This window comes from Ostrinia furnacalis, unplaced genomic scaffold (genome assembly GCF_004193835.3).
Source record: "Ostrinia furnacalis isolate ACB-3 unplaced genomic scaffold, ASM419383v2 OfSCF1534, whole genome shotgun sequence".
NCBI lineage: Eukaryota > Metazoa > Arthropoda > Insecta > Lepidoptera > Crambidae > Ostrinia > Ostrinia furnacalis.
In genome coordinates, this window is record NW_021131773.1 from 504,859 (window position 1) to 622,888 (window position 118,030).

The window sequence follows — 118,030 nt, forward strand, 5'->3', positions numbered from 1 at the left end:
AGAAGCATAGATTTCCATTAAGTCTACTCCCGCTACCATATGGAACTCCGCTAAAACTCGTGAGGGCGCCAACACTTGCTTTTGTATCGAAAATTAGTATGAGCAGCTGCGCACGCGGTTGCCCGTTGCAGGCTCTATGCAACCACACTATTTTAAACCGTGGTCCCTAAGCATGAGATGGGAAACTGCACTCTCTTGAATTCTCTTGAATTTGATGGTGTTAGGGGAATCCTAGGAATGAATACAGACTTTCCAATGGAATCTCCTCATCAATATTGCGAAATTGCGAGTTGCAATGCAATGTTACGTTTTCACTTGTTATTTTATTGTAATCTGACCTTGATTTTTCAAACACGTGTCAAAATAAAAAAAATAATTTAAATCAAAAGTACTAAGGAATATTTCATTGATATCAACTTAGAAACAAGCACAGATCACAGAAACTAAAGGGAAATGTGACAAGGGACAAATTGGAACATATTGCTTGTGAAAGCAATGATGACAGTAGCGACGTCATTATGTAAACAGTTTATATTGCTTGCATAGTACTAAAGATTATTCGAACGTTGAATACTGATACCGCAATGGATAATGAGCACATAATTTGATTTCTTTGTGTGTGTGAATTTCTAATACGACACTGAGTTTCGAACTCAGCGCATTACTTAGCATCTCTCTATATTTCTATGGAACCAAGTTATCTCCAAAATAACATTCCACACCTTTTTAACCTAGTCAGGTAATAATTTTAATAAAATACGAAGCACGTCATCTATCAATAGGATATATGTATATTTTAGAAGTTAATAAATTATGCATAAAATATAAACACTTTAGAAGTTTAGTTAAATCGTAGAATTTCTGAAAAACAAGTACTAAAATCGTACTGAAAAAAAAAGTATTAATATGTTATCTAATTTATTTATTAAACGTCGAATTTTATCAAAGATTTTGGACTAAAGTTTTTGAAAATATTTTATAGCCAACATAGAAAAAAATTAGGATTCTAAATCGTGAAAGAAATTTTTTTCGGAGCCTATTGCCTCCAAACAAACAAACAAACAATTAAATCTTTCCTCTTTTATTAGTATAGATTTAACAACAGAACAAAACGCTTCTTTTTCTTCTTCACGAAACAAAACTCAAAGCGGATAAATAAATAAACAAATCTTTGGACAATTTCACAGCGCCATCTAGTCCAAAAGTAGGCAACCAATATGCTTGTGTTAAGGGTGCTATCATAATGGATATACTTTTTTATAATTTATTTATTAAATTAAATACATGGTACCTACATATTATACATAGTTACACCCAGATCCGTCAAAGAAATTAAAATTCATCATTTCAATTTCTGCTCGGCCGGCCGACTCGAAACAGCCTCTCGGCATAGTATCAAATGTATTTGGTCGCCGTACAAATCACCGCTTCACGACACGAACGCACGTAAACGTCACGGCGGGAAAAATGACACACGTCCTGCCTTGACGGGCGCTCGCGCCATACTAATCGATGTCGGCTTGCGCATTGTAATTTATACTGATATTCACATCAATATTTTGACAAAGTGGTTACTAATATTTAAACAATAACTGTAGAAATCAATTCTACAATGAATATTCTTTATTTTGGGATACTTTTATTGCAGTTATTGCTGTGTTTTTAAACCAAAAACCACGATCAAAATGTGACGTTAATCTTCAAATTTGCCAAATTATTTTTAGATTTTACTCAATAATGGTAATGAAATTCAAGAATCTATTTCATTAATGAACTACAAGAATATATGTCCGATGATTACTTTATATTTTTAAGCTTATTATATGAGCATAAATAATAGATACAGGACTTTGAAAATGAGTCTGCGGCAATTTTTTCGTAAAATGGTTGTGGGAGATGGGGCACTGTGAATTAAGCAAAACAGTTTTAGTAAATCCGTTTCATTAATGGTCAACAACAAGGATTGACCTATCTTTCGCAGTTATTAAATAATCTCTGGGGGTTGCTTAAGATAGTAATTCATGCTTCCAAAAACTTAGAAATTCGCACGAAAATGTAAAATGGCTCTTAACAAAAATGTGCCTTCTGGCTATATGGAAATCAAACAAACATAATTAATATTATTGACTGAAAAATCGCAATTATATTAACATTTTACTATATTTAGCTATGGTGATATGGATCAATATTAATTAAAACCAAAATATATTAAGTATTTATAAATAAAATAGTATTAAAAAATCAAATGTTATAAAATGTTTTTTTATAATAGTTAAGTTAATATTTTTTGTTTGGATTAAGGTTTTAAAATAATACAATAAATAATGTCCTATTTTATTAATTTTTACAGGTAACTAGGTAGGATAATCCCAACTAATATTATAAATGCGAAAGTAACTCTGTCTGTCTGTCTGTCTGTCTGTCTGTCTGTCTGTCTGTCTGTCTGTTACGCTTTCCCGCTTAAATCTCGCAACCAATTTTGATGAAATTTGGCATAGAGATAGTTTGAGTCCCGGGAAAGAACATAGGATAGTTTTTATCCCGGTTTTTGAAACAGGGACGCGCGCGATAAAGTTTTTCTGTGACAGACAAAATTCCACGCGGGCGAAGCCGCGGGCGGAAAGCTAGTAATACAATAAAAATAATGTCCTATTTTATTAATATTTACAGGTAACTAGGTAGGATAATTCTTTATAAATAGTTTCTGTTAATTTTGGTTTGAACAACGGCTCATGAATTGCTCATGAAGCCAAACATTGTGGTATCTTAAGTACTTGTAAAAAGGTCTATTTTGCGACAAAATGGGCTTATTCCACTAATCCCCGTTGACAATCCGCGTCAACNTACTTGTAAAAAGGTCTATTTTGCGACAAAATGGGCTTATTCCACTAATCCCCGTTGACAATCCGCGTCAACGGGGATTAGTGAACTTTTTGTTCACTATTCCCCGTTATATTAGGATTTTACTTTTAACATTATAAGCTCCAATTGGCGTTAACGGGGAGTAGTGAACAAAAAGTTCACTAATCCCCGTTGACGGGGATTGTCAATGGGGAATAGTGGAATAAGCCCAAAAATTTATAGTAGGTATGATGCGCTGCCGACTGCATTTATGTTTAAATCTGTGGTGGTTGTTTGTAAATATAAAGGTTAAAGGTTTATAATTTTGTTTTTTATTTTTACCCCAAATCAATCAACTCATTTTCTTATAATTTGGCATTAATACGAATGCTTTTCTTTGATTTATTTATTTTTTCTTGGCTTTCACCACATATCTGTGACTGTGGCTTTCACACTCAAAATTAACAAAGTGAGTGTATTTCGGACCGCGCCGTGAAATGACATTACACTCGAGTTTACGAATCCAGTCAATAATAATGCAAAGGATTATGTTCATTTCCGTACCGCGCGGGAATAACTTGACATGTCATTTTTGCGTACTTTTCAGGGGAGCGATTTTAAAGTTTAGAGTTCTCTGGTAAATCGGAATTAATGATAATTGATATTTTTATGATTGAAATAAGCTAATTTGATGCGTATGTTTCGATTGGCGTAAGAATTTGATGAAATTATCTTCTTAATCTATTAAAAAAAAAGACTTGTCAAGTTGTGTACCGACGACTTGTCAAGTTATTCACCAAAGAAAAACAAACTTTTAAGGTGTAAAAATTAGATTTAAGTTAATTATTTTGAATGAAGTTTAAGTAAAAAAACAAAACATAAAAATAGAACATATTTTTATCACTTTAGCAATGAAATAGTAACAAATTTATTAGAAAAATCAAATATAATCGCAGATTATGATTGCTTTTGATCAGATAATTGTACGTTTACGTAAAATTAAAAAAAAAGACAAATAAAAGAACAAAAGCCATGCTTCATAACAAGCACTATTAATTTTAATTATTTTAGGCTTACCATTAAGCTTAAAATAATTAAAATAAACTGGATATATTTTTGCGTAAGGTCGACACGCCCTTTCGCGTCCACCGTCCAGTTCACGTCCAAATGATGGATCACTCTAGAACGTAAGCTATTGCTATGATTCCCTGAATGTATGACAGGTAAACCCACATTAAAAAAAATCTTATAACATGCTACCGTTTTTGCCAAAAATAAATCCCACGTGAGCAGGTGCGCGTTTCAAGGTAAGTTTTTAATATATTTAGGTCTAGTTTGGGATTTACCACAGTCTCTAAGCCTTAACCATGAACCATACAATACGGATAATGTTATCGGTGATTGTACTTTATTAAATGACACTTAAAATAAGATGGATGCGAATTTACTACAATGAAATTTCCACTTTGCGTCAGAAGTGATCGCGGTCTGGTCTAACTGGGTCTAAGATATCAAAATATACAAAACAATGCATGTTTTATATTATTAAAAACGTTATTTACATGACTTATCGAACACAAAGTTTTTTTTCAGTACTTAGGCCTTTTCCTGGACGCTAATACACGCTCCAAATGTAGCTTACCCTTTGTGATAGCCAATTTGCGTCCACATTATCACGTCATTTTTTTAAATACAGACGTTGTAAATAATATTAAAAAGCAAACTGTGCCTAGAGAGGAGACCATATTGCAAATTGAGCCATACTATTGAAATTTTAAAAAATGAAATAAACTAAAATATAAATGTATGTTTATAATTATTAAGTGTGATACCTAAATATTTTGAATACCGATTAGTAAGATTTTATCTTTTTTTTTATTTCCATGCTGTTATTAATTATTAGTGATTTTGAATGCATTTTTTCTATATTATATTAATATTACAAAGATATTAAAACTTCTAATGGTTTAGAGCAAGTTTAATACTATACTTATAAAGACTAAAGGGAGCATAATGACAACAATTTTTCGTTCAAAGTGATTACGAAAAATTGTATATTATTTTTATTCCTCAAATCTATCAACTCACTAAATGGACGAGATCTGGCGTATCGACCCTACTTACCTCATCATTATTCCTAATTAATGTCATTGATGTCAATAGACTATAAAAATATCCGGAAATTAAAGTTGACCTAAAAGTTTATTATTAGATTTTTTACTTATATTCGGTTGTCAAACGAAATCTTAGTCTGTTATGAAAAAACATTAGTAGATAGTACCTACCTATTGACTAAACTTATCCTTCTACTTTCAACTTGCTATTTAAACGTTAATTTAGTTTTAAACTATTGAAAATAGTAATAAAAGTAATATTTAACGCTTAAATATATTAAAAATACATTTTTAGGGGTTGCTAAGTAAAAAATATTTAAAGACACTCGAAATCCTGACAATGTTATATTTTAAAAACTGCTAATGACACATATAAAAATATGATTATACGAATTTAATAGCTGGATAACTCCAAGTATCCAAACTCTTGACAGTGTGCATAACTAGACAACTGCACATATCATGGATATGTTTAGTAGGTACTCAGAGGGGATCATAACTTGATAACTGTTTTTGTCAAATTAAAAACGAAAATCCATAAATGTATATGTCGAGATATTAACAAATACATGTTCCGACATACATTGATAAATCGAAATATAAATGTTTGTACGAATAATATTAATTGGATATATCGTTATGTCAAATATTTATTGCCCAAATTAGAGTTATTTACTTATGAACAAGAGCTGTATTTCAAGTATTTTTGGGTATTTCGAGTTGAGTTTTTTATACCAGAAGGGTATAAGGTAGAGGAAACGTTTAAGCTAATAAAAAAAAAAGTGCATGTCGAGATGTCAAGTTATTCCCGCGCGGTACGGATTTATGTTTAAAAACTTTCTACCCGGCGGCTTTGCTAAGCTCGCGTGGACTACAATCTCTTGATTTTCTAAAACTTTTAAAATGTTAGTGCTAATAATTTATTTTATTTACAACTAACTTGCTTGAACGACTCATCCGCTAAGTAAAATTTTACCGGCTTCGTAAACGTGACATGAAAGCTAATGTCAAAAATTTCAAAACAGTGCAGTGCTAAAATTTATCTAAAAACTAGAAATTGTAATAAACTGATATATTATTATGACATCATCAATTACTTATTAATCTCAAGGTATTGTCTCAATAATTAGAAATTGAGTAAATCGCTTTTTCCGTAAATAAACATGAGTCAGCTTACGTTACTCAACTTTCGCCGATTTTAATGCGTTTTACGTTTTTATTCAACCTTTAGTTTCATTTTATGTATTTTAAGAACAATTTCAGGATGTAAGTTATAAGTAAATTGCGATTAATTCGATATAAAATATGTAAAAGTTTAACTTGTTACTAAGTTAGGTTAGATTCTCAAAATGAGAGTGAAAATAAATTAAAACTGTTATTACTACCATAAGGTACTTCAAACAGTCAATAACATCTATTTAGTACCATAATAAATGTCTACATCATAAATATTAGTCGGCTTGTGTGAGATGAGATGTGATTTCTAGTTCATCTGAAAGATTTTTAGGCACTAAAGCTAAGTCTATATTATCAAATTTTACAGAATTCCTACTAGAAGTGTGCTATTATTTTACCTTCAAACTATTAACCCGACCATTGTAAGCAGTCTAGTAAACTATTTTCGGTTTTCAGGTTCTAATTATGTTACACTTATAATATTTCAATGTTTTCAGATGGCACTTTACACTAAGCAAGATTTCTCCCCTCCAATCCTGTCAAGGAGATGGATTGCTATGAAGTTTAGGCCCAATATGGTAATCATTTGTAATTAAAAACGTAATTTTTCTCTTTTAAATACAGACAATTATTACCAGTTTTTTCCGCTAGGGGTAGCTTCACTTTTACTTTCTCTGCCTAACTGCACTGAAGTGAACACAATAGGTTTACCTACACCACAACCATAACATCACACAGTCATGGTTAATTGTTATTCATATACTGATGATATTCTATCTAATACCTTAACTTTTTAGTTTATTTCACTATTGTAATTTTCTTGAGTTATCAAAGTAACATTTTACAGATTTATTAACCCGGCGCCAATGACGTGAAAATAATTGCAAAGACGATGACCCCGGGTCATATTGACCCATATTTCATCGATCATTTTTCAGGAAATTGTACAAGTAATCTTAATTTTAATTACTGTCTATGTATATAGGGTTCTTTACTGAGCTAATAAAACAAAAATAAAACGAATACATGAAATAAATATTTTTTTATGAATTTTTAAACAAAACATGAAAAAATCACGTATAGAAATACATTTAAGTCTATATTTGTTGTTTTTGGTAAAGATTTTTAGTATAAATGGGAATCAACAATGTTATATAGTGAAAAAGAGATAAAATCAACTTTTTATATGCAGATACAATGAGATCAGTTTTCTACTTCATCATTCAGAGCCATGGAACTGCTGCAACTGGTGCAGTATGTAATCAAATGGTCTGGGCATGTAAATGTGGTATGACGCACTTGCCGGCGTCGTACTAATGCAAGTTCGAGATTAGCCGAAGACTGAGTCCCCATTACTTGCGTCTTTTTCACATTCGTTGCCATTTTTAAGTTCTGGCTATTACAGCCTGAAATTCTTCAATTTCGGAATCCGACTCTTCCAGCAACGCTACATTCTTGCTGGGTCATTTAACAAAGACAGTTTGACTAAAACTTAAAAAAGAACAACATAACTAGCACTAAACACAAAATAAGCGAATAAAAGTAAGTCACAAAATCACCGCGCCACCGATGACGCCGGGTCATAATGACCCGTTTTAATTTGAAGCCTGTGTATCTCGCTACGCAAGCGGAGTCACAATACGTTAACTAACGGAATGGATTTAGGGAGGTTCTATCTCCAGCTATACGAACGCTCGAACCACAAAATGGACGCAAAAAAAAATTATGAACGTTTGAAAATGCCTCGGGTCAATATGACCCAGCGTCATTGACGCCGGGTTTTACAAATGTTTGCAAACACCCACTGTGATGTAATTGAGTTCTGAATTTGCATCTGCCTAAACAACAGTTGACTGATAGAGAAGGTCTGTTGGCATTAACTCGTGGTTTAAATGAAATCAAATCAAATCAAAATCATTTATTGCATAATGGAGGTACATATCTAGGTCACATAAAAATTTATATTGTTCAGCTACATCATACCATATCAGCATGCAACAGAATCAATTTTTCGTGATTCAAGAAATTAAGAAATTATACAAAAAAAATCTTTATTAAGATCTTTATTTCTAACAAAAATTGTAAAAATTCACTTGATGTGGGAAGATAACAATATTTTAGTAAAAAAAAATAGCAATATTTATGTGCATAAATGTGTAAGTAAATATTAATGAAATGACATCATCTCTTCCAGCTAATAAACAACCGGCAGCACATCATTTCGATCCTCGAGAGCGGCCTTCTCTTCCGAGAGGACAGCGTAGAAGTGGAGCAGGAGACTCCCTGCCCTACTGCGGTGTGGAGCGCCGCGGGGGGGCGCCGAGGCGGTTGGCTCACGGGAGGAGAGGGGGCCGTGTCTTTGACTGCCGTCGCTGTGTGCGTGGCTGCCTTCCCGCCGAGACAGTGAGTGTTTTTGTCCATTTTTCTACTATTTAAATAGCCTACCACAAATTTTGCTGCCACATTAAAGAAACCACAAAACAGTAAGTATAGCCTGACCAGGAACATAAAAACCCTCGCCATGTTGCGGAAAACTAATGGTACTAATTTCTTTTAATGGCAACAGTAACTGAAAACTTCATTGACATGTCACCTTGCGTGTCAGTCTATTGCTGTCAAAGTGTAAACAAACTTTATTTTATATGTGCGCAATTGATTTTGTGAATAAAATTGCTAAAATCTTTTTATAGTCTTTAAAGAAAAGTGGTTCACAATATGTTAAAGTATTTGTCGAAGAGAAATATTAAGGGTTCGGACAATATTTTCATTGAATAATGTTTCCGACAAAGATCGTCAAATTGACTGACATGTTTATCGTATAGTACAGTCCACTATGAAAATTAGCTGTGGTTTGTTTCAACTACCTATTTTTAAAAAATTTGTCACTTTCTAAGTGTTGAATTTTATGGAATTGGGAAAGAAGTACCGAGTTTGCAGCGTTCATGAGCAGACATTGCAGTTGAATATTCAAGTTCTGAATTTGATTATTGATGAATAATAAAATAAATCCTACTAGCTCGATTGATAATTTCATTTTATTTATTTAAACCAGGTTACCTATAATAATATTTTTTCGTTAATTTATAAAAATATCAAATTAGCCCGTAATCCTGAATCCTGATACATAAAGTTAGCTTATTAATTTAACACAGGTATGACTGTACTCAGTGTTGCAATATCAAATGCAATTGCCGCGCCTCTATGCCAGGGTTTTTATGTTCCTGGTCAGGCTATATGTACTATGATAAGAATATGTAATTTTTCCAACCATAACACTATTGTCCTATGTGCGACAAGCGCGTGATACGATACGACGCGACGCGAAGAAAAGTAGTCATTGTAAGTAGTGTCTTAGACGAGAAGTACCTAGACGGGGGTAATTGTTGCGTTGGAGTATTTTTGGATCTCCAGAAAGCCTTCGACACTGTATCTATCTCGCTATTATTCGCTCAGCTAGAGAGTTCAGGTGTTAGATTAGAGACATAGTACATACACTCTTGGTTCTAAGACTTGACACGTCGACGTCATATTGTGAGCGTAGATAAGTATCACAGCAAGTCTGCTCCATGTAACTACGGTGTCCCGCAAGGCAGTATCCTCGGTCCAACACTATTCTTAATTTATATTAATAAATTATAAGTGCGTGGCTGCCTTCCCTCCTAGACAGTGAGTGTTTTAAGTCTTTTCTTGAGTTTTTAAAATAGATGGCAGTCTGTGTTTCCAACTTTCCACACATTAGAGAATCCACAAAACAGTAAGTTATAGGATAAGCATTTATTGCAAAATCACCCCAATCGCAATTGCATAAGGTGCCACGGTTTTTACCTTAATGTGTCTGTAAAGTTACAGTTGTAGCGCATACATTTAATACTGTATCTCATGTTGATAGCCAAATAAATAAATAACTAAGTCAAGTGCCTGAGGTATGAGAGATGCACGGGAGGGTGTTTTTGTGACGTCAAACGTCGGCGAGACTTAAGATGTACTCAAAATGTTCTAGTATATAATATTACTAGCGACCCGCCCCGGTTTCTCACGGGTGCTAAGGGGCCATCCATAAAGTACGTCACACGAATTTCATGATTTTTTGACCCCTCCCCCGTGCTTGTCACAGGTGGTCACATTTCTGAGACCCCCCCCCCCCCTCCATAGTGTGACGTCACAAGTTTTGCAATTTCACATCGAAAAATTATTAAATTAACAAATAAATAGCAACAAATAGAAACAATAAAATCACGCGCGAGGTACGGTGCGTTTAGCGGCATTATAGGCCAGTAGAATTAGATTTTAAATCTGAAATAATTCCTACAAAAGATTTTATTGATTTAATGGCTTCATTGGTTGCCCATTAAGACTCTCCTAGGTTTTCGACTTCGACGGAGTTGTGCTTAAGTGATGGGGGTATTTTTTAGTTTAATTTATATTTCAAATTACGCGATTAGTACCTCTAGATATATTAGATTTTGAAATGTGATGTCACGAAACTTAGGACCCCTCCCACCCCTTGTCACACCATGTCACACTTTGTCGACCCCCTCCCCCCCTCTTTACGTGTGACGTACTTTATGGATGACCCCTAAACATACCATATAAACCTTCCTCTTGAATCACTCTATTTAAAAAAAACCGCATCAAAATCCATTGCGTAGTTTTAACGATCTAAGCATACATAGAGACAGACAGCGGAAAGCAACTTTGTTTTATACTATGTGGTGATTTGTATTTGTTCCAGCCTCAACCGCTCCGTACTGCTCAACATAGCGGCCTACGTCAGCATACCAGTGGCAATCCGAGCTGTGCACCGGGCGCTCATTCGCGGTTCGCTCGCGAGCCTGCTCGCGATCATGCGCGATTACCTTGCGCTCGCTCGCCGAGCCGCCGCGTGCTTGAAGGAATACGCTGCGCTGCATGCTCAACTGTGAGTATAAGTTATTCCGTTTGCCTCTTGGTATAATAGGGCTCCTCCAAACATAGCTCATAAAAGTTATTTTGTGCCAAATTGCTCGCGAATACGAGGCACTGCACGCTTAGATGTGTACGTGTACGAATGTTCGCGCGCTCGGGTGTTCTCGTGTACTATCTAGTGTTGGCGAAGCCAAACTCGATGCGATTCCGCCGTTTCGTTTAGGAGTTCCTATGGCCACCTTCAGACTCCATCATCACACCAGCTCAATGGTACCATAACATTGCATTGTCATCGTACTTACATAAGTAATACCAAATTTCAGCTCAATCGGTTGAGGAAAACTGGTCTTATATTCAGTTGCACGATTGTCCTACACATACTAACAAGTGAAGTCAAATAAAAGCTTGTGAAAAGGCTACTTGTTCTGCATAATGTTTTTTTTTTACTGCTATAATGTGTCCTGAGTCTTTAGGGCCCTTTTACGCCTCTATTTTTGCCCTAGTGGCTCAATATCGTCCGCCATCGAGAACACCCGCGCGCTCCTGTGCCGTCAGCAGCGATCATTGGATCTGCTTCTCTCACGAGCATCGGCGGCGCTGCTCGGCAACGCGCCGTGACTGTTATAGTATAGGAGACTGCTATGAATGTGCCTGAGTCTTTATAGCATCCTGTCATGGCTATACTCTCTTTTAGCGTGTCAATATCTTCCGTCATTGATAAAACTAGCGCTGTGTTATTCCGGTAGCCCTCGTCGCTAGCGCTGCTTATCTTTTTACCCATTATTTGCACTGGGCTGCTCATTTAAAACAGGATTAGTAGTGTTGAGTAATTTTGATCCAACAGAAGTCTTAAGAGTCCACTCAAAACTATATACTCTCTCCTAGTGGCTCAATTTCGTCCGCCATCGAGAACAACACTTTTTGTGTCTAGTTGCTTCTACATGTGTCTCAGTATTATTAGTAGCGTCTTCTCTCATGGCTTTATTGTCTTCTATCCAGTGGACTGTTATAGTATAGGAGACTCTATGAATGTGTCTGAGTCTTTATAGCGTCCTGTCATGGCTATACTCTCTTTTAGCGTGTCAATATCGTCCGTCATTGATAAAACTAGCGCTGTGTTATTCCGGTAGCCCTCGTCGCTAGAGCTGCTTATCTTTTTACCCATTATTTGCACTGGGCTGCTCATTTAAAACAGGATTAGCATAGTATTGAGCAATTTTGATCCAACAGAAGTCTTAAGAGTCCACTCAAAACTATATACTCTCTCCTAGTGGCTCAATTTCGTCCGCCATCGAGAACAACACTTTTTGTGTCTAGTTGCTTCTACATGTGTCTCAGTATTATTAGTAGCGTCTTCTCTCATGGCTTTATTGTCTTCTATCCAGTGGACTGTTATAGTATAGGAGACTCTATGAATGTGTCTGAGTCTTTATAGCGTCCTGTTATGGCTATACTCTCTTTTAGCGTGTCAATATCGTCCGTCATTGATAAAACTAGCGCTGTGTTATTCCGGTAGCCCTCGTCGCTAGCGCTGCTTGTCTTTTTACCCATTATTTGCACTGGGCTGCTCATTTAAAACAGGATTAGCATAGTATTGAGCAATTTTGATCCAACAGAAGTCGTAAGAGTCCACTCAAAACTATATACTCTCTCCTAGTGGATCAATATCGTCCGCCATCGAGAACACCCGCGCGCTCCTATGCCGTCAGCAGCGATCATTGGCTCTGCTTCTATCGCGAGCATCGGCGGCGCTGCTCGGCAACGCGCCGTGGCTCCGAGCGGACGTCGCTTGGGCGGCGGTGGCTGACGACGCCGGCAACGATTTGATGGTTAGTTGCTTTTACAAGCTTTTATAAGGCTCTGGCAAATACAGGGTGTCTCGTAAATCAAGGACAATTTTAAAACTGTGACAGCCTTTTATATAATAAATCAGTGATAAAACTAGCTAGAGCCTATTCGGGGTTATGTAAACGTTTAACGAATGTAGTGCCAATCATGAACACTAATATTAGCACGTTCTAAAACGTTCTCAGGTCTTTTATAGTACCAGATTTTGCTACTTGGGAACCTAACTACCACATACTCTATACATTATGGTGAAAAACGTTTTGTTCTATGACTTTTGCTGTATAAAAATAACTCGTCTTCCCATACAAAATCACAGAACCGATTGAATTTGTAAAACATGGAAATCATTGGGGGAGAGGGCTGAAATAAAAAATAAATATGCATGTTTAAAAGTCATAGAACAAATGTTGGTCACCTCGAATCCACGATGTATAGAATATGTGACAGGAAGGTTGTCCCCTATTTACGGGACACCCTATATATTGCCACCATAAATTGAACCTTATTCACCCATCAGAAGATCGAAAACCAATCAATTTTATTCGAACCGCATATTTATAGTATTAAGCGACTATGAAAGCTTATTTTTGAAAAATCATTCACATTTATTTATTTTGTGAATATTCAAATAACACTAACGAAATACTTTTGTCCACAGAAAATCCACCACGCGTTCTTAGTAGTCCAATCTACATTGCTAAAACACATCGCTATGGCTCATTTCATACCGCCAGTCCACGCTCAGAAGATATACAAAAACTTCAACGAACGAATCTACTGGATACACACAGTCCTATTGAGCCATTTGTACGAAGAATTCAAGCAAAACTACGAGGCTCTTGAACGCATGTACAGGTTGCTAAGAAACTTTGGAAATAACGATAGAAATGTAGTCAAAAAACCAGGGGCGGCCATGTTGGATAGTTGGGCGTACAGTGACATACACAACGGGGTTGCCAGAACGAATTTAGAATTGAAATTTGTGGGGAATAAGTGTGAAGCGTTAGATGTTTTTTTGGATTCGTGTGCATTGAATAAGCAAGAGTTAGATTTGACTGTATTGAATAAAGATATAGATGAAATCATTGATGATATCACTAAATGTTTGAATACAATGCAGAATTCGCAAATTAGGCTCAAAAAATTAAGAAATAAAGTCGATGGTTCAGAAAAAGAGGTTCGGATTGAAGAAAAGAGTCCTACTGACGATGAAAATGTTATTAAAATTGATGATAAAATACCAGAAGTTAAAGACGAAGTGTTCTACTTCGTCAAAACGGAGGACGATGACGTGGCAACACCGGCTGATGACGTCACAACCGGTCCAGGAAAGAAAGAGAAGGAAACAACGAAGATTGTCCTGAAAGAGCTGAAAAGAAAGCTGGGGAAAAGAGAGGACGTGATGAGGGAGAGAGAAAGGCAAGCGTTAGCCAAAACGATGCCAGAATTGAAAGATATAGTGCCAGAATTCCCTAGACAAATAAACTACGATGATTATATCGTAAAAAAAGGTTACATAACCAAAATTAAAAAGGATCCACCGAAAAAGAACTTATTTCGAAATTATAGGATAAGCAAAGGTGATAAAAAGAAAAAGTACGCGTTAAAAACCAAAAAGTATCAACGCGAAGATGAAATATCCAAACCTTTTTACGAAGCGAACTCCAAACTGAATTTAAAGAGCAAACTCATTTCTCTAACCAAAGAAGAATGTGACTATTGTGTAACGAAATGGTGTAAATATGTACCAGCGTTAGAAATACATAAAGATAAAGAACTTGATCCAATTTGTATGTCAGAAACAAGCGACATCGAGGCCGGTCCGGCCATAGACAACAACCAAGTCAACACAAACCATAGATTCCAAGTGAGCACATACAAATTCTCCAAAAGAGACTTAGAACTGTCACCTTCATCATCAGAGAGTGACTATGAGTTATACAAAGAAAAACAGCTGGCGTTACTAAAAGACATCAGAAGGCATAGAGCGACGAGAAAGAAGAATCATCCAACCAGAAGATCCATAGACAAGTCCACAGACAAAGAAGATGAGAGCCTGAAGCCCATAGAGTACAGTTTTGGGACAGGAATGGCGATGGCGTCAGTTTTGCAGATAAATAGTAAAGCGAAAATACCAAATCTGTCGCAAGAAGAAGTATTCATAGGAAATGGTGAGGTATCGACTGACAGCGGCAACGATGAGGATGCATAGACAAAATGTAATTTTGTGACGCTTCATAATGGTCTATTCCACTTTGATCACCTGGCTTTGATGACCCAGGTGATCAAAGTCCACTTCCAGCGACAATTTAGTGTCCTTTGATCACCCACGGATATGATGCCCTGGGTGATCAAAGTGGACTCCAGTTAAATTATTATTTTAGTGTCCTTTGATCACCTACATACAAATCACACCTTCGGCTACTTATTTATATTTCGTCGTCTTTAATGCGACGTCTTTTCAAAGATACTCATTTATTTTAATTTTACTACTGGTTTTTGTACGGTCAACAGCACGTCAACGTAAACACTGTGGTATCTTACGTAGTTGCGATAGGGGCGACTTTGCAACGAAAATGTGTAGCTTGATGTGCTGTCGACTGTACATTAATACTGTATATTTGAAGTCAAACAATTATAATATTAATAATATATCGTATTTTTATGAAAGCGAAAAAAATGTGTATTAACTTATCCAATAAATAAATACAAATCTCGTAAAGTCCACAGTATTGTGAATTATAATTATTATATTATGTACTTATATCTAAAATTATGTACATTTGCTTGCTATTTCTGATGAAGATGATTTATGTCAGACTAAAGTTATTCTGAATGCTAATGGAATGAGGGCTATTGTTTATACTTAACAGTTTGCACTACTGGCGATTGACATGACCCTGCTCTACAGTGGCGCCATCCTGGTGAGTGCAAATGCGAGGTCTATTCCACTTTGATCACCTGGCTTTGATCACCCAGGTGTTCAAAGTGGACTTCCAGCGACAATGTAGTGTCCTTTGATCACCCACGGATAAAATGACCTGAGTGATCAAAGTGGACTTCAGTTTAATTAATATTTTAGTTTCCTTTGATCACCTATAAATAAATTACATCTCTGAATAGTCACATACATGTCCAATTTGTTTGTTGCAGGTTTTAGAAAATATCAAAAATGTTATAAAACATAATTTGTAGTACAACTATTGGACATTGTTTGTGACTATTCAGAGGTGTGATTTGTTTGTTGATCAAAGGACACTAAAATAATAATTTAACTGGAGTCCACTTTGATCACCCAGGGCATCGTATCCGTGGGTGATCAAATGACACTAAATTGTCGCTGGAAGTCCACTTTGATCACGTGGGTGATCAAAGCCAGGTGATCAAAGTGGAATAGACCAAATGCGATAGTCCTCCTACCGCTTCATCGTTCACTAGTTGGCGCCACTAGCAAGTGACAGTGACCTTACTGTACAGGTCGATTCATCCACGAAGACGCGCCCCAGCAATTTTTGGTCTCGGTCGCGCGGGGTGCGGGGAGTTTGATCCGAGCAATCCGTAAGGCATTATTGTAGTGTGCGTGTGCACTCATGGATCATTTAGCGTGTACCGATAACACTCGAACATTAGCGGAAGAATGGTGGGGCGCGTCTTCGTGGATGAAGCGAACTATACAGTAGCGCCAACTGGTGAACAAAACGGGAGCACTAATTTTGTGAATTTAATGCTTGCAAAATTCCTTTTTTTGTATTTTTGTGTTATTATTTAATGCTGTATGTGTGTGATTGTAATATTTAAATCTAGTCTGTATTTTGTTTATCGCAATAATTAATGATGTGATAATTGTAAATAATAATTGAAACAATAATAAATTATGTTGATAAAGTTTTATGTTTATTTTCAACCCAGACAATAACCTGACCTTATCAGTAAGTTAATCTGCCAGATAACTTGTGATATATTTAACCGTCAGATAGTGAATAAGAATAAATTTATGATTGTACTAGCGGCCGCCCGCGACTTCGTACGCGTGGATCTCGTTTTACCCCCCCCCCCCCCTCCCTTCATCTATCTTAGGCGGTTCAGATTTTTTCATACAATTTTTTTTCCCGCTAACTCCCGTTCCCGTGGGAATTTTGCAATATCCTGTTGTAACTAAGCTTTAAGTTTACTAAGGTACCTGCATGCCAAATTTCAAGCGTCTATCTTACGCGGTTTAGATTTTTTCATACAAATGTTTTTTCCCGCTAACTCCCGTTCCCGTGGGAATTTTGCAATATCCTGTTGTAACTAAGCTTTAAGTTTACTAAGATACCTGCATGCCAAATTTCAAGGGTCTATCTTACGCGGTTTAGATTTTTTCATACAAATGTTTTTTCCCACTAACTTCCGTTTCCGTGGGAATTTTGCAATATCCTGTTGTAACTAAGCTTTAAGTTTACTAAGGTACCTGCATGCCAAATTTCAAGCGTCTAACTTAAGCGGTTTAGATTTTTCATACAAATGTTTTTTCCCGCTAACTCCCGTTCCCGTGGGAATTTTGCAATATCCTGTTGTAACTAAGCTTTAAGTTTACTAAGGTACCTGCATGCCAAATTTCAAGCGTGTAACTTAAGCGGTTTAGATTTTTCATACAAAAGGATTTTCCTGCTAATTCCCGTACCCGTGGGAATTCCTAAGTATCCTATAACCTGCCCAGGAGTATGAAGAATAATTGTACCAAGTTTCGTTACAATCCGTTGAGTAGTTTTTGTTTCTATAAGGAACATACAGACAGACAGACAGACAAAAATTTTACTGATTGCATTTTTGGCATCAGTATCGATCACTAATCACCCCCTGATAGTTATTTTGAAAATATATTTCATGTACAGAATTGACCTCTCTACAGTTTATTATAAGTATAGATAAAAACTTAGCCTAAACACGTACAAGTTTGAATACTACGTTGGGGCAGAAAAGTTCATGAATGGCGACCACGGGCCGGAAGACGTAGTGAAGGCAGCAATAAGTGGACCGACGATCGGGTGAAGGTCGCGGGAAGAACTTAGATGCGGGCAGCGCAGGACCGGTCATTATGGAAATCCTTGAGGGAGGCCTTTGTCCAGCAGTGGACGTCATTTGGCTGAAACGAACGAACAAAGTGAATTCTTAGGTGGAGCTTCTTCGCAGCATTTAATTTTGCCGTTTTGTTTAAAGTATTGCACAAATTACTAATTGTCCCATTAACCCCTCTTGGTAAGCTAAATATGCTTGTGTTAGGTACGAGTGGGTTCATACACAATAGTCGAGCGGCGGGGATCGAACCCGCGTTCCTCGGATCTCGAGTCGCCCCACTCATTTTATTGTACAGGGTGTCCCAGAATGGGTGAATCAAACTGCTAGGGGAGGTAGCACTACTAATGTACTATCCCTAAAAAATATAAAACCCATTCTGGGACACCCTGTATATAGGCACCTAGGTTTAGACAGTTTAGGTACATATACAGGATAAAATACTTGTATAAATAATGTAACTACAGGCAAAAACATGCAAAAGTAACAGGAAAAATCCCAACTAATATTATAAATGCGAAAGTAACTCTGTCTGTCTGTCTGTCTGTCTGTTACGCTTTCCCGCTTAAACCTCGCAACCGATTTTGATGAAATTTGGCATAGAGATAGTTTGAGTCCCGGGAAAGAACATAGGATAGTTTTTATCCCGGTTTTTGAAACAGGGACGCGCGCGATAAAGTTTTTCTGTGACAGACAAAATTCCACGCGGGCGGAAAGCTAGTTATTTATAAAAGTCAATCGATTCTGTCAATGCATTGACCTTTTGAAGATACAAACTAATACACATATTTTGATGACCTCAAGCAAAACGTAGGTCACCGATTGAGATCCATATTAAAATCGCCAAAACATAATGCCATCGGTCAATACCTACGTCGGAGTTATACAAGGGTATTGTTTTATTCAAATCTTAGAATTTTTCCTTAAATCCGCTCGATGATCTGGTTTTCTAATGACATAAATAATTACTTATTTGTTTGTGACAACGTTAGTGTTGTGATTTCTACCGTGCAGGATGGACGCGTCTCGATTATTGTAAGTTTATTTATTGTTTATTTACATAAAATATATCCCATACAAATGCTTGTTACACGAGGCGACATCAGTCCAACGGTGGACGGAGATTGAACTAAAGGCTCGTTCCCACGGCCCCAATCCAATTTTTGCAGGTTCCAGTAAATTAATGCAGGGTCCCGCAAAACTGGACTGTTGTGTGACTACACATAGGCTGAGTCACAGATTAGAGAGTGGCTGAGTTGCACCATCTTACTTTAACTTTGACAGACGTCAAAAATCTGTCAAACTCCATACAAAAAACACCGGTTATCGTATAGTTACGGTCAAAGTTAGGTGGTGCAACTCAGCCTTAATAAGTGTGTTTGTAATTCGAATGTATCGGATTTTCGCGGGACACTACAAGATTTTCGTGTGAAACTGTGAACGTTTATTGATCCTGCAATAAACGGGGTGTCTCTGCAGGAACAAGCCCTACTTATTTCTTTACAAACTGTAGACTGACAGATAAGTATTGTGCGGTCGACTGTACTTTAGATACACTTTTGAACTTGAACTCGTAAACTGAAGTTAGATAAACAACTCTAAGGTCTAGTGTGTGTGTACATTTGATTCTCAGATGGGCATCCTTTACTTACGGCTTCCATTATCTTTACTTAGTTAGGTACTTCATTAAAGATTCGGTCTAGTAAGAAGTCTAATAAGAAAAGTAAATTATAAATAACTCGAAAAAACGAACTGCCTAAGGCGGGAATCGAACCCACGACCTTTCCCTTGCCAGGCGACTACTCTTCGATCTGAGCTACTTAAGTAAGACAGAGGGTCATAATCGTAATTTTTAACCGACTTCAAATAATAATAATTAATTAGGTAGGTAGTGAATTCTTTACAATAAATTATTTGTGTGCGTATGGATTGAGTGAGCACCCCCTGGAAAGCATTAAATTTATACTTTTCTAGTTGTAAAAGGCCTAAAACGTATTGTAAAAACAATCTTTCCATTTGTAAAAAGATTAAACCAAAGATAAATAGATAAAAGTCGGCTCACTCAGTCCTGACAGAGGATCAGCCGGATCACCGTATTATAATAAGTTTATAAATATCATTAATGCTCGTTATATTGTAAAAACTCTGCAAAGTTAGTGTCTTTAATTTTAGATGTGTGGAAACATTTGTAACTCGTAAAAGACGACTCAGTTAGGTCAAGGTACTATCTACTTATTATACCAATCTTAAGTATTGATTTATGCAAAACATCCATTGTAAGCAAATATTGGAAATAATTTGCCGTACTTATTTGATTTTTCGCAGTATCACAAGTTTGATTTTTCACTATTTTTATAAAGTTTTAACAAAAGACTGGCAATTTTGTACGCAGTGTTACAAATAAAATAAATAAATATCCTTGGACATTTTACACTGCGCTTCTAGTCCCAAACTAAGCAAAGCTTATACTATGGGTACTAGACAACGGATATAAACATACTCGTACTTACATACTTTTTTTTTGTAAATACATACCTACTTATTATACATAGAAAACACCCAGTCCAATACAAACAAATATGTTCATGCACACAAATGTTTGTACTGTGTGTGCGGGAATCGAACCCGCTACCTCCGGAATAGTAGTCCGTTTCGAACCACTACACCAAACGGCCGACAATGAGGTACCTACGGGTTCAATTCTTAGGTGGGCCGTGGGACACGGAAATTGAGATTTTAGCACTTTTGAAGATAGTTCCTACATAAGTAGAATCTAGGCTAGGACATGCTAAGAGAAGGCAACTTTTCAGGGTTCCGTAGTCCTAGTCCTGACAAGGAACCCTTATTTTGTGGATTTTAACCTTACGTACCTAGTACCTAGGTAAGACTTAAGTATGCACAAACATTTTGGATTAACGCGTTAAGTAGTTATTTTAATAATACCTTACAAGATCATTTTACTTAAGTATTGTCCGCTTTAATTAAACCAATTACTTATTTTCCTGTTGTGTGTGACTTAGTTCTTTTTGCTTTGACGAGAGGCTAAGTACACTTACTGTCAATAATATTGTAGCCCGCAAGTAGTGCGAGTGCATAACTTAGTTAAAATTACCTACCTTATACCTACTCATGTAAATACGAGTATAAATTATGTAAATATTGCAAATTGTGTTGCAAATATACTTAATCAAACACATAACGACAAAGATACAATCCGCTCGCAAGCAAATTATGTTTCCGAAGAATTTGCATACAAATCGCGTGCAAACTGTCTTTAAGTGCATTCCTACATAAGTATTTATTAATGTAATGACTTAATACAATATCAATTAGACGAGACAAGATTAGATACATACTAGATGAAACTATGCACATAATATAATTACCTACTTACTTACCGACTATTAAATGGTTTCTGTGACCGTGTGTGAGTTGCAACTTGCTTACTTTTTATTTGCCAACAGTTTGGTGGGCTTTTAATGTTTACGATTAAGTTATAAAGTTTTGTTTATTGACTGATTAACTGATTAAGCTATCAGCTTAAAAGTTGCAGTATAAAAACACCACAAGGAAAAGTCGTATCAAGGAAAAAGCTGCGTGGTTTTCCAGATTAAGTACCTATTTGGTTAGCAGCAGTTAATTATGCTTAAGTAGGTACTTATTCTTATCTTAGGTATGGTATTCCTTAGGTAATTTAGGAACCTACTTAGTTATCATTTTATTATTTTGTTCCCTCATACTTAGTGTTAGTGTTCTTTTTTAGGACCGACTACAAACAGCTTCATGATTTCTTTTTCTAGAAGTTTGGCAGTTTTGTTGTTGGCGCTAGTGTCGCGGTCAGTCGCCGTCACTACAGAAGCTGAACTACCCTCAACTGTGACCTCTGCTGAAGAAATTGAAAGTAAGTTTTCTTTTGATCTCGAAGGTATATTTTCATCCACAAAGAGGAGGTTGTGAAACCCCTAGAACCAAGTTAAAATAAATGCTTGTTATGAGTGGGTTAAACACAAGTACTTGTACAGTGATGGGGTAAGAACTACCAAGATGGGAATCGTGTCATCTTCCCCCGATTGTGACCTTGTGATTATGGGAATACCTCCCGCAAGTGCCACTTGTCTAGGGGGCAGAGCGTCGACGTGACGTCACGGCTGCCAGATGCGCAGTTAACTCGACCAGTTTGTACTTATCTATCTAATCTTTCCTTCCAGCCACAACCATGTCACCACCGCCGCCCCCACGCAACTGCTCGACTGCGAAGCGCGTCGAAGGCGTCTGCGTTCTGAGACAGGACTGCGACCACAGCGTGGGACCTATAGACCTGAGCTTGTATAAGCCTAAATGGTATACCAGGTCAGTTCATTCGTTCGTTTCAGCCGAAAGACGTCCACTGCTGGACAAAGGCCTCCCCCAAGGATTTCCACGAAGACAGGTCATGCGCCGCTCGCATCCAGGCACCTCCCGCGACCTTCACCAGATCGTCGGTACACGTAGTGGGAGGCCTGCCCGCGCTACGTCTTCCGGCTCGTGGTCGCCACTCAAGAACTTTCCTGCCCCAGCGGCCATCAGCTCTACGAGCTATGTGCCACTTGATTTTACCAGGTCAGTATCACGGGAGTATTCCCACCTCTCGTTCCCATCACCAGCATCGCTACAGGCCTGTAGCAGCCTAGATAAGCTGCTTGCTTTCTGGGCGGATCTGAGGTGGTTGGAGTAGGAAGATAAACCACAATAGTTGTGCAGTTTCGATTGCCCTGCAAAACTAACTAACCTTTCGTTCCACCGCTGCAACTCCTGTGCAGCCAGGATCTACAGCTTGACCGCTAATAACCCAACCAGTGAAGGTAAAACATCATCATTTCAGCCACAGGACGTCCACTGCTGAATATAGGCCTCCCCCAATGGTTTCCACATCGCGGCATCGCCCGGTTGGTAGCAAGTCATAGGGTAGGTTGGTCAAGTTTGTCCCTGCGGAAAGTTAAACTGTCTGGACTCTCACACTTCCTCGCGTTCGTCCCAGAGCGTTGATGTGACGTCACGGGCACCAGGTGCAAAATTTTGCAAACTCGAGCGGGTTGTTTATTACATCATAGTACGCGTCTGTGGCGTCGCCGACCTAGGCGTAGTTTGTGGCGTAGTGATTTCAGAATATGTATGCAGAATTTGATCTCAAAAGGAAAAAGTCGCGATAAGGAAAAAGATTGGCGATTGTGGATTTTGCAAATAAAAAATTTTAATTAAAATCACTATATTATTTATTCACTTTGAAAGGTCATGATCACACACATGCCGCCATTTTGACGCCGTCAACTGCTCCATAGAAAACACAACGTGACAACCTGAACACTCATAATCTTTCTCACCCCGATGGAACTCGAAGTGCGCCTGGATCATAGAAAACATATAAGCCCCAGCGAAAATGCACTCACATAACGTACACTCAAGTTTTAAAAAGGACCCATCTTGAGTTATTTCAAGCTCAGGGTCGCTGAACCTTATGAAATGGTATTGAAGCTGAGGTATTCCCGACTCTTCAAGCACCAAATCGTAATTATTAGAAGAAAATGAATCTGAGTTCACTTCGGCACACAACAATCTCTTATACGGATACTTGCTCAAATTCTGACGGTAGCTAGACGGACTGTAAATGTATTTCGGCGCTTCTTCTAGGTCAGATTTGATCAATGCACTCAGCATCCAAATTTTATCCATAAGGTCTTGGTTGCGGTATTTCCCGTTGCCAATCCTGTGAATTATATCGTAGAACGTTTTTACGTCTACATGATTGGTCATTCGGGCTGTCCGGACTTGGTAATTTGTCTTCGCCTCCTGTAGTGGTGGAGGAGGGTAGTTTAGTTTTTTATTGATCAATAAATGCTTTAACGGCATCTTGATTTCTCGCTTGTACATTAATCCAGGAATCGAAATGCTTATTCGTATTCCAGGCCAATTCAAAATAGATTGGACAGCCACAGGCTGCAACCTGATTTTCTCCGAAGGAAGCTCAATGTTGAAAATGGTGTTATTTTGTTCCGGATGCGGCCGCCTGAAAAACAATTCATTCAGCTGTTGCCTTGTGCATTTAACTTCGATTGCCACCTCGTCGTTTGACGTCGTCGTCGGTTCTCTGACAGTGCTTTTATTTACTTCTTTTATAACTTTCTTGAGCATCGGATCGACTGCCGTTAACATGGACTGCAGGTACTTTTTGAGGCTTCCGTAATTACTTTGCAGCATATCTTTCATTTTGGCGATATTTTTTTGGTCTTTCAATATGTTTATGTCGAAGTCAAACTCGTCCCATTGAGGCCAATCTTTTAAGAAACGCTTGAGTAGGTTCAGGTAAATCTCTACTTCCAATTCATGTGTGTACACGATGTCCATTTCAAACTCTTTTTGTAGTATGTCTATTATTTGGGCGTTAGTTAAAACGGTATTTTGCTTCGTATCGTTTCCTATGAGACGTAGAAACAGCATTATGAGAGGTTTTTCTGTAAAGAAGAGAAATAATGTTTATTAACTATGTATATTTTAAAGACTGTAAACCCTTGAAAAGGTGGCTGACAATAGTGACTGAGTTCCTTGCGCTGCTTCTTCTCAGCACTGGCCCATTTATTGTCCTGAAGCAGTGGTAGGGTTAATACTGGGAGGTGTAAAAGAGCCTACTTGCAAAAATAAAATGAGTTTTTTGTATTTCCTATGAAGTAATTGAACTTTAAAGATAAGCTTATGAGTTTACTATGAGAGGTGATTCTAATTTGAACTCCTCTTATTTCTTCTGATTAAATTCGTTGCAGATTCCAAGACAGTTAGATAACCCCTGGGACTACTCAACCTTTACTGGTTGGGGCTCATTGGAGGCCATGCTAGTTTCAGCGGTAGCCGGTCGATCTCACGATTTTAGTCCAGTCAATTGTGGCAAGGCAAAAAATACTACATGATTGTGTACTAAACTATGCTATTTCATTTAAGTTTCAAAGTGATAGATGGCCCAGGGTTTTTTCGTTAGTAAACAGTAGATCTTGTCTAATCAAGTTGGACACCCCTGCTGTATACACCACTAAATTTTAATCACCGAAAAAAAAATTCTGGGTAATGAGTTATTGATACTGATCCCATTTGTGCAAAAAAAAGAGTAAAATAAAGTGACTTAAAATATCCTCCTAAAATTGGTAATTTATTGACACACGCGTCGCTAGCACTATTTACGTACGATAATGTAACACTTATTAGAATTCCAAAAGGGTCTAAGTTAGCTAAGTATGTAATAATAACACTGGAAGCGTGATCGAGGCGTGAGCGAGACAGACAGATCGATGCAACGTGCGAGCGCGTACGACTACTCTAGCGAGCAGCGGAGTGACCCAGCTGTGACGCGTAAAATACGGACTAAAGAAAATTTAATAAAAAAATTAACTTTATGAAAAACATTTATTTTTCTTTTGCTTTAAATTTTTCACACGTTTCTACATAACATGTTAAAATTTTTTCGGTGATAAAAATTTAGTGGTGTATTATACAGGCATAGGAGTTACAGTGATGGGAAAATGTGGTGGGAATTTGGATAAGTCCCATTACATTTGAGTCCTTAAGTATAAACCTACTAACTACCACTTATGCCTGTATTCACAAACATTACTATGAGGTATGGACGCACAGGGTGACACACGAACAAATCACAGAGCCCTATTCGTTCAATTTGCTGCTTCACTTAAGCAAGCATCGTTTGTGAATACGGGGATAAGTTTCCCAACATATTCTAAAGCAATTATAGCATGTTTTATCTCAAAATACAGCCTAAATCTATGCAATATACCACTCACTGATTAATCACGAAATCTCAGAAACTATAACACCTACAAACTTGAAATTTGGCAGGTAGGTTCCTTATAGGGTTTAGACATCCGCTAAGAAAGGATTTTACGAAACTCCACCCCTAAAGAGGTAAAACAGGGTCCACGCGTACGAAGTTAAATTATGAAATACCATACAGAAAAATAATAACACGTCATGGTATATCCACGCAATTTAAAGAGCAGCTTTTGTAAAAGATCTGACCGAGACTTGGAGACAATAAGCCGATAATTTATGAGATTTTTAAGAAGAATAACTTACCAGCTAAATCGCCTAGACTTGTAAGTAAAGCCGTATCATTATTGTCCACAATCATCACGTCCTCGTTGTCCGTAGTAGCTGTGGACATTGTTATTGTGGTTTTAGACTTATTAATTCAAAATTAGTTTTGAAATCTGCTTTAAAAATCGACACGAAACTTGGAGAAATTGAAAAAACAACACACAAATAAGTGACATTGACTGAAAGTGACACTGACAGACAGTTGACAACTAAACCACAGATTAAACAGACAGGTTACGTCAATATGGCCCTCAGTCCATGAAGCTAAAGATAAAAATGGAGGGCAAAGTTGGAACAAAAACTTGAGTCAAATACCTACTTATATCTATCTCGCTCTCTGCGGCCCTACCTCTCTTTTTAGTGTGAACTGTAGTATTGCTATCTTCTGATTTAAATCTCCTTGTAAATTCTTCGAAATAGCCAATTCACTAACCAAATCAGAAGTTAAACAAATAAATAATTAATATTTGAAACTAAGATTACCTAGTTAAATAAAAAATCACGAAATTGTCGGCCATTTAGGCTTAATGTGTTGGCGAATCAGGGAATTACAATCCCAATTCCTGGGTAATCGGTACCATGTGGCAACATCGGCCCAATCCGGCCCATCATGGCGGTTGTTTACTATTTTGTTTATTAAGCAGTTAATTTCGTTTGAGATTGTTTACAGGAAATAATCATTGTTTTATCACAAGAATTGGTGCAAAATTTTGTAGTGCGTGGTTGCGGTAGTACGTGGTGTCCTGGAAGTGACATAAGATTCCACGCGTAAGTGTTTATTTCGTGATTTCCGACATTGGATCATTGTAAACATTTTTCACATTTTTTACAGTAATTTCTTCCTAAAACGTTTTACCAGTAATTACACTTATCATTTTTAATGATACCTATGTCAAGAAATAAAGATTTTACATTGGTTTCATTGAATTTGAGCAATTTTATATTTTTTGTTTATTTAGAAAGAGCGAGTCTGCCCACAGAGAGCGAGATAGTGATACTTAGTTTGTGCTTCAAGTAGGTATTCGGAGTGTGGCCTCCATTTTTATCTGTAGCTTCATGCCTCAGTCCGATTTATGTTATTTTTTTTTTTTTTTAATGGACGCGCGCTGGTAGCTTGAGGAGCTTTTCCAGCTTCACCGGGCAGAGTGGCGAGTACAGAAGGTACTCTAGCCGTTGGCGATCGTCGGTGCGCGTGCCGACGAGGCCGAGTGTGGGCAGGCTCGTCCGCGTCGGTCGCAGACCGACGTTCGCGATCGGGCCGTATCGAGCGCATAAGGCGCCCGATCAGTGGCGATACCAACTAGAGGGTTGCCCACCGCGGTGTTGGACCAAAGTCCAGCCTACGGCGGGCTCACTCTAGTGGGCCCGATCGATCGAGGGGACTACGGACGCGGCCTGATGAGGGCGCCACGGTAGGCTCGGACCTCGGCTCAGGCCGTGTCCGGGGGACGGTTTTTTTTTATAATGTTGTGTTAGTTTATATTTCACTCTATATCCGCGGGAAGCTGGAGCCCGAGCGAGACGAGTCGCAAGTTAATAAAGTTCTTATTTTGTTACAGCCCCTGCTTGGACGACGAAGTGTGCTGTCCTTTCACGGCTCTCGTCGTACAAGCACAACCTACCGGCGAAACCGAAGACAACTCCGTCAATGATTCGTCTTTTGATTAGTTAATAAATTAGTTTACCAAATCTTATCAATTAATTTAATAATAAAAAAAAAGACTTCAGTTTGTCATAATTTAATGTTACCAATATAAATACCACAATAAAAACAATAATTATTACAAAATATTCGATTTGGCAAGCTTCATGAAACAAAAATCATTTTGATCTTGATTTTTTTGTCTGCTATCACAAATTCAAAATTGTTGCAAATAGTTTTCAAAGAGGCCATCTATCGGTGGGAGTAAGTTTCAAGTAGCGCCATCTATTAGTGAAAACTGGCATTCATAGCGCCATCTATTAGTGCGAACTGGCATTCAAGTAGCGCCATCTGTTAGTAAAAACAGGCACTCACAGCGCCATCTAGTAGTGAAAATGGGCATTTTTAGTAGCGCCAGCGGTTCCAAAAGCGCCATCTGTTGTCCAGTTGAGGTATCATGTTTTTGGGTTATTGCTCGAAGTTGCAAAGACTGCAGTCGGGGCAGCGCCTCTTCCTGCGGCGACTGTGTTTGTCGTCCAGCTTGTAGTCGTAGTGACCTGACCTGGTTCTGGAGCGGGATGCAGACCTGAATAGGAATTAGAGACCATATTCATGAGGAATCATTTCAAATTAAATAACAATTTCACGCGAAGGAGTTAACGTTATTTAAGGACTGACTTTAATCCTAAATCTCAAATCTTTGTGCCGTGCAGCGCAGACGCAGATTTAAAAAAATAAAACAAAACTGTCAAACATGACGCTTCCATTTCCCGCCAAAAAGCTTACCACAGATAACTAAGGCTGAGTTGCACCACCTTTATTTTGACAGTGACTATAACCAGAACCGACGTTTTTTGCAAGGAGTTGACAGACTTAACGTTTGTTAAATTTAAAGTAAGATGGTGCAACCCAGCCTTAATATTCTAGCGCATAGGTTAGGTTAGGTTAGGTTTTTCTTGAATGTTGGCATTACCTGGATCGCGAGCGGGAGAGCCGGGGTGAGTGCCGGCACTCGTCCATGTCGTCGTCAAGCTGCCCCTTGAACAGTACGCCCCAGTACTGGTAAGCCAGGTAGATGAGCGTCAGAACGCCTGCTACCTGGAACATAAACCGCGCGTTACCTATGTCTTCACCCTTAAAACTCAGTAAATAAGGGTCAATTTTCAGTACTAGTACACCAGGATTAGCGTCAGTCCGCCTGCTAACTGAAACATACATCTGCGCTTGTGCCATAGCTTGTGCAGGCAAAGCCGCGGGTAGAAGCTAGTTTTATCAAAAGGTACAACTAAACATAGGTTAATTCCAATTTGGGTAAGCTGGGAAGGAAAATAAATAAGTCAAATTGCTTCTGAAGCAATAAGCAAGCTCCTGTAAGCAAACAACACAATAAACCAATTAGTCGATTAAGATCCATTAAGATAAGACGTATTATTTACCACAATAGCAATTACACCATTTGACTGAATTTAGAAGACATAATAATAGGTGGTTAATCTAAATATCTTAATGGATTAAGTAGTATGACTTTCTGATATGCTTTATTACGCATGATCAGTGCGTGCTCTAGGTTCCTACGTATTTTCCAGGAAAATTCGTGTAAAAACACGCATTTAAAAGGAAAAATTGTAGAAACTACTTCTAAGTGACTTGAAAAAGCTTAATACTGGCTCAGAATACGGAACAAACCAGAAACCGTCAACGGGCGTAAATGTGTATTCATATAAAGTACTCCAAATCGCACTACTTTGACTTTAGAGCAATCAGTCAATGGCCGGCGCGCGCATTGTTTACATATCCGTCAGATTGACACTTTATAATTAAATTATGCCGTCTTGTGCCGTTCCAACATGTAAGAATGCTACTGGAATTACGAAGAAAGTGCATGGGATCATGTTTTATCCGTAAGTAGCACATTTCCAATTCATTTTAATTAAATAATAATTTTCAAAAAAAATCACGGTTGTATTTTGTAAGTGTTGCCACAGGTCAACGGAATATTTTACCCTACTTTTTTATATTGAATTACATTTGTCTACTTATAAAAAATTCACGCGTTAATTTTGTTAGCGTTACCACAGAATAATGGAATATTTTCCCCATCCTTTTTGTTTTAATTAGTTTTTAGTGTAATTTCATCCATGACATGACAACCTGATTAATTAAATTATAAGTGCCACTTGTGGTCTAAACTGAATAAATATTTTTGATTTTGATTTGATTTCAATATATTGAATTAATTTATAATATTACTCCCTAATAATGAGGAGATAATAAATTACTATCGTGAATTTCATACTTTCCCATTTATTCAAAAGTAAGGCATTGGTATCAACAGATCAGCAGCAGCAATATTTGTATATTTAATAATAATTTTAAGTAATTAATTATTGCTTACATACTTACTCTGATTTTTTTTCAGGATACACAGCCAGAGTTGCCTCGCAATCAAATTTAAGTATTGGTGATGTTTTTGATTTGGATTCTGTTTTTGACTCCAAGAAAAGTTAAACTAAAAGCACTACTGCGCCGTAAACAAATGTTTTGTTGTCGATATGTTTACATAATAAAGAACCTTAAGTTTCTTTTTTGTTTTACTTGGCATTCTAAAATTTATATTCGACTTTTGTAATTGACTTTTAAATAACATATTATACCTACATAAAATATAGTACATATATTACACTATTTAATAGAAATAAATAATCATCTTACACTTAGTTACTTCGGAGTAAAAATTAAATTCATAGGTAGGTAGGTACTATCTATGCCTATGGCCAGTCATGTCGTCTCGTTCTATCGCAAAGAATCACCATTTGATAAGAGCGAGAGCAAAAACGGAAATGGATAGTTAACACTGGCCGTGTGTACTTATTTCACTTACTTATTTTTTACTTGTTTAACATCTCTTTAAAAAATTACATAATTTTACCCCAAAAATGGGGGTGTCACACGGCGCTAGTAACACTAAAGGGGGTAGAGGGGCGCGGGAGGGGAAGTATTTTGGACACAAGTTGCCGCGTAGAAATGTTATCGAACACTCCTTCTGGTTTGTTCTGTATTCTGAGAATACTGGTTATTTACTTGATTGGAAGCAGACACCATAATTTTATTACATCATAAAGTAGTTACCAGGAGTCCAGGATGTCGGAAAGAAAAAAAGACCACAGAAAAAGAAAACCAACCGCAATATTCAGCTGTCTCGCTCGCACGAAGTCTATCATGGAGTCTACCAAGGACTCCATAGCTCCTGTATACGAACTTTACGCGGGCTTCTGCCGAGAAACCACTTTGCATGGATTAAAACATACTGTAAAAGACCAAGTGCACTGGTGCGAAAGGTAAACACAAAATACTGGGCAATTTTCTATATTATATTTCTTTGGGAAACGAGAATTTACATTGTGCTGTCAAATGACGGGACTGACAGTTGGCAGTTCGATTTGCAAATCTTGGTTTTTTTCTTGGTGGCCAGCTTGATCCCAATCTGCCAAGAAGGTTTTAATAAGTCCTCACCATGTTCGGTGTCCTCCCTTTATTGGTTACTAGCTGACCCGGCGAACTTTGTTCCGCCTTAATGGCAATAAATAAGCAGACTTTTTTTTAATTTCGAACGGGATAAAAAGTATCCTATGTCCTTTTCCTGGCTATAAACTACCTCCCTGACAATTTTCAGCTAAATCGGTTCAGCCGTTCTTGAGTTATAAGCGAAGTAACTAACACGACTTTCTTTTATATATATAGATTTTCGATGAGGGAGATCCATAACCCAAAGATTTCCACAGCGACTGGTCCTGCTGCCAGCATCCGTACCTCTTTCCTATTATTTTTGAAGCTGGAGTGTATTATTTTACACATTCTTAAAGTTTGTTCGAGCAGGTTCCTCTGGTTCGTGCTGACCCTCAGTGCCTTCTTCGGTGCGGTCTACTGCGCACTGAGCCAGCTATCCAGGTGGGCACTATTTTACTTTCTCAAACCGTCTGAATTCGAAAGTTATTTTGTATTCCCAGTTGAGTTGTCAGCAGGGTACTCCTTAAGATTATGTCATTGTACACTTTAAGGATACGCCCATGCACACCCACATTGTATCATTATTCATCATCATTTCCCGACACTACCTACCAAAGTGGAGTGAAACAGAGGTGTGTGGCAGATTTTCAAATTTTTACACCCCCAGCCCTTTCTACTCCGCTGTAGTACCCACCCAACGAAGGATGGGGCCTACCCAGTAAAACTCGGCGGAGCTTCCAGTTGCTGTCTGTCAGACATTACAAATACAAATATTTTATTCAGTACTTTAAGTCCTTTCCAGGGCGCTTACTTATACATACACGTCCCAAATAGTTTTCCCTACCACCACTTCGAGACAACATGGGCACGTGCTGAGAAGTTTCGTCCGCAGCTCCGTCCTAAGCTAGTATACCAGTAGTCCTAAGATGCACGCCGTGATAACTTTTATCGACGTCAAAATGTATGGGCAAAATCGATAAAACGGCGTGATAATAACCACTTATCGCGGCGCGCATCCTAAACTGATTGATCTCATTGGGATGTTCCTGCAGGTACAACGTGGAGCCGGTGGTGGTGTCGATGCAGCGCGACTACCGGCGCTGGTGGAGCACCTTCCCCGCCGTCACCGCCTGCTTCACCGACCGCGTGGAGCCCGACAAGGCCAAGCTGGCCATCGAGATGTTAGCTACTACCCCTAGCCTAGCCGCAGACTTATGCTTCAGCCACATCAACCGCGGACTGTCATGGGTCGCGCGACCTGTCATTGACCTATGATCGCGCCGGCGATGGCGCGGCGATCTGCACGCGTTAGTGCCTTTTCACACGTCCCGGTTGCCGGCTAACCGGCGCCGGGTATCCGGTGGTGAAGTGTATGGGCATGGTACGTAGCTTTCACATGTTCCGGCGTAATTAATCCGGCATGCCCATACACTTCACCACCGGGTACCCGGCGCCGCCGGTTAGCCGGCAACCGGAACATGTGAAAAGGGTCTTAGTGTGGTTGAAGCTTTACAAACTTTTTGTCGGCCGATAGTCAGGTATAGGTTGCTCAACAAGAGTTGAGGCAAACAACTATCGTCACGCGACCAATACGGATTGATGCTGGAGGGAGTTGTCTGTCAGTGTAAGGTAATATGGACAGGCACAGTTCGTGCTACCCATTTCCAGTCATGTTGTCTCGTTCTATCGCAAAGAATCGCTATTTGATGACAGCGAGAGAAAAAACGGTAAGGGGTAGCTGGATCTGTGGCTCACTGTACATAAGTTGTATGTGTGTATGTGTTTTGGTGATCAGTTTATAAGACATGCTGGTTACAGACCAAAAGCTAAGCTAAAAGTTATTGGTCTCCCGCCTAACTCAGTCAGTGCCTAAGGTATGGGAGCAGCACGGGAGGGGTGACATTGACATAATGACATGACAGAGCATATTATTATAAATCTGAAGAAGATCTGAAGTCTCGTTCAGGACGCGTGCTGCGCCGTCGTGGCCTCTTTAGAGCCCTTTTTTCCGTCGGGAAATGCTTTGCGCATAACCACTGGCAAGCCACTGGCCGATGGGGGTGGTCAGTGGATTATGTGGGACTCCCAGCCAGAAGGGCGGGGCCTATCCACTAAAACCCGACGGTGTTCTACGGGGTCATTGACATGGAGCCGAGGCCTCTTTGAGCCCTAGTTTAGCTAATTTTAGCTCACATACTCGTAGCTGATGCAGTTTTCCATACTGTTTGGTTAAGTTATTCATCACTTCTAGGAACTGGAACGTGACAGAAGAGTCTGACCCGACCCGCTACGCGTACTACGCCGGCTTCATCGACCTGGTGACCGACGTGTCCTTCAGGAGCAACCTGCAGAACTTCTGGAAGTACCAGAACGATGAGTCCGTCAGGGGCATTGATCTGCTGCAGCTGGCTCTGAGCGTGCACCCGACTATACTGCTGAAGGTCATGGTATCGGACTCTATTAAAGAGGTACGCATTAAAAAGGGGATTAATTATGGGCCATTTAATTTATAAACTGCATGTAGTTACCTATTTTATTTGTGACCTAAGTGTACCTATGATATGTTTATTTTATTTTTAAGCTTGTAAGCGCTTTGGACCTGCTCTGTAAGCTTACAAGTGTTTTGCATTAATAAATAAATAAATAAATTAAGCTTATTATCACGTTAAGTTTTGTATTGATTTATTAGAAGTAGGATCTTGAGTAGACCATGCAGCTTTCTGTCGCTATTATAACTTCTGAAAAGAAGGTGTAGAAGTAGAAGATATTGAGAAAGTTCTGGCTGTTTTAAGTGATGAGCTAAAAATGTAGTTTTCTTCTAGTTTCTACTGTTGATTAAGAGGCTGACAGAAGTGACTGAGTTTCTTGAGCTGCTCCTTCTCAGCACTGGCCCCACAGATATTGTGACTGGCCCTCATTATTGCCCTGAAGTATTGATCAATGGTGGAGTTAAAATTGTACTGAGACGTGTGACGATAAGGCCGGGTTCCCACTATGCCGGACCGGCATTTCTGCCGGAAACCGGACACCGGATCCGAAATCCGAGCCGAATGAAGTGCGGGGAGCACGAGCGGGGCAGGGCGGGAAGCACGGGCGCGGCGGGGTGGGCCGCAACTCGTTCACATTACTCCGGTCCGGTGATTTTGCCGGCATTTTGTAGCGACAAAACGCTCGGTAAAAATGCCGGGCTCGGCGAAAAAGCCGGATCCGGGATAATGTGAACAGCTTCATACAATTTGTACCGCCGCTAGGCCTTCCGGCGATTTTACCGGACCGGGAGATCTGCCGGTCCGGCATAGTGGGAACCCGGCCTTACAGACCTTCAATATCACCAAAACCTTTCGGTTTTCCAAATGGTCCCAAACGAAAAGTACTCGTCCCGATTTGGAGGACTTAAAAACTGATCTATAGTAGATATAGGTTTTTAGACGCGTTATTTTTCCAGGTGTTCTGGATGCCAGTCATGACAGAGGTGGGCATGTGTCTGACCTTCAACTCGATGTATGCGAGGTTCCAGTTCATGCTGCCAGACCTGGAATGGCACCAGACTGAACTGCATAAATGCCACTACCATAGCGGGCAGTGCTATGTCAGGATCGACTCCGTGAACAATGGTGTTAGGGTAAGTATTTAGGGAAATAAACCTGATAGAGCTAACTGCGCAACTCGCTGGAATGCAATTTTCCCTCGCACTCATCCGCACACCTCCCCGAGCTCGCCCCATCAGTACCACAACGTCGATGTGACGTCACAGCTGTCAGGTGCGCAGTTAACTCAATGGGGTTGTAGAAGGTGGTTTAAAATAATGTGCTTTTGAATCTGGTAGTTCTGGCTTTTAATATCTACCCTATTTTTGCTTGCAAATAGTTTTAAATTAGGTTATGCTGAATTGCTGATGCATTTGACTTTTTGCAATCAGCAGTCACCCGACTGCAAGCGCTTGATCATATCTTCAAATCTCACCACAGTCAGTTGATATTCAGTGAAAAATTGTGTTGGAGATCTAATTTAGAATTAATTAACTACGAGTACCTACTTATAGGTTGATGAAATCCCCTGTTTAAACTTGATCTTCATTTGTTTCCGACAGTATTTCGTCCATTCTCCGTTCGAGATATCCACCGCAATCTCCAATCCGACTGGAGAGGTAATGCCGGGGGAGGAGCTGATTATCGACTTTAAGGTCAGGAACAAAATAAATCGTCAATTAATGCTTGATTGATATTAACTGGTTCATACACTAAGGCAGGGCATTCACCAGTCTGTCACCGAACCTTATCCAGTGCTGCCAGCCAACTGGGGAGCGAAAATGTATTACAAAAGTGACACGCTCACTCACACGCTGCATAAAATTCTATAATGNTATTATAACACCAACAATCGTATAAAAGTATAACTCTACACTAGTCTACACTCCTATAAGTCCCTTAGACAGGTATAGGTGTAATTAATTGCAATAATACAGCTTATACATCACGAGTGAACTGTACTAATGCTTTAAGTACACATTGGAACTAAATGTGAACTCTTAAATGGAGTAAAATGTTACTTGGGAATGGTTCTTTTAACCTCAACTGGAAAGCTCTTACAAACTTGAATCAAACTAGCAAAAATAAAAAAGAAGCAAAGAACCAAACTGTGACGATCAAGCCGAAGGTGGAAGAAAGCTTCACTCGGAATCCCAAAGATTAGACGACTGATGATGATGATAATGATAACACGGTGTTCACATGTTAATTAATGCACCCAGGCTGTCGAGATCCAGGCTTCACCAAGCGTGAAGAAGCTCCGACCTGACCAGCGCCGGTGCCATTACCCTGATGAGTGGATCAGCGACTCTGTCAGGGTAAGCAAACGATGTCTCATGAAAAGCCGGTAGCAGAAGCTGGACACCATAAGTCGAAGATAGCCCTCCTGTTTCTTATTTTTACTTTAGTTCTTTAATTCTTCCGACAAAGATTTTCACAACGACAAGTCCTAAACTGCCCGCATTTAGCTTCCCGCCTTCACCAGACCTGACTCTACTGATTAGGAGATTAAACTTCGGGTCCGTCATTCGAGAATTTTTCTGCCCTAACGGCATTTTGCTCTACAAGCTGTGTGCCCTACTGCCCATTGCCTGTTCTTAATTTCTCTGCTGTTTTTTTCTAGGCTTACAGCTTCGGACTTTGCCAGATGCACTGCAGGAACCGAATGGCGCTGATGTTTTGCGGATGCCGGCCTTTCTTTTATGTCAAAGGAGGTATAATAAATACACGTATCCTCATCATCCCTCATCCTAAGTCATCCTCCCATAATGCTCCCATATATCCACCTCACATTTAAAAAGTTCATTCAAATGTCAAATAAAAACTTTTTGAACACACTGGCACATACAACGACGTTGTCTTTCAACCAAACCTGTCAAGCTAACGTCATTACAAAAAAAAATCGGAACCATTTGCGTTTTCCAGTAAACATTTTGTGATAAAACTTGATAAAATAAATTCAGTTCAGTGTCGTCGCTGTATTTGAGGTCATCGCCCGCGTTCCCGCCAAAAGCAATTTTGTTTTCAAGATGGCGCTCCCTGCGACGCGATTGGGATGGCGTGCATCGGCCGCAACGTCGAAATACTTATCAACCTGCCAAAGAACCTCGCCAAATGCTCCTGCCTTCCTCAGTGTTCCGAGCTCAACTTCTATTCTCATACAAAAAAGGTCGTTAATAGGTGAGCTTCTTGAAAATGACAGCATTATTGATTGACCTGAGGATGATGGGTTACTCCGAAAAACGTTATGCCAAGTTTCGAATAGTGCTATTCCTCTCACGCAAAGCGAGAAGCCAGAATGAGGGACGGTGACAGAAAGACCCGAAACTGTGTAAACAGCGTTTCGGAGTAGCCCTGCTGAAGTCATCGACCTAGTTTTTCCAATTTCTGGGTTATCTATCCAACTTCTTGGCGGGAAAGTGAAGCGTCATCGTTAGCAGTTTACTTTTTCTTTTTGTACTAGGGAGCCAGGTAGGTCCGTCAATTTTCATTAAGTAATTAAATAATTATTTCTATGTTCAGTGATTTGAAATACTATAGCCATAGCTTTAAAGCCCGTTTTCCACTGCCAAAGAGGAATTACTATAGTCTTTTTCACGTAAGATGATCCGTATGACACTTCAAGGTTATCCATATTACGCATACTACAAATGCAGAATGTTTTTGAAAAAATATTTGTATTTTATTAGCAATATAATAAAAAAAAATTCATGACTTGTCTTGAAATATATAGTAAAATCTGAGTCTATTGATTATATTTTAATTAAATACGATGTAAAAACAGTTTTTATTTCATGTACGCAATGTGTGAAACGGAATAGATTTAGTGCTGGGGTATTTCTTGTACAATAAAATCGATTATTTCCGCGGTTCATTAATCGATTGCAGTGAATACTTAGTTATTAAAAACATCACAAAAATCAACTATATTTTTCGATTATTGACTTTAATAAACGCATTGAAAATAAATTAATAGTTTTTAATTTAAAGAAACAGAACCAGTACTTTTTAGGAATCGTTTTTTTGAACACGAACCATGAAATTTGAATTTTATCAATAAAAAATTGTTACAATAATATTTTTAATTAAAAAAAAAAACATGTTTTTTGTTAAATAACACCTATATAAAATAATTCTCTAAAAGTAGGTTTTACTAAATCTTCGAAAAATTTTTTTTTTTTTTTAATTTCTCAAGAAACAACTTTATTAAACAATAACAAACTAAAAGACAATGCCGGAAATTGGCGTCTTTTTTTCTTCGCGCGGCCATCGATCAAACCTTGTTTTTTGATTACAAAATAGTGTAATAAACCAAACTTACTATGACATGTATACCTCTAAACTCAGTCTGAACTGAGTTACGAGCATAAGAAGTTTGATGATTTTCATACTAGATTTGCTCTTTGCGCGCAAGTTTTGTAAGAAGTTGCAACAAAATAGTGACATTGTGTGTGTAAACAAACAATACCATCCATTAAAGGCTCCAGACATCAATAAGCAGCAGAATCAGCGCAATAAAAAAATAGCGCAATATTTTGTTGCAATTTCTTACAAAACTTGCGCGCAAAAAGCAAATCTAGTATGAAAATCATCAAACTTCTAATGCTCGTAACTCAGTTCAGACTGAGTTTAGAGGTATACATGCCATAGTAAGTTTGGTTTATTACACTATTTTGTAATCAAAAAACCAAGTATGGTCGATGGCCGCGCGAAAAAAAAAAGACGCCACCTTCCATACAAAATCTGGCATTGCCATTTGTACAGGTAATTTACAAACTTAAAAACTATACTATATACAAAAAAAAATCGATAGATAAATCGCTATGGTTTAGTTATGTGACATCTCTAAATCGTTCAAACTCGAAACGTCATACGGATCATCTTAGGTGAAAAAGACTATAGGGATGTCTAGAGGAGCGATCTTGCTTTTCTACTGAGAAAGAGTTCGGGAGCTCATTACTCTTTTTGCCCTCTGTCATTTTCACTCGACTCTAAAAGCATTTTTGTATTGCGTGGTAAACGGGTCGCTCCGTTCGCAGTGGAAAACCCGCTTAATAAAAAAAAAAAACTTAACGAAAAAGTTTCATTACTAAAATATATAAAATAGGTAGGTAATCGTCATGTTTTAAATATCCTAATAATAATATGTAATAAATAAATATCCTTAAACATTTTACAATCCTTGGACAGTCCCAAACTAAGCAAAGCTTGTACTATGTATGGGTACTAGACAAAGGATATAAACATAATAATAACTTACTTTTTTTTGTAAAATACATTAAAATTCATAATTTCAATTTCTGCCCGGCCGGGAATCGAACCCGGGACCTCTCGGCATAGTAGTCCGTTTCCGAACTACTACACTACCTACACCAAACGGCCGAGCATTTTTATGCTACGGGACTATTCCTACCTCATTCCTACCGCTGCAACTCCTGTGTAGTCAGGTCAAGTTTGTCCCGGGGGAAAGATAAACTGTCATTGGACCCGCAACGAAATTAATCAGAAGAATTTTTCTTAACTGCCCACATTCTACTATTATCTGGACAATTTGTATTACATGAATGTGACGGAGATGGTCGACGACGAGGACCGCGTGTCGGCCGTCAGGATCAACATGATGCCGCCCAAGTTCAGGCTCAATCGTGACGTCATATTCACGCTCGAGGACCTTTTCGGTTTGGAAACTAGAATGCATGCATGAAGCTGTTGGTCGATTTACGCATGGTGTGGTTTGCTTTTTGACCAGCTTTTAAAATAAAAAATACCAAACTGATTTTTTTGGAAAAGATACAAAAACAATTTTTGATTCGGTTGTGGTCCACTATTAACTTTTGATGCACGAGAAAAACAGTTTTCTAGCTGCATGGTGTGTCTTCTATCAGAGATGTTCTTGAAAATCTGGAGGTAAGATGCACTTTCTTTGTTATTAACTTAGGTATAGTTAAGACAGTAGCGAGCCACTACCATACACATACACATATGTAAAGCTCACTCGCCTTCGTGAATTGCAACAAATAATACCAGAATTTCTCTGTGTCTTCTTAGGGTACAAGATGGCAGTGGTGTGATTCTTCAGCTACACCCAGCACCCAGCACTGCAAGACTAAAGCTAGACATTCATGCTCAAGTAAACTTATCAGTTCAACTGACCATGAATGTCCAGCTTTTACCGAATTTTGGCACCATTTTCTCAGCAGATGTACCTATCACTACGCGAGCCCTCCAGTACCCTACATAATCAACTAAAAACATTGTTTCAATACACATTTTTGTTTGCAATTTTGTTGAATGTTGACATGTTTTTGTTGATTGTGTAGGGCAGACCGGACTGGAGGGAGACCCGGCTTTAAATTTGACAATTCTATGTCAAATCAAGAATGTTTTCCACTGCTTCCAGCGTCTCTCGGCGGCACCACAGCCTTGTTCGTCGGCGCCAGTGTGCTCACCGTGGTGGAGACGATGCTTTTCATGCTGCGACACATCATCAGGTTCATAATATTGCGCAGGCCCATTGGAAGACGGATTATTGAGTTTAAACCTTAGGTTTTTGTTGGTAAAGATGTATGTGTGTGAATTTAGCGGCAAATAGTTGTTAGCCTAAGCGTAGAAGTCAAAAATAGCTTAGGTTATTCTTAATCGAATCTGTTTGTTGTAATAGAGAGATATAATTAATTAAATGTTATGAAAAAGAATTGTGTTTCAATTCACTTGGCAAATTAGAAATAGGAATGTAACCCAGAACCGCTGAGTTGAGAGACCATTACTTTTTATCTAGCCACGTAACTTAGCCTACCCGCTAAAATGCAGCTGTTAGATACTTAAGTAACAGTATACATACCTACATTAATAACATTCAAAGCAGGACAGCTTAGCCGGGTCTCTAGCGCGTATTTTTCCATACACAATCAGCAAAACATTCAACAAAAATGTTGATTGTTGACATGTTTTTTGTTGTTGTTGTGTATAAAGGCAAAACACGGCCTAAAGGACACCCAACCCAACCAGAGCCCCGATTACGGTAACTTTTAACGTCTACAATCCAGACACGCTTCATCGATTCTGCGATACGATTGGTCAAAACAGCTGACGTACGCTGTTGAACGACCAATCGTATCGCAGAATCGAGAAGCGTGTCTGGATTGGAAACGTTAAAAGTTACCGTAATCGGGACTCAGTGAAGGAACCCGGGAAAAACTAATCTGAAATATCTATCAAAGCAGAAACGAAACGTAAGCGCAGCCTTCTCGACTAACCAAAACAAAACCAAACGCACCTGTCAAAGAAACATCACTCAGTTGTCAAAATTAGCCCCTCCCTCTCTCTCCAATTTATTTATTTTCGATTTTTCTAACCTAAATTTAGAATAACACATATCGAACGACCAACGAAAATGTTCATAACGATCATAACATTCGCTCTAAATAGTTTTTATTACGTTTTCAATTTAGTTTATGTTATAATTTCGATGTTGCACACAGTTCTGCCTTTCGGGATCGATGTTGGATTATTGGGTGTTGCTGCGTATTATTTGACGAGATTGAAGAAGCCACAATACAATAATGTGGTCAGTATCTTCGGGCCTGAGGCTGGAAGCAAGGAGAGCGAACTACATCCCGAAAAAGTGGTGCGATGTATCGCGCACAGAGGCGCGGGCTTGGATGCGCCAGAGAATACTTTGGAGGCCTTCAAATACGTAAGTTTGTGGTTTATTTAACATTATAGTTATCGTAGAAGTGTTAATTATGAGATAGATAGTGTAATAAGATCATAATAGTCCAGTATAACTATACTATCATTATATTTATACATAACTATCATAAATCATAATACTTGTGTAAACATAGATAATGTGTCAATTTGTACTGTGTACCCAACAGCAATAATATAAACTAATCCATTTCTGTGAATATAAACCTCTCAGTTTTCTAAAAGCAAAGTATTTTTTGTCGGTTCAATGAGTAAACGGATTCCAGTTGTAATTAAATCCTAATTTAGTTGGTTCTTTAGTAGTATTTTTTATAAATCATTTTAGTGAAATTTAACACTCTATTGAATGCAACACATTCTTATTTATTATGTTACACTATTCTATACCCAGACTCTTTTATTGATAAAAAGTTACGCCCTAGTTGAACACTGTTTTAAAGTGACATTTCCATACTAAAACTTTTTATTAATAAGAGGGAGACAGTGCAAGACATATCCTCCTGAAATCTTGTATTACAAGTCCTCCTTTTGCCATACTCCTACAGTGTAGACTAAAAGACGTCAAGATAATTCAATATGTCTTCCATTGCAGTGTGTAGACCACGACTGCTACTTTGTGGAGCTGGACGTGAGATCCTCCCGGGACGGTCAGTTAGTCCTTCTCCATGACCAGGGCCTGGAGAGGCTGGCCGGGACCAGCGTGTCTGACGTCAGGGTCATGGACTGGGAGTCTATCAAAAACATCGATATAGGGGCTACACATCCTAATAGGTGAGTAGAAATTGATGTCAGTTGTCTGAAATGATAGAGGAAATAGACTAAAAATTGCTAAGTGGACTATTCTCACCGCTGCAACTCCTGTGTAGCCAGGATCTTGCTAAGGGAAGCTAATAATAATAAGGTTGTGTTGACTTTGAGGTACTTCCCGCTTGAGCCAACTTGTATGGCTATAAAACTGTTAAGTTGGGATTAATCGCTATCAATCTGTTAAAGAGGACAATTGAGATCATTATTTGGTTTTATAACCATAAAAATTGGTAATTGATCCCAGAGGTGAGCCCAAAGTGAGGTCTTTTTTCAAGTCACATTTATGGTATATGTTAATCATTTATTAAGAAATGAAATGTGTTTTTCTTTAAGGATATTTATTTGGCTTTCAAATAACACCAATATTGTTGGGGCACCATGATTGTGTCAGAAGAAAATCTTTAAAGTTCGCGTCGCGGGAGGGTCGATTTATTTGATGTCGAGTGTATTTGACGCTGACTGTACATGTCTTTTGTCCACAGGCACCATTTCAAGGAGGTGCACCTGTGTCTTCTAGACGATGCGTTGGACTACTTGCTGGAACACAAAGTGCGCATGATCATCGATGTCAAGGGGGAAGACAAACAGGTGATTTTTTCAATAATAATTAGTAATTCTACCAATGAAATTGCTATATTGTATACCACAGGGTAGTATTAAATAGCGCCATCTACGAAACTAATGATCAATATCAATGCCATGTTTAGTAATTGGCATATCTAAAGTCCAGTCGGCGAGCATATAAAATTTCGTCCAATGACCCCAAGCTACCCATTCTTATCGCTCGCGCGTAATTATTATAATTATTGCCTTTGCGTTCGCACACTCATTGCGGCCGCCCGTCGCACAGTCGCGAAAGCAATATAATTAGGTACGCGCGAAAGATAAGGATGAGTAGCTTGGGGTCATTGGACGAAATTCTATCTGTTCGGCGACTGGACTATATGGGGGTATATTTTCGGTAGTCTAAAATCGGCGTCTTCTCACTGGGTCAAATAACCCAAAAGGAATAAGCCATAGAAAAAAAGCTTTTTATCAGATAATAAGTTGAATAGCACTGTTTGTTTTCCTAATAAAATAAAATAAATAAGTAAGAAATAATAGAGTAATTAATATCATATTGCAGGTCATCAACGGCATCCTAAATACATTCTCTAACAGACCTTCACTGTACCAGTACGCGGCTGTGACGTGCTTCAACCCTTTCGTGCTGTACCAGGTAAGGGACTTAGCAAGGGACACTATGTATTACCACAGAATGCATAGTAATAACCGGTTGTTGGGGAAGCTACATTTGGGATGAATTAGCCCTTTAGTCTCAGAATGTCCAATTTGCAAAATGTCAAGTGGTATCAAAATGTCCAAGTCTCAAAAGTTCAAAGTTTCTTAAGAAATTATGAAATGAAAGCTCTTTATTAGAATCTTTGAACTTATAAGACTTGGACATTTCGCAACTTGGACATTTTGAGACTTGGACAGTTTGCGACTTGGACGTTTTGCGACTTGAACATTTTGCGATTTGGACATTCTGAGACTAAACCGTTCAATTTTGTAAGATGGTAAAGAGCCCTAAGCGTGCGAATCTCGAACAAGAAATATTTGTTATTCTTTAATTATTTTATCTTCAGATCCGCAAGAAAGACCCGCAGATCGTAGGCGCGGTGAGCTACCGTCCGTATTGCTTCAGCGCCCAGGATTACGACGCGGAGAACGGACCCAACCGACCCAGGTAATTAATAAATTATAATAATTGTGCCGCACGGACGCGGGGCACGCAGGGCTAGCGGTCATTACTCGACCGACCGCCGAGCGGAGCGGTCATTACTCCATCGACCGCCGAGCGGAGCGGTCATTACTCCATCGACCGCCAAGCGGAGCGGTCATTACTCGACCGACCGCCGAGCGGAGCAGTCACTACTCAACCGACCGCCGAGCGGGGTGGAAACTATCCAGTGTTTTATTTATCACCAGGCCTATAGCCTTATTCACGTAACAAAAGTTCAACGACAACAAATCGCTGAATGCGATCCTATCGAGTAATCGTACTATCGAAATGACCCTTGTGAATACGGATTTAGACCTGTTTTTCTTTTTTTTTTTTGTGGCAACCAAACCTCTCTGGGAGGTTTATTTCTGCCAATGTCGAGTGAAAAATATTGACATAGTTATCAATAGAACGTGGGTGTTTCAGTTCTATTGATTTTTTATGGATTCCGTGGAGTTAAGTATGCCCGTAAGCAGGTTTCGAGACGCCACCGGGTCCAAAGCGGGTTGTTCATACGACAACCCACTCGACACTCGATGCGCGCTCAAATTCGAAGTATTTCAATGTTTTTATAATTTATCACTTCACTGCACTTTAGAACACAAAATAACACCAAATTTGTACACTAAAGTCCATTAAATAATAAATTGAAACCATTAAAACAGATCGACCATGCTTCCCGTTCAACTACCCTCCACGGAATCCGAACTGTTTTTCAATGGAACGACTTCTGTACCTCTAGTAGGAAAACTTTCGAGTTCGTTTCGTTGCGTATTCAAAGTGTCATCGAAAAATTTTGTATGAAAAATTAAACAGCGCCCCCTAGGGCGGCTATAATATAGGGGGCGCTGTTTAATTTTTCATACAAAATTTTTCGATGACACTTTGAATACGCAACGAAACGAACTCGAAAGTTTTTCGTACTAGAGGTACTGAACGTCAGCGAGATCTTGACTGTCAAAATACGTGAACTAGGCCACAGGCCTGTTCATCTACCCGAGTAGGAACCGAAAGCGGGTTTAATCCATAAAAGATTCACGAGCGAGTAGTGAGTGACGTAAGCGCGCGTATTTTTCACCCATCGTAAAAAAATATTAAATAGGAAAATAAGAAAAAATACGCGTGTGATATGCTAGATGGCGACATAGCAGCTTCTTGTAGTCGTCATTCATCCCTATCGCATCGGCACAGCATCGATAGTTTAGTCGGGCAGTTGATCAGTATGGGCATGTATGGAAGTGCGCACATTACACCGATTTGATTTGGCCGATTCTTCATACAAATTAAAATCGGGCACAACTAACGGCCACCTAAAAATCGGTGGGCTGCGCCAAGTCTTACACTGATGACTGACAAATTAATTATTTTCACAGATACGGCGAGAATCTCCCGCTCCACGCGGTCCTACGCTTAGCAGACGCTCTCCATTCGCTCGCCTGGCGCTGGGCGGCGCGCTGGTGCGGCGTGAGTGCTGTCCTGCTGCACAAGGACGTGGTCAGCCCGTGAGTTACTACTACTAACCTACTATTACTACTCTACTACTACTCTACTAATACGACTACTCTACTGCTACTACTCTACTACTACTAGTCTACTACTACTACTACTCTCAATTCGCTCGCCTGGCGCTGGGCGGCGCGCTGGTGCGGCGTGAGCGCTGTCCTGCTGCACAAGGACGTGGTCAGCCCGTGAGTGACGTCACACTACTTTACTACTACTACTACTCTCCATTCGCTCGCCTGGCGCTGGGCGGCGCGCTGGTGCGGCGTGAGCGCTGTCCTGCTGCACAAGGACGTGGTCAGCCCGTGAGTGACGTCACACTACTCTACTACTACTACTCTACTACTACTACTACTCTGCTACTACTACTACTATACTACTACTACTCTCCATTCGCTCGCCTGGCGCTGGGCGGCGCGCTGGTAAGGACGTGGTCAGCCCGTGAGTGACGTCACACTATTCTACTGCTACTACTCTACTACTACTACATTCCATTCACTCGCCTGGCGCTGGGCAGCGCGCTGGTGCGGCGTGAGCGCTGTCCTGCTGCACAAGGACGTTGTTAGCCCGTGAGTGACGTTACACTACTCTACTACTACTACTCTCCATTCGCTCGCCTGGCGCTGGGCGGCGCGCTGGTGCGGCGTGAGCGCAGTCCTGCTGCATAAGGACGTGGTCAGCCCGTGAGTGACTACTACTACTCTACTATTACTACTCTACTACTACTACTCTACTATTACTACTCTACTACTACTACTCTACTATACTACTACTACTCTCCATTCGCTCGCCTGGCGCTGGGCGGCGCGCTGGTGCGGCGTGAGCGCGGTCCTGCTGCACAAGGACGTAGTCAGCCCGTGAGTGACGTCACACTACTCTACTACTACTACTCTTCTACTACTACTACTACTACCCTCTACTACTACTACTACCCTCTACTACTACTACTACTACCCTCTACTACTACTCTACTACTACTACCCTCTACTACTACTCTACTACTACTACTACTCTCCATTCGCTCGCCTGGTGGTGGGCGGCACGTTGGTGCGGTGTGAGCGCGGTCCTGCTGCACAAGGACGTGGTCAGCCCGTGAGTGACTACTACTACCCTCCATTACTACTCTACTACTACTACTCTCCATTCGCTCGCCTGGCGCTGGGCGGCGCGCTGGTGCAGCGTGAGCGCTGTCCTGCTGCACAAGGACGTGGTCAGCCCGTGAGTGACATCACACAGACCCCGCCCCCACGCAGTCCTACGCAGACTTCTCTACTACTACTACTACTCTCAGCTACTACTCTACTACTACTACCCTCCACTACTACTCTACTACTACTCCACTAATACTCTACTACTACCCTCCACTACGACTCTACTACTACTTCGCTACTACTCTACTACTACACTACTACCCTCCACTACTCGAACTCTCCGTCAGAAGGGGTCGAACTCTCCGCCAGAAGGTTGGGGCATGGCCTGTCTTGACAGATATTGTATTACATATTTACAGTGCCGAGGTGCAGTACTGGCGGTCGCTAGGCATTCGCTGCGCCGGTTGGTGTGTGAACAGGCCTTTGGAGAAACTGTACTGGCGCGGAGTCCTCAAGGCGCCCTATTTGGCCAACACGCTTCTCGGGGAACCAGATGTGAGTATATCTAGACCAGTGTTTTTCAACCTTTTTCATGACGCGACCCCCCTAGTATGAAAAAATTTTTTGCGACCCCCCGACCGTTCGCTTTTTTTTCATGCCTTTTACAAAGATGTTGTAGAGGCCTAATTCTTCAATCTATACAACATTTATGCATTTGCATAATTAGATTTCGAATATAGGTAAATGTAGCTTTAAAACTTCTCTGATTATTTACTGAGGTAGTTTTTACGAGCTCTCGCGACCCCTCTATAGAGGCTTGAAAAACACTGATCTAGACCATAAAATTAATAGCTATAGTCCGGTCGCCGAGCAGATAGAATTTCGTCCAATGACCCCAAGCTAGCCATCCTTATCGCTCGCGCGTAATTATATTGCTGACGGGCGACCGCAGTGAGTGTGCGAGCGCGACAGCAATAGCTCGGGATCATTGGACGGAATTCGATCTGCTCGGCGACCGGACTTTAATAAAAAAATGGCGTCCTTTTAGCGGTAAGTGCTGTCACTGTCAAAAAAATGTATGGGAAAACGTCACTTTTAAAGTTTAGAAAACGTGTCCTCGCCGAAAACATGCTAATTTCGGTGTTTGTCATGTTGTAGTCGAAGTTAATCGGATTAAGATATTTAGGCTTGGTTGCACCACCTAACTTTAACGGTAACTATAACGATAACCGGAGATTTTTGAATGGAGTGTGACAGATTTTTGACGTTTGTTAAATTCAAAATAAGATGGTGCAACCCAGCCTTAGTGTTACTTCAAGCAACCTCGCCTCCCCGCGGTTGACTTCCGATTATTGTCAAAGGTTTTGAATTATTTCTACAATAGGTACACGGCTAACTTAGATTGGGCGCTGGATGCAAATCTTTACCAAGCGGCAAGCGTTCAATCTGGAAATCATTGGGGGAGGCCTACGTTCAGCAGTGGACGTCCTGTGGCTGAAATGCTGATGACGAGTACAGGACTATTCCCACCTCTCGTTCCCACCGCTGCAACTCCTGTGTAGCCAGGATCTACAGCTTGACTGCCAATAAAAACTGATGATGAGTATCAAAAAACATGTGGTTGCAAAAATTTCAGATCGAGAAGAGAGCCGAAGCGAAAGAACGTGATACCGACGAGAACGAACGCGCCGGTCCGCTCGTTGACAAACTCTTGGAGCCGGAACGGCGAATGTCCTCCGGGCAGAACTAGGCGTTTAAAAAACAAAATGTCACTTTGACAGCGCGGATTCTTGTTCTGTTTAAAAGACAAAATGTCACTTTGGCAACGAGGTTTTGTTTTTTAGGTTCTGCCCACGGCGTAAAGGATAGGCAGCCAAAACGCTTGATGTGGTCTTTTGAACAAATAAATAAAATTATTTTATTTATTTGTTCAAATTCTATTCGTGGTAAAAGAAAAGGTTGATTAAAATGGGGTTGTATTAAATTGAAATTGGAATAACATTTTTGATTTAGAAATTAACTAGAAAGTCTATGGTATGATTCTCCTTTCTGGAGTAAATTTTGACGGGTGTGATTTCTAATCTGTTCTTTTTTGGCGGGAATAGAAGCACAGATAAAAAATAACTATGTGGTTTAGGGACGAAGAAGCAAATTATTTGCTGATATAATTATTTGTTTTGCCGGGAAAGTTATATTTTTATTGTTTTCTATTGTAATGCGGCAATAATTTTGGCAACTACGTATCTATGACGTGCCTTAAAATGTATTTATTTTTACAAATGCAATTCGTTAGATAACAAAAGATGGCGACAAGTTGTAGTCTTCTTGTACTTTTATTTATTAATTGTCAAAAGATTTATTTATTTTTTGTAAGTTTGCGATAGGTAAATTAGTTTTAGTGAATTGAGCCAAATTGTCTTTAGAATAAGGTTGGGATTACAAAGACGCTTACTCTATGGTTGCAAAGCACTCACCATTATTATGGGCGATAATAATAGTGATGTGCTATCGACTGCTATAAAGGGAGTATCGATACTATTGTCATAAAAATGTTATCGCAACTATCGATAGTCCTATTTTTTTAAGAATTCTAATTGTCCCGTTAACCCCTCGTAAGCTGAATATGCTTGTGTTTCGAGTGGGCTCACCATAATAGTCGAGCAGCGGGGATCGAACCCGCGTTCCTCGGATCACGAGTCGGCCAGTCCGACACCTTCACCGTTCGGCTATCGTTGCTTCGAATTGATAAAATCGATGGTTCAAAATTACAAATACCCCACATATTAATATAAATGTCAGTGGAAAAGATGTTTCTTGTATCTTTGTAGATGGACGAGGATCAACGCGAACCACCGAAAAGGAAAGAGAGAGAGTTCGACTAAAGACCATAGACTAAAGAGTTCGACTAAAGTTATAGACTAAAGAGTTCGGCTAAACGGAATAGACTAGTGTAGAGGTTAGTCAATTTTTCACACCATGATGGTAGTATACTGTATTATTTTATCTTTGACGATTATAACATGGTTTTGTTAGCTTAAAATTTATTTTAGTGCAGCTAGCAAAATAAAACATGTATTTTCATAATATTGTTTTTAAACCCGTTAAAGTATCCCAAATAGATTCTTATCGATATATCTTTTTAATGTATTTATTAAATTATTTCACTTGCTATTGAAGTAAATTTTCTTCACTAAAAATTTATGGCAATAAATAATTTTAATTCAATATATTCCAAAATACTTTATTTATATTACTAGAAGAAGAAATTGTTAAGAAAAAATAAGAAAAAAAGATTTAAATATGAAAAGAGGCTGCTTTTGACTTTACACAAAATGTATTACCAAAAATGCAATATTTTAGCAATAATTATTAATTTTAAGTTTTGTATGACGGCGGCATATCAAGCTGGACATGGTAGCGTCTTATGTAAGTTGTAATAAGAGTTATATTGCAATAAAAATGTATATTTTGATGTGTCGTCGACTGATATCGGAGTAAGCGTCTTCGCGTCAGAGATTTATTTTTATTGTTTTATTTTAATTTTAAGCATTTGCTACACTGAATGCGGTCTGCGGTCAAATGAACTCACAGTTCACATCAATACAAAATGTTTTAAGACCGACAATGTTTTTTTTTTTAAAGATTATTAGTAATTTGTTATTGCACAAATTACTAATACTCCCGTTAGCCCCTCGTATTAAGCTAAATATGCTTGTATCACGAGTGAGCTCACCACAATAGTCGAGCGGCGGCGGGGACCGAACCCGTGTTCCCCGGATCACGATGTTTAAACACGATGCAGGCTGCGTTCACTTTGAACTGTCCGCAGATCGCATTCAGTGTAGCAAATCCTTTATTAGTTTTACGGCACCAGTGTATCTGTGGCTTTACTTTTATTTTTTCACACGTAATAGTGATGTGCTGTGTAATGTGTCGATAGATTTTATTTATTTCGTTATTTTTTGGTGCTTTTTTTATTGTGAAACAAAATTAATACAGTTGATTTGTTATTTTTTGACGGTTTTGTGTGAAATAATATTGAAAAGTTTATTGTCACAGAACTCTTTTAACCCTTAAGCAGATTTTAATTATTTTTAGGACATTATAAAGGGAATAAAATTAAATACAAAATATGCCTGCTAATGGGTTATCATTAACACGTTTTGAGAGGGAGGGGAATTAATTTTGTCTATTTTTTTCTCAATTCAACGATGTGATTTGTCTTGCCGACTACTATTTATTATTATTAATGCAGCTTACAAATATTAACTATACAAAATTTTGAGATCTTTTTAATGCATATTTGCTATTTTAAACTAATTAAATTGCGATAAAATTGTAACGTTTACATATTTTTAAAAGCAATAAAATGTTTTTGTACAAAATCTATTATAAATATAGTAGATTTTCGTAGCAAAAAGTGTCAATTTTAATGTGCAATTGACAACACATAAATTACCACAAATTGATATTTTTTTCAATTGATTTTAAGGCATATTATAAGGAGTTGAAGGTCAAAATCAATTGGAGAAATGTGTCATTTACGGTATTTGAATGTCATGCCGATTGTACTGTCTGCGAATACTATTTTAAGATGTAGAATACAATTTAAGTGCTTGTATTTTAATGTATTTATAATTTGAAATGGTACAGTTACCAGCGAATCAACGAGAAAAATGTTATAAGTTGATTTAGAACTTTAAATTCAAGATAGTACATTGTACAAGGAACTGAATTAATTAGAAAAATCAATTTTTCCGAGTTTTTATTGAAAGATAATGTTGTGTTAAAAACTCGAAAACGATTTTTTTTGAGTTAACACAGTTTATTAAGAAATGTGCTGTTGGCAAAAACATTTTTTAGAAGGTTGATTTGTTGGTAGATGTTATTATTTGCCACGTATGAAGACACTATTTCGAAAATAGCTATTCCACGACTATTTTTGTAAACGTAAAGTATTATTCTTACCAAATGGTATATTTTTTATTTAAGTGATGATTATTTTATTAATATATTTGCACAAATTCTCGTGTTTTAAACTAAAATGTACAAATTACTTTAGCTTGTGATTGGTAGTGAGTTGGCGGACATTTAAAGGTTTTATTTTAACCCTAAATCCGATGAAAAAAAAAATTATATTTTTTTTGAAACTACAAGGCAACAAAGTTAAAAATAATGTGGTTACTTTATCATTGTGTTTGAGGGTTAACGTGTACCTATGTGTAAGCGACCTATAACGTTACCGAAATACCGATCGATAGTGGATTTATTGATAAACCAATAACTTAAAGGCACAACTTTTCTAAAAGGCACATTATTTTTCTGTCCGCAAAAAATGGTTTTGACTTTCGATATGAATAGTATCGAATCTACTGTCTGCACTATTTTAGTGACTTGTCAAACTGTCTTTGAAAATGTCCGCAAACCAATGCCTGTGTGTTTGACTGTGCGTGCTGTAACTAGTTTTATCTGTTTTTACCATGTTTATCTCAATAAAGATTACGTATATTATTAAAAAGATGAGGTTTCATTCCTTTTTAGTTAGTTCCATTGAATTAGGTGATTTTTTTACTCATATAAAATCAGCGTGATAAAGGTGCTCACTCTATAGCATTCGCCTGTAACGTAAAGTTACGACGTTAGTAAGTCGATAAAGGAGAGAAGTCAGGAGAACCGAGCATTACCCTTGGTGCGCAACACTGGGCAAATTAATCTAAAATGTTCCCCTAAAGGTCGCGCGCGCACGGGTGACTGATTTGCACCACCAGTGGTGCAGGCCGGTGGTAGCCGCAAGGGTACAACAAAAAGACTGCCTTGTCCATAGATAAGAATAAGTATAAAATAATGATATTATACTTGTTACGGTGACAAAAGACCACAGTGCGCGTGCGCCTAAAATTTTACTATTTTTACATTTGAAGCGATAAATTAATAACCATAAGTCGGTGGCGCCGGCCGCGCCCCTGGACTATTATTGAACCCACATGTCCATGTAACACAACAATCATTAGCTTTACAAGAGGGATTATTATTATTTAAATTATACAGGCGAATGCTACCGGCGAGAGGCCCTCTAGTTTGTAAAATTATTGCGAAATTCGAATGTTATAGTAGGGAATTTAGTGCAAGAACCCCTCCACTTTGGTATAGAAGGCTCATTTTTGCACCAGTTGTTCTTTGGGTGCTCCTGAGTAGATTTCCGTCGGTAGACATCGGGAGCCCCCCCTGTGGTAGCAGGGGGAGGGGGGGCAAGTTTCCTTCTGCCGCGCTTCACTTTAAGGCCCATATCTTCAAAACTATGGGTATTAGGGCAAGTGTGGTGTCATTTTCGGATAATTAAAGGATGGCGAATTCATTTCTAGAACAAANCACCCAAAGAACAACTGGTGCAAAAATGAGCCTTCTATACCAAAGTGGAGGGGTCTCCATACAAATCATTGCACTAAATTCCCTACTATTAGGGCCTTAGAATAATCTAAGATTAAGGCGAAGGCAAGTTTTAATTTCCATTCCTTCCACCAGGTGTCGCTAGCTAGTATTATTGGTCGATGTTTTTAAGATCCAGTGAGCTTTTTATATTTAGATAAAAATAAAAGTTTATTAACATCCTAACCAATAGGTACTAACATTATTAAAATGAGATCAACTCGTTAGTTAGCAAAAACAAAAAAAAGTTCCATTCCACGTGATGTGTTTACCAAAACGTTTCGTTCCTTAGCTACATAAATATGTTTGTAGATTTTGACCTAGATAAAGTTCCTTTTAAAATTTTAGATTACACAATGTTTTTCAATAAAACATTTTAATTTTGATAAGAACTTTATTTATTTTGTATTTTAAACTTAATTACAAAATTACGCGTTCGCGAACAATGTTTTTTGATGCACGAACCAAACGCCGCATCAAATTTGACAGCTGCTGGTGCCACCAACTTGAAAAAGCCAAAGAAAAAGGCGAATCGAAATAAATGTAGGTCTTTGGGCCACACCACCTGTAATTAGAGAAAAGCAGCGTCAAAAACAAAGTGAAGTATTAGCCCTTTAATTTACGGCACTGTGTAATACAGCTATGCATTGGTAACGCTTTGAAACGAGATCAAATTAACATTCGTGGTTAAAAGCTGTCATGAGACCCAGACTTATGTAACCTTTTTGTCCGTGAAAATATCTGTTTTGTTCACTGATAGCGGTTGTTTACCTACTCCAGGAGGTAAGGGGTTTTTATCTTTGTGCTAACTTTGTTTTCGTTCTGTGTAAAAGTGTAATCCACTAACCTTGAATTCGGCTGCTTATTAGGCGTGCACCGGCTGGTTATAAGTGCACCTTTTTATCACTAACCTTTCCTTTAACACCTTTCACTAACGACGACCTAAATTATATCGGTAAAAAGTGATTTTATTTGAAGATTTCATCATGATCACTTCTGTCAATATGCTAGAGCTGTCACTGGTCAGTGTTCCATGAATGATTTTCGTTTTCTAAAATATGGCCAGTCCATCTCAATTCCTCTATTGAGGTCGACTACAAAAAAATCGAATACCAAAATGTTTGCAGCCACAATTTTTATTATTATTCCTTGTTAATTTATGTTAATTCTGGCCATTTTGTATGATAAATCTCTACTTCATGAATGAATATAATACTTGATTAATATTTAAATTTGTGCAAAAGAGTGATATAATAGATTTGCAATACAAGATTTAGTAGGTAAATGTACAGTTTTCATACTTTCATAAATACTTATTGAGACTTGGAAGTTACTAGAGAAAACTAGAACTAGGATCTTGACAAATTTTCAAGAATTCAAGCTTCATCTTCATCATTCATCTTTGATTTACCCTCACACAGTGAACTCTGTTGAGTAGATAAGGCCTTATTAATTTGCACTTACAAAAATCTATTGGTTTTGATTAATACTGCCGACAGAGAAATAATCTAAATCTTTTTATTTTCTAAGCACGCTGAAACTAATCTCTATAGAAGTATTAGTTGTGGTTAATAATTATTTATTATAAGCCATTGAAAGAACAATACTTTTCTTTTTGAACTTCAAGATAAAGTAATGTTTCAAAATATATTGCCTAATAAAATAATAAAATATGTCAATTTTTTAACTGAATGAATTTTAATGATAATAATAACTAAACTAGCGATACTAAAATATATTTATTAGTTGGACAGGGACTTTACTGCTGATGTTATATCTTTCTTTTGTTAATTCGCCTTAGTTCATTTGTTTTGAGTTATTGTTCAGGTAGCACTATTGTTTAGTGTTCATTTAGTACTTAATAATTTGAGCTATATGTATTTAAAAAAAAGAGAGGTTTAAAAAATATTAAATGTTACCAGTTATACATTTATTACAGTTTCGGGCTGGATTGCATTATCTTTACTTTCACTCTAGCAAAAATCTGTCAAAAACTAACATTTTCTGTTTACACAATATTATTATATGCATGCGGTGTTTGCATCTAGGAGGTTTTACATTATTAATGCCAACTAAGTTAAGTTTATTTTATGTATGTAACTTTGTAAAACCAGTTTAAAAAAAAAACCTCCGTACAAAAAACACTGGTGGTTTAGGTTATGTACTTACTATTAAAGTGAGATGGTGCAACTCAGCCTACATTTTTGACACATAGATTAACCAATTCCTTTTCTATCAATTGCAGGGTAACCCGAAATCTCCACTAAATACTCAAGATGCTTCGGCGCTGCTCAAAGCACCTCCAGGCCCTGTACCGGCGGCAGGGGCAAAGCCTCCGGCTGGGGTCCACGCAGGCGCCCAAAGTCCTGCTTCCCCAGGCCAAGATCACCAGCAAAACGGCCAGGGTTCTCGTCTCCCACAACCAGATCGCCTCAATCCACTTCACCAGCCCAGTCTTTGCGGAACAGGACGTCATGACCCCGAGTTTCCCTGACTCCGTCTCGGAAGGAGACGTGAAGTTGGACAAGAAGGTCGGAGACAGCGTAGCGGCTGACGAGGTAGTCCTAGAAATCGAAACCGACAAGACCGCCATACCTGTAATGGCGCCCGGACACGGTGTGATCAAGGAGTTGTATGTTAAAGATGGGGACACAGTTAAAGCCGGTCAGAAGTTGTTCAGAATGGATATTACAGGTGAAGCGCCGGCAAAGGCCGCGGCTGCGCCAGCGCCTGAAGCCCCTAAGGCCGCTCCACCGCCGCCTCCACCTGCAGCGGCTGCCCCTCCGCCGCCCCAAGCCGCTGCCCCTCCCCCACCCCCTCAAGCCGCGGCTCCACCCCCTCCCCCACCCCCCAGAGCCGCCACACCCCCCGCGGCGGCTCCCATATCTTCCATCCCCGTCGCAGCCATCCGCCACGCTCAGGCCATCGAAACCGCCACCGTCAAAGTCCCCCCAACGGATTACAGCAAAGAAATCGCCGGCACAAGAACCGAGCAGCGCGTGAAAATGAACCGCATGCGGCAACGCATCGCTCAACGCCTCAAAGACGCGCAAAACACCAACGCCATGCTGACGACGTTCAACGAAATCGACATGTCGCATATCATGGCCTTCCGTAAGAAGAACTTGGATGCTTTCACCAAGAAGCATGGTATCAAATTAGGGCTTATGTCGCCGTTTGTGAAGGCAGCAGCCTCCGCCTTGATGGACCAGCCCGTAGTGAACGCTGTGATTGAAGAAAACGAGATCAATTACAGAGATTACGTCGACATTTCGGTCGCTGTGGCAACGCCTAAGGGCTTAGTTGTGCCAGTTATCAGGAATGTGCAGAATATGACGTATGCTGACATTGAGCTGACCATTGCTGGTTTAGCAGAGAAGGCTAGGACGGGGAAACTGACTATTGAAGAGATGGACGGGGGTACATTCACGATCAGCAACGGTGGTGTTTTCGGATCGCTGATGGGCACGCCTATCATTAATCCACCCCAGTCTGCTATCTTGGGTATGCACGGAATCTTCGAGCGTCCCATCGCTTTGAACGGACAAGTGGTCATTCGGCCAATGATGTACATCGCTTTGACGTACGACCACAGGTTAATCGACGGCCGCGAAGCTGTCATGTTCCTTAGGAAAATCAAGCAAGGGGTCGAGGAACCGGCATCCATCGTCGCCGGCTTGTAGATTAGTGATGACGACACTTCCGGCTAGTTACCAGTACGAGAGATTCAAATTCAGAGGCCGGAAGCGTTCCATTTATGAAAATAATCATGTAAATTTAAACTACCCACGATTTTCGTTCAGTAGCAAGTTAGATGCTGCGAGAGATGCACGACTCGATTGTATTTATTGACCGCTGTGCGTGTGTATTGTATTATTTTTATCGTGTTAAGTAATAATAATAGAAGCAAGTACACTCCCTTAATGTGACTACCTGAACTGTTGTTTTATTTTTCAGTTTTTTTAAGTTTCGTATAGATTTTATTTTATTGAGAGTAAGTTATTTTTCACTTTGAGTCACAAGTTCAAGCACTTAACTACTTATATTTACTTAACATATTTAAAATAAAATTATTGCTGATAAAACTCATGTATTCTTGTTATTTTCCAAATTATACCGCAAAATAATGGAGTAGAAAGACCGCGATGCTTTTTTGTTTTTCAAAACTAAATGTAAAAACTGCTATTTCTAGTCTGGTAATAGTATTGGAAAAATCTCGTCGGATTTGAAAAAAAAATGTGCTGAAAGCCCATTTATCTGATACAACCAATAGGAGCAGAGCATCGATGAAAATTTTTGTAAAAATGGGAAAAAATATTCACACGATTTTCACGCGTAGTATGCTACTATTATCTAATTTGTGGTAGTATGAACGAAGTCGCAGGTACGGAATAAAGTTCTTCTTAAAGGTAATAATCGTTTTTTGTGACGAACTGAAATTCAGTGGGCGAAGCCGCGGTCAAAGGCTAATATTGAAGTACCTAATCCACCCTACTTTTTACGGGTCACTCACAGGGCTTAGTGTAAGTAAGTTTATATCAAACGTCCTCACTAGTGAGCGCGTAAAAAAAATTATGAAAATATTAACTCTTGAAAGTTTCCGCTAGGGGCGCTGTACAATCCGTCATACATTTAATGTCATTTTTTACGCGCTCACTAGTAATGTAAACTCACACTAAGCCCTCTGAGCAGTCTTGGAGGCAAAGTAACCGTGAATCTGACGTATTTGCCGATCTATTTTTAGCTATCACCTCATTTCAGGGTTACGTAGAGAGTTTTAAATTGGATTGTCCTTCGTTTCGTCGCTACCGTTACATTACATAGGCGTATTTGATTATCCAATTTTTAAAAAAGGAAGTTTAATACAGCATTTTTTTTGTAATGTTGATAGTTTATTGACTCACAATGAGATACGCCTTCTAAAATGACGTCGATACATGATAACGTTTTTTTATCTTTTTGTCAGTTCATTCAATGACGCGTTTCTCTCATAGAGAGCTCGTCTTCCTAGTCTGGAAGTCTTGGATTGGATTAGGTACGTTGTTATTTTTTGGACTTTTAATGCGTTGTCGTTACTACATTTATTAACGCTTTTTCTACAGTTTATAAATTATGGACGGAACCACGTTTGTTTTTGACAACACTTGCTTTGTTTTTGAAAGGTTTGAAATAAAAAACTTATAAATTAGCAAATAAAATGAAAGCCAGCCTGCTTTTCATTTAAAAAAATCATTGAAATTTTAATATGACTGAATTCACAAGAGTTATTGTGAATAGTAGGTTGGTTAACATGGTTTCATGTTAGAAAATTAGGACAACTTTTTTACCACCAAAAGAGCGGTATTCGTTCAATCTACCCTGTTCGTAGTGCCAACATAACAAACTTAAAAATTACCATTTTACCAACACAAAACGAAAACCATGGAAATGACGTAAACACTGGAAATGACAAAACGGTAACCATAGCAACGGGTTAGTATACAATAGTTTGTCACGCGAAAGCAAAGAAAGAACGCACGTAATAGGTATTTAAAAAATAGTTTTATTACCAAATTATTACTGTTTTTCTATGAAACATAGTAAAAATAAGTGCAAATTTAGTTTTAGCAATTTGTGATACATTTTCTACTGATTAAAAATAAGTGATGAAGTGACCCACTGAAAAGTGTGTCAAGGTGTGGGAAAATTATGAATAACTAATAATTTTTCGTTGTGCAAAGGGGAACGTCTGAAAGTATGTGTTAAGAATTTCATAACAAAGTTTGTATCGAGGTAAGTCTTACGTTCTTATCTTTTTCGCTTTTATCTTAAAAATTGCATTTAACAATAATTAACTTTATTGTTTACGTAGGTAAATAACTTTTTTTGCCTACCTACACCGATTAGGCTGGTTTTAGTGTCACGCGGGCTGTCAGTGCGGATCGCTCCGCACAGCCGATCTGTATGAACTGCTAGGGAGCGAGAGCGGTTCCTCCGGACCGCATTACTCTAAAACGCTCCCTAGAAGTTTATACAGATTGGCCGTGCGGAGCGGGTCCGCACCGGACGTTCCGCGTGACACTAAAACCAGCCTTAACTGCGCGTATACCTATAGCGGGGGCCGGGTGGGCCGTACCCACCCTAGAATGGTCCAGTATGGTCCATTGTCCCCCAGAAAATGATAGACATAGTAAATCTTCATACTTTATACCCTATGACCCTAATCCCCCCGCTGCCAGGGCGAGGGTCCCAGCTACCCCCAGAAAAATAACCATTACGCCAATGCTACCTATTCCAGAGGTACCTACGCGTGAGGTTTCAGTAGGTATACTTAAAGTGCCATAATCTTTGCTGAAACTCAAGCAAAAGAGTCATCAATATCTAAGACTAAGAGCTGGTGAACACCAGACCTACGTCATTTTATAAAAGCTGAAAGTTTGTCAGCGTATGCTCCCAATATCGGATAGAATGTTGGTGAAACATGAAGTTTGGGTCATCGTGGCTTTGGCAGCTATCCTAAAAAAAGCTCAGTAATAATGATAATATCATCAATTTGAATCCTATACTGAACATTTGTTGTATGGCGTATGCTTTCGCCTTGTCCATCTGATGCACTGATTTAATCTTTTTTACCCCCACTGGGAGTCTGGGACTCGGAACTCGGGACCTCTGGGTCTTTTCAAATTCTACCTACTTTCGTACTTAACGTAAAAGTCTCGAACCACAACCAATAGAGACTAGCTAGAGAGAGTCCACGGGGATGGATCGTAAACATAATTCTGTCTAGTGGTTCCCATCCCAGTGACTCTTACGCCGCAAATAAAAAATACTTATTTTGTTGTAGTTTACTTTTTAACAGACTTCAAAAAAGGAGGTTATATGTTCGGCTGTATGTATGTTTTTTACTTACTACGACCACACCTAACTACCGTACTTTTTACATAACTACACTCGACAGCAAATAAATCGCACCACCCGCGACAAGCACTATCAAACGTATGCATCCCCACTTCACACCAATATTGGTACCATTCAAAAGCCTAGTTCTAAACTTCATTTCATTATAGGAAAGGTTTTTACCCCAAAAATGTTTCTTTAGAAGGATCCAGAGTCACTTCTTCAAAAAATAGATAGTTACGCTTGAGCCAACTTTTATGGCTATAAAACTGTTAAGTTGGGATTAATCGCTATCCATCTGTTAAAGAGGACACGTGTGATCATTACATATTTGGTTTTATAACCATAAAATTTGGTGTAGATAATTGATCTCAGAGGTGAGCCCAAAGTGAGGTCTTTTTTCAAGTCACATTTATGGCCTATATGTTAATCATTTATTAAGAAATTAAATGTGTTTTTCTTTAAGGATATTTATTGGGCTTTCAAATAACACCAATATTGTTGGGGCACCATTATTGTGTCAAAAGAAAATCTTTAAAGTTCGCGTCGTGGGTGGTGTGATTTATTTGCTGTCGAGTGTAGTAACTAGGGGAAAGTAGTACGAGATGATCCCCTTAAGCGGGAATCGCTGTAAAATACATATTTTTCGAGGTAAACCAAAAATAAATACGATTAATACTAGTATATTTATCTATCTAACTTTCCTTATACTCAAAACCAGANTGTAGTTATTTAATTTTTAGCGTTAAGAGTTGCATCTCAAACTAATTTGAAAATTATAAATAACTTGAAAAAATGTAACTGCCTAAGGCATCGTGGGTTCAATTCCCGCCTTAGGCAGTTAGATTTTTTCAAGTTATTTATAATTTTTAAAAATATGACATATTATGTTAAAAGACCTAACTAAATCTCGAGCACAGTATATGGGCGTATTTGCGTTAAAACGTAATAACGATACATTAAACAACTTTTTCTAACTGATTTATTATTGATATAGCACATGATAACAATTAAAATAATTACATGCATAAATAAAGAGAGTAATCGCTTAAAATATTATATTTACGTTGTCATTTAAGTCTCTTTACGTTGAACAATATCTATACATGAAATTATAGAAATGTGACGACGTAAAAGGGCAATGCGTAAAATCTCAAAATATAGTTATAAGAAAAATATAAAAATTTATAATAGCAGTAGCAAAAGCATTACATGTTAAGGCTAAATGTGAAATTTCATTAAATTCGTTTTAGTAGGTCAGAAGATATGACCCAAAAATATGGTTCTGGCCACTAAAATGGCTCTCCTGTAAAATTTACTTTTTTCACTTACGCCAGTATACGTAGGAGCCATCGATACGCGAACCCCTTGATATACTGCCAGTAGCCAATGCTGATACAAGGGTATTTCTCATCGCTATGGTTCTCATCGTCACCTTCGTGGCAAATTTTATTTCTAACTTATTTCAACTTTTTGTAAACAAAAATTGTAGCGCTTGATGTAAAGATTGTATTCTCAGTAAATCAGTCAAATAGTGAGTCTCTTTTGGAAGCTTTAACGTTTTGAATTTTTTGATGCCACGAAAGTGATTCTGTACGTCACAGCAATAATTTTTTCAAACTTTACTACTGTAAATGACTCTTAAGTGTTTATAAAACATATATTTAGTCTTATTTTCATAGATAAATAGCAATAACATACTATAAATAGGTACCTACTTAAAAACAAGATTTTATTTTTATTTTATTTTATTTATTTATATTAGGGAAACAAACAATTTTGATATACAGACAAATAATCACACAAAAAAATAGGACAGAAATCAGCAAAGTTTCCACAGTTAAAATTAATACAGAGTGCAGATAAAATTTTACCGATAACGTCACCTACAAAGTTACAAGATTCTACGCAATTGGTTTTAAGGGTGACACTGGTGGCATTCTGAAATGCTGAAGAAGCAAAAAAAGGATTATCAGTCCCTCAACAAAAATATATATTTTTATTGAGGCCAGAGGGCCTCGTATTTTTAATGTACAACTTTTAACTCAAACTTCAGATTAAATTGATCTTACAAACAGATACCTACACAGTCACATATACAGACATACATACAGTCATACAGAGAGACAGACAACAAAAATACGAGGCCGCCCTTATTTTTTTTATTGATGTACTGTGTACGTGAACTCTACTTACCACGTATAATTTATTAATTGTTAAAATATTGTAAAAACATAAACACCAGTCACTATATTTTAAAATAAACCAAAGCAAGAAATCACTTTCGTGGCCTAAAATCACCTTCGTGTATAAAACACCACGAAGGTGATGCCACGAAGGTGACGAAAATTTTTGTTTTTTATGAATTATCCTTAAATTTGAATTTAACGGTTCAAGTCGAATACTACACAAATAAGTCTAACATGTTAAGTTTTCAATGGCCTAAGTTTCAATTAAATTGGTTAAATTTTAGAGGTAGAAAATATTGTTCAAGCAAGCGACGGCATGTCTATGGATAATCACAAAAAGTTACGTATTTTTTTCGCGGAGCGACGATCGACCTATCTCACCTCCCCAATGGCCGGAGCACGACTGACGTTAACCGAATAGAACGCTGTGATTGGTTGCTGGTGTTCGGTTTAACGGCAATCTTGTATTATTCGGCATGTGACGATGCACAGCATCTGGTGAGAGAGATGCGNGTTTTTATGGCCAAAATATTAAAATAAAACATAATAGAAAGCCTAAAGACAACAGTAATTACATTTAACATTGTTTGAATAAAAGTAACATAAGCTCAAAGTCATGCCTATTTTAGATGAAAAGTACACAATTTATCTTTTTTCTTGTCAAATTCGATGTATCGCTCACGCCACCATTAAGTACGATTTGACTGAGGCGGGGAGGTGTCCAGAGCTATGTTTTACCAGTGAAAGAAACTAAATAACGTTAGTGGTTTCAGCACAATCGCAAAGGATCATCTTACCCCAGGGGATCAACTCGTACTACTTTCCCCTACTTAGTATTTCAGTGTTTTTAGAACCTAGATAATTATGACTCAGGTGACTACTAAGTCCACTAATGACTTATTGATCGTTCTTAAATACTTAAATGTTGTGTTGTTGTTATGACTCTACTTCGTTTTTACTATCTGTGAGTGGCTGTTACGTTTTATACAGGGTCAAGCGTTCATATAACACGGTACCTTCAGTTCCTTCTTAAGGGTTTACGGGATTATTCCCACCTCTCGTTCCTACCGCTGCAACTCCTGTGTAGCCAGGATCTACAGCTTGACCGCCAATAAACCAACCAGTGAAGGTTCAGTTTGTCCCGGGGGAAAGTCAAACTGTTATTGGACGATCACGAAGCCCGATATTACGACGAGTAATTTATATCCTGCTAACTAACGCCCGTACCTATTCACAAACTATGCTTGGTTAAGTGAAGCAGCAAATCGAACGCACAGCAGCGTTGAATAGAGCTTTGTGATTGGTTCATGTGTCACCATGTGCGTCCACGCGCTCTGTGAGACCTCATAGTAATGTTTGTGAATACGGGCGTAAGTAAGCTACATGTCGCTGAGCGTTTATTCAAAAAATATCAACGTATTTAAAATGTTTACATGACCAAGTGTTATGAAGCATTAGGTAAATTAATTTGTTAACGATTTGATCGAATGAAAGCACGAATGTTCAATCAATAACAAGACGAATATGTAGGTACTCCTACGTTCTTGTATTACATGCATGTAAAACTCGTTAGAGCAATGGTTCTTAAACTTCTATACTTAATTACAAGCATAATGTTTAATCAATGTGTTTGTCTAAACTGAAATAAGAGTTCTGCTTCAAAGGGCAAGCTAGATAAGTCGTCGGTCCAACTAATCTAAGGTCATTTACATTACCTACGTATTTTATTTTTCAGCTTTCTCTTAAAATGCAGACTACGCTGCGCAAAACAGACAGCAAACCGAAGCCCAAAGATAAAACCTCCAAAGACGATATTACTCCATTATCAAAGAAACCTCAAGAAGAAAAACTGAAGAAAAGCGTCTATAGCGTTTCTACGCCTCGGAATTACATACAAAAATCTTCAACGGCCGACATTTACGCTCAAAAGAAGAAAAACAGCGCGCAATTAGTCAAAGCGCCTAAAAAAGCAGGTTCTACTACTACAAGCAATGTGTCTCCAATGAGAGACCAGTTAAAATCTTCTTCTTCTTCTATAAGTCAGATTAGCGCGAAAAGAAGTAGTACTTCTCTAGTAAAAACTGACCAAAAAGTATCCAGTGCATCAAGGCATGCAACGCCGAGAACTGCTAGAGATTTACCATTTGTTAACGTGACTGTAAACTCGCCGATTGCTAAGAAAAAACTAAATAACGATGATAGGATAGCAACAGAAACAAAAGACAGAAGAAATGTAGAAAAAACAAAAGAAAAAAGACACCTTGAAGAAAAAAAAGAAAGAAAAAAGGTAGAGGATGCAGAAAAAATAAAAAATGAAGACACCAAAGAGGTTGCACGGCAAAGAACTAAGACACGGACGTTGAATGATAGTGAAGTAAAGGTGCTGACTCCTGAATCGGTGGACAATAATGCAGAAATGATGAACCTTTCGAAGAAGCTCGCTGCAAAGCCGAAGGCGTTCTTTGTGGACTTGGAAGGGGATAAACCTAAGGTAACTTAAAAAACCTACATAATTTTCTATATTGCGATTGTGGTCAAATACCCACCTTGTTATGCATAATAATTAACTTTAAAAAAAAATAAAACCGACTTCAAATGCGTGAATGCAAAAAAAAACTAAAAATTGAAAATATTGGGTATAAAAAAGTTCATCCCCAATTTTCCACCCTTGGGGGTGAAATATTTTCTTCAAATTCGCATGAAACCACCCTTTTGATAATACCTATTCAACAAAAAATAATCGTTCAAATCTATATCTATACTTCTATATCTATACTTCTATACTAATATTATAAAGCTGAAGTAGTGGAACATGACGCTCAACCACCATAAGGAGTTAAAGCATTTAATTTACACAATCTTGGTTTGTCTATATATACTGGGCAGGGTAAAAAACTTCGTCACCGCGATGCAGGATTGTATGCGCGGTGGAGTTTGCCATAGTAAGATCGTAACAGCGCCATCTGTTGGTACGGTTTGTAGTGGCGCAATTTATTAATCACAGTTTGTTTATTTGGTTGAACGCGCTAATCTCAGGAACTACTGGACCAATTTGAAAAATTCTTTTTGTGTTGGATAGTCCGTTAATCCCTGAAGGCTTTAGGCTATATATCATCACGCTAAGACCACTAGGAGCGGAGCACCAATGAAGAATGTTTCAAATCAGTGATTTTTTTCCTTTTGAGAGCTGACGCTGCGTAAACGGTTAAAGTTTCGCATAAATTATGTATGATAGGATTTTCCCCTTTAAAAGTTCTACAAAAAAGTCCGCTACAGCATATGTCTATCTTTTATGGTTGGCTCACTGTAACCTTTTTGTCTGGATGTCTGGATGTTTGTTCCTCTTTCACGCAAAAACTAATAAACGGATTTTGTTGAAACTTTACAGTATTATTATTTATAACCCAGGCTAATATATAGGCTACAATTTATGACGATATGTGACAAACTAAATTTCAATAAATAGTTAAGAGGTGAGAAATATCCTTAAAAACGCCATCTATCGACGTGCTTTTGCGGTCGTAAACATTCATGAGAGCGAAGCCGTGAAACGTATCATTAGTCCTAATTAGGAACTAAATATTACATTTATAGAACTGTTCATAATATTTAAAATTTAGTCATTATAGATATTTTATGTAATTGAATAATTCACTGTGTTAAAACGAGCAAATCAAAGTCTAAATTAGTGACCGCCATCTATCGACGTGCTTTTGACGGTCGTTAACATTCATGAGAGCGAAGCCGTGAAAAGTATCATTAAAATTTTATGTAATTGAATCATTCACTGTGTTTAAACGATCAAATAGTATTCAAACATTTAGATAATAACGTTAAAAACCATTTAAAAATCCTATGAGAACTTTTTCGACTTCTACACGGACGAAGTCGCGGGCAAAAGTTATTTGTAAAATCATCATCATCATCATCATCATTTCAGCCATAGGACGTCCACTGCTGAACATAGGCCTTTGTAAAATAATTAGACTAAATTATTAAAAGTGCCTACCCAAAGTCATTAGTCCACGCGGACGAAGTCGCGGGCACTGCTAGGTGATTTATAATCGGCGGAGATATTGCGTATAAAAAAGTTCATCCCCAATTTTCCACCCCTGGGGGTTGTTTTTTCTATTATTAAATTTAAATGGGACCACCCTTGAGGTATTACCTATATGCAGAAAAAAGATTTGTTCAAATCGGTTCATAATTGGCGGAGTTATCGCGTAACAAACATAGAAAAAAAAAAACATACGGGTCGAATTGAGAACCTCCTCCTTTTTTGAAGTCGGTTGAAAAATACTTAGTGAAACGTCTATCTTCTTCTATACAGGGTGTTAGGTAAATGGGTATATGAGCCGACACTAGCCCATGTTAACATGGGCATATAAATGGTATGGTGAAGTCAGAAAATTGATATCTTCATTTTAATTATTTTTATTTTCATACAAATCGGATTTTATAAAATTTATTTTGTGACGTCCAAACGCATTTTGTGACGTCCAAACGTCAGCGAGACATCAGATCAGGTATGTGTCACTTCATAATACTAATTTATCCCTTTTTTAAAGGCATATCAAATCGAGAAACCCAAAGAACCCAAAGAGAGCGAAGACGAAGTAGATTACGAAGACGACTTCGAAAGTTATGAATCTGACTTCGAATCGGACCACGAATCGCCTTCGGACAACACAGAGCATGATACCGAAGATCTTAGTACGGGGGAGGTGGAAAATGAACCGAATGCTGATAGGAATAAGGCTGTATTGGTGGAAGGTGATGATGGAGAATATGAAATGAAGAATCGTGGGGAACAGAGCGAAGAAGACACGGGGATTAAAGAAGGAAGGGACGAGGAAAAAATGCTAGATTCAGGTTAGTTAGTAACTCGAAAAATATTTGTTAGTCTGGTTTAGTCTGGTCTGTGATCACGTAGAATTTAGTCCAATGACCCCAAGCTACCCGTCCTTATCGCTCGCGCGCAATTATATTCTTGTCGCGCTCGCACACTCACTGCGGGCTCCCGTCGCACAGTCGCAACAGCAATATTAAGCGCGAGCGATAAGGATGGGTAGCTTGGGGTCATTGGACAAAATTCTACGTGCTCACAGACCGGGCTTTAGCATAAATAATAAAGTCGCGTATATATCTATTTGTAACTAATTTGGGTCAGTGGACTTTTTTGATAGAGGTTTTGTAACTATAATACGAACCTCGTAAAGCTCTTCATCATCAAAAATCACAGTCCATTGGTGCCAAGTGGTGAGTACAAAATAACATAACCAATGGCGACTGAGTTTCTTGTGCTGCTTCTTCTCAGCACTGACCCATTTACTGTCCCGAAGCAGTGATAACGTTAAAGCAATACTGCGACGTGTAAAAGCACTTTTTGAAAGCCTATTTGCATTTTTCCAGGTAACTTCGACCTCCGCGACGCCCGATCGGCCAACAAAGGCAAACCCACGGTCATGCAGGACATCCTCGAAGATTCGGAGCTGGACGTCCGAAGCTCCCTCACTGATGAGGGCTTCCAGGAGATGAGTTCGGGGTCCAGCATCAAGACTGTTCACACTGAAGTGTTTGAGAGGTATGCAGATGATATTTTGCAAAATGTGCAAAATGCATGCGCCCGTTTTTGTTTTTCAATCCCGCCGAGAACACACGTTAAGCCTTATTTAACTAATGCTAAAATATTAAAAATGAACTCACGCAGGGCGTTGCACTTCGCGACACTGCTTTTTGGTATGATGAAAAACAACACTACGACTTATCTACAAGATAAATTAGTTTGGACAAGGGAATTCCACTCGCACAAGACCCGTCGCTCCAGCAGCACTCTCGTTCTTCCGCCGCACCGAACCGTTGCCTTCCGGGGTAGCTTCAGGTTTGCCGCCTCCAAGTGCTGGAATGACTTGCCACCGCCATTACGTCGTCTGCAAACATTGTACACTTTTAAAAAGAAATACCGGGAACACATTTTTAACGAACAAACACTGGAGTAGGTTACTTGTATCCTTACCTAAAGGTTTCAGACGATCAAGCACGGAAGTGGGCAAGACGATCGAGACTGCTGTAGCCTGACATCACTACTTGAAAATTGTCATGCCGTTAGTGCAATAAACAATAAATTAACAGTTTTACTTTTCGCTTACTTTCAGGCCACTTTTCATAGACTTCACAAAAGCAAAAGAGAACAAACGAAAAAGGAAAATATTTGAAAGACTGAAACAGCGCGCTAAAGATATTCTCAGCATGGTAACACTGCACGAAATGTCATACTCCCTCTTCGAAATGAAACCGATCCCCTACGATTTGTACATGGCAACATTTGGACGGTCTAACTACGTGCAGACAGCAGTTCAAACGTTCGAAGATGGTATCACTGAAGAGGTGCAAACTGAAGAGATTTTAATAGAAGAAAAATGGACGCAACATCCTGTCGAATTTTCAAAACACGATATTTATTTGAAAACAAGTAATAAAACTAGAAAATACAGTCATAGTACTGAAGATTATTTATCTAAGTTTACAATTTTGTTAAATAATCCAATGGATGTTGATATTAACAATGCGATTAATTTGGATGAAAATTATAAAGCGAATCCGCTAAGAATGTATTTCGAACAAAAAGATGGCGCCGGTTCCGCGGAAATGTTTCCATACGAAAGTTACAAAAACAAACTGAAAAACAAAGAATTTAACAGTGGAAAATTGAGTAAATTTCTCAAGAAAGTGGAAAGTAGGATAAGTAATATTTTAAGCCAAAATACTGGTAATTCAAACAGCACTGAGTTAGTTAAGACTACAAAATATCCGTTCAGCGAAGGTTACATTTCTTTGTCTACAAAAAACATTACCGAAGAGAAAAATTCCTTTTTGAAGATGATGAAGATTACGGACGTAATATTTTCGGACTCTAAAAGCAATTTATTACTGACTGTACATAGCAAATGTCCCAATATACTTGAGCAGAAATGTGTTGTGTGTCTATGGGATATAAGCATACTGAAGAGCGATCCAGTGAAAGTTCTCGTAGCTATAGACAATATAAGTGTAGGCAGATTTAAAGGGAACACGGATGGTATATTTGTCGCTGCTTTGGAAGATGGGTACGTTTCTTGCAAATATGTTTCTTTGGTTTCCGAAGAAAGCAATATAAAGAAGTTCAGACTCAATCCAAGGATATTTAACTATAGACAGTGGCGGCGTAGCATAGGTGGTTGGCACCCGGGGCGGCACCCCAGTCATAATATAAATTATAGCCTAAAGCATCCCAGAATGGCACTCCCCCGTCATGAAATCACGAACGTCCTTGCCATGCAGATGCGTCAGTGAGTACTAATGAGGGCTATCGTTTTAGCGCTCACCAGTTGGCGCCACTGTAGAGTAAGGTCCTGTCACTTGCTAGTAGCGAAGACAGTGGCGCCAACTGGTGAGCGCGAAAGTGGTAGGAGGACTATCGCATTTGCACTCATCAAGATGGCGCCACTGTAGAGTAAGGTCCTGTCAATCGCCAGGGGTGCCAACTGTTAAGTATAAAAACGATAGCCCTCATTGCGCGACTTTTGTCACCCCCTGATGCTTGGCACCCGGAGCGGACCGCCCCCACCGCCCCCCCCTTACACCGCTACTGTCTATAGGTCTGGGGCTTAACTTACTCTGTCACAGAGGAATGGGAGCGGCAAGGCATTTTGAGACGTTAGCGAGACTTCAGATTTGTATGCCCTGTCACGTCATAATATTATGTCAATATCACCGACCGCTGAGAAAATGCATTCCAGACTGTTCGATACGACCAATATCAATAATCTTGACTGGAGGAGGGGGAGCGCGTCTCAAATAAGTTTGGGAACCAATGCCTTAGACACTCACTGAGTTGACCTGAAGAAAGATTTTGTTAAGAATTCGAAAATGTACTGGTTTCAATATATTTTAATTTTTAGCTCAATACACCTTTGGGATCTATCAGAGAGACCGATGTGGTGTCCCGATGTTGCCAACGCCAAAAAATCTACCAATTTGGTAGAAATTGAGAGGAAAGAAATGACACAGATCGAGTTGGACAGGGAGTGGAATCTCCAAAACAGTCATGTCGGTTATGATTCAGTAAGTATTTTCATTAGTTTAAAACTTTTGTTTCAGCCAAATGACGTCCACTGCTGGACAAAGGCCTCCCCCAAGGATTTCTACAACGACCGGTCCTGCGCCGCCCGCATCCAGGTACTTCCCGCGACCTTTACCAGATCGTCGGTCCACATAATGGGAGGCCTGCCCACACTACACACCCGTCTTCCGGCCTGTGGTTGCCACTCGAGAACTTTTCTGCATTAGCGGCCATCAGCTCTACGATTAAGGGTGGATTTGACCAAACAAGAGTAAATATTAATCTCAGAATAAATCGTCAGTTTTGACATAATATTTTCCATACTGAAACTGTCAATGTGCCAGTTATACATTCAACGCTCGCACACTCACTGCGGGCGCCCCTCGCACAGCCGCGACAGCAATATAATTACGCGCGAGCGATAAGGATGGGTAGCTTGGGGTCACTGGACAAAATTCTACGTGCTCACGGACCAGGCTTTACCAGGAGTTAATCTCGGATAAAAGTTTGGTCGAATCGGGCCTAACGCGTAAAACATATTCGCAATGGATTATAGACCAAAACACCTTTAACATTGAGGTTAATTTTAAATTCACAGGTGATTCCCCAATGCGCTCTGCAAGCTTGTGCGTTTACTAGTAGCGCGGATCACATACAAAAAGGCGACTCGGCTGACAGCGTGGTAGGGCTGGAGATTGACGGCAAGGGCGTCAGCCACGATGGAAGGAGGAAGGTCTTGGGACAGGTGAGATTTGAATAAATGTACAGTGGACCACAGTTCCAGCCACCCATTTACGTTTTTTCTCTCGTTCTCATCAAATGGCGATTCTTTGTGATAGAACGAGACGACATGACCTGAAATAGGTAGCTGGAAGTGCGACCCATAGTACACTATGTAAGTAATAATGCGATTAACGAGGAAAATGTCAGGGGAGTGTAAGCCAAATTCTCCCTTATAAGACGTCCACTGCTGAACATAGGCCTTCCCCAATGCTTTCCATGTTGCCCGGTTGGTAGCTTTTTTAGGTCATTCTCCTGTTTGCCTCTGGTAAATGGTCCAAAGATGTTTATTTATTATTCATCTACCAATAGACTAACTACCAATAGTCTCCTACTAGGTGGACCGACGATCTCGTAAAGGTCGCGGGAAGAGCCTGGATGCGGGCAGCGCAGGACCGTGCATTGTGGAAAACTTTGGAGGAGGCCTTTGTCCAGCAGTGGACGTCATTTGGCTGAAACGAACGAACGAACGAACGAACGAACCAATAGAATGATGTAGAAATCTTTGAGGGAGGCCTATGTTCAGCAGTGGACGTCATGTCGCTGAAATGGATGACGTGATGAAATGGAAGATTGTGGAAAGTGCCCACGCTGGCCAGATGATTTGGAGAGGCTGTTTTGTTTAAAAGTAATAATTCGTTTTTACATCTTCTATATCTTCTATTATTTTATAAATAAAAATGAATTGATTTTCGTTAGTCTGATTAAAACTCGAGAACGGCTGAGCCGATTGAGCTGATTTTGGTTTTAAAATGTTTGTCGTAGTCCAGGGTAGGTCTAAACGGTGAGCAAATACGCGTGCGATATTGTTTTTCTGTGACAGACAAAATTCCACGCGGGCGAAGCCGCGGGCGTAAAGCTAGTTAGGTAATAATATTATTAAATTTTTGCGCAGGTCTGCTCACTTCAACGCATAGGCATCCTTACAATTTGGTTCATAATCCAAGAGAAAATTAGAACCTCCACAGACATGGGCAAAGCGTTCTGGTCGAAAATCAGACTAGAAATGAACCAAAACGTCTTACTGATGGACCACATTGACATGCCACGGCCAAATTCTCCTGAAAATACATTCGTGCCATCTTTTAACCTAAACGCGGCGAAACGGCGAACGTCAGTCAGGAGGAAAGAAAAAAAGCAGATTTCCCGCCAAAAGTCAGCTGTCAAAAGTGACAGGCCGGCCAGTGCTGCCAGTGTAAATAATTTTCTACCACAAAGCAACTGGGAGACGGGGATCGTGTGTAGCGACTTGAAAATAATGAGAGTGCAGGAGAGAGATTATTATTTGGTGGCCAAAAATAGAGGGGAGGTTTTGTGCTGCACGAAAACGGCTGGAGTCTTCAAGGTCAACAGGTTCAGTGTTGCTAGTAAGTATTGTGGTATTTTCAAGTTACGTTGACTTTTCTATAATTTTTACGTCACACGGTTGTGTCAAATAGTTCGTGTTCCCCATGGAGGTCAGAAAGTTAGTTACTAACACGTCTTTGTTACAATAATTGTTATTGGAATAAAGTTGTGTTGTCAACTTTTTGGCCACTTCGAACTATTTGACGCGGACAAACTTGGCCTTTATTGGTTGGGTTTTTATTGGCGGTCGAGCTGTAGATCCTGGCTACACAGGAGTTGCAGCGGTGGGACCAAGAGGCGGGAATAGACCAGTTTCCTTTAGTGTTGCCAGTCTAAAAAAATGTGTTTTTGCTTCACACAGCTGACACGTCATCAGTGACCTGCCTGGATGTCTCGGCTCACTCTCTGCCGTACTTCCTAGCGGCCACTGACTCTGGAACTGTCAACCTGTGCTCCATACTGGAGTCCAGGGTTCTACTTACGCTGGACTGTCGGTAAGTGTAATTAAATATTCTGATATGTTCTCAGCACCAGCTGATATGTTGTCCTGAACCTGTACCACCACGCTAGGTGCCCTGAAATAGGACAATTTCCACTCTTCCCAAGAGACAAATATGCGATCATTAGGCCTACCCACACCGCTTGGCTAGCGTGGGGAGTATAGGCACAGAATAATAATAAGTACTACGTAGGTACAGAAGTTTTACTTCGCGAAGGTATTCAAAAAATTGTATGCTCAATGTCATTAACAATATGGTGTAATTTAGCTTGTCTCAAGAGTCAAGCACCATTTTGTTCCACTTTGTTACTCAGCGGCACGGAATTTGGCCCAAGCCGTAACACCCAGATATGAGGCCAAATAGGTGTAGTATACCTAAGTTTCGTGTGACATGTTAACAGAACATTTGTTTTTGTTAATTTAAGAGGCTATATTCATAAAAAAATGCGTCTGTTTAACTTTTTTGACTCTAGAAACGCATTTCGTTGTTGGAGCGTAAAGAGTACGGGGAAGTTTAAATTCGATATTAAATGTTGTAAGCGTTTGGCGTTTTGTTTTTTATTTTTAAATGAATCTTAGGGTTATTCTCGTTTCCATAATTTGAGTATAATGCCCATTACTCCAGCTCAACTTGCTCAAATAGTGTTGCTTAGAAGTCAAGGGAGTACGCAGCGGGAGATGGCTGAAACTTTTAATTTATGACGTACAAACTTAAGATACACGTTAAAAAGGCATGACCAGACCACCCTTTACACAAGAAGACCAAGAAGTGGGGAATTAAAGGTATATGTCAGCGCGCGATGACCCGATTATCGTGCTTACAATATCAAGAAATCGGGTTCTCACTAAGTTAGAGATACGCCAGCGTTTACAAACAGCATGCCAAGTGAATGTCAGTGAGCACACAATAAGAAGAAAAATGGAGGAATATAACCTACATACTCGAAGACCAGTTCGAGGACTAGAACTTCTCCGATACCTTCGCCAAGTGCAACTTAGGTTTCGTAGAGAACAAGCAAATTGGACGCAAGGCTAATGGAGTAAACTCTTTATGAAAACTGTCTGTTTACATAGTAACTCTTCTCCGCACCTTCTCTATACACTACCACGGCCGTCTGGAGCTCTTAAGGTGACTCTGCAATCATCGATCCATAGAACTTTACTCCATTAGTCTAACGTCTAATTTGTATGTTCTCTAGAAAACGTAAGTCGCACTCCTAAGATTCATTTAAAAACAAAAAACAAAACGCCAAACCCTTACAACATTTAATATCGAATTTAAACTTACCCGTACTCTTTACGCTCCAACAACGAAATGCGTTTCTAGAGTCAAAAAAGTTAAACAGACGCCTCTTAAATTAACAAAAACAAATGTTCTGTTAACATGTCACACGAAACTTAGGTATACTACACCTATTTGGGCTCATATCTGGGTGTTTAGGCTTGGGCCAAATTCCGTGCCGCTGAGTGTATTTAGGCAGTTAAATACTGCACAGTATTTAGTACACCATTTTCTTTATTTTTTTCCATCATACACAAGAATACGCGTGCGTGAGTTAATGCTCGCTCGTATGTGAGGCCTTGTCCAATAGTAATCCTGTAGGTGGCCATCGTGCGTCTTTTGTTTTCGATGTAAACTCGCGGAGATGAACAGGCCTGGTATAGGACAAATCATCCATTTGTCTCTGTAAATTCGGAAAGATCAATTAGCTTCTATAGTGGAGTCTGATGATGATGAATAAATTATCAGTATTAAGAGACCAATATCGAAATCTCAAAGAAAAACTGAAGAAAATTGTCTTTTTATAAAGAATCTCCTTTCCCTTTTCCCTGCGTTAACTCGAAGAAATCGATCCTCAGCGATAAAATTGCTTAAATAAAGAGTATCTCTATCTATTCAATACTTCTATCCTTTCCCACAGGAATGGTCCCCCATCAGCCGAAAGCGAGAAGTACCACACAGACCACAAGGGCCGGTTCCTGGGCAGCGCCTCCGTGAGGCCGGAGAACCCTTCGATGAGCCTCAGGCCTTCAGCTGGAGTGAGTGACTGTTTATAATAATACTAGCTTTCCGCCCGCGGCTTCGCCCGCATGGAATTTTGTCTTTCAAGAAAAACTTTATCACGCGCGTTCCTGATTCAAAAACCGGGATGAAAACTATCCTATGTCCTTTCCCGGGACTCAAACTATCTCTATGCCACATCAAAATCAGTTCAGTGGTTTAGGCGTGAAAGCAAGACAGAGTTACTTTCGCCTTTATAATATTAGTATAGATATAGAAGTATAGGTTTGTTGTAGTGTACAAATTAATATTCCCGTGAAAACAATCCAATTGAGGGAAAAGTGAGGCAAAAGTCTTGTCATTATTGTCAAATCTTATGTAATTACTGTCAAAACGTTGTTAAAATTTTAAATAAACAACTTGAAAAAATTGAACTGCCTAAGGCGGGAAATCGAACCCCTACCTTCCGCTTGCCGCTTGGAAATTAAAAGGTTTTTATTTTTATTATGCATTTATCTTAATGAAATTATTATTTGTTATTTATAAGACATTTAATTAAAGCAAAAAAGTTTCAATTTTGAAGTGGACCAGAATGGTCAACTAAAAGAAGCTTCACTTTTCGTGCGCTTGCTATCTATCTAGGCTTTATTAATCTATATTGAAGAAATTGAAATGATGAATTTTAATTTCTGTGACGGGTCTGGGTGTGACTATGTATAATATTTATGTATTTAAAAAAAAAAGTATATAAGTAGTATATCCGTTAAGCTAGCACCCATAACACAAGCATTAAGTTGCTTACTTTGGGACTAGCTGGCGCTGTGTGAAATTGTCCAAAGATTTATTATTATATTATATTTCCACGCAGATTGCCGTGAAGTCCGTGAGCTGGTCCCGTGTGAATCCGTGCTGCATGTTCGCTGCGCTGCGCTGCGGCGCGCTGCTGGCGTGGGAGCTCACGCGCAGCGACATCCGAGCTGAAGTCGCGGTCGATGGCGCTGCTGGTGCCATGGCGGGAGGACACGGGGCTCTGGTGAGTCAAATACGTAAGTGTGTCGTTTCAGCCAAAGGACGCCCTCTGCTGTACACAGGCCCCCACCAAGAATATTCCTAAGTATGGCATATCGCCGAGCACGTAGAATTTCGTCCAATGACCCCAAGCTACCCATCCTTATCGCTCGCGTCGCTGTCGCGACTGTGCGACGGGCGACAGCAGTGAGTGTGCGAACGCGACAGGTAGCTTGGGGTCATTGGACGAAATTCTACGTGCTCGGCGACCAGACTTTAGCTACTTCCTTAAACCTTCACTATCTAGAATGTATTTTTTTTTGCAAATAGGCTTTTATTACCACTGTTTCGGGACAAAAACTAGGGTAAGAAGGAAGAGAAGCAGCGTAAGAAACACAGGCAGTGTTTTTTGTGTGTTTCGAGCAAATATCTATCAATGTTGTTTCACCACCGGGACAAAATATGTCTGCTAGTTTAGACTCTTTGGGATTATCCGGCCCGGTTCAATGGCAACTCTTTCCCAGGGTATTATGACCCGGTTAGATAGCGACTCTATCCCAGGACTCCAAGGGTCTTCTGGCCTAGTACAGCGACTGGTCCCGTGTGAACCCGTGCTGCATGTTCGCTGCGCTGCGCTGCGGCGCGCTGCTGGCGTGGGAGCTCACGCGCAGCGACATCCGAGCTGAAGTCGCGGTTGATGGCGCTGCTAGTGTCATGGCGGGAGGACACGGGGCTCTGGTAAGATAAAAGTCATTTATTTGTAGATTTTCAGGTACTACCAGCCAGGTAAACTGTTTTAATCACGCACGGAGCGAAATTTCAGCCAAAGGACATCCACAGCTGTATAGAGGCCTCCTTTTATAACACTGCTTCGGGACTATAAGTGGACCAACCAGTGCTGGGAAGAAGCGCATGAAACTCAGGGTTGCATGTGAGATTTTTTCCAGTATCTACCAAAGTCGCTTTCCTCAACCTCCACTAGAAAGTCGTAACCCTGCCACTGCTTAGAGTCAGTGCTGAGAAGTAGCGCAAAAAACACAAGCAAGGTTTTTTGTTTTTCGAAAGAGTAACTAGGTATCTTCCGAAGATGTATTTGCTATAACTTCAGCATCAGGACAAAATGTATCTGCTAGTTTAGAGACACCTCGGAGTCTTCTAGAAACGTTGTTCTTATTCTAACTTCATCATAGGGACTAGATGTATTTTGTAGTGTAGCCCGTATTCACAAACATTACTATGAGGTCTCACAGTGTGCGTGGACGCACAGGGTCACACACGAACCAATCACAGAGCTCTATTCATCGCTGTGCGTTCGATTTGCTGCTTCACTTAAGCAAGCATTGTTTGTGAATACGTTAGAGACAGCTACGATATGTACTCTGGTCCCGTGTGAACTCGTGCTGCATGTCCGCTGCGCTGCGCTGCGGCGCGCTGCTGGCGTGGGAGCTCACGCGCAGCGACATCCGAGCTGAAGTCGCGGTCGATGGCGCTGCTAGTGCCATGGCGGGAGGACACGGGGCTCTGGTAAGATGAAAGTCACCTGATTTCAATGAAAAAGACGTCCACTGCTGGACCAAACCAATCACCAAGTATCTCCACGACGGATGCTGGCGGTAGATGACGCTGCTGGTATCCTTCCGTTTGGCCAAATTACTTTTCGCCAAATTTCACTTCGCAAACAACTTATCGCCAAAGTTTCATTTCCCAAATAAACTTTTAGCAACTGTACTTTTCGCAACTAATTCATTTGGTCAAATTAACATTTGGCCAAATTTTACTTGGCAAATGTTTATATAGCAAATGTTTTATTTTGCCAAATATTATATCCCAAATAATTTGCTTGGTCAAATTGACACTTCACATACTTACGAGTACCCACCGTTACCCACTAATCAAAGCATAAGGCACATGGTCATGGTTTTCACAATAATTCGCTGTCGCGACTGTGCGACGGGCGACAGCAGTGAGTGTGCGAACGCGACAGGTAGCTTGGGGTCATTGGACGAAATTCTACGTGCTCGGCGACCAGACTTTAGCTACTTCCTTCAACCTTCACTATCTAGAATGTAATTTTTTTGCAAATAGGGTTTTACTACCACTGTTTCGGGACAAAAACTAGGGTAAAAAGGTAGAGAAGCAGCGTAAGAAACCCAGGCAGTGTTTTTTGTGTGTTTCGAGCAAATAACTATCAATGTTTTTTCACCACCGGGACAAAATATGTCCGTTAGTTTAGTCTCTTTGGGATTATCCGGCCCGGTTCAATGGCAACTCTTTCCCGGGGTATTATGACCCGGTTAGATGGCGACTCTATCCCAGGACTCCAAGAATCTTCTGGCCTAGTACAGCGGCTCTGGTCCCGTGTGAACCCGTGCTGCATGTCCGCTGCGCTGCGCTGCGGCGCGCTGCTGGCGTGGGAGCTCACGCGCAGCGACATCCGAGCTGAAGGCGCGGTCGATGGCGCTGCTAGTGCTATGGCGGGAGGATACGGGGCTCTGGTGAGTCAAATACGTAAGTGTGTCGTTTCAGCCAAAGGAAGCCCGCTGCTGGACACAGGCCCCCACCAAGAATATTCCTAAGTATGGCATATCGCCGAGCACGTAGAATTTCGTCCAATGACCCCAAGCTACCCATCCTTATCGTTTGGTCCGCTGTCGCGACTGTGCGACGGGCGACAGCAGTGAATATGCGAACGCGACAGGTAGCTTGGGGTCATTGGACGAAATTCTACGTGCTCGGCGACCAGACTTTAGCTACTTCCTTCAACCTTCACTATCTAGAATGTATTTTTTTTTCAAATAGGCTTTTATTACCACTGTTTCGGGACAAAAACAAGGGTAAGAAGGAAGTGAAGCAGCGTAAGAAACCCAGGCTGTGATTTTTGTGAGTGTTTCGAGAAATATATTCTATCAATGTTGTTTCACCACCGGGACAAAATATGTCTGCTAGTTTAGACTCTTTGGGATTATCCGGCCCGGTTCAATGGCAACTCTTTCCCTGGGTATTATGACCCGGTTAGATAGCGACTCTATCCCAGGACTCCAAGGGTCTTCTGACCTAGTACAGCGACTCTGGTCCCTTGTGAACCCGGCTGCATGTCCGCTGCGCTGCGCTGCGGCGCGCTGCTGGCGTGGGAGCTCACGCGCAGCGACATCCGAGCTGAAGTCGCGGTCGATGGCGCTGCTAGTGCTATGGCGGGAGGACATGGGGCTCTGGTAAGACTAAAGAAACATGGTGGATTCAAAGAATAGACGTCCACTGCTGGACCAAACCAATCACCAAGTATCTCCACGACGGATGCTGGCGGTAGATGACGCTGCTAGTGCCATGGCGGGAGGACACGGGGCTTTGGTGAGTCATATACCTACATAATAAGTGTGTCGTTTCAGCCAAAGGACATCCATAGCTGGATAAAGGCCTCCTTTTATAACACTGCTTCGGGACTATAAGTGGACCAAACCAGTGCTGGGAAGAAGCGCAAGAAACTCAGGGTTGCATGTGAGATTTTTTCCAGTAAGTATCTACCAAAGACGCTTCCCTCAACCTCCACTAGAAAGTCGTAACCCTGCCACTGCTTAGAGTCAGTGCTGAGAAGAAGCGGCACAATATTCTTAGAAAAAGTTTTTTGTGGGAATTTTTCAAACGAGTCTCTATGAAAGCTCTTTCTATTGTAACTCCAGCATCAGGGCGCAACATTTAGACAGTTAGCGATCTTCTGGCCCACTTTAGTCACACTGGACTACCCAATATTCATGTCGTAGTGTGTTCTCCCCACTCTGTCCCGGGGTATTCTAACCCGGTTAGATAGCGACTCTATCCCAGGACTCCAAGAATCTTCTGGCCTAGTACAGCGGCTCTGGTCCCGTGTGAACCCGTGCTGCATGTGGGCTGCGCTGCGCTGCGGCGCGCTGCTGGCGTGGGAGCTCACGCGCAGCGACATCCGGGCTGAAGTCGCGGTCGATGGCGCTGCTGGTGCCATGGCGGGAGGACACGGTGCTCTGGTGAGTCAAATACGTAAGTGTGNGGTATCCTTCCGTTTGGCCAAATTACTTTTCGCCAAATTTCACTTCGCAAACAACTTATCGCCAAAGTTTCATTTCCCAAATAAACTTTTAGCAACTGTACTTTTCGCAACTAATTCATTTGGTCAAATTAACATTTGGCCAAATTTTACTTGGCAAATGTTTATATAGCAAATGTTTTATTTTGCCAAATATTATATCCCAAATAATTTGCTTGGTCAAATTGACACTTCACATACTTACGAGTACCCACCGTTACCCACTAATCAAAGCATAAGGCACATGGTCATGGTTTTCACAATAATTTTATGTAAAACAGAGAGATTGCTAAAAATAGTATGGTTGCAAAAAGTAGGTATTGTAGAAAATAGTAGGTTAGGTTAGAACAGTGACCCTTAATGCGCGAAGGCGAGCGAAGCGTGCCGCGGTAGCGGCCGCCGAGCGCTAGAATCATCTCTATTGTTAATGAATCATTTAGAAATTTCGATAAAAAGAATGAAATATGAAAATTTTTTTAGAAAAAAAATTATATTAACTACCCATTAACCTTTAAAGTCCCAGACGGCATACATTAATGCCATAACAATTGATTCTATTGTGTCTAGATTCGCGGGCCTTGAAGGATTAAACAAAATAATAACCACAAGCTAATTTGTATTCCATTCTATGCACCAATCAAATTGTTTTGTAAATAGTTTATCGTGAAATATTTTTGCCAAATGAAACATTTGGCAAAACATACTTTGCCAAAAGATAATTTGCTAAACAATAATATGCCAAAAACGACATTTGCGAATTAAAAGTTTGCAATAAGTTGTTTTGCCAAATGAGAATTTGCCAAATGAAAATTTGCGAAACGTTGTTTGCGATGTGATAATTTGGGAAACGTTTTTTGGCCAAACATTAGTAATCCCCCTTAATCGCCTCGATATCTACGCGAAGAGTGATGGTGCTGCGAGGAACTTCTCTAGATAGTATAAAAGTCGCTCCGTCTTACGTAGTAAAGTACGCTTGGATCATTTAAATTACACAACAGATTTTTTAACTGCGGTTTTAATCAAGATTAATAAGGAAGGTTTAGATATTACACCCATTCTTAGAAACTCTATTAGTACTGGTGAATCCGTGCTGCATGTTCGCTGCGCTGCGCTGCGGCGCGCTGCTGGCGTGGGAGCTCACGCGCAGCGACATCCGAGCTGAAGGCGCGGTCGATGGCGCTGCTAGTGCCATGGCGGGAGGACACGGGGCTCTGGTAGAAGAAAGTCACTTGATTACAAAGAAAAGACGTCCACTGCTGGACCAAACCAATCACCAAGTATCTCCACGACGGATGCTGGCGGTAGATGACGCTGCTAGTGCCATGGCGGGAGGACACGGGGCTCTGGTGAGTCAAATACATAAGTGTGTCGTTTCAGCCAAAGGAAGCCCGCTGCTGGACACAGGCCCCCACCAAGAATATTCCTAAGTATGGCATATCGCCGAGCACGTAGAATTTCGTCCAATGACCCCAAGCTACCCATCCTTATCGCTCGCGTCGCTGTCGCGACTGTGCGACGGGCGACAGCAGTGAGTGTGCGAACGCGACAGGTAGCTTGGGGTCATTGGACGAAATTCTACGTGCTCGGCGACCAGACTTTAGCTACTTCCTTCAACCTTCACTATCTAGAATGTAATTTTTTTGCAAATAGGGTTTTACTACCACTGTTTCGGGACAAAAACTAGGGTAAGAAGGAAGAGAAGCAGCGTAAGAAACACAGGCAGTGTTTTTTGTGTGTTTCGAGCAAATATCTATCAATGTTGTTTCACCACCGGGACAAAATATGTCTGCTAGTTTAGACTCTTTGGGATTATCCGGCCCGGTTCAATGGCAACTCTTTCCCAGGGTATTATGACCCGGTTAGATAGCGACTCTATCCCAGGACTCCAAGGGTCTTCTGGCCTAGTACAGCGACTCTGGTCCCGTGTGAACCCGTGCTGCATGTCCGCTGCGCTGCGCTGCGGCGCGCTGCTGGCGTGGGAGCTCACGCGCAGCGACATCCGAGCTGAAGTCGCGGTCGATGGCGCTGCTGGTGCCATGGCGGGAGGACATGGAGCCCTGGTGAGTCAAATACATAAGTGTGTCGTTTCAGCCAAAGGACGCCCTCTGCAGGACAAAGGCCTCCCCCAAGGATCTTCCTAAGTATAGATCCTGCGTTGCCCGCATCTTCAGTCCGGTCGCCGAGCACGTAGAATTTCGTCCAATGACCCCAAGCTACCTGTCGCGTTCGCACACAGCTGAGGCCGGGTGACATGGGGCTCTGGTAAATAAAAAGTAATTATTTTCAGAGTTTTAGGAAGCGCTTTTTGGAGTTTTTCGGGAGAGTAGGTATCTTTGCTGCTCCTACTAGTCAATAACCATAGCGTGTCGTTTTAAACTAAAGGACGTCCACTGCTAGACAAAGGCCTCCTGTAAGGATCTCCATAACAACTGGTCCTGCGCTGTCCACATCAAGATGCTTTCTTGAACCTTCACTACCTAGAATGTCATATATTTTCTGCAAAATGTGGACCCATCAGTTTGTGCATCAGTGCTGAGACGACGAAGCTTATGATAGGGATTTTTGTGGGAGTTTTTCGGGAGGTGCCTACCAAAGACACTTCCCTCAACCTCAATCAGCGCAAGAAACTCGGGGTTTTTTTTTTAGTTTTTCGGGAAAGTCATCATGATGGGCCTATTTAATGTAAAGGTATGCTGACTAAGAAAAAATGCCAAGTTTTATTTGTTTATTGCACAAAAATCCAAACGTTTTATTAGTTAAAATTAAAACTTTATAATTATAATATTAGTGTTAGGTACAGCCTACTTAAATTATTAAATAAAAGAGATCGACTCAGCTTGTACCAGTGACCAAGATGAGATAATAATGAATAATGTTCGTATATTTGTTTGAGTATTCAATGTTGTCCATTTACTCGTATCATGTTGACCGTGCGAGTTCTCAAGGTAACTTGATAATGGCCAGTCATCGTGGCCAAGCAAATAATTGTGCGTTGTCATGTCGAGTCGTCGAAAATTATTTTATTATACCTAGGTAGGTAATTTATCATCTAAGTGATTATTAATCTACAACCTGGTCGAGAACTGCGCACCTGACAGCAATGGCGTCACATTTCATCGACGCTCTGAGGGCTGAGTGTGAGGTTAAATCAAATGTCGTCACGCGTAAAAAATTACATTAAATGTATGACGGATTGTACAGCGCCCCTAGCGGAAACTTTCGAGAACTAAAATGTTTGTAAATTTTTTTAACGCGCTTACTAGAGGACGTTTTATGTAAACTCACACTTCAGCCCTCTGGACAGGGCGAACGAGGGGAGGTGTGCGGTAAATGGGAGGGAGAGTTAATTGTATTCCAGCGAGTTTTTTTATCATCTGTACCCACACGGTACACCCACAAGGTGGACCGACGACCTCATAAACGTAGCAGGAAGGCGCTGGATGCAGGCCGCTACCAACCGGGCGATGTGGCAATCATTGGGGGAGGCCTATGTTCAGCAGTGGAGGTCTTGTGGCTGAAATGATGATGTCATCAATAAATAAATAACTGTCATCGTGAATAGGTATTAAGGTAAAATATTGTACTTATTAATGGTGACATTGCAAGTTTTTTACGATAGTCAGAATGATGGAATACAAAGAAACGATAGCGATCGCCTAAACTTTTGAATAGTAAGACTAGGTACGTATCTAATGTCTGTTACTATACAAATGCTTACTCTGGGTTGCATCATCTTACTTTAGCTAACTATGACAAACGTCAAGTCTGTCAAACTCCATACAAAAACACCATAATATAATAATTATAGTTACGTAAAGTTAACATGATGCAACTCACAAACCCTTGAAAAAGAGGCTGACAATAATGACTGAGTTTCTTGCGCTGCTTCTTCTCAGCACTGGCCCATTTATTGTCCCGAAGCAGTGGTAGGATTAATACTGGGACATGTAAAAGTGCTTTTTAAAAGCCTGCTTGCAAAAATAAAATGAATTTATGAATTTTTGCAGCCTTAAAGTTAAAATTAGTCTTACGTCCGTATTCACAAACGATGCTTGTTAAGCAGAAAATCGAACGCACAGCGTTGAATTAGCTCTGTGATTGGTTTGTGTGTCACCCTGTGCGTCCACGCGCACTGTGAGACCTCATAGTAATGTTTGTGTATTTCGGGCGTTTGTTTAGGTCTAGGTTTTGCAGAAGTATAAATTATTATTATTTTTGTAAATAGATAATATTAATTTCTTTTTTACAGGCACTAGTGACACCAAGCGGCGAAGTGCAGGTACTGAAGCTGCGCGGCGAGCAACATTCGCGCGAACATTCGCAGCTGTTCGGCTCGTACGCGGCGCTTTTGTAGGAACAATAAAGTTTACTGATATTACATGGCTTTTTATTTTTTTATTACCTTCATAATGAGTATAGATGACCCACGCTGAACTGTCCCGCCAAACTCAATGACAGGGGGGCGCTACCATCGTTCAACGACGTAAAACGATAGCCCTCATTGAAGAAAACGTTCCTGAGTGACGCTGATCGCTCGGCGCCGACGCTTCATACATTTCGGCTGTCAGCGCTGACGGTCATCGTGCGTCAGCGTGACTCTAAAACCAGCCATAATGTCACCTAATCTAAAAATGTGTGGTATAGTTCCAAAATACTGGACTGTCCTGTCGATGACATTGACAGTGGGGCGCCACCGTCAATACCGGATCGCTGGTTCCGATTTTTGCCATGTTGGAAACCATATAGTTGAACGATGGTAGCGCCCCCCTGTCATTGAGTTTGGTGGGACAGTTCAGCGTGGGTCATCTAAGTATATGCGGAAAATTGATCGAGACATACGCCCGTATTCACAAACGATGCTTGCTTAAGTGAAGCAGCAAATCCAACGCACAGCGTTGAATACAGCTCTGTGATTGGTTCGTGTGTCACCTTCTGCGTCCACGCGTACTGTGAGACCTCATAGTATTGTTTGTGACTGGCGATAGTGTAAACACGCACTTTAGTTAGTTTCGCTGTGCGTCGCCCATACTTCGAAGTGCGTGTTCGCGTGTTTCGGTCAATTTCCTCGCATAGTGTAACTGAGCCATTAGAGCACAACAAGACAATGTAATACGACATGATACTTTTAATTAAATTAACTAGGAATCTATTTATCAGTCAGTTAAACATTTATTATCATGACATTTACAAGGCTTGATAAGAGTACTACTGATACTACATAAATCACAATTTATTAAATCGATATCCCAATAAAAGCAAGTGAGTGTCTGTTTGTTTATTGTAATTTCGTGTCGATAATACTGCACAAAGTTTGATGATTTTGAGGTAGATTTGAAATTAAATACATCCTACTAATATTATAAATGCGTTTTAACATTGCAAACATTAAAAAAATTAAATAGCGGGATGAAACCGAACGCTGAAGGTACCTTTATGGTAAAAAAATGTAGGTACCTACAACCGAATTGAGAACCTCATTTTATGAAGTCGCTGGAAAACTTAAGATTCATTTCACATGTAGGAGTTGTTTTTGGCAAAAAAAAGTTTACTATCCGTTCGCTTTTTAAGCTTGCCGCTGGCGATATATGCCGTCACTCGAAGGGAAGCGTCTATAACTATAACAAACTATATTTAAAATATTTTTTATTTATCATTATTGATAAAAAATTGAGTATTTGCGTAAAATAAGACACATTAATTGCGTTTAATCACTAAATAATTGCGTTTAATCGCGGTTGGGAGAGGGGACGCTCATTCCACGGACCGGCAAACTTAGCGCGAACGGGTTAGTATATTCGCGAGTTGCGTCACAAAAGATTTTTTATTTCTTTTTCTTTCACAGAAAATTCATGCGAGAAGAGTCGCGGGAAAAGCTAGTTCAACTTAAACCTCAGTATCGATCATCGATCATTGTAAATATAAAAGTACCACTTCTATCGATGTGTTCATACTTGTTTAGAATTCTAATGTGTCAATACAATATTACAAAACATAATTTATGTCTGTTTCTATTATAATAAGTAGATATAGGACAGTGACATTGTAAATTGAACTTTAACGAGTAACAATTATATTGTGAAAAAGGCGGCAAAATGCGGTAAGTACCTACTTGAAGTTGTTCCCACAACAGCCTCTGTGGTCTAAACGGGACTATTCCCACCTCTCGTTCCCACCGCTGCATCTCCTGTGTAGCCAGGATCTACAGCTTGACCGCCAATAAAACCCAACCAGTGAAGGCCAAGTTTGCCCCGGGGGAAAGCTAAACTGTCATTGGACCCGCAACGAATTAATCAGAAGAACATAGGAGGAGTTCGAAGTTAGACTTCCCTCCAGTGCAAAGCGGATGACAGATGACACACAAATGTTTAGTAACCTCTTTACGAAAGGCCTCTGGTCTAGTGGTGAGACCACCTGCTTCAGATCCAGAGGTCCTGGGTTCGATTTCTAATGGGCACGGACATCGCCTCCCCAACCGAATCCTCCATTTGCTTCTGGTAAATCAGAAAGGGCGTTGCTCCTACAGTGGAGACCAATGATGAGGATCATGATGATGATTCAACTACTAAAAAGTTAGCGTTATTCATTTTTTCTTTGCTTAATTGTTGGAAATGGGCGAATAGTGTTCCGTACCCAAAGAGCACCATGGAACACGGAACACTATTTGAATCAAATTAAATTTCGAACTCCTATGTTCTTCTGATTAATTTCGTTGCGGGTCCAATGACTCGTATCTAAGTTCAAATTGTTACTAACCAAACTATGGACTGCTTTTGTCTGAAAACAAATGATTTTTATTTATTTTATTTCTATTAATGACAGTTTAACTTTCCCTCGGGACAAACTTGACCTTCATTGGTTGGATTTTTATGGCGGCCAAGCGGTAGATCCTGGCTACACAGGAGTTGCAGTGGTGGGAACGAGAGGTGGGAATAGTCCCGTTTATTTTAATCAAATCTACTTGAACTTGGTTTGACACGCTACCGCAACTGACCAAAAATAAAAGAATTTACAGTTAAATAACAGTAATTCGTTTACGATGTCATAACAAAACATCGTCTCTATAATTTCCAGACAAGGTTAAAAAGACGAAATAAATGTAAACACGGCCACACTGTTAACTATTCATTTCCGTTTTTGCTCTCGCTCTCATCAAATGGTGATTCTTTGCGATAGAACGAGACGACATGACAGGCAATGGATAGTTAACACTGTTGCCGATGGCGATGGTACATGACGACTAATAGGATAGGTAAAAAACAATGTCGCATCTTATGCAAGTGGGTGCCCGTGCAGACCATCGATTTTTCGTCGGCCGATAGTTTAGTCGGGTAGTTGATCAGTATGGCCATGTACCTATCATATGGAAGTGCGCACATTACACCGATTTGATTTGGCCGATATCTGTAATAATAACTATCGGCCAACTAAAAATCGGTGGTGTGCGCCTAGTCTTAGGTGTTATTTTACAACAAAGATAAGAAGTGTGATGTTTATTTACTACACAAACGTAATAAGTGGACAGGTTTAGTACAAAGATTAAACAAGGACAACAGAGTAGATAGTTACTCAGATTATGCCTACTTTCAAAATATGTTCTTAACTTCCTACATATCGGGTTTTCAGCGAAGACAATCAAATACAACAGCTAGCACTAGGCGAATACTAGACGAATAGCACCTGGCGTATTCCAAAATATCGATAGGTGCTCTAAGTGGAAAATCTCATGGATCATTACTACTACCCGTGGATCATTAAATCATGGGTACATGTAGAAAATGTCCACTAACTTCCTTATCTTTAACTGTAGGTACCTTTCTAACTATAACTTTAACCAGTTTATTTGAATGGAGTTTGACCGACTTTTTCGTAAGTAAGTAGGTTAGGTGGTGGGTAATTTCTTGACAACTGCGACTATAGTCGTATAAAAAAGTCATTAAAGATATACAAGGTGGAAACGATAAGTGATCTCACTCGATTATTTCTAAACTATACAAGATATCAATAAACTAGTTATTGATCCTGAAAGTGCTTCATGAGCTCTATCAAACGGTATTAATAATAGGTTACAGAACAGAATAAACTGGATCTATCCGAAACTTCAATGTTTCCAGCTTCCATACATTTGGTAAAGTCACATTATTTTAAAAATTACATATGATATCGTAAAACTGATTACTGATTCTAAAAGTGCTTCACAAGCTCTATCCAATGGTATCAATAATAGGTTACAGAATAAACTGGATCTAACAAAAAATTCAATGTTTCCTTCTTCCATTTACATTTAGTACTACCACAGTCATGACACTCATCTCTTGACAATATTATAGCAAGTAAAGCCTAAAACCAATGTTTTTCATTAATAATTTAAAATAAGAATACAATTTACGAGTTTATTTTAAGTATTTATTATAAAATTAAAAAAATTACACTTCTAATATTGTGTGTCTGGCATACATTTAGTATGGAAGCTGGAAACATTGAATTTTCAGATAGATCCAGTTTATTCTGTAACTTATTAATGGTAAACCGTTTGAAAGAGCTCATTAAGCACTTTCAGGATCAGTAACCAGTTTTTTAATATCTTGTATAGTTAAGAAATAATCGAGTGAGATCACTTAACGTTTCCACCCTGTATAGGAAGGATAATATACTGAGTTGCTGCACCACCTAACTTTAACGGTAACTAACGTAAACCGGTGCTTTTTGTATGGAGTTTGACAGATTTTTGATATTTGTCAAAGTTAAATTAGAATGTTGCAACCCAGCCTTAGTATTATACTAGCTCAGTCAGCTAATTATCTAACAAAGACTTATTTTACGTCTAAAAATAAACTTCCAGTTCGAACCAAGTACTAACTGCATTGTCATATCGTTAAGCTGATTAGCACTCGCTTATCTGCGGGGTATTTAATCTATGAGTCAAACCTTGAACTTGTTCATTTGGGATGCGGAGGCGAGTTTCAATCAAACCCAGACCGCGCTGCCGCCATCACGCGTTCGAAATTTAAATTTTTGAATTCGAATACGGAATGTTTTAGTTTTTGTTTTGTGAATTTCGCGTTTGGTTTTTATTTTAATTTGTGTTTTTTTTAATACGTGACAGTGTTTTGATACTGGCTTGAAGATGAGGTAAGAACTAAAGAGTTTTTATTAGTTTTAATTTCGTACAGATATCACAGGCCAGTGACCTTTAGTGACTGTTAGCATCCGCAGTGCACTTAACTTATTGACAAAAAATAAACTGGTTTTTTGCTAGTTCGTTGGTACTTTTGTTTTTATTGCACGGTTTTTAGATTTTAATGTAAGTAATAATTATTACTTAAATTATAAATTAAATATCTAACAAAATGTAAGAAACCACCTCAATAATAGGTACTCAATACGTGCTATTTTTATTCATTAACCCTTAAACGGACACAGTGAGTTCCAAAATTTTTATTATTTTCGGATTTAAAGAGAATAACTATGGTAAAATATGGTTAAAAATAAGGTGAGAACTTTAATTTAATACAAATTAAAATTTTATGTAGACAACATGCCGATATGCTTAGGTTAGCTTACATTTAAATTGACGATTAAATAAATGTAGTAATTTTGTTACAGCTGGGTAAATACTTACTAGTTATTCTGCTTTATCAACTTTATCTCTTTTAAAGTCAAAGTCATAATAAAGGTTAACAAAGTCTGGGGTAGACGACCGTCCTCTACTGCATAAAAACCGGCCAAGTGCGAGTTGGAAAAGTACCTATTCACTTCAAAAAGAGATATAATTATAATTATGTATTTAAAAAAATAAAATTTAGGAGGGAACAAAAAATTATGTGAATATTTGAAGCGTCTTCATGTTGCCATTATTAATATCGAGCAAAAATGGCTAAAAATCACGTTTGGTGCATGGGAGCCCCCTTTATATTTACTTTTTTTTAATATCTGTCGCTAAAGCGGCAATATACATCATCTGTGAAAATTTCAGCTGTCTGTCTATCACGGTTCATTAGATACAGACAGACAGCGAAGTTAAGCCGGTTTTCTAGTAATAATCCTTATCCAAATCCGTCCGTCAAGTGTCTTTTAATAATGTTTTTGGTCAAAATATCTACGGTTTTCGATGTTATTACATTTTCATATTGTTTATAAGACTACTTAAACAATATGGATAGCAACAGGGTCCCTAAAAATGCCTATTTCAAAATAAAATGCTTGTCATTCAGATATCTTATCAACAGTCGAGATTTTTTTTATCTTTTTATCATCAGTCAAGTGTCTGTTGTAATTCATTGTATTTATTGTTTTAAACTGATTGATAAAACAAATGTTGTTAAGATATTCTGGTGTAATTAACAAAGACAAATTAATATAATACTTTACAGCTTTGGTCACGGTGTTTTCGCTAAAATGTTGACATGAAATGTTAACTTATCCTACTAATGACGACTACTTAATGATGACTCTTTTATGCGAACAGCTAGGGACTGGAATTCGTTGCCTGCTGCTGTCTTTCCCGAAAACTATAATCCGGGCCTCTTCAAGGCGAGAGTGAATAAGCACTTACAGGGCAGATATGTACCTACCATCCTAGACTGCATCCCATGCGATTGTGGTCAAATACCTGCCTTGTTATGCATAAAAAAAAATATTATAAATGCGAAAGTTTGAATGTCTGGATGGATATTTGTTACTCTTTCACGCAAAAACTACTGAACGGATTTTGATGAAACTTTACAGTATTATTATTTATAACCCAGAATAACATATAGGCTGTAATTTATGACGATCTGTGACACTAAATTTCACGCGGGTGAAGCCGCGGGCGAAAGCTAGTTTCTTTATATTTTTTAGGTGTAGGTTAGAGGTCAATAGCTACCTCCCATAGCAGTTTGATTCACCTAGGTGATCAAAATGGACTTTTTATCCATAGGTGATCAAATGACACCAAAGTGTCTCCTGGAGTTCAATTTGATATCCCGGGTGATTAAATCCTGGTGATCAAAGTGGAATAGACTGTTCTGGTACACCCTGTATAACAGCTAGGTATGTCCGTCTTCAAGGTCTATGTTTCTGTATAACAGCTAGGTAATTTGTCCATCTTCAAGGTCTGTTTTTATGGAGATTCTGTTTGAACGTAGGCAGATACTTAACAGTTTAACTTCCGCGTTTAGATCATTACTGTAGATTACAAAATATGTAAAAACAATGGATAAACAAAAAGTAAATAAGTAACTAATGCCCATTTTCACCATCAATCCCAAATTTTTAAGTGACCCATATGAAAACAAAATTCCTGAGATTCACCATAGGAGTCACTTAAAAATTAGGGATTGATGGTGAAAATGGGCAATAATCCATTGCATTAATTTCGTTGCGGGTCCAATGACAGTTTAACTTTCCCCCGGGACAAACGTGGCCTTCACTGGTTGGGTTTTATTGGCGGTCAAGCTGTAGATCCTGGCTACACAGGAGTCGCAGCGGTGGGAACGAGAGGTGGGAATCCCGTTAACCCATTGTACAGGCGTCAGTACATCAAGCTGTGCACTGTAGCTATCTTATTGACATTAAAGAATTATTAACTGTAAGGCCCGGCTAAACTTTGAGCATTGTTTTGAGTTTTTTACCATAATTTGCATGCTTAATTCTCTGGCTAAACATGTCTGAAACATTATGAATATTCCATATTTGGGGCCGTCCATAAATTACGTCATCGATTTTTTCAGATTTTAGACCCCCCCCCCCCCCCCCCCCCCCCTAATTTAGAATGACGTAATATATGGACGGCCCCTTTGTATACCATGCTGGCAAATAAAGATTTATTTATTTATTTGTTTACATAGTTTGAATACAGGTGTCAAGGACAGAAAAAAGTAATTTAAAATAAAAGAATAAAACGTCACTTTTCCGTCAACCGAAGAAAAATATGGTTTCATTTGCTCTCTTCTTATACGAAATATTATGCAGATAATCATTAGCATGTCAAGGACAGAAAAAAGTAATCCCAACTAATATTATAAATGCGAAAGTAACTCTGTCTGTCTGTCTGTCTGTCTGTCTGTCTGTCTGTCTGTCTGTTACGCTTTCCCGCTTAAACCTCGCAACCGATTTTGATGAAATTTGGCATAGAGATAGTTTGAGTCCCGGGAAAGAACATAGGATAGTTTTTATCCCGGTTTTTGAAACAGGGACGCGCGCGATTAAGTTTTTCTGTGACAGACAAAAATCCACGCGGGCGAAGCCGCGGGCGGAAAGCTAGTTTAAAATAAAAGAATAAAACGTCACTTTTCCGTCAACCGAAGAAAAATAACAGGACACAGGCCTCCCCAACCCGTCTGGCCAGCGTGGGGAGTAAACTAAATCCTCCATTTGCCTCTGGCAAATTAGAGGGTCGTTCTCCTGCAGTGTAGACTAAATGACCTGATGACGATGATTATAAGCTATATCTTTTTTTTGTAATAAACCCTAATTCATGAGGGCGAAGCCGCCTAAAGGTTAAAAAGGTATCAGGAAGGCGCTGGATGCAGGCCGCTACCAAACGGGCGATCAAACAACCAATGAAGGTTCATTGGTTGGGTTTTTATGGAGGTCAGGCTGTAGATCCTGGCTACACAGGAGTTGCAGCGGTGGTAACGAGTGGTGGGAATAGTCCCGTTACCAAACGGGCGATGTTGAAATCATTGGAGGCCTATGTTCAGCAGTGGACGTCCTGTGGCTGAAATGATGATGATGATGATGAAACTGCGGGAAAATCCTATTAAATAAATTGCGCAAATTATTTGTTTTGCAGTGTTGTGTTGAACAAACAATAGGTCGTATTTTTTATTTTATGTTAAGTTTATCATTTACTTTTCGTCTGAGAGATATTTACATAAGAAACGTACCTAGTATTATATTATCTGTGGGGTCGTACGTTATCTAAACTAGATAATAATTCGACAGTCATCTACTGTCTGCTATTAATTACTTTTATTAATTTTTATTTATTTAATAGGATAACCAACAAGACATACACTAGAAGACAATCAATATTTAACTACAACGTATTTAAACTTAATCTAAGTGCTGCCTTAATTATAGGTTGCCACGGCATGCATTAGTGGACTTATACATTTAAACAGTGTCTACACTAAAAGAAAAGGGTTTCTTCAGCGAGTATTATTAAGCTGGAATTGCATTACGCCAGCGACTTGATGCGAAGCTATTTAGGATTTTTAAATGAAGGTAACTTGTCCCGAAAGACATGAAGATCCAGATCGAGGTTCATTGAGATACTGTTTAAACTGTCTTTGGAGTCGGTTCATTGTGGCGCGCCACTAGCGTATGGCGCGATGGCGTAGTCACCTAAATTGCTTTTGCAGCCTTTAATATAAAAGGGAACATACTTAGTGCGTATATCTTTTTAACTGCTACACGGTAGCAAGATTAGGCTCTGGATGCAGTTTTCACCATCAATCCCTAATTTTTAAGTGACCCCTATGGTATAACATACAACAGGAATTTTGTTTTCAAAGGGGTCACTTAAAAATTAGGGATTGATGGTGAAAACGGGCATAAGGCTGGGTTGCACCAACTTACTTAACTTTGACAAACGTTAAAAATCTTTCAAACTCCATACAAAAGCACATTAACACCCGTATTCACAAACATCACTATGAGGTCTCACAGTGCGCGTGGACGCACAGGGTGACACACGAACCAATCAAATTTATTCGACACTGTTTGTTCGATTTGCTACTTCACTTAAGCAAGCATCGTTTGTGAATACGGGCGTAAGTACTTGAGTTAAATAGGCCCTCACAACACAACACGCTGCCAACCGCGTAATACAATAATATTATGTACGTAAGTAGTTCAAGGATTTAAACTATCTTAAGTTTCTTGTCCAAAGTATCTAATCTACAATATCTACACAACATTATAAATTATCTAGTCTTTTAAAATCAGTGTTTGTATTACGTGGCAGTGGAAATTCATATTCAATGACAATTGCAACTGTTTCCCTATCACTGTTCATGAAATCATGAGGTACAAATACAGCCTGAATATGATAGATAGGCAGAGGCATAATTTATTAATAGGATCCCGTTGCTTGGTACCCTTTTGGATACGGGTATTCCCACCTCTCGTTCCCACCGCTGCAACTCCTGTGTAGCCAGGATCAACTGCTTGACCGCCAATAACCTAATCAGTGAAGGTTAAGTTTGTCACGGGGAAAGTTAAGGATGTCGGAGATTTATCAACCCTGAAAGGGGTTGTAACTGTATCAACTCGAGACGGTCAGTCAGTATTATTGTATGAAACTCCATACTGCAACGCACACTTATCCGCACCGTAACCGTAACGTAAACGCCTCGCCTCCCGATTGACAGCGTGCGAAAGGCGATGAAATCTCCAGAAAGGCAATACGGTGTTGATCCCTTTCCGAGTTGATGAGTCTGCTATGAGCTTTAGCCTAGGCCAGTGGTTCTTAACCTTTAAGTCACGATAGACCATTTTACCAAATTTCTGTCTTGTCAGGGACCACTTTTTTTTTCAAATTCCTATGAAAGGGGAGGTCGATTTCTCGCCCACTGTGCGCCGTTTGCACTGTGTTGACTCGACTCATCACGTCACGTCACTTGTTTATTACGATGTCTTCGTGGACCACTTGGAATGCCTCCAGGGACCACCGGTTAAGAACCACTGGCCTAGGCGCAGACCACCGATTTTTAGTTGGCAGACAGTTGGATCGGGCTGTTAATCAATATGAAGATGTATGAAAGTGCGCACATTACACTGATTTGGTATCGGATGATTCTTCATACAAATTAGAACCGGGACCAACTATCGGTCTACTAAAAGTCGGTGGTCTGCGTCTAGGCTTAAACTGTCATTGGACCCGAAACGAAATTAATCAGAAGAATAAAGGAAGAGTTCAAAGTTAAGGTTCGACTTCCCTGGTGAATGATGTCACCTAGCAAACGCTGTCAAATATCAAACGAAATTCTTCTTCCACAGAACACCAATGCTCTCAGCACTGCTGCTGCTGCTATTCGCCAGCCAGGCGTGGTCCTACAATGTGCTGTGCATCTTCCCCACGCCTTCGAAGAGCCACAACCACCTCGGGAAGGGCATCGTGGACGCCTTACTGGATGCTGGTCACCAGGTAATAAACAACCCTTAAAGTTCTTCCTTTCTCTTTTTTTAGATAAGATTAGGATAGGCTACAAGATGGTGGAGCTTTAGAGCGCAACAGCGCCACATAAAAGATGTCCTCGTGGTCAAAAGATGGGTCTGAAACTGTAGACAAAAGGCCTTGCTACACCAGAACTTCCTCTATGCTCAGAGATGGTTATTTTAGTAGGTAGGCCCCGCCCTTGTGGCGGGGAGAGCCCCACATAACCCGTCGCCATCACCATATCTCCCACTTTTCGCGAGTGACGGAGTACCGGGGTCTTTAGTGGGAATGCTTCGTCCTTCTGACTTGGTGAGGACTGAGCACATAACCTACCCTGTCCCCTTAGGGTCATCATCATCATTTCAGCCAAAGGACATTCACTGCTGAACATAGGCTCCCCCAATGATTTCCAGATTGATGGGCTTGTAGCGGTAGCGGCCTGCAACCAGTGACTTCCTGCTACCTTTATAAGATCGTCTGTAAGGTCTTCTTGAGTGGCGACAATAGACCGGAAAACGCGGAAAAGTCCTTCCACGCCGACGATCTGGTGAAGGTCGAGGAAATAATCTGGATGAGGGTAGCGCAGGATCTCTCGTAGACATCCTAGGAGGCCATTGTCCAGCTTTCAGCCAAAGCTGAAATGAATAGTGATTTGTTATTAAACAAAATAATAATATCCCTGTTAGACCCTCCAAGTAAGCTAAATTCTTTAAATCAGCAGTTAAACACTTAGCGAGGTACCTACTTATCTACCTTCCTTTATGATTGTTACCAGCGCTAGATATTTGCTTAAACCACATTTGTGGTCTAGATCTAGGTCTTCTAGAGGACCTCCTGTCTCAGATCCAGACATTTCGAGTACGATTTGCTGTAGAGAAAACATTTTCGGCTCCGCTTTAGTTGGTTATCATCATCTTACATAAGTATGGCGCTCTAATCACAAAGTTACCGTGTTACAGGTAACATGGGGCACCCCATTCCCGTCGAAGACGTCGAATAAGAATCTCAGGATGATAGATTTGAGCAGCACGGTGGCCCTATCTGCAGGTAAATTATTAGAAATTTTATATTTAAGTAAAAGTAAAAAGGCCACAGCACACATGTTACTTTCAGCATCGACAATCGGCGATTTTAGAAGCTGAATGCAGACAGCAGTCGCTATGAGGCTTCCGGCGACTGGGACCACAATTAAGTAGGACCGCGGTCCCAGTCGCCGGATCCATAAAAAATAATAATTTTCTTCCGGCGACTGGGACCACTCATAGATAACATAAAGAAAATATTATTCAATCCAAAATCGGTACAGTACTAAAATCCATGAGTGGTCCCAGTCGCCGGAAGAAAATTATTTAATTTTTACGCATCCGGCGACTGGGACCGNATTTTCTTCCGGCGACTGGGACCACTCATAGATAACATAAAGAAAATATTATTCAATCCAAAATCGGTACAGTACTAAAATCCATGAGTGGTCCCAGTCGCCGGAAGAAAATTATTTAATTTTTACGCATCCGGCGACTGGGACCGCGGTCCCAGTTAATTGCGGTCCCAGTTGACGGAATCCTCGTCGCTGAGGCTATAACGCGCAATTCTGATACATTTTCCAAACGCGTACTGAAATCGCGTTGCTGCATCGATATCTACAGTCGCAAAATCTCCGATCGTTGACGCTCAAAGTTGCATAGGGTCTGTGGTGGCCCTGATATCTAAGTATGTTTAAGAATACATACTTAAACATACATTCTTTTCAACCTAACCCTCCCAACAATTAACCTCACTTTTTACTCTTTTGTCGTTCACTATCAGCACAATAATATTAGCGTAAGGGGAGAATCGAACCCATGGATCGTGGCGGTTTGCGTTGCGACTGAGACAAGCGACCGAGACAAGAAACTGAGACAGAAGACGCTCCTTGATCACACGTACCGAGTAAACTGGCGAGACAGTAAAATGTTTACTCGGTCGAGACAGTTGGGTGAGCGAGTCACATACTCGAGCTCTCGGCCGAGCACTCGGCGTAATGTTCATACACACCGAGTAGGTACTCGGCCGAGAGGACTGTCTCGCCCGTTTGCTCGGTACGTGTGATAAAGGCTTTACTACTGTCTCGCTCGCGGACTGTCACACATTGTCTAACGTCAATTGTCTCTTTCGCGGTGCGAACCGCCGCCTTCAAACAGCTTTTTATTCCAGACATCGACATGACCCAGCCGCGCTTCAGGAACGCAGGCCCCGACTTCCTGAAGTCCTTCGCTCGGAACATCTCCATCTCTGCTCTGAGCAGCCAGGAGTTGCGGGATGCTCTCACCAAGCAGCAGTTTGATGCCGTCGTGACGGAGTGGTTCTTCTCTGACTACGACTGTGGGTGAGTGGAGAAGACTACGTATAGTCCGTATTCATTAATTCGTATGGAATTTGCTGCCTGCTGCCGTCTTCTGAACACTATAATCCGGGCCTTTTCAAGGCGAGAGTGATTGAGCCACTTACAGAGCAGATATTATTATGTACCATCCTAGACTGCATCTTACTTAATACCAGGTGCGATTGCGGTCAAATACCTGCCTTGTCTTGCATAATAAAAAAAACTATGAGGTCTTACCTACAGTGCACGTGGACGCACAGGGTGACACGCGAACCATTCACAGAGCTCTATTCAATTCAATGCTGTGCGTTCGATTTGCTGCTTCACTTAAGCAAGCATCATTTGTAATACGGGCGTGAATTTCTTACGCTGCTTCTTCGCAGCTCTGGCCCATTTTTTCCCGAAGCAGTGGTAGGGTTAATACCACATGTAAGTGCTTTTGGTCTTGATCTGGTAAAGGTCGCGGGAAGAGCCTGGATGCGGGCAGCGCAGAACCGTGCATTGTGGAAGGCCTTGGAGGAGGCCTTTGTCCGGCAGTGGACGTCATTTGGCTGAAACGAACGAAGGGCTTTTTAAAAGCCTAGTTACTATAAAAAAAAATAGTTTTTTGAGTTTTATGATTTTTTTTTCAGCTACGCAGCAGTCCAGCAAGCTCCCTGGATCCTCCTCAGTGGGATGACGATGCATCCTCATCTCGAGATGTTGGTGGACGAAGTCCGCTCCATCCAGACCCATCCGCTGTTGTTCAACGATTTCCCAGTGCCGATGACGCTGTGGCAAAGGATGATTAACAGCTTCATATTTGGGATGATGACCATCAGCAACTGGTAAGTAGAATGATTCTTCTGTTAAACGGGACTATTCCCACCTCTCGTTCCCAACGCTGCAACTTCTGTGTATCCAGGATCTACAGCTTGACTGCCAAAACCCAACCAGTGAGGGCCAAGTTTGTCCCGGGGGAAAGTTAAACAATCTATGGACCCGCAACTAATTTAGTCAGAAGAATTTGTGAGGAGTTCGTTAAGATCAAACAAAAGTACCTACGCGTGCAACCCATGTGCGCGATGGCGATACTACTGATTTCTACTGATCGCCATTGCACACACGGGCTGCATGCGTCGGTTTGGTCGAACCTTTAGTCATCTGCCGTTAGGCAATTGGAAGATTTGACCTACACTGCACGCTACAGCAAGATGGAATGAGACCTAATGTTCGCTTAATTGACCTTTAATCGCCTCTTACGACATCCATAGGAACAGTGTGGGTGGTCCTATCTACTCGTAGGTTATAGCGTTTCATCCACGAAGACGCGCCCCACCAATTTTTGGTCTCGGTCGCTCGGGGTGCGGGCAGTTTGATCCGAGCAATCCGAGCGTCATTATTGTAGTGTGCATGTGCACTAATATAATTTAGCGTGTACCGATAACACTCAAACATTAGCGGAAGAATGGTGGGGCGCGTCTTCGTGGATGAAATGATCTATAGGTACTCTGCTAGAACTCATACCTACTCTGACAGAACCACACGACAGATCAAATTGAGACTTTACTCAATTAAATTAGAGATCATTCTACCTTTCCAGGCGAGACCAGCCCGACAACGATGCCTACTACCAGTCCGCGTTCGGTCCTCTAGCGAAGGCCCGAGGGCTCTCCCTCCCAGCGTATCAGGATGCCCTGCACAACGTGTCCATCCTCTTCGTCAATACAGACCCGGCTGTTGACAGGCCTAGGAGTGTTCCTGCCAATGTCATTTCGATTGCTGGATACCATATAGATGCTAACCCTGGACCTTTGCCTAAGGTAAGGCTTCATCATCATCATCATCATCATCATCATCATTTCAGCCATAGGACGTCCACTGCTGAACAGGCCCAACGATTTCCATGTTGATCGATTGGTACAACAGGAACAAAAATGACTTGCATCAAATAAATACTTTTCTTTCTTTCTTTCTTTCAATGATTTATTCGTAAAAAGAATATGTTTATTTAAAGAAATAAAATAAATAAATAATAATATGACGCGGGCGGGCACATAGCACATAGACGATGGCCGTTGGGGCAGAAAAGTTCTCGAGTGGCGACCACGGACTGGAAGACGTAGCGTGGGCAGGCCTCCTATTAGGTGGACCGACGATCCGGTGAAGGTCGCGGGAAGAGCCTGGATGCGGGCAGCGCAGGACCGTTCATTGTGGAAAATCTTGGAGGAGGCCTTTGTCCAAACATAATAATGTATTTTGGGTAACCATCAAAACTTAAATTTTAAAAGTTGGAATGAAGTTCAATATTTTAGAATCTTCGCCGACAAAGATTTTTTATTAGTAGTCATCGAACGTTATAGCTTTGTTCCTACAGCCGTGATCAAGAGCAGACTCTTTTGAGACCCGTGTTGATCTCTAATTGAAAAGGAACGCGAAAGTTTAAAAACTTACAAAATTATTCCAGGACCTCCAAACAATCCTGGACTCCTCCTCCAAAGGCGTGATCTACTTCAGCATGGGCTCCGTACTGAAGTCTTCGGCCTTCCCCGAGCACCTCATCGCTGATCTCCTTAAGTTGTTCGGGGAACTTCCGTACACTGTGCTCTGGAAGTTCGAGAAGGAACTGGCTGGTGCGCCGAAGAATGTCCACGTTAGAGCTTGGTTCCCACAAGCTAGTATTCTTGGTGAGTCTACAGTAGGGTAGTTGACACCATAAGGGCTCGTTCCCACGGCAATCCAGTGCCAGATCCCACAGCATCCAGTAATCCGGGATCCGGCAAAACTGGACTGTCATGTGAACGGGAGCCCATAGGACTTGAGTTATTAGTATGAGTTTACATCAAAAGTCCTCACTAGTGAGCGCGGTAAAAAAATAATGAACATTTTAGTTCTTGAAAGTTTCCGCTTGGGGCGCTGTACAATCCGTCATACATTTAATGTCATTTTTTTAAATCAGTCAAAATACGTGAATGGAATTCCTGGGCAAAAACTGAACGTCTGAGTCAGGACACTCAATCTATCGCATAGAAATAGACGAAGCACTTGGTATAGCCACAGAATAATAATAACTATGGTATAGCCTACTTTATTTTAAGATTCCAGCTCTCTTCACTGCATGACAAAATACAATACAAATATACTAACTGTACCTTACTTCTTCCACAGCCCACCCCAACGTAAAACTGTTCATCACCCACGGCGGCCTCCTCAGCACGCTAGAGGCAGCCAACGCCGGGGTCCCCATACTAGCTGTGCCGATGTTTGGAGATCAGCCGAGCAACGCGGCTAGATCCGTCCGAGCTGGAGTCGCTAGGAAGGTGGACTTCTCGCATCATATGGCAGAGGAATTGAAGAAAGAACTCAATGAGATGCTGAGCAATGATAGGTGAGTGGCTCAATATTAGATCTTATCCCTAAGGAGAGTCCTCCACCATGACATGAGCTCCCCTGGCTTACCTGGAAGTTTTTAAATAGACTTCGAACGCAGGTCGGCCGTAGTAAGGACAATCTGTTCAAGTGGGGATTCTTGGATGGCTCAAACTTGGAGTGCAGGTGTGGTTTTGTTCCCCAGTCGACGAAGCACATGATGTTGTGCCCTGCGTGCCCAAACAACTGCACACAGGAAGATTTAATGAAGGCTACTGACAACGCCATTCTTGTGGCGGAGTTTTGGGCTGACGCTGTGTAGGTTTGTTGTCAACACGACAAGAAGAACATCCCTAAGGATAGCTAAGGCAACGCCGGGGTCCCCATACTAGCTGTGCCGATGTTCGGAGACCAGCCCAGCAACGCGGCCAGATCTGTCCGAGCTGGAGTCGCTAGGAAGGTGGACTTCTCGCATCATATGGCAGATGAGTTGAGGAAAGAACTCAATGAGATGCTGAGTAATGATAGGTGAGTGGCATTTATTCCTTCTGTAATAGAGCTTATTATGTATTAACAGCCCACGTAACCGTGGAGCTCCATCGCTGAGGAAAAAGAAAGAACTGACAAACAAAGGTAAAAAAATCCCAAATGCTGGAGCCTTAAGGTGCATCTTTGACTTGTATTGTCACTTGTTTTTAGACTTGATTAAGTATGTCTTTATGCCGTCGGCATAGGTAAGGTTTACTACTGCAGCTAGATCTGTGAGAGCTAGTGTCGCTAGAAAGGTGGATCTCACATAATATGGCAGATGAGCCTTTATGTCTTCAAGAATAGAGCTCATGGTTGACAGGCCACCATGGCGTCTCGGCTTATCCCTCATGCCGTTAATAACTCTCTAATTTACCATAGGCAAACCTCTGGTAAATTAGAGAGTCGTCCCGCAGTTGATTTTAAATGACTTGATGATGATGTTAAATGAGCGGAGTCCTTGACTCTTATTACATGGGGATATAAAGATCATTAATGACAATCTCTATAGTAACAGCACAAATGTCAGCTCATTCGCCCATGCAGCTCCTCCTAATGGATTATATAGATATATCCTCCCTTCAAATTTGACACTTTAAAGGGCCAGGAATTGCAATTGCAAAAGGTTATTCAAAAAGTGCTGGTTGTTTGTTTAGTGTGGAAATAGCCCTTTTCAACCAGAAGCTCCACAGTTTTATTTAAATAATAATTAAAATATTCTTTATTTGCAGCTACCTGAAGACGGCGCAGTCCGTGTCGAGGTTGTTCCGCAAGCGACCAGTGGCGCCCTCTAAGCTGATATCGCATTACGTCGAAGTGGCGATTGAAAGTAAAGGTATGTTCTAAAGATTTTAATAAATAGGGTATTTTTAAGACCAGAATGAAGTGTCTTTTAAAAAAAGTTGTGCTTTAGAATCATTGGGGAGTGGTGTCAAATATCCAAGAATCAAAAGAATCTATCACTAGTGAGCGCGTAAAAAAATTACATTAAATGTATGACGGATTGTACAGCGACCCTGGCGGATACTTTCAAGAACTAAAATCTTCATAGATTTTTTTGACGCATTCCCTAGTGACGACGTTTAATGTAAACTCGCACTCACCCCACTGGAGTGGAGGCCACATACTGGAAAACGCAGCGTGGGACGTCCACCCACAAGGTGGACCGACAACCTCATAAAGGTAGCAGGAAGGCGCTGGATACAGGCAAATCCTTCACTAAAAATCGTTCTTTCGTTCGTTTTTGCCAAAAGACGTCCACTGCTAGACAAAGGCCTCCCCCAAGGTTTTCCACAAAGACCGGTCCTGCGCCGCCCGCATCCAGGCACCTCCCGCGACCTTCAACAGATCGTCGGTCCACCTAGTGGGAGGCTTGCCCACACTAAGTCTTCCGGCTCGTGGTCGCCACTCTAGAACTTTTCTACCCCAGCGGGCATCCGCTCTACGAGCTATGTGCCCGCCCACTAATTTTAGCGATTCTGCGAGCTATGTGGTTCTCCTGCCACTAAAAATAAAATTATTAATCCTCTTTCTTCCAGGTGCCTACCACCTTCGTTCGCCTTCAAAACTGTACGCGTGGTACGAGCGATACATGCTGGACCAACTCGCGATCGTCGGCGCCATCTTGTACTTAATTGTCAAATTGATAATGACAGCTGTCAATGTCATTAAACGCAAAGTTTCTGGCGGGAAAAAACAGAAGAGGAGCTGATTTTGTGTTGTGATTTTATGGACTGTTATCAAATTAGTACAATTTGTATACGAGTGGATGTTAAAGTGTGAAGAAAAAGTTTTTAATTCAGTTGGTGATCAACAAAAGTTGTAGGTAGTACAGAATGTCTTCTTGAGATTATGCTCATTATTTAGTTAATAAGTAAAATTATATTAAACAGAAATATACAAAACAGAAGTGTTTTATTGAATTGGTATTCTGTTTTTAAAAGGTAGAGCCATATGTGGAAACGCTATCTTACATGGTAAAGTAAAATAATGAAAAATATTAGGATAGTTGACATACCGGTCAATTTAAGCTACAATAGCCCAACGGTGAACTAGCCGATTCGAGATCCGAGGAACGCGGGTTCGATCCCCGCCGCTGGATTATTGTGGTGAACGCACTCATAACACAAGCATATTTATTTAGCTTAGCACGAGAGGTTAACAGGGACTCACGTTGTAATTAACTCAATATCGTCAAATCATCATCATCATCAGCCTCAGCCATTGGACGTCCACTGCTCTGAACATAGGCCTCCCCCAATGTTTTCCGTGTTGCCCGGTTGGTAGCGGCCTGCGTCCAGCGCTTTCCTGCTACCTTTATGATGTCGTCGGTCCACCTTGTGGGTGTCGTCAAATCAATATCGTCAAATGAAGAGCAATAATTAGGTTGGTATATGTTATTCTGATCTTTAAACAATTATACTGAAAAGTTTCATCAAAATCCGTTCACTAGATTTTGTGTAAAAGAACAACAAACTTACCCACAAAATATTAGTAGAATCTAGGTAATATGGCAAGACCATTATTGAGATTTGAAAACCATTATCAAGATCGGTTCAGGAACGGATCTCCTAAACACTGCACGCAGTGTCGCGAGCAGCTGCACAATTGATGACGTCACGCTGCATCGAATATAGGGCTGCCAACGAGGTCAATTTTTAATAACTTTTTATATTTTATTTTTAAAAACCATCTGCCTTTAAATAAATGCCTGGTGGAAATTGAACCCTCGATTTTTTGCTTGCAGATGGACTTACTTGTAGGTTCCCCACCTTAGACCATTCGATTTTTTTAAGCTTCTTTGATAAATAGTTTTGAGATGCCATAAAAAAATTACTGAGAACGATTTATTTAATTTTGGTTACAAAACTGGCACAGTTTAGATATGTCACCGTAAAATTGTGAATTCCGTCAGATTATAATCTGACGTAGTTAAATTACAATCTAACCTAACCTAACCCACTATTAGTTTACAATCTAACGCGTTATATTATAAACTGACAGAGTTCACAAATTTACGTTGACAGATATAAATTAAAATCTGATTCTCTTCAATAATTTAATAAAAAGCCGTATTGCGTTTGTTGGAAAGTCTGACATCTTTATTTTTTGTTTTTATTTTTTTTTATTCCTGTCCTTGACAAAATCGCTAGCGTCAGAATAAAGTAATAATTTTATAATGGCGCTAGTGTTATATTTAGGTGAAGTGGAGTTAAAATCATTAAAGTTAAAATCTGGTTTTTGTGTAGGTTGAATAGTAGGAAGAAAGTCCCATCTTTCACTATACCAACGTGTAATCATGTAAAACAGACATACAGTTGCATTATAATATGTATTAGATAGCCAGTGCACAGCCCTGAGATTCGCGGTGCATTTTTTGGGCGATTTGGCAGCACGCGCGGCGTCTAATATATTCGAGGCCATCGGTGCCGCAAGTCACAGGAGGCAGCGGTGAGTTAATAATTTTAAATTATTATTTAAACTGCATTTACACATAAAGGAAGTCGCACACTTTCAACCCGGGAAGGTATCGTAACCGTATCAACTCTAGGCTAGGCGGTCAGTCTTCTTTGTATAAAAAGCTGTGAACGTCCTGTGGCTGAAATGATGATGATGTTTCCATTAAATCAGGGATCAATCTCGAATAAGTACCTACTTAATGTTGAGGTGAAAAAATTTTAAATTCCTGAATTTTTAAGAACAATTAGGTTTCTAGTCATCATCATTTCGGCCATAGCATAGGTAGGAGGACTAATAATCTCCATGTTGACCGGTCGGTAGCGGCCTGCTTCCAGTGCCTTCCTGCTACCTTTTGACCTATAAGATGTGGTCCAGAACACTTCCAGAACAGAAAAATTGTTTATAAAAATAATAATTGATTTCACAAATCGCTACCGCTTCTGAAATCGCTCTTCGCTCGTCGGTTGCGCGCGCAGCAATCGTTTGCAGACGCGTGAGATATCGCTGCACTATTAGCCTCAATACACTCGATAATCTTCGCATTCCCAACTGTGGGGTTGGATCTTCCCACCTATGCTTCCCAAAGAAGTTAGAAAAGATAAAAAAAACTTAAGTTCTGCTCATAAGGAGCCTTTACATGTCTCATCTTTTTGCCCTCCAGCGCTTATTGACATTTTGCAAGTGCTGAGAAGAAGAACCGTAAAAAGCGTAATCAAATTAAATCAATAGTACGGCTAGCACGAAAAACTTTCAAGTTCGAATCGTTTGCGTATTCGAATCGCCATCAAAAGATTTAGTACGAAAACTAAAACAGCGCCCTTATGAACGTGTCTTAAAGTGAACTTAGTATGAGAAATGGTAGCACGATTTATTTTGAGAATCAAAATTGTCACGTGATGACGTATCGAATTTTGTCGAATACGCAAACGATTCGAAGACGAAAGTTGTTCATGCTAGAGGTACAACAGATGGTAATCTTCAGATCTTTCTAATAAATATAGATGCTAATCTTCAGATCAGAGCAGATCAAGCGCCGCAAGTGGAACTGGATCGGCCACACTCTCCGAAGGGACCCCGATCACATTCAAGCAGGCTCTGGATTGGAACCCACGGGGAAAACGCAAACGTAGTCGCCCCAAGCAACTTGGCGGCGCACTGCAGACGAGGCGAAGAAAATCGGCAAGACTTGGAGCGAGATCAAACGCGAAGCTCAAGACCGAACGCGATGGAGGACTGTTGTGGACGCCTTCTGCCCCATCTTGGGGACATAGGACCTTAATTCAAGTAAGTCAAATCAATCTTCTGATCTTTAAAGTTGCGTAAACTAATGGATCTTTCCATTCCATCCTGTATATTTAGTTCGAATTTTATTAATCTCACCTTAAACGAATCCGGAAAATTCCCACAGCTATTGTTTATATTAAACATGGATAAGTAGATATAAAGTATTCAGTGTAACCATGAATAATCCATTCTTCGCCGCGGGCTAGGACTAGTTAGGAACAGACAACTTTGTGTGATAGAATCCTATAAATATGACAATTAGCTACCAACACCACTGTTTCATAAAGAATACGACATTTTAGATTTCAAGGCGAGAATGAATAAGCACATAACAAAATAGTGCAACACCATTTCATCATCATTATCATTTCAACCATAGGAAACTGCTGAACATTGGCCTCCCCCAATGATTTCCATAATAAGCGGTGGTAGCTTAGTGGCCTGCATCCTGCGCCTTCCACCTTGTGGGTGGACGTCCTACGCTGCGCTGCCAGTACGTGGCCTCCACTCCAGAACCTTGCTGTCCCGGCCGACAGTTCTGCGTACTGCCTATGTTCCCTTGAGTTTGCTAATTCGTCGGGCTATTTCAGCGACTTTAGTTTCTTTTTATGTGATAGGAGGCAAACGAGCAGATGGATCACCTGATGGTAAGTGATTACCGTCGCCCATAGACACCCGCAGACCCAGGGGCGTTACAGGTGCGTTGCCGGCCTTTAAGATAAAGATACGCTCTCCTCTTGAAAGCTTGCAGGTCGTACCCTTGCAGTTCGTTTATGGATCTCCTCATTTCTGATTCGATCTCGTAAAAAAACACCGAGCCCTCTTCAGAGCAAAACCAAGGCTCCTAAATGTTCGCAAGAGCCAACTCTATTTGGTGCAGTTGTCTGTATCAAAATAATTCTCAGTCAATAAACAACAGCACCTTAAAATCCGAAGCTAATAAATGTCCCAGAACAACAGTGACATTTCGCAAAATATTTGCATACTTAATTTTAGGGCATTGGGTGAGGATTGAAATTGTGCAACGAATGGGTCAAATAGTCCAGGGTTTCTCAAACTATCCGCTCCACGAACCCCTGTTTCAAAAGTTACCAGGTGACAGCGAATCCCCTAGCTAATTTTTACTCGTTGAACGAGAAGAATATGGTTTTCCTTAAATCACACAGTTCTCACAATCTTGTTATCAGTAGTGTATAGTTGGCATCTAAATATGGCTGTTTTCTGACTTGTCGACTAGCCGAGCGTGCTGATATCGTGTCGCTCAGATTATACTTTCCTGGTGGACTATCTAGGATTTTATCAACAGGTGGTGAATTAGGCTGTATTTTTATGCTGTCGCATTTTAAATTTTTTTTATGCATAACATGGCAGGTATTTGACCACAATCAAATTCAGACAATAATGGTTATAAAAATAACTTTTTGAAATTGTTTTTATTCTTTTCAGCTATTAATTTAAGCTGCAATTTGAAATTTTCAACTAGGATGTAGTAATTTTTATTAAGGTGCAAGGTGGTTCAAAGACTGAAGTTATAGATAACTTGCTGACTGTACAACAAGGCGTCAATTCCTAACCACCCGGTCAGCAACCAGCAATCTTGTATCAAATAATAAATCGCAGGTCGCAGTAATGATAGTCGGCAAGCGCGAACAAATCTGCTAGGGATGTGCTTTTGACGGCGGCTAAGTATCGATATTTTTAAGTCTAGATTTTTTGTATTTTTTTTCATCTTATTTAAAAAAGGATGGTATAGTTGGTTCACAATTTTATTTTTAATAATTAGAATTTCATTTGCTTTTTATGTAGGTAAGTATAGGTATTATGTTTCTCGATTAAGTACTTACTCGAAGACGCCTGGACTGATGGAATTTTCTTTTTTGGAAAATGATTTTCCGGGATATTTCACGAAAAACTTTCATTTTCGATAGTTTTTAATCAATTTCGATGATTTTTGTTTGACGTGTTTTCGTGCTAAAAATATACTTACGGTGTTGAATCTTGTGCGATGGTCTCGTCATGTAACAGTCTCAATTTCATGTAGATTTTTACTAATTTCGTCACCAAAATACAGCAATATTCATCGTAAATTTCGTCGATCCCTGCACATCCCTACAGTGACGTCACCCGACAGGTGGCGTAAGCTATGCGCGCGCGCACCTCAGCACTATTGTGCTTTTGAAGCGCGCATACTTTTAACGCTGCCTCTTCAGGGATAGTGAATTAATTTAGAATGGAAGAAGAATATAATAGAAACACGTTTATTTTGCTGCCACATGGAAACACATACATACGTAAAACAAACAGTTAACATTACAGAATCAGTCAAAAAATTTTAAAAATAATAACAGGCATAGTCACACGTTACATACGAGTACCTACCTACCATAGCACTTTGACAACGTGTGACTGCGGTTTTCCAAACATGAAAATTAATTACTATGCAACTACATTAGCAACTTTGTTCAGTTCAGTAGTCTGAAAATCTTGTTTTATACTTTTTCAACGTCGTTTTTTGTCGTAGTTGGGTTTTAGTTTTTTTACTTTTTTAAGTGTCCCTTATGGTAACACATATCAGGAAATTGTTTTCATAGGGGTCACTTAAAAATTAGAGATTGATGGTGAAAAGGGGCATAGGTAAGTGTATCAGGTTATGAATGTGATAAATTTCAAATCGGTTTAGATAGTTTCGTAGCCTTGTAATATACAAACAAATAACGAAATCTTTTCTCTTTACATTATAGTGTAGATCAGAATCATTAGAAATCTTTTTGTCTTTTTCACGCATTTTCCTTTGAAGTTGGTCCATTGAAATTGAATTATTTTTTACAAGTTTCCACTTCAGAATTCTTAGGACTGAAAAAAACTAGGTCATATTTCTTTTTCTTGGCAGCTACCTAGACTACAGTTAAAAATAATTTTTGCATCGAACGCTAGAAAATACGCGACTGAATGATCGTACAAAGTCCATTCTGTTCTGGTTAAAGTATTTACGATAAAAAATCACATGAATTTTGCACTAAAAGCTAAAATTACTAGGTCTGTCTGTAGTTTGTTTGTTACTTTTTAAATCAGTGTGCATTTTTTATTTTTAATGTCGATGTTTTGAATGTTTTTAATACCTGGGTACTTCTCATTTACACTCAAATTTGATGGTCACACAATAATAGTTCATAAACGGTATAAGTTAGAACAATAACTTTGAAATCAGATGATAAAATATCTATTTAGCTACATACAAAATAAATTTTATCGTAATAGAAGCAAAAATAATATCGATGGGTGCCTGGAACAAAGCCGCAATAGCCATAGCAGCAGTTTTCCGATTAAGTGATTTTAGTAAACTGCGGGTCCCTATACACTTTATGAATTTTTTTCAGAATTTTNGTATTTATTTATTATATATTTTATTTATGTATGTAGCATATTATTATTTGTTTTTCTTTCCTGCACTAGAAGTACCGCCAAACAAATTTCTTTTCTGCTCAACCCAAAGGTAAACTGGTCGAGAATGCTTTAGTGCATTAAGTTCGCCTTATGTACAAATTTATTTTGGCATAAAAGTTTAAATAAATAAAATAAATAAAGGATAGTGCCAGGGTCTGGACCAAGTGCTGCCCAGAATCAACCCATAGTGCATTTTGTTCCTCTGGCCAATAGTAATGTGTAAACCGAAGCGCACTGAAATCTATCCCTGGAGTTAAGAGAAAAATAGAGTTTTGTTTTGAATTATTTACATACAAAATATCATCGATATATACGTACTACGCATAAGATTTCGTGATTTTGGCATTAAATAACACTCGCTATGTTGAACTTAACCATACTGCATCCGTACACCTTACTTTAGTGCGACTTAGATATTCTTTATAAGCGATCTAACGCTGTTGCAATAATTTGGTTAGTTGAGAGAAATCATTATTTTGAAAATGAAGCAAGAAGTTTTAGTTCTCTATCCTTACGAACAATCAATTTATTGGTGTATTAGAATAGATTATTGAAGTTATTGTAAGCTAAAACTTCTTGCTCCATTTTGGAAATAATTGATTTCGGTCAATTAACTAAACTACTGAAACAGCGCTTGATCGCTTATAAATAATGTCGAAGTCGTACTAAAGTAAGGTGTACGGATGCAGTATGGTTAAGTTCAACATAGCGAGTGTTATTTAATGCCAAAATCGTGAAATCTTATGCGTAGTAGGTATACATCGGTGATATTTTGTATCTAAATAATTCAAAACAAAACTCTTTTTTTCTCTTAACTCCAGGGATAGATTTCAGTGCGCTCCAGTTTACAAATTAGTATTGGCCTGAGGAACAAAATGCACTATAGTTTCAGTCTGGGCAGCACTTGGTCCAACTTCCATACATCGATTGGCACTGTCCTTTACAGTAGTAAAGTTTGAAAAAATTATTGCTGTGAAGTACAGAATCACTTTCGTGGCATCAAAAAATTCAAAACGTTAAAGCTTCCAAACGAGACTCACTATTTGACTGATTTACTGAGAATACAATCTTCACATCAAGCGCTACAATTTTTGTTTACAAAAAGTTGAAATAAGTTAGAAATAAAATTCGCCACGAAGGTGACGATGAGAACCGTGGCGATGAGAAATAGCCACCTACATTTTTTTAAAACAATAGAGCTGTGAAGCTGTGCTGTGGATATTTGGGAATAGACCAAAAATTGATTTATTAAATAATCATCATCACTACATATTATAAAAACTAAGTCACTTTCCTCTCTGTCTGTCCACGGATTTTGATGCGGTTTTTTAATACTTAGATTAGTGATTCAAGAGGAAGGTTTCTGTGTTTTATTAAGTATAATAGTTACATTGTAAACCTGTGCGAAGCAGGGGCAGGTCGCTAGTTGAAAATAAACTCTATTTTTTGGACTAGATTGAAATGATTCAATAGAGAAGCTGTGTCTTCTTGACTCTTGATATTATGGTAAACGATCACCTACCCAATTGTAAATGGCATTGTTAAAATACCACCGGTTTTGTATTGTCCATGGGCCACAATGGGATCCTATGGCATTCTCCAAATAGTCTCACTTCTTCAAGCCACTCGGGATGCGCGGGAGTCGAGCGCTCGGCAAATATCGTGGTTGCTTGGGAGGGCATGGCATACAGGGTGTGTCAGAGACTTCTAAAGGCGTGTTCCCATGGAGATATTATGTCATTTTAAGCTTATTCCCACGGGATATCCCGATTTTTGCAGGATCCGTTTTAGTAGTAGGTAAGTATACGTGTTTTAATATTAACGAACATCACGTTTGCAGTGTCCCGCAAAAAAACGATCCATTCGAATTTGTAATTCGAATTTCAAGTACACATACGAGCCTAGTCCCGTTCGTAGCTGTTTACACGACAGTCCATTACGGAATCCTGCATTTGGTACTGGATCCCGAAAAACTAGACCGCCGCAAGACTCTTAGCAAGCTAAAGTGGTGAATGGTGATGGACAGGGTAGGTACATAGAACACAGATCGCCGGTGAGGCAGCAAGGCTTCGTAACTACTGTACCGATTTGAGAAAATCTTTCAGCATTAGAATTCTAGCATTACCCTTGATGAAGATAGGATAAGTATAGAATACGGACCGTTAAAGTAAAGACATTCTATGACAGACCGAACGAAGAGTTGTGTAGGTATTATAAATTACTTTAAACTTCAAAGATTGTAATCCAAACGCCACGTTCAGTGAGATATTTTACTTACAATAAACGTATTGATATAACGTAATTGAAAGAAAGAGCACCCTTTGAGCGCAGTGTCCATTCTGCCACCACAATGGCATGGGAAGGCGTCAAGCAGATGCCCCGATTTACTATGCCACAAAAAATTAAAGGCAAAAGCGAAGGTGCAGGGTTGAAGAGGGTTCCGTATATAAAGATGGTTAATTTATCTCCATTTACTTTTTTCTGTATTCACTGCAACATAAACGGTTATCCACCGTATATGGGCCATTCTTAAATTTGTGCCAATTTTTTTTTAAAAATTAAAGATTTTTTTTTTTAAACTTTTTGCGATGTGTATCGAAAGTATAAACCAAAAGCATACTTTTGATGTATATGGACAACCTTAAAGCCCTCGGAAAGGAAACAAAATAGCCTACGTAAACACGGCTGTGACACTGCATGACATGGATGTGACAGTTTTACATTTTTACTGTAAATAATAATATTTATGTTGTTAAATTTATATCATAATAGTTTAAATTGATTAACAATAAAATACACTAAATTCGTTTCATCAACAAAGGTGTTATTTGGACATATGTATTTTTTTCCGAACATCCAAAAATTTAATTAAAATTGAGATCAAAAATACCGTCAGGTAGTTAATATATTAATTTAACAATAATAAAATTTGCGCCCAAAAATTTACTTGGTATAACTATTCGTATTGGTTCTCCTTTTGCGTCAAAAAGTATTACTTTTCAGTAAAAATAGTTCCACGTTGATCGATCAACGTGGAAAGCATTGGGGGAGGCCTATGTTCAGCTGTAAACATCCTATGACTGAAATGATGATGATGGTGATGAAAGATAGTAGATTCTGTACTGTAGTGTACAGTCAGCTTCAAATAGTTCGTAACACCCAAAGCAGTCAAAAAGTTCGTAACAAGTATAGCTACTCAACGTTTCAACTTTTTGGTCAATTTGGGTTTCACGAAAAAAAATATATATGTTACAGGAAATGTATGAAATCAGTCATTGTATACAATTCCTAGGAATTGTGTATAAGTCCTAAAATCACCCGGAAATGTGTGATGTAAATTATATTATACACATTTCCTAGGAAATTTACACATTTCCTAAACAGCAATCGGATATGTGTGATTTTTGACGTTTGTCAAAGTTAAAGTAATTAAGATTTCAATGAATACGCGTGGACATACGGTGCGAGGGGAGGATATTGCATTGCATCATCCGATTACGCGGGGTCTCTATCGAATCGTAAAATTTTTTGCACGCCTAGTTGTCTATGGCACACAAATTTTAAGCCTAACATTTTTTTACACACAATTATTTTTATTACGCCACTTTTTTTCTCCGAAACTTAAATGGCGCTACCGCACCGCGGCAGCTATGTATGTGTAAGGTCGCAAGTCTAACCTAACCTAACCGAGACTTTGTTATCCAGCTACAGAAGTATTAGAACCTTCATGCCAATAAGTTTAATAAAAGAGATGTTAAAATTATGGATTTCCAATACTTCAGCGTATTATGCGTGATGCCGAAAGAAGGATACAAATATTTTTTTCGGCCAAAGTATAATAGTGCGAAAACAACTGTCAGGCTAAACAATAATAATTGTGAGTTAAAAGTACCTATGGGCCAATGTGGTTTGGCTAAATGAAATTTTAGGCGTACCGAGGGACACATTTCCTAGGAAATTTACACATTTCCTAAACAGCAATCGGATATGTGTGATTTTTGACGTTTGTCAAAGTTAAAGTAATTAAGATTTCAATGAATACGCGTGGACATACGGTGCGAGGGGAGGATATTGCATTGCATCATCCGATTACGCGGGGTCTCTATCGAATCGTAAAATTTTTTGCACGCCTAGTTGTCTATGGCACACAAATTTTAAGCCTAACATTTTTTTACACACAATTATTTTTATTACGCCACTTTTTTTCTCCGAAACTTAAATGGCGCTACCGCACCGCGGCAGCTATGTATGTGTAAGGTCGCAAGTCTAACCTAACCTAACCGAGACTTTGTTATCCAGCTACAGAAGTATTAGAACCTTCATGCCAATAAGTTTAATAAAAGAGATGTTAAAATTATGGATTTCCAATACTTCAGCGTATTATGCGTGATGCCGAAAGAAGGATACAAATATTTTTTTCGGCCAAAGTATAATAGTGCGAAAACAACTGTCAGGCTAAACAATAATAATTGTGAGTTAAAAGTACCTATGGGCCAATGTGGTTTGGCTAAATGAAATTTTAGGCGTACCGAGGGGCACCCGATCACGCGATCGTGCTTGTGCCGCTTAGTTTTATACAATTCCTAATACAATATTGGAATTCTATAAAATTCCTAGGAAAAGTATACATTTTCTAGGATATGTGCGTATTAAAAAATCTCTGAAGCAATATTTTATACATTTCCTAAATAGCTTCGGAATTGTATACATTTCCTAGGAATAGTATACAATTCCTAGAATTCATACATTTCCTGTAACATATACAAAAACACCGGTTATTATTATAGTTACAGGTAAAGTAAGGCGGTGCATCTCAGTCTTGGACCATAATGATATTGTGTTCTTTCAAAATGTCAAATAACCAATTATTATTTGAAACCGACTCCTAAACTCGATCAACAAGCAAAGACGCCGCGGCAAATAAAAAAATTAGAAAACAAAATGGCGCGCGCGCTCGAGTGGAAATCCATTGATACCTGCGCAGATACCCAATGAATTGTCATTCATCGTAACAGATAATGTTACTTACTCATTGTCACCCTTTGTGGGGTAAGTGACACAATTCGGTGGCGCTATGTTATTATTTGGAGGCCCTTTTAATGAAATGATCTGAAGTTGACAAAAGAATTAACATTTTAGGTTATTTTTGGCGGGAAAGTGAAACGTCATGTTTGACAATTTTTTTTTTTTTAGTAAACGGAAAACAGCTTGTGGCGTGGATCGAAGACCTCATGGAGGTAACAGGAAGGCGCTGGATGGAGGCCGCTACCAACCGGGCGATGTGGAAATCATTGGGGGAGGCCTATGTTCAGCAGTGGACGTCCTGTGGCTGAAATGATGATGATGCAAAGACGTGTTTACCCGAATATAATGTATTGTGATAAATAATGGTGGATTAGAAAAATAGGTGTATTCGTGAACGTGCACGAGTGTAGGCAAACATCACTTCAAATTCTCGCAAGAAGTCTGCGTATACATAATTATTATAGGGATTCGGCAAAGTGCGTTTTTTTATCATCATCATTGAAATGTGATGTCCACGGTTGAACATAGATTTCTAAATTGGAGCTTTTAATTCAATAGGTACTAAGCCTAGGCGTAATTCACCGACTTTTTGTCGGCCGATAAAGTAGTTGGGTCGGGATGTTAATCAGTATGGACTGGACATGTATGAAAGTGCGCACATTGGTATCGGCCGATTATTCATGCAAATTAGAGTCGGGCTCAACTATCGGCCAACTAAAAGTCTGTAGGTACCTACCTTTAATTATTATTTTTATTAAGGAATTAGTCATTTAACTATCGGCCGACTAAAAAGTCTGCCTACCTAGTCTGCAGGGAGTCCTATGGTAACACATTTACCATAGTGGTCACTTAAAAATTAGGGATTGATGGTGAAAACGGGCATTAGAGAAACAAGTGTAAGTAAATCCTTTGCTTTATAATTATTACTACATTATAAGCAAAGCTTTTAGTACCTACTAAAAAATATCTAGTTAAACATACTTCAGTACTCTTTTTGTAAATACTTAACATACAAAACAGTCGTTCATTGTATACTTATTTCAAAACAAAAAGATGCGTATAAGATTTGTTACAGCCACTTCGCACGTATATTGGCCAGTCTGCTTACGAACAAATTAATGTTCGCAAAAAGTCGAAACGACGCTATATTTAGCGCTCGGCGTCTGCTGCCGCGAATTCCAGTACTTATCGACAACTTCTTAGAAATGAACTTAGTTAAACTTAGAATAAAAAGAAGATTGGTCTTTATAAAAACTGTAGGCCTCAAAAATAAACATTAAAATCCACAGCGCGGCGTGCCATGGAAAGTGCAAGGGCGATGCTCGGTGTTTCTTTACGAGATGAGATCAAATCAGAAATGAGGAGATCCGTTAACGAACTTAAGTCGCTGACATAGCCCAACGGATTAGCAAGCTGAAGTGGCAATGGGCAGGGCACATAGTACGCAGAACTGACGGCCGATGGGGCAGCAAGGTTCTGGAGTGGAGGCCACGTACCGGAAAATCGGGAAACAAGGTTGACCGACGACCTGATAAAGGTAGGAAGGCGTTGGATGCAGGCTGCTACCAAGATTGCAATGTACATAGATAAGTAGATAATATAGTCAGTGGGGGAGGCCTGTGTTCAGCAGTGGACGTCCTGTGGCTGAAATGATGATGAAGGCGCAGAATTGCCAAACTTATGTGACAGTGGGTGGGGCAGTTCGGAACTTTTCTGCCCCAACCACCATCAGTTCGTAGAGCTGATGGTGGTTGGGGCAGAAAAGTTCCCGAGTGGTGACCATCAACCGGGTAACGGTGTAATGTAGGCAGGTCTTCCACTCGGCGGACCGACGATCTGAAGGTCGCGGCGAGCGCAGGACCGGTCGTTGTGGAAATCCATGGGGCCTTTGTCCACCGGCATTGAGAAGTAAATAGGTAATTTTACTGTACTTTATCTCTACTCGTGTAACTTTAAACGTTCTGTGTGCCTACCATGAGTTTACGTTAGGTGTGCTCGCTAGCGACTGCGTAAAAAAATGACATTTAAATGTATGACATATTGTGCAGCGCCCCTAGCGGCTACTTTCAAGAAATAAAATCTTCATAGAATTTTTTGACGTATTCGCTAGCGAGCTCACCTAACGTATAGTTTCAAAATACTGAGTACCTCTAGTAGGAAAAACTTTCGAGTTCGTTTCGTTGCGTATTCAAAGTGTCATCGAAAAAATTTGTATGAAAAATTAAACAGCGCCCCCTATATTATAGCCGACCTAGGGGGCGCTGTTTAATTTTTCATACAAAATTTTTCGATGACACTTTGAATACGCAACGAAACGAACTCGAAAGTTTTTCCTACTAGAGGTACTGGACTGTCCTGTCGATGACATTGACAGTGGGGCGCCACCGTCAATACCGAATCGCTGGTTCAGATTTTTGCCATGTTGCAAACCATATAGTTGAACGATAGTAGCGCCCCCCTGTCATTGAGTTTGGTGGGACAGTTCAGCGTGGGTCATCTATAAACTCATGGTAGGCACACTGAAAAAGTTTTCGCATTAGAAATAGGTTATTTTATAATCTACACATTCAAATAATACAATCTTTACAGCTACAAACAAAAAGTTTGATTTACGTAACATGTAGAGTTTACAGACGAAAAAATCGATTTGCAATTTTAAGATCGATGTTTTTGGATTGCTACTTCTTCCTGGTTTAAAGAATTCATGAAAAACGGAATAGGTAAATGATATTATGTTTTGGTTTGGGAATCAGTTTTATTTATTTTTACTTGCCTAAATGCCTAAGAATAAAAAGGTCGCACGTGATAGGAAGGTGTTGGATGCTGGACACCAAAGGATTTTTTAAAAACATCAAATGAACGAAGTTCACGGGCATTTCTTCTGCAAAAAATAGTAACCTCAAGTTCTGTTCAAGGTTGTTTTTAAAAATACTAGCAGCTGTGTTCGCGACTTTCTTAAAAATAGTTGGAATAGTTATTTCAAAGATTATGTCGTGGGTTAAATTCCCGCCTTAAGCAGTTCGATTTTTTCAAGTTATTTATAATTTTCAAATAAGTAGTAGGTAGTTAGTTGGAATAATTTTCACGTTTTTCTTTACTCCTCCACCCCTATTGGCTGTAGGGTGATGTTCCTGAGATTAGCGCGTTCAAGATAATCATATCAATCATAAATCGTGAGTGCGCGTAAAACTGTATGAAATTAAATTTCCCTTTTTTTTTAATAAAATCTAGCTGTCATATTTTTATTTTATTTTTTAGCGTTCGAGGACAGAGTTTAAGACTAACACAACCTTTTTGGATGCCAAACGACATTCGAAATTTGAAATTCATGATCGTGAGCGCGTGCAAAATAGTTTTAAATTAAATTTTACTTTAAAATAAAACCTAGCTGTCATCAATTTTTATTTTATTTTTCGCGACGGAGTTTAAGACCTTTTTGGTTGCCTAACGACATTCGAAATTTGAAATTCATGATCGTATGTGCGCGCGCACTTTCGTTTTAGCACCATAATAATTCTTTGTTAGAGA

At 39.6% G+C, this 118,030-nt stretch overlaps 7 protein-coding genes across 14 annotated transcripts; 6 read left to right on the forward strand and 1 right to left on the reverse strand.

The window, feature by feature from the left end:
• Window positions 1-5,950: 5,950 nt before the first annotated feature.
• On the forward strand, window positions 5,951-15,172 carry LOC114353032 (uncharacterized). Its single transcript, XM_028304840.1, has 6 exons — window positions 5,951-6,066; window positions 6,629-6,709; window positions 8,326-8,534; window positions 10,864-11,049; window positions 12,694-12,865; window positions 13,543-15,172. The coding sequence occupies exons 2-6, from the start codon at window positions 6,629-6,631 to the stop codon at window positions 15,094-15,096; spliced, it is 2,202 nt and encodes a 733-aa protein (XP_028160641.1). The 5' UTR covers window positions 5,951-6,066; the 3' UTR covers window positions 15,097-15,172.
• Window positions 15,173-18,862: 3,690 nt separating this feature from the next.
• Window positions 18,863-27,799, forward strand: LOC114353013 (uncharacterized). Of its 2 annotated transcripts, none has more exons than XM_028304810.1 (4): window positions 18,863-18,974; window positions 21,740-21,840; window positions 22,148-22,289; window positions 27,632-27,799. In XM_028304810.1, the coding sequence occupies exons 1-4, from the start codon at window positions 18,955-18,957 to the stop codon at window positions 27,738-27,740; spliced, it is 372 nt and encodes a 123-aa protein (XP_028160611.1). In that variant the 5' UTR covers window positions 18,863-18,954; the 3' UTR covers window positions 27,741-27,799. The 2 variants fall into 2 exon arrangements, with proteins under 2 accessions (XP_028160611.1, XP_028160610.1); XM_028304809.1 differs by lacking the exon at window positions 18,863-18,974 and adding an exon at window positions 19,558-19,613.
• LOC114353012 (uncharacterized) lies at window positions 23,173-26,302 on the reverse strand. The gene is made up of 2 exons (XM_028304808.1): window positions 26,052-26,302; window positions 23,173-24,427 (listed from the first exon to the last, which is right to left on the reverse strand). The coding sequence occupies exons 1-2, from the start codon at window positions 26,137-26,139 to the stop codon at window positions 23,196-23,198; spliced, it is 1,320 nt and encodes a 439-aa protein (XP_028160609.1). The 5' UTR covers window positions 26,140-26,302; the 3' UTR covers window positions 23,173-23,195.
• Window positions 27,800-28,847: 1,048 nt separating the features above from the next.
• On the forward strand, window positions 28,848-48,440 carry LOC114353011 (uncharacterized). 3 transcript variants are annotated; one of them, XM_028304805.1, is made up of 17 exons: window positions 28,848-29,381; window positions 30,788-31,052; window positions 31,591-31,662; window positions 32,274-32,402; window positions 33,473-33,689; window positions 34,667-34,843; window positions 35,312-35,404; window positions 35,972-36,067; window positions 36,373-36,463; window positions 41,231-41,445; window positions 42,052-42,230; window positions 42,749-42,854; window positions 43,393-43,485; window positions 43,895-43,995; window positions 45,405-45,533; window positions 47,042-47,177; window positions 48,259-48,440. In XM_028304805.1, exons 2-17 carry the CDS (start codon window positions 30,856-30,858, stop codon window positions 48,370-48,372), a joined length of 2,145 nt encoding a protein of 714 aa, XP_028160606.1. In that variant the 5' UTR covers window positions 28,848-29,381; window positions 30,788-30,855; the 3' UTR covers window positions 48,373-48,440. The 3 variants fall into 3 exon arrangements, with proteins under 3 accessions (XP_028160606.1, XP_028160607.1, XP_028160608.1); XM_028304806.1 differs by having other exon boundaries at window positions 28,848-29,373; window positions 30,780-31,052; XM_028304807.1 differs by lacking the exon at window positions 28,848-29,381 and having other exon boundaries at window positions 30,795-31,255; window positions 31,456-31,662.
• A 5,031-nt stretch (window positions 48,441-53,471) lies between these two features.
• Window positions 53,472-56,986, forward strand: LOC114353014 (dihydrolipoyllysine-residue succinyltransferase component of 2-oxoglutarate dehydrogenase complex, mitochondrial). Of its 3 annotated transcripts, none has more exons than XM_028304812.1 (2): window positions 53,472-53,831; window positions 55,294-56,986. In XM_028304812.1, the coding sequence occupies exon 2, from the start codon at window positions 55,325-55,327 to the stop codon at window positions 56,729-56,731; it is 1,407 nt and encodes a 468-aa protein (XP_028160613.1). In that variant the 5' UTR covers window positions 53,472-53,831; window positions 55,294-55,324; the 3' UTR covers window positions 56,732-56,986. The 3 variants fall into 3 exon arrangements, with proteins under 3 accessions (XP_028160613.1, XP_028160614.1, XP_028160615.1); XM_028304813.1 differs by having other exon boundaries at window positions 53,495-53,646; XM_028304814.1 differs by having other exon boundaries at window positions 53,515-53,651.
• Window positions 56,987-58,561: 1,575 nt separating this feature from the next.
• On the forward strand, window positions 58,562-84,285 carry LOC114353030 (uncharacterized). The gene is made up of 18 exons (XM_028304838.1): window positions 58,562-58,820; window positions 63,849-64,604; window positions 66,682-66,985; window positions 67,526-67,697; window positions 68,269-69,219; window positions 70,054-70,216; window positions 70,813-70,959; window positions 71,890-72,361; window positions 72,703-72,835; window positions 74,763-74,880; window positions 75,711-75,875; window positions 76,375-76,501; window positions 78,167-78,358; window positions 78,914-79,062; window positions 79,609-79,861; window positions 80,982-81,253; window positions 81,752-81,967; window positions 84,157-84,285. The coding sequence occupies exons 2-18, from the start codon at window positions 63,861-63,863 to the stop codon at window positions 84,259-84,261; spliced, it is 4,683 nt and encodes a 1,560-aa protein (XP_028160639.1). The 5' UTR covers window positions 58,562-58,820; window positions 63,849-63,860; the 3' UTR covers window positions 84,262-84,285.
• A 1,586-nt stretch (window positions 84,286-85,871) lies between these two features.
• On the forward strand, window positions 85,872-103,172 carry LOC114353020 (UDP-glucuronosyltransferase 1-7C-like). Of its 3 annotated transcripts, none has more exons than XM_028304825.1 (11): window positions 85,872-86,004; window positions 94,893-95,040; window positions 96,012-96,099; window positions 97,246-97,417; window positions 98,047-98,241; window positions 98,997-99,216; window positions 99,861-100,080; window positions 100,562-100,632; window positions 101,142-101,290; window positions 102,022-102,125; window positions 102,829-103,172. In XM_028304825.1, exons 1-11 carry the CDS (start codon window positions 86,000-86,002, stop codon window positions 102,999-103,001), a joined length of 1,545 nt encoding a protein of 514 aa, XP_028160626.1. In that variant the 5' UTR covers window positions 85,872-85,999; the 3' UTR covers window positions 103,002-103,172. The 3 variants fall into 3 exon arrangements, with proteins under 3 accessions (XP_028160626.1, XP_028160624.1, XP_028160625.1); XM_028304823.1 differs by lacking the exon at window positions 85,872-86,004 and adding an exon at window positions 88,842-89,036; XM_028304824.1 differs by lacking the exons at window positions 85,872-86,004; window positions 101,142-101,290 and adding an exon at window positions 88,842-89,036 and having other exon boundaries at window positions 100,562-100,781.
• Window positions 103,173-118,030: the final 14,858 nt, after the last annotated feature.

Excerpts from the sequence above, each read along its gene's own strand:
- LOC114353032 (XM_028304840.1), top strand. The coding sequence starts at position 6,629 with ATGGCACTTTACACTAAGCAAGATTTCTCCCCTCCAATCCTGTCAAGG. Across the intron at positions 8,535-10,863 it reads GCTGCCTTCCCGCCGAGACA|CCTCAACCGCTCCGTACTGC; the intron begins GTGAGTGTTTTT and ends TATTTGTTCCAG. Across the intron at positions 11,050-12,693 it reads GCTGCGCTGCATGCTCAACT|TGGATCAATATCGTCCGCCA; the intron begins GTGAGTATAAGT and ends ACTCTCTCCTAG.
- LOC114353013 (XM_028304809.1), top strand. The coding sequence starts at position 19,573 with ATGGGCATCCTTTACTTACGGCTTCCATTATCTTTACTTAG. Across the intron at positions 21,841-22,147 it reads CTCTGCTGAAGAAATTGAAA|CCACAACCATGTCACCACCG; the intron begins GTAAGTTTTCTT and ends CTTTCCTTCCAG. Across the intron at positions 22,290-27,631 it reads AAGCCTAAATGGTATACCAG|CCCCTGCTTGGACGACGAAG; the intron begins GTCAGTTCATTC and ends ATTTTGTTACAG.
- LOC114353012 (XM_028304808.1), bottom strand. The coding sequence starts at position 26,139 with ATGTCCACAGCTACTACGGACAACGAGGACGTGATGATTGTGGACAAT. Across the intron at positions 24,428-26,051 it reads AAGTCTAGGCGATTTAGCTG|AAAAACCTCTCATAATGCTG; the intron begins GTAAGTTATTCT and ends TCTTCTTTACAG.
- LOC114353011 (XM_028304805.1), top strand. The coding sequence starts at position 30,856 with ATGTCGGAAAGAAAAAAAGACCACAGAAAAAGAAAACCAACCGCAATA. Across the intron at positions 33,690-34,666 it reads TATCGGACTCTATTAAAGAG|GTGTTCTGGATGCCAGTCAT; the intron begins GTACGCATTAAA and ends TTATTTTTCCAG. Across the intron at positions 43,996-45,404 it reads AACGGACCCAACCGACCCAG|ATACGGCGAGAATCTCCCGC; the intron begins GTAATTAATAAA and ends TTATTTTCACAG.
- LOC114353014 (XM_028304812.1), top strand. The coding sequence starts at position 55,325 with ATGCTTCGGCGCTGCTCAAAGCACCTCCAGGCCCTGTACCGGCGGCAG.
- LOC114353030 (XM_028304838.1), top strand. The coding sequence starts at position 63,861 with ATGCAGACTACGCTGCGCAAAACAGACAGCAAACCGAAGCCCAAAGAT. Across the intron at positions 66,986-67,525 it reads GGAAAAAATGCTAGATTCAG|GTAACTTCGACCTCCGCGAC; the intron begins GTTAGTTAGTAA and ends GCATTTTTCCAG. Across the intron at positions 69,220-70,053 it reads GTCGCTGCTTTGGAAGATGG|CTCAATACACCTTTGGGATC; the intron begins GTACGTTTCTTG and ends TTTAATTTTTAG.
- LOC114353020 (XM_028304825.1), top strand. Across the intron at positions 97,418-98,046 it reads TTCTCTGACTACGACTGTGG|CTACGCAGCAGTCCAGCAAG; the intron begins GTGAGTGGAGAA and ends TTTTTTTTTCAG. Across the intron at positions 100,081-100,561 it reads CCCACAAGCTAGTATTCTTG|CCCACCCCAACGTAAAACTG; the intron begins GTGAGTCTACAG and ends CTTCTTCCACAG.